The following is a 134,436-nucleotide window of genomic DNA, read 5'->3' as shown; positions in this document are numbered from 1 at the left end:
ATGCACAGAATGGAACGTGGTACAAATGAGAGATACACCCAGAGAGGACTGAACCAGGTGGAGTGAGGCAGACTCACCCCTCAAGGTGTTTCCTTTGATCCAAGTGCATGTTAGCACCGTGGGGGGTCTGGTTCAGGCCAATCTGCATGAGAAGAACACAAGAGTGAGGCACACGCCACCGTTCCGGATTGTTAAAGACGCTGCCTGTCCTCTCCTCCTTTCTCTGGGTTTGTTTTGAAAACAGAGCTACCTCCTGTCTCCAATTGGCTGGGTGTTGGGGTGGCTGGGGGGGCTGGGGGGGGGTGTGTCCACTCCTTCAGCTATACAGCATGCCCCATGATTTAAAGCGCCTCTTGTAGGCATTTCCCAGGAACGACGACCTCCAGCTCCCAGATGCTATCTCCCTGGGAGGGAGTCAGTGGCTGAGCTGTGCATAAGTGGGGAGGCACTTCTTGCCAGGACTCAGAGAAGACAGCAGCGCTGCGGACGGCACATTGCAAAGGTAGGAAATGTGGGAGATGTGCAGTATTAACTGAGCGGCGAAGATCCTGTGTGGTAACTCAGAATGTTATGGTCTCTCAGTTCTTTGCAGAGCTCTCTCTCTGCATATGGGGAATGAGATCAGTGCCCTTGACAACGCATGGGGCTCTTGATGTGTCCTGCAGCCTGCAGGGATGCATTTTAGCATTTCTCTCAGGCTGGGTTATGGGGCTTTGGTGAACTATCCAGCTGCGGTGTCCAGTTTCCAACAGAGAGCTGGAGTCAGAAATGCTTCTTTTTTTCTCTGTGCACTTTTATACTTTGCTTATGAGTGCAGGAAATACTCCGAGCGTATCTTACAGGATTTTTATGGTCGGAGGCTGCTGTGGAAATCCTCTCCGCTGATGGCTGTGTTTCCTCTTGATGAAAAGCTGGGAGTAGGAGTGCTTTCCACAGTTCAGCCAGTTTTGGAAGTCCAGTGAGACACACAGAACACCAGTGAGGTACCTCGGTGAACCACACATGACCTGTGCATGAACGTGTTCCTTCAGGAGGAATGAAATGCTTCCTTTCACATATGCTAATGTTGGATTCATATATTGTGGCATTTGCAGCTTGGCCGTGCTGCCTCTGGAATGCATTGTGTGGCCACTAATAGGTTTTTGCCTGCTTACATCATGACATGCCTTAGCTCTGAAAGCAATCCATGACACGTCTGCTAAGGAAACAAACCCCGGTGTCCGCAGTGTGTAACGGGCTGCCTCGTTGCACAGCTATTGCGTTATGCCAAGGGTGCAGCTTGACTGCGGCGACTCAGCTGCATGCGGGAGGCGGGGGAGGCGGGGACTCGCGCTCTTGGTGGACAGGGGCTGTGGGATTGCTCTGGTGCCAGCTTTCCAAGAAGGTCCCACCTAGCCCTCAGGTCCTTTGTGTTGCTCAAAAGGACACTGTCGCAAGGATGGAGGGTCACAATGGGAGAGGTCATTGTTCTGTTTGCCCATCCAAATATTGACTTTTAAATTTGTTCTTTGTATGGAGAAACTGAAAAAAAAAAAAACAAAAAAACAGGGGCCCGACTTTCCTAGATGTAGTGAAAAAGAGAGAGAGAGAGGCAGACAGAGGAAGAGCGTGAGGTGCTGAGAACAGTAAGGTGAAGAGAGAGATGGATGGAGCAAGAAAGAGCAGGTCTCTCCCCCTGCTCTTTGGCTCTGGAGAAGCTCCCCAGAGCAGTCTCTACAGGACAGGGAGTGGAATCACTTTCTGGAACAGATGCATCCTGTTGGAAAGCTAGTAAAAATAATGAATTCACAATGTATCGTGAACCTTAGAAACAGAGCTGTGGTCTGTGGAGGGACCCCCAAAAAAGCCGAGTTGCTCCTAACACTTGAACAAGATACCTTCAGGTTATATTTTCAAATCTTTAACTATCACATTTCCTGCTCTATGTGTGGTGTTTGAACACTGTGAGAGATTTAGACACACATTCCTGTTCTGGTGCTCTATGGTTAGTGATAATGGTGGTGTGTAGAACTCTATTCCATGTGCAGGTACAGTACTGCAGAAGCAGATGCTATATCAGCAATAAAGCAGCAGAAGGAGTCTCACTTCATATTCTTACTGACCAGAGTCTGCAGCCAAACTGCAGATGTGATGTGTTATCAACAGATCTGCTGCATATTGTCACTTAGGGGTGCTGATACCACTTTTTAACTTTTCAGAAACAGCAAATGTTTCAGACACCCAAACTGTTAAGTCTTTTTTACTTAAAACTGACTTTATACTACGATTCTGAAGAAAGATTCCCAGTACACAATTCAGCCTATTTAGTATAAGGACAAGTACTGTATAAGTACAGAGATAAAGATCAACGTTTCCAACATTTACATTTATTTATTTAGCCACTTTTTTCAGCTCCAGCATTGCTCTTCCAAAGCAATATACAATGTTAAGTTACGGACAATAATTTACAGTACAGTAATGATTAACAATGAATGTAATTTATACTGGAGCAATTTAAGGGCAAGTACCTTGCTTAAGGGTACTACAGCAGGTTGGTTTGAACCTGGAACCTTTGAGGGCAGGGTAGGAGCTATAGCCATTGTGCCACCTGCTGGCTCAGAGACATTTAGTGGCTATTCCAGGATGCTAGATGTCCAGAAGAATCTTTCTCGGAGAAATGCTGTTCAGATGATAACTGGAACGTTAAAGCGTTAATGGGTACTAAAAGCCCAAGTGTTTTCTTCTAAACCAGAACTTACACAAAAACTGCGTGGAAGTCATTTATAGTATATACTAACATTTATATTATTGCCTTACATTGTAGTTGTAGATGGATAGATTTTTATTTTTCTGTTTAATATTGACAGAAAATGTTTTGACTTTCGTTAAGAATAATGTTGTTACATCTCAGTAGGCTAGACTATTTTGAACATGACTCTTGTTTTGCTCGGACACCCCTAGCATGTCAGAGCTGCCGAGTGCCAATGCACTACATTTTCACGGAACATCAGAGACAGATAAAGTGTGACAGATAGCGTCAGGCCACATTCCACTCCTATTTTCGGTATTGTTTGTTGTCCTCCCCCCAGCCCATAATCACACGTTTCGATCAAACCCGGCAAACCATGTGAGGGGGTTCTAACGAGATCCCTGTCTGACAGATGTGAGATACCAACATGAACCAGTCTTTCATTGATGCTGGTGGGATTGTGGGTAATCGTAGTTCTACAGCAATGGGAACTTTGCTGACCTTGACCCCGAATTGATTCAGATCAGAGCTTAGAAAACCAACAATGAGTACATGTTGTTGTGCACAACCCACACATCAGATCTGCAGAACATCCCACATGTTATTTAAACATCCCTAATCGTCTGTCTACCAGATTAATGGCCTCAGCCAGGCTGGCATTTGTTTGGATCTTGAGTTTTCTTTCATCCTACACAAAGTTCCTCAAGGGAGAGATATTCTGTGCACAGGTCATGTGAAACAGACACATTCCTGATGAAAGACCTTAAAGGACCTTGTTTATTCCTCTAACTTTTTAAAAGCTTTGTCTTGAGGAAATTCTTTACCTGCGCTAACACCCAGAGCTTCCCATCATCATTCACCCATCTATTCCAGAGCAATGTGACACACACATTTACAAACTAAGGGCAGTTTGTCACCAAACCCTTAAAACACATGTCTTTGGAAAGAAGTCAGAGGACATGGAGGAAACCCCCACAAACATGGTGAGAACATACTGTACAATCTCCACATGCTCAGCTAGATTTGAACCCCCATCTGAAACCACAGCCCAAATCCTGTGAGGCACTAGTGCTATCAGACATGCCACCGTATTTCACCATGTGCTACTCTAACTCGAGCAAAACCATGCTTTCTAGTTCTGGTGACCAGCAATTTGTGCTGTTTGTGCCTGGGGTTTGATAAAATGAATAAATTGCCACCTTTAATAATGTCTGTGGGTTACATGTCCTTTAAGTGTTCCAGAGAAGTGTTTCCAGATGCTTTTGAGAAATAACAAGTATGTAGCTTCGCGCCCTGTGTTGCTGGGTTAGGCTCCGGTTCGCTGCGACCCCGCTTGAGATAAGTGGTTTCAGAAAGTGTGTGTGTGTGTGTGTGTGTGTGTGTGTGTGTGTGTGTGTGCGCCTTAGCTCATTTTGGTTAATTTGCACCAATCCAACAAAAACAATACAAATTAGTATGAATAATTATGGTTATTGTTAGCCCTTGGAAAGTCAAATAAATCAAGTAATTGCTTATAATTTGTATGTAATGCAGTATGATCTCATCAGCCTGCACTGCACCTGAAACAATTCAGACAAACATCTCAATTTTGCTGTAATTGCATTTTGCTGGAGTACATTTGTTGTTTTACTGGTCTATATCATTTTGAATGACAGGGAAGACACACACACACACACACACACACACACACACACACACACACATTTTCAGAACCACTTGTCCCATATGGGGTCACGGGGAACTGGAGCCTACCCAGCAACACAGGGCGTAAGGCCAGAGGGGACACACCCAGGACGGGACGCCAGTCCATCGCAAGGCATCCCAAGCGGGACTTGAACCCCAGACCCACCCGAGAGCAGGACCCGGTCCAACCCACTGCACCACCGCACCCCCTCAGGGAAGATATAATGGAAATGAATCAGTGATTTATTGCTTTTATATTTCCGAATCACCTTTCTAAAACCCATCGTCAATGCTGCAAAGTGGTTTCTGTCACAGGTTAGATGAGGACCAGTTGTGCTGTCATCTTCAGTGCCACACACTTTTCACTCGAGGGAAAAAGGCTGTGAATGCCTTCTTTGCGGGGGTGTGAGGAAGATGTAAGTTTATAAAACTGAACAGCTTGTCACCTGCTTGAGAAAAGACAGTCCTTTCAATGTTTAAAGAGAAACAACTCAGTGAGAGAATGTTAACTCAGCAAAATCAGAAGTAAAATACCGATTAACCATTTGACAGCTAAAGATAAAATAACTGCTGTAACAGCTTCTAATGCAACTCTGAATTCAGTTCCAGAAACAGAAGCCATCTCTTTTAGCTCTTTAAAACAAAGGAAAAGCCGGATAGAAACTCCCAAGCTCTGACACTTCCTGTTGTTGGCCTCCGACCCTCAAATCACCAAAGCAGACGGTTCTTTAAAGATGGACCTGCTAGCTTCTCTCATTTCCAGCTGTTCATAACTCAACTTATACATGTATAAGAGCTTGCAGTTTACATTTCTACATAATGCATGGTGGCACAGCAGGTAGCCCAGCTGCCTTATGGCACCTTCAATTCAATTTATTTCAATTTATTTTTATCGAACAGCATATACTTACTGCATTGTACTATGTTATCCGGTTCTTGCTGATTTTTTTGGAGGGCATTTAATATTTTACAGTACAGTGCACTACAGTTAATATTTTCCAAGTTTAAAAAACGCTGCTGCAGGTGAAAGTGAAAGGGACTCAATGTTTGACTCACAGGGGATTCATTAGGCAGCGGGACTGTGAAGCAGATAAAGATTAAAAACTTTCCTAAAAGGCTAGAGCTGAATTTCTCACCTCTTGATCTTTATTGCCACTGCTGACTGCTGAGATGGATTCGCTGTTATTCCAGCAGACATGAGCTTACTCTGCTATGGACCCCCAGACACAGGTCAGTAGACACTGGCGGTCTGTGCTCAGTACTGTTTTCTCAAGGTCTGTGAGGTTTGAAACTCTGTGGCAGAGCATGTGTGCATTTATAGAAACAGCTACAACCCATCTGGTGCGGTTTATAATTAGTAAATTTTAAACAAACCATTGTTTTTGGCCATGTATTTTTCATGAGGTGAATGTCCTGGGATAGTGGCTGCACACTGGCGCTTTAGTGAAAGAAAATGCTGGATTTTCCTTCATAGTTGTGACAATTACTGGACTGATCCACACTTGAAAATGCATTCAGTTATAACTTCAAAATAAAGAGTCCTGCAGCAAATGCAAATTTCAAATCCTTTGTGAGTAAAGCAGTCAAGATATCAGTTGGTTTTAAACAGGAACATTTCTCTTTTTGTCACACTCACAGTGCCAGTATGTGTTTCTCCACCACACTATGTGTATCAGTGTTTACTTTCCTAGGAAGAATTATGAGGTACTTAGCTGTGATGAAGAATAGAATACATTATCCTTCTAATAACTGTGCGTGTGTGAGAGAGAGAGAGAGAGAGAGAGAGAGAGAGCGAGAGAGAGAGCGAGAGAGAGACCCCAGTGTGGTCATGCTCCATTTGAGAAAGTGCCAGAGGAGCCTTTGTTTAGATCCGTGTTCCCAGCATGGTTCGTTCTCACTCCGGACCTTTGGGTACGTGCTGAGAAACTACACTAACAACCCTTGTGACACATGCACATTTTCTGTGTCCTCAGTTCACCTTGGAAACAACAGGAATAATGATCAAAATGGGTTTTTCTTCCTCTGAGGAAAGATGTGCCGTGAAAATGATGACAAAGACATATTGCAGACTACAGAGCAGAAAAGTTATGTTGATGTTCCAAGATGAATTCCTCTCACATGATGCTTGGATAATGTTCTGCCTCATGAAGACCTGTGGCCCTGGGCTTGTCTAGATGAACTGGGGCCATATTACAGCCATGTCAGAACCTGCATTTGAGACTGTTGAACATTTCATCTCCAGCAGGGCACTTCTGGGGCCTGTTTGCGACACAGTAGGCACTGTTTGTTTCAGTATCCAGCTTGCAATGCTCTCTGTGGCTGTGGGTGCTGCAACTACTTCTTGTTGAGTTAAAGAGGAAGAGCTCAAGAGAGAATGACAGCGAGAGTGAAACCCTACAGCAGCTGTGTTTATATCAGCCATCGTCAGGCCAGCACGAAACACCCATGGGACTGTGCAAATAAAAGCAGATGAGATATTGCTTCAACATAAAATGGCTCCTCATTGTTAAGGTTCCAGCTCCGTTTGTTGCTTGTTTTATTGGTATCCTCAATGAAATACCTTTGGCACTTTGAAAGGCATCGTGGGTGCACAAAATGTGGAAAGAGGCTGGCTCCATGATCCCTGTAGCCCTTTTCCCATGTCCTTCCACAAAGTATGTTGCTAGAGCATTACAATGTCCAAAGGAACTTGTAGTACATTTGAACCCAACCAAACCATATAAATCTTTGTTTTGTAATTGACAGCAATTATATTGAGCTTCCAGTTCACACACTGTGTGTATAGACTATTACATGCATTTGTGTGTCCCATCACTATGAGAAAGGAAATACTCCTTAAGGAGAAAATAGCCTGTTATTTTTGTTGTGTATGCTAGGTGTTTACTTTGGAAACAAAATGGGTCCTTTCCAAGTGGTCTATTAAACAAACAATCTTGCTTCTGCCTGGAACTATAACCTTGTTTAACAGTTAACACTGGCCACAGGAAGGAATTTTGCTTGATGCTTATACAGTAGTTGAGTTGGAGATGAATAATAATGATAGAAAATAATTTAATTACAGTTGCCTATACATTCACTTTTACAGCACATTCGGACATGCCAGCCTGCCAGACTTTTTTAGCTTTAGAAGCCACAGAAGTAACAAAAACTGAAGTACTTACAGCGCACTGGAAGAAATTAAGAAAAGGTGCTCATTTGGATCTTAAAACTACTCACCCTTCTCAGCCTTATTTCATCACACCCTTTCAAAAGCTGTGAAAAGTCACTTGTGCAGCAGAAATAGTTACATACCTGCAGTGTACAATAACATATTTATTTAAAGTAATCAAAGTCATTTTCCAACACTACTTACTCAGCGACTGCTGAATCTTCTGAATACTTGTGAACTGAATCCCACAAATCTCTGGGCAGGTTCAGGATGTCTTTAAAAATCTATTACAAGAGAGAAGCAATATTATTCATGCCTCTCCAATTTACTATATACTGCCTGGAAATCAGATGGTTGTTTTTGCCATTAAAAGAATACCAGAAAACATTCATCAACCCCAGCACTGGACAGTGTGCCTAAAATGAAAGAGTCAGGGTGGTTAAGCAAATGCAGTGCTCCACCAGTAAAAAAAAAGTGCAGTACTGTGACATTCACTCCCTTGGAGTAGAGCAAGCCCTGACTTGTCCAAATAAGTTAAGATTCCCTCACAACTTATCAATGTATGTTTTGTTGAGTTTCTGTTTCAAGGAATGTATGGAATGTACCAAAATATAATGGTAAATAAAATGTACGACTCACACGTACCACCAGCACACGGAGAAGTGGAAACCATTACTGATAACACTGGATTTGTGGGAAAGTTCAAGCATGAACTTCAGCCAAAGTGAAACTCATATATATGGAAAACAAGAGGTAGGCACTACCTTGTTAATAATCCAGTGTGATAAGTCATTGTGCGATTGACGGCAACGTGTTACTAATTACCTCATGAATAAAGGGACTCACAAAGAGCTCACTATGATTAGTTAGAATGGACATGTACAGAAAAACAACAAAATAATGGGACTGCAGATGGTTTGGAGCAAGGCCATTGTCTAGATCATCGGGATAAAGGCTTATTGTTCTTTCCATAAGATCTGAGCTGTATCGTACCGGACCAGAACTCCTTACGTTGCTTAGTACCAATTTTATGAGGAGTCAAAATTCTTTTCATTGTCTTCTGTTGATCACTCTGCTTTGAATTTTATGGTCTCACAGCACTGCAATTGAACAGATAGAACACCTTCGCATAGATTAGGTTCTCCTTCCTTGTGAGCATGTTATTAAACAAGTTAACTTTTCACTCATTAGTCCTGTTTGAACTAAACTGGTTCTACAGACACAAGCTTGTTCACCAGTGATATTTCAGACTTTCTTCTGTTTACTCTGTTTACTCCTGTTGATGATTCAGCCTCACATCTGGAAGTTTAGCAAAGCATATAGTCAGCATCATATGTGTCCACTGCACTGCACTGCACATGAAGGAAACTATTTCCATAAACCCTTTCATGCAGTGGCAACAGAATTATCATCTTATTGCACATTTCGAGGAAATGCAATTCTAAGTAGTATCCCTGTTAAGGGCAGGGCAGAAACAATCATGGCACCTCACCCGCATTCATTTCAGTGTGTCCTATTTCTAGCACAGAAGCAAAATTAAGTAATCACCTCTCAATACATGTTGAGTATTTGTAAAAGCAATTACAAAGTAAAATTTATCTGTGACTGGACCAAAGGCAATCAGCCAAAACATTCAGATTTCACAGTTGAAACCTCCCACAGATGAATCAGAATATAGGCAGTAGCGGTAAGGTCACTGTAATATTAAAATCTAGGAATAAAAGAGTGTGGTGGTATGGCAGGTTTGGCCGGTGCCCCCCGGGTCTGCTTGGGATGCCTTGTGGTGGGCTAGCGTCCCATCCTGGGTGTGTCCCCTTGCACCCTGTGTTGCCGGGTAGGCTCTGGCTTGCCACAACCCTGCTTGAGACAAGCAGTTGTTGACATTGGTTGGTTGGTTAGTAATAAAAATAAATGCAAAATAGAATTATGTTGTTGGAGAGGCAGGGTGCGGTGGTGCAGCAGGTTTGGTCGGGAGCCTGCTCTCCGGTGGGTCAGGGGTTCGAGTCCTGCTGGGGGTGCCCTGCAACGGACTAGGGTCCTGCTCTGGGTGTGTCCTCTCCCCCTCCAGCCTTGCGCCCTGCGTTGCTGGGTTAGGCTCCGGCTTGCCGCAACCCCGCTTGGGACAAGTGGTTTGAGTCAATGTGTGTGTGTATTTATGTTGTTCCATACGTAGCCTATCTGAAACTTCCTATGTGGGTATGTCATATGTAGTACATTATTCAACAGTTCTACTGTAAAGCCTCTCCTGGGATTTTAATCAGAGAAAACACACACATTGGCTGAAACCACTTCACGATGAACCTTCAGGTTATAAATTAATATACCTATTTTATTAGAATCTTCCCTCTACTGCTACCAATTATGCACTGCTTATTCTAGTTTGGCGGCATGGTGGCACAGCGAGTAGCGCTGCTGTCTCACAGTGCCTGGGTGGTGTGAGAGAATGTGGGTTTGATCCCTGCTCAGTCTGTGTGGAGTTTGCATGTTTTCCCCGTGTCTGTGTGGGTTTCCTCCAGGTGCTCTGGTTTCCTCCCACAGTCCAAAGACATGCTGTTCAGGTTCCCCCATAGTGTGTGAGTGACAGAAAGAGTGTGTTCCACTGATGTATGGATGAGAGACCCAGTGTAAATAGTGTATCTAGCAGTGTAAGTCACCTTGGTGAATAAGGTGTGTGGGCTAGTAACACTACATAGTATCCATTGTAAGTTGCTTTGGAGAAAAGCATCTGCTAAGTGAATAAATGTAAATGGTTATTTGTTTCATTTCTAAGGTGGAAATGGTTAAGTTTCAACTTGGAAAAAACATGAGGATCAGATAAATAATTACTGTATGTTTCCAAAACTGCAAGCCATAAATATAGGAAGAAGGATAAACTAATCTTTCACTATAATACAGTTCCCTGACAGAGACTCTGTGTTCAAGAGAAATACAGCATTTTTATCTGCATTACTGTTAGGAAAAGAGAGGAACTCTGCAAACAAACCAAGTATGGATTCACTTATTACAGTGATTGCAGTCATTTTCAAAATAATCTCTGAATCAGCTTCATTACACCAGGTCATTAGCAGAAGCGCAGTGTGATGCAAACTAATTAGTGAGCCAGTAGGACATGAACAGCAGTAAATGTAAAGAGGCCCTCTCAGTGATTTACTGACACAGCAGAGAAAGGAAAACATCCTTAACATTTTACTATTTGGTTTTGCAGGACCTGAATGCAGCCATAGGCCTTTAGAGACCTTAATTGTATTCTAGGAATCTGCATGTAATAGGAGAGATCTTATTGCCTAAGTCTATGTAAAGCAGGGTAAAAGATTCTCCATGCTGAATATGCTATAAATCAGCATGAGAACTGCAAGGCAGAATTGCCTCTTTCACAAAGAATGAGCAGTATATACAAGGTATTGTGTAATTTCAAACATCCTTGTCTGACATTGTATACCTTCTCTAAGCTATAGATAAAAAGCAACACCTTGGGCTATTAAAGCACTTTAGATGGCACACAGTGGAGATTTTCTGTAGAGCCATAACTCGTGCTATGCTTATCATGGATTGTACTGAAAGTTCATGGCAAAGACAGGCAGTCATTCAGCCCAGTGTTTTATACAAAACATACAGATATTTTCTGCTACCCTTCAAGTAGAAATGTGCCTGGTTGTTGATTTTGACAGCTTGATGAATGGGCTCCGTTTCACTTCATATGGACCAGGCTTTTATACATTTAAGTACAGGGCTGTGTGTTGCATAGGCAGCTTGGAGATTGCAGCTCATAATATTTCGTACAAAATTCTAGGCCTTTCTTTTCATTCCTGGAAACTTTTTGAGAGCAGGGGTTAGGGCCAGTCAAATTATTATTTGTCACTCACCTGTCTACCTGTGCTTCTGAGCTGGTGTCTTCGGCATCATGGGCTTGTTCAGTTGCCTCAACAAGTACTCTCAAAACCCTTCTTCCTTTTTTCTGAGACAGGGCATTTCACTGCTCTTCTGAACCTTCCAAAGTAATACACATGAAAGAACATCTTTTAAGAAGTCAGAGAACACAAAACAATGGGGGGTGCAGTGGCACAGCAGGTTTGGCCAGTGCCTGCTGTATGGTGGTTCTGGGGTTCAAGTCCTGCTTGGGGTGCCCTGTGGCAGACCGGCATCCTGTCCTGAGTGCATCCCCCCGCCCTGCACTGCCGGGATAGGCTCCAGCTCGCTGCAACCCTGCCTGGAACAAGCAGCCATAGACCTTGGTTGGCTAGAACACAAAACAAATAATCAAACTATTTCTCTAAAAGGAGTTACAGTCTTGTAGAAGGGCACACTGACTAATGATTTACCGGTCTGACAATGAGAAGATACATGTATGACAACACTGTCACGGTTTCCCTACAAGACTCTTTTGAATGTCCCATTGGAATGCCAAGGCCCAAAAATGAAGCAGGCTGTTCCACAAGGTTGAGTATGGAGCTGGAATGTTTATGTGCAGCAAAGCATGTCAGACAGAGTGGTAAGCAGTTTAACTGGTACAACACATGTTCTGCTGCTCTTTTTAGAGTATGGTCTGCAGTGGAATTTATCTCTGTTATTTACATTTATTTATTAGATGACACTTTTCTCTAAAGCAGCTTACAACATTAAGGTACTTCCACTGACTTACCCATTTAGAATACTGGGTAGTTTTTGCTGGAGCAATTCAGCATAAGTACCTTGGTGAAAGGTACTACAGCAGGATCTGAAATTTAAACTTGGGTCCTTCAAGTGGAAGGTGCAAGCTTGAACCACTACGCCACCTGCTGCTGTGTTCCTGTGTGACACCAGCTATGAGATGTCGCACATGATATAAACATATCTGAATGATCCGGCTCCTACCTCTCATCCTCTGGCTCATTTCAAGGTGACTTGAAGGACAATTTAATGCAAAAAGATGCTGAGCCAAAGCTGATTCCAAACTTCATATTATAAATTAATAGTACTGACAGTACTGTCAATGATTATATTGTTGCTGACAAGGATTTCTTTATTCATTCAGTATTCCTTTTTTGCTTTTACCATAGCTGTAAAAAATGTTTGGCATGTTGATGGTGTAAATGAAAAGGGGAGCAAGTAAAATGTCTGTTTTGGAGGACGATAACAGCTCATAAGTCCTGTTTACAGCTGTTAATTATTGACTGGTTTGGCAGTAATGATGAAACTGCTCACACTCACTGTTAGAGGTGTCTGTGGATGTGCCTTATTGCCATGGAAAATACTGAGAAAACAACAAACAGGCTTTCTCTGTTCCCCAGAAAATCAAAACTGTGATTTCATTTACATAGAATTCCTGAGCTATGAATGGCCCAGTTGTACTACTGAGACTTGGGCATTCATCGCTATATTTCTCTGTCAATACACGGAGAAGCTGAACTACTGTCAGTGCAATGCAGTGCTTTTTTGTTTTTCCTTTTGCTGCGACGGCTGAAGGGAAAGGGGGCGCTGTGTTCAGATAGTGAAACTAAATCTGCGCCGCTACCACGGACAAATGGTGAGTTAATTCTTCTTTTCTACGGTATATTGACCAGGCTGCTTAGGACAAAAGTTTTTCTATCTGCGCAATCAAAGTGTCGCACTGAGCTCAGCAAGGCTTACGCAGAGAAGGTTTCCTTAGTGGTCAGTTTGTGTGTGTGAATGCATGTGTTTACCTGCTGCTCTTAGATGGCTGTAGATCTGAAAGCAGGGGCATATACAAGATTGCAGTGTCTTTCCTTGAAGCCTTGTTCTTTTGGCATGGGGGCACAGTGGGTAATGCTGGTGTCTCACAGCTACTGGGCTGTGCATTTGGATGTGAGTTAGGATCTTCCTCGGTCTTCAGGATTTGGCATGTTCTCTCTGTATTCATGTGGGCTTTCTCGGGATACTCTGGTTACCTCCAACAGTGTAAAGATGTGTATCCAGTAGACTGGTAAATCTAAAATTGTCTATTGTGTGTCTATACGTGTGTCACGTTGCTCTGGTGTATTGATGGGTGAATGATTGTACGGAGTTAAGTGCAGTGTGTTTACCATTGTTGAGTAAAGGTGTCAGCTCAATACTAGCTAATAATAATTGTATGCTGCTTTAGACAAAAGCATCTGCTAGATGAATAAATGCAATTTCATGGGATTTTGCATTGAGAGGCACACGCAACATTGTTGTAAATTTGGTGCTGGTGACAAAGGGTCCAAAATCAGGTAAAGTCTACATCTAATATGACATACTTGCAGCTACATGAACATGATTAAATTAAATACATTACCCATGCCAAAAATTTATTTCTGTTGTGTCTGTTAGGTTATGGTTTTTTTTCTGGATAGATTTTTCCCAGGGCCTCATAATAATGCACCATTCTGAGGCATTACTCTCTCTGTATTCTGTAGTTTTATTAAATTTGCCCTGACCACACTCTGACCACATTAAAGTGACTGATTTCTATGAAGCATGAACAATCTTGAGCAGTGTAAGCTTTACAGTGAGTGTTCATGCAAGACTCACTTAGGACACGGTTCATGTACCATGGCAGTCCTATCGTCAAGTGCAATTATTAACCCCCACCACAGCCCAATATCCCATTATTTATCACAGGCACCTCACCTTACAAATGATATTCTTTCAGCGGTTTCTTCATATAATCAGTCATTTCTTCATATGATGTTCCCTAACCACAACTGCAAAATCACTACCAGACATCACACTGAGGCCTCAACACAGTAACGGGCACAATACCACAGTAACAGGCCTACCTTGTAGAGACCATAAGTGTTTACACAGTTTTCTCTGAAGAATTTCCTCTCCAATACCTGCTGTGCAACACAAACTGCTCATAGCGGTATGATACAAATATTATCATGTAATATAAAGCACAGTATATTTCACAGATCATTTACTAAAAAGAATAGTTTGTTACTTATAAATGAAGCATGGCAATATGATGCAAATGACTGATGTAGGAAAAACTATGTAGTTGTACAGTGGGTCATTATTAAGGTCATTTAAAATAAATTAAACACAGGACAGTATTACAGTGGATGTAATATTTGCTTGCTTAGCAGTTGCCAATTGTTTGAAAGCAATGTCAGACCTGGACATGAGAGGAATGCATTTTTACTTCTGCATCGATTGTACCACCATTTGAGAAACAGCTCCAGCTCCTCTGTCACCCCCCCCGACCATGATAACATCTACATCCAGTCTTGCACCAAAGCCAAGAAATTTGTGTCAGCAGATTTAATCACTGAATTTTGTTTTTCTTGAAAAGCTTGGAAAAAAATATATTTATTCCTTATTATTTGACATATTGCTCAATAAATAACTTTGGCATTGAAATGTCAGCCATAGAAAATTACTAGGTAATTTATTACCCACTCTTTATTGTCCAATAAGATCTAGGCTGTTAACGTCTACAGTAATGCTCTGCTAAATTTACGGCGCTCCCCTAGAAGACATAAATGAACCAACCAGTGTCTTCAATAATTAAAAAGAAATGAAGGAAATGTCAGTGAGTGAAAAATTTAAGAGCTTGTTTACTGTTTTGCATATGAGTAATACGTGAAAAGTACAATCCTAAGCAGAATTTGTATAATATTTTTGTTCTGGTCGTATGGACACAAGTGAAACAGTTAAACATTTAGTATATTGCCTTGGGTATAAATGCCCTAATTTAAGGCACATTCGATGTCACAGTTTTAAAAATACATATTTGTATATGTAAGCAGAATTTTACAACTGCAGGGAATACTTGATATTCATGAACTCCATACCGTAGCTGGAAAAATACAATACTGAGCTATTGTATTTACTGCTGTAGTTGATGCAGTGTGTAACATTAAAATCTTCTAACTACTCCTTAGTTTTGCAAACTCAAAAGAAAGTATGATTAAACTTTTGTGCCTTCCTATTTAACCTTTCTGCTTTTATCTAACTTCTGAATATCTTTTAATTTCGATCTTACTTTCAGGTTGCAAAAATTGTCTGCAGCAGGAGATGGAGAAAGAAAACTGTAAGATATCTTTACATTTTGTTGCCTAAACATAGCCTTAGAAAAGATGAATTGAAAACTTGTTAACTGAGAAGTTTAGTAAGAAAGTGAAGAATGTAAAATTTTAAGAACCCTGCACAATAACACAGTAACATAATTATTACATTATCTATAAAATATACTCATTCCCTGTTATTCAGTCTACCGATATTTAATTTTTCACTTTTCTGGTCTGTGTTTATTGATATCACCTATTTTTAATTGGTCTGGATTTTTATTGATCTGGTTTGAGGCCTTGGGTCCTGCCCAGCAGCACTCTGCCCAATATGATAAAATGTGACAGCATTTGAAAATTCTGCAAAGTGGCTGTATAAGAGTGCTGTGAGACACACCACATTGTGGCAAGCACATACTCTTTCCATCCATTATAGTTTAATTTTCTGATTTGATTTTCTAAATAATCAAATGAAAAGAAATTTCATTATTCTTACCTATGCTAAATGTAAACTAAAAACTCTCAGGAAGAATGGTGAGGAAGTTTTTTATGTATAGTCCCATGTTTGCTACAACAATCATACATGATTCAAAAGCTTCAGGGGTAGTTGAAAAATTAAAAATAGCTTAATGGACATGTACTTGATTTGAAAAAGCTTCTTGAACATGAACAAAAATAGCTTCATGGACACATGACTGCTTCAACAATCTTTACAGACCAATTTTTTTTTTTTTAAAAAAGATTATCTTCCAGGACCAATTCACAAAAACTGAAACGATGTTGGTCTGATTCATTATAATTTAATGTGCTATTCTTCCTTTTCCTGATGATATCAAAATTATTTAGGGAGGCTTTTGGGTGAACTTGGGATGGGGAATTTTTCCTCATAATAAATAATGGAATAAATAATTTCATCTGATTATTTGAGAACTGGTCCATTTTTAAAAATGGATTATGACCGAATAACAGGGTAAGTGTATTTTAAAAAAATGGTTTTGTAATGGTTTAATTTCTCACCAAATAAGAAAAATAATTGTATCCAGTTGTATTTTTGTACAGTAGTAACAACTGTTGTGCTTCCTCTGTTTCAGCAAATGGCATCTCACCAAAATTCTCTCAGGCTGCCAGTCAGCAGAAGCCACTGCCCTACTCTGTGGAAACTCCTTATGGGTTCCACTTGGACCTAGATTTTCTTAAGTATGTAAATGATATAGAGCAAGGCAACACTATTAAAAGAGTTCCCATACAGAGGAGAAAAAAGGGCCCCAAATTCAGCACCCTACCTCGTAACTTCAGCCTCCCAGCTCACACCTTCCGGTCGGCCTCCCAGACTGATGTGTGGGCTTTGCCAGTCACTTTTGGTCCTTCATCGAAGACCCAATCCATGAATGCCCAGCAAATCTTTGGTTTTCAGGCTTGTGAAAGTGGATTTGTGGGTTCCCACAGGCCATCAGGGACTGGGCACACTTCAACAAAGGCTGTGAAGGATGCCAGTATCAAAGCTTTTGATGAGCAGCCCCTGGCCTCTAATTTCAGGCCACAACTCCTGAGAGCTGCCAGCATGCCTGCCACCATCCTTCAGAGGAAGAACTCTGAACTGGATGATGAAAAGCTTCAGGGTGCCAAGGAAATAAGTGAGGAAGATGAGAACTCTGAAAATGTTTTTTGTTCCAGCAATGAGGAAGACAGGAGCACTGCGCACAAGGTCAACAGCAATCTGGAGCAGCAGCTGACAGCAGCTTTGCAGAGGATCAGAGACCTTGAGGAGCAAGTCCAAACTATTCCTAAACTGAAAGCCCAGATTCGCACACTAAAGGAGGAAAAAGAACAGTATCATTTCAGAAATTCTCAAAGGGCACAGCAGGTAGACCCTGTAGATCTTCAGAGGGCTGATTCGAGCCAACTGGGTTCAGATAGTCGAGAGACGTCCAGCACTGCAGACACAGGTGCAGAACAACCAGCTTTGCATTTAACTTTTGAGGAAAATACCCAACAAACTAACACTCAGCAGGAGGCACCGAGAGAACTTGACGTACCACTGGAAAGTACACTGACACAGAAATCAAAGCAGATGGAAGAAGAAGTGAAAAACTTGTTAGTATTAGACCAGCAAAAGGAAGCAACGCAACATTCTCCCCTCCAAAATGTGAATGAAGGTGTGAAAAAGGGAAATGTACCATTCAAGTCAGTGCTAATTAGCAGTGACCACACACCTGTCGGTATAGGAGCACTGCAGGCAAAATTCATGGCTCTTGAAAAGAAATATGTTGAATCCAGTATGGAACTGGACAGAGTCAATGCTCTACTTAGCAAACAAATGTTGGAGAACAAGCTGATGGAAGAACAGCTGAAGCAGAATGTTGGTAAAACACTGGAGAAACAGGAAGCAGATCAGGAAATTTGCATCTCAGCAGAACCAAGACTATCTCCTGACCATGACAATACATATAAAACAGTAGTAAACACGTGCTGTGAACAGAAGACTTTGATTGACAAGGGTGTCTCAGTTGATGAGGAGCTTCGGTCAGCTAGTACACACTTCAACCCTAACAGACAGCTGAAAGACCTGACCAGCACCAGCACTCAGACAGATGACCCCAAACCTGGAGAGAAAGAGGTGAACGTCCCAGATACTGATAAGCTCGTGGATAATGTGGATGTCACGTCCAACACTGCTGCTGGTACTGATAGCAGGGAGGACAAGGGAGCAGTGATGAGGCCAGTATATAGTGGATCTCAGCATAACATGAATCCAGAATGTGTGAAAGAAACAGGAAGGGAAGTTGGACATCAGAGCCAGTGTGATGGGAGGCATTTAGAGGAGGAGACCTGTTCCTGGGGAGAAATGGATTCTGCAGCCATCAGTCACCTTGTGGCTCAGATAGAGGACCTTCTACAAAAACAGTGGGACTGCCTTAGTGGTGGAACCCCAGAGAGCAGTGCTCAAATGAGCTCCATCCAGGCCCAGCTGATGAACACACTCCACACACTCTCCTCGATTTGCTTGATCCCGGGGAAGAAATCAAGGGATACGCAGAAAGCAGGTACCTCTTTTCACAGTGTACCCTGAAAAATGAAATAATACTAATATATATATATATATATATATATATATATATATATATATATATGTGTGTGTGTGTGTGTGTGTGTGTGTGTGTGTATATAGGTATATATATATGAAAATGATCAATGCGCCCCACCCACTTTTAGCTGATTATTATTATCGTCTTACTTTAAGCACCGCTGTTCTGACTGCACATGTTGCATTATCAGTCGTGAATGACCTACATTAAACCTTATTAATTCATTAGAGTATGAAATTCCAGCAGTAAAACACACTCTCTCACAAAAAATAAATACTGTAGCATCTTTGTAACCTTAGACAAATAATAATTTTTACTTATATATATTTTATATTTTATTATGGGGGGTGCAGTGGCATAGTGGGCTTGGCCGGGTCCTGCTCTCTGGCGGGTCTGGGGTTCAAGTCCGCTTGGGGTGCCTTATGAAGGACTGGCGTCCCGTCCTGGGTGTGTCCCCTCTCCCTCCAGCCTTACGTCCTGTGTTGCCGAGTTAGGCTCAGGTTCGCTTAGGCCAGTGTGTGTATTATTGGGATCATGATCATTATTATTATCACCACTTTGGTCATTTAATTCTGAATATCTTTAATTTATTTCATGCTCTCTATCTGGGTTTTGAAGTCTTAAACTTACAGCAAAAAAAGATTAAACAAAGAAAAAAGTGACTGGTAATCACACAAGAATTTTTTTCTATGTTTTTATCACAGGGAACAGTAATATGTGCCTTTCCTCACTGCCGAGTATTTCACGATTAAAGTCCTGTCTTCCGCCAGTGCATTACTTCAGCAGAAAATCACCGCCATCCATTTTGGTTATTAGATTTAAGATACACTCTGTCAGCTTTTCTGCAGTGTTTAAAAGGAAGTGCTCAAGTGACTTTAGAAACACTGGCAAAAGATATCTACTAGGGAGCAGGTGGGCAATCCATCCTGCACCGGGCACCCTGAAGCAGAACCTTAAATGGACACAATAGTCATCATTATCATGACCAGTACTCTGTTATTTTAGCCATAATCTCTGGCTTCTTTGGCTCAGCTCTGAAATCCATCATGAAGAAGAATGCCACTGCAGAGCATTCAGCGAGCAGAACGGCCAAGAAGAACCTCAAGTTTGTTGGTGTGAATGGAGGGTAAGAGCATGTGCTAAATCTGCATGTTTACACCCACTGCTTTTTCATTCATGTGTTACCTTGTCGTCTTACTTGGCACCTGATTTTTGTCTACTCTGAGTTGAATTGAGTTGGCAGTTCACCCATTGGCATGTGAACCTTCAACGTTTTTAAATTGTACAGCAAAAAAACAATCTGTTAATGCGTTGCGTTCAGTGTTGTTAGAAAACTTTGGTAATTATGTGTGTTAGAGGAAGCTCTGTATTTCATAATGGGAAAATAATAATGATTTAGAGGAAAATGCTGGCACCTCACAGACACACAGCATGATATTTATTAAAGTCAAACTGTGAAAATACTTTCAAAAGAAAGATTCACATTTTTCAATATTTTTCAGCACAGTTTGTCATCGGGAACTGTCTACCTCACAGCTCGACAACTGTTGAGTGACAGTGCAAGCTTGTCAAAATCTTAGCTCTGCTGTAAAAAATCAATATGCTGTCAGCTGAGATGGTATAGTTTCATAGTGTAAAAAAACCTGCAAATGTGTTGCTGGGTGCCAAAGCAATTGCAATATCCTATAATTATGTGGGGTTTTCCCTGCAGTTTGCTGGCTCAGGAATCTGCTGGAATGGAGTAGCTGTCCATGACAGTGTTGTTAATGTGTTGTGCGATGCGGGAGAAGCACTTTAAGCATTTTAAAGTGCTCGTTGTATTTCTTCTGCTCAGTTTGAACGGCTCCTCATACATATGTACACAAAATAGGGCAATCAATACAAAATCAAGGCATTAATGGTTTAAAGAACACACACACACACGCATGGACACACACATCGATCAGTGCGAAAACTTTATACTGATTTCGACTCATTGAAAGAACGGGTTTCAATGGGAAAATTTTAGTGGTTTTAGCTTTTTTTTCAATGATTCTAACTTTTTTTACCTTGTGGCAATACTGTCAGAAGATCTTTTTTAAAGGTTTGTGGTCCTTTTGGGGGGGGGGGGGGGGGGGGGGGGGACAAATACACAACTAAAACTATTTGTTGTCTTAACACCTCACTGCCTGCCAGGTTGCAGCACATTCCTGTGCTTTGCCTTTGGGCTCTGAAACAGGCATTCCGCTGTATTGACTAACATGAAAAACAGTAGTTGAATGCCTGAGCGAATGGGTACAAAAAACACTACGTTTTTTTGCTTTTACATGTGTCCATGTTAACAGTACAAAACACGGTTTATGGTTCAACAGTTTAACACCTTCACCAGAAGTCACTAAATGGGCTCAAGCCTCATTGTTTGGCTTTCAGTACAAGCGTGCACAACATATCTTGACATCTGGACTCTTTGAGCAGTTCCATTCCTCACACAAGGGAATGTGCTCACATGTATATTGCCACATGGTCTTCTACAGCTGAGGCTCTGGAAACACCCAAGTAAAGGGCCATCCCACGTTTCACTCAGCCTCACTGTGACCCCCCCTAATTTATGCTCTTGTATTTTTATTTAATCAGACTGTGCATGAATTTTCACAGTAAGCTAACACCAACGAGGAAACACTTACCTCAATACCTGCTGTCTCTTTGTCCAGCTACGAGACGACATCCAGTGAGGACTCCAGTGAGGAAGAGAACATGGAGGCTGATATCTCCAGGCCCGAGAAGCAGAAGAAAGGTGATGGCGATGGCGATGGCGATGGCGATCAGGAAGAGCTAGCCAATGAGACAGTGGAATCCCAGAGGATAACCATGGAATCCCCAGCAGAGCAACCTGACCGGTGAGGGAACCGAAATGTGCTGAAGGCATTTTCGTCAGGCGGTTGATGGACAGCTGTGCTCCAACAGCAGCAGAGCACAGAGGATACATTGGCTGAATGACAGCTATGCTGCTATGTTAATAAAATTGAAAAGGATGCTTTTAATCTCCAGACCATGCTTCCATAACAATCATTTTTCTTCAGCGACTTATAACATTTACGGTTGCCTTCTCTGTTCAAAACAATGACAGCATAAATGTGTACAGTAGATATTTTCATATATAGAGAAGTAGATAAGTTGTCTGGTTGATAATATGTCTGTTATAATTGGGAAGCTTCAGGTTTGATTATTGAACGGCGATGTACAGGATCCTAGAGGTGCAGCTCTAAACAGTTTTATCGTCACGTCTCAGTAGAAACTTACTGTGTTAACAGTGCCCTTTATTTCTTTCACCATGCATTTTCAATGACTGTCTCAGAATCAGAACAATGCCATTGTTTGTATATCCAAGAATACTGCTGTTCTGTAACATGGCGGCTTTTCGGAATGTACTTAGGAAAATGGTAGGTGAGGAATTCATGGCAGCCTGTCATCTCCTTAAAGACCGCTTGGCAGAAGTGGAGTCCCCCGACCAAGAAATGGTATATTCCATTATGTAATTACAGTGAATTGATATAGATAATTTCTCAAGGCTGAAATAACACATTATTTTATTTTGCTTATGTTAAAAACAGTGACAGTGGTTGCACTTGGACTAGCTTGAACTATTACTGAAATCACCAATTCAACGAAAGCTACAAGTTCAATATTGCATTGTGCCTTTAAACACATTCATGTCTGTTATGCATGGGACACTTGCACAGAACAGAACCCAGAGCAGCACTGGTGCTAGTCTGTGAGCATGCTCAGTTTAGTGCTGCCCTCTGCTGCCCCCTAGAGGCAGGCTCTGTCTTCGTTGTACCAGAAGTGGTTCCTCATCACCAGCCGGGGGGAGTCACAACCCGACATTGTTGCCCTGCACCTTAGCCGGATGGGGGCGGCAACCACACCCGACTTCCTCCGCTTTGTTGTCAACCTGGCTGATGGCAACGGCAATACGGCGTTGCACTACAGCGCATCGCACGCCAACTTCCACGTTGTCAAACTGCTGCTGGACACAGGTACGGCACAGATGGTGGGACAAATCTAAACCGTACAGGATCATACAGAATCATCAGACTATGCAGCCTCCCTCCTCTCAGTCTTATTCATCTGGGGCAAATGCAGGCTCACAGAGTAGTTTGCATTTTACCCCATTTACAATACTTACAATTTAGAGAAGGATTCTCAGTTGTGATCCTCCAGTACACGTCCCTTTCTGGTACTAGTTAACCTCGCCAGCCAATCAGGTACTGTTTGCACGGATGGAGGAAATAAGTACAGAATCCTCCCGGGAGGATGATGAGTGAGCGACTGAGTCAAGCAATTACTGAAGCAAATCTGTAAATTAAATGGTTTTCACTGATAAGGTACACACACACACACACACATTTTCAGAACCGCTTGTCCCATACGGGGTCGCGGGGAACCGGAGACTACCCGGCAACACAGGGCGTAAGGCCAGAGGGGGAGGGGACACACCCAGGACGGGACTGATAAGGTAATATAAGCTAAAAGAGTCCTCCTTTCCTTGGATCCCACAGCCTTTCAGGACCAAGTTACCTCTTCCCTGAGGCAATGCAGTAAAGACTGTAAAAAGGCTTTTGTTAGTTATGTCTATTGATGTTGGCATAATTTACAGTTTCCCCCTAATTTCAATGCTATGCAAGTATTCTTTTGAATATTGATGAGAACCCTGCTTCTCACATTAATTTAGATCTCTAATGGACCTTTTCCAGATCTGTGTGAGGTAGATCACCAGAACAAGGCTGGCTACACCGCCATCATGCTGGCCTCCCTGGCAGCGACCGAGTCTGCTGAGGACATGGGTGTAGCCAGGCAGCTAATGAAGAGGGGCCATGTGGATGCCCGAGCCAGCCAGGTTGTCAATCCCCAAGACTTCTTAAGCACAAGGTTGTGATGAAGAGAAAAACAGCTGACACAGATTGATAACTGAAATACATCCCAGATTGGTCATTAGCAGTATATACACACACACATTTTCAGAACCGCCTGTCCCATACGGGGTCACGGGGAACCGGAGCCAACCCGGCAACTCAGGGTGTAGGGCCGGAGGGGGAGGGGACACACCCAGGACGGGATGCCAGTCCGTCGCAAGGCACCCCAAGTGGGACTCGAACCCCAGACCCACCGGAGAGCAGGACTGTGGTCCAACCCACTGCGCCACTGCGCCACCGCACCCCCTACCCATTATGTTACTGTATAATTTTGGTGCTTTACTGTGCTGTGTTTCTGCTGCTGGTCACTGGTACATTTTGATAGATTGGGGTTGAACAGAGTGACATAGTGACCATCATTTATTTGAGTGTGACCACTACACATTGAGTGGAACTGAGTGGAAGCCCATCAGTGAGCTTGTCGGAGTGACTGCAATCATAACTGGAGCGACTGATGTGTTGACCTGTGGGGTCGAGGAAATAATGACCGGTCTGCTGCATTGTTTTCTTCTGTTTACCCCATGTCCTTCCATCGCTATTTAGAGTAGGTAAGGCCTACAGCTCCACAGCGCTTTGAGTCTGAGATACATCACCTTGCCTCTGTAATAAGAGATGCACTGCATGTCTTGTCATTGTTGGTTCCCCAGCTTATAGTGTAAGAAATATCTACTGGCTCCTATATACTTACATTTATTCATTGGGCTGATGCTTTTCTCCAAAGCAGCTAACAATGTTAAGATACTTACAATTTTTTACCCATTTGTACAGCTAGGTATTTTTTACCAGAGCAATTTAGGGTAAGGAGATTCAAACATGTGACCTCAGGGTCTAAAGGCAGCAGCTCTAAGCACTATGCTACAAGCTGTCCCTATATACTAGAATAGCACAAGTCATCTGCCAATGATGTTTGTAGGTGACATTTGTGCTTACAGAGGGCAAGGCAAGGGTTCATTGGAGAAGCAATAAAAACACGAGTTAATTCATACAAATTAGTCCAAATTGTGATGTGTGAGTAATAGAGAGAGTGTGCTCCACTGATGTATGGATGAGTGACCCATTGTAAGTATGTATCTAGCAGTGTAAGTCACCTTGGTGAATGAGGTGTATGGGCTGATAGTAACACTACATAGAGTTCAATAGAAGTCGCTTTGGAGAAAAGTGTCTGCTAAATAAATAAATGTAATGTAAATATATGAGGAAAACCAAAATAATGGAATGCTCTGTTTCTGTCTTGTTGCCTGTACTGGTCTTTCCCCAGTATTAAACTTATCTCGATTCCTCCGCTGTTCCTGCGTTCACCAGGCAGGACAGACAGCGCTGATGCTGGCAGCGAGTCATGGCCGTACAGCCATGGTGCATCTCCTGCTGGACTGCGGAGCCAACCCCAATGTGCAGGACCACAGCGGCTCCACAGCACTCATGTGTGCCTGTGAGCATGGACACAGTGACATTGTCCGCCTGCTGCTGGACCACCCCGACTGCGACCCTGGCCTGACCGACGCAGTGAGTCACACGCGCACACACATACACGTCAGGCAGAACAGAAAGCAACATTGCAGTTAAGGAACGAAAAGGTTGTCCAGATTGATGGGAACACCTTCATGTACCTTTGAACCTGAATTTCTCCAGAAAAATATCCAGATTATAAAATGGATAGAACTGCAAAGTGCCCAGACAAAACACACGGTCATGGGAAGCTGGAGCCTAATCCAGCAGCACAGGGCTGGAGGAGGAGAGGACACACCCTTTTATTTCATAACTAATATTTATTTGCTACAGCTTCAGGGCTTCAGATGCCAGACATTGTAAAGGACTAACTCAACTGACCTTGCTAAAGAACCTCTCCTGGGGGCAACTAGCCACTTTCATCTTAAAAATCCATTTAATGAACTATAATCCTCCTTAAAACCCTTCAGCAGACCTAATTTCCTTTGCTCTTTTCACAGTTAACTTTTGCCATTTAAATGGCACTTTCTCTTCTTGACACTTCCCTTTCAATCTCTTCAAGATGCCACCTTCTGGATTAAACTATAAAAACTCATCTTGGTAAAAGAATTCCCCAAAGCTCACACATGAACATAAACTCAGCTCTAATTCACACAATCGTTATAGTGATTTGTCCAGTGTTTTTGCTCCTTGCCTGCGGAGCTGCGGTCATGTGTTTTCTCTTCTCACTCCTCCAGGAAGGACGCAGCGCTCTCTCTGTGGCCACTACGGCCGCCCACTTGGAGATAGTTGACCTTCTGGAGACCCACGCAGATGCTGGGGCTTCTGACACAGGTGGGGGCCTCTGAACAGTCACCCCCTTTCGGCCATGTCGGGGTGACAAAGACCCCGTTGATCAGACATCCAGCACTGTGGTGCAGCCACTGCGAACTTTACAAAAAGAAAAAACTTCACATATTTTTGGACATTCCCTCCAAGTGATTTGCATCTGGCCTGTCAATCAAACAAGACCCTCATAGACAGAACAAATCCAGTGATGTGTCCTATCACATGACGTCTACCAGAACTCCAGCAGGATTGCTCACAAAGCTATTTCTACATGGTAGCACTAATAATTTCACTTAAGCACAATGTTTGTCTCTTTGTCAACAGGTTATTTATTGTAATATTGATATACTCAATGTAATTATAGTAATTATACACACACACACACACACACACACACACGTATTATACCCCATAGAATGCAACAGTGCACTGTATATGCAAAATGACTGCTTACTCACTATTCTTTGAGTACTTATGTCATAGGTCACCAGTACAAGGCCACCTCTGAGCCTCAGATGGGACTTGTGCAACTGATCAACACACTGGAACTCCTTCAAAACAGATCGCTTCAAACAAGAGTCAAATGCTATGTACCTGTGTTTCAGCTTTTGTGTTACTTGTACAATCATGTAGAGGAGGACTTTTTACTCGTCTCTGACAGTATAGATTCAGGACACATACGTGTGACCTTATCTTTGTCCCTGTTCAGCCTTGCAGGTTTCCATTCCAATTTTTGGCAATGAGGAAAAAATGACAGGACAGGAATTTAGAGATCTGCCAGTCAGGTGTCCTTCATCCCCTGCCCTGGGCATTTTGATGGTTAGAGATAAACATGGGGATGTCTATTTACCATCAAGGACCTCCAGTGTGCTTGTTTTATACAGCACTCTGCAACACACTGTAGAGGAGATATAAGCAATACAAACAGACTATCAACAGAGCCCATATGTAAAAAGAAGGCCCCTTTTCTATAGGAGTAAAAAAGCCCAGAGGTGTTGATGGCTATGCTGCTACCAGACATTGGCCACTCATTTACTTGGTCATCCTGAGATGTAGGCCAGTAGGTTTAAAATTTGCAGTCTGTCTTCTCTGAGCTCCTAAGAAAGAATCAGCAAGTCATATTAACCCTCAAAGGCTGACCACCGCTAATTTCAGCACAGACAGAGGAGTTTACTCGGAAAGGGATCTCCCAAAGAGAAAAAAGAAGACAGATCAGTTACAACTAAACATATCTGAATAACAGGTTCGGAGTCTAAACTAGATCACTGTTTCAGGAACCAAGAGGTGTGCTTTCGCCATAAGAAAAATCATCTGTTTGAGATCAAGTGTGTTTTCAAACGCACATACATGCAGACATGAGTTAATGAACATTTGATTTACATCATTTATAAACAGGCTCAAACTGTATAGAGTATACAAATACACAGCGCTTCCTTTTGTAATAACTTTAATATAAAAACATTAAATGTAAAAAATTTATAACGCTAATTAATAAAATATTGTCCAAAATATTTAAAAATCTAATGTATAGCGTATCGTTGTTTCAGTATAACTATCCAACATCTAATATCTAATATTCAGTATGATGTCACAAAAATTGTTTGATTGTTCTGTTTGATAGCAGATGATTTTGTCCTTTCTGAGAACTTACATGCTTTTTAGTTTTTCCTTTTATCCGTTTATACAGCTGGATTTTTTTTTTCCCCTGAAGCTTTTTAATGCTAAATACCAAGCTCAAGGATACACCAGAAGCCTTTAAACTTGAAATCATCCAGGAATAACTCCATCTCCCTAATGACTTGCCCTCGGATGGTAGGAAACCCCGCAGTGGATCAGTGCCAGTCTACTTGAAAAGCAGACAGCGTTCTCTGCCGTGTACAAGACCGAGAGATGGCCAGGTGAATGGGATGCAGGAGAGGCCTTGCTTCCCCTGGGTTATCGATGTTTAAATCCCTCTCCTTAGCACCTGAGATTATTGATGTGACTTTAACCCCAGAAACATGAATAAGTAATCTGTCGTTCTAAGCTCTGAGCTGAGCGGAAGCATCAGAATGTTGTCCTTGAGATGTGAGCGCTATAATAATGATCTGCCAAGACTCTAAATGAGCACCAATCAGGGCCTGTCCAGTGTTGAAAGGAGAGAACTCTATTAAACGCCATTTAACTTGCGTTGCATTATAAGGTGGAATGGACACCCATTAACCGCAGTAAATTGTTATTCTCTGCCACTGCTGTGAGAGCAGTTAAGTGTTTCTTAATTCCTGCCACTCAAAATAGTAGAACGCAGGTGGCTCTTAAATGGTGGCGATAAACATGTCCAACCTTGCCATGAATGCAGTCTGCAACCGATGAATTTGTTTTTGATTTTCCAAAAAATATAAGCAGCCTCTCTAAGTGTATGTAAAACAGTGTGGCAATATTGCATTTGGTTTTCAGAATGCTACTTCCACATAATCACTGCAAGCCAGTGTAATGAATGGCAATTTCACTTCCCCTAAATTCAGTCAGTAGGCTCAATGGGCTTTTTTATAAACACACCATCTACACACCTGCAACACCTCAAACCAATAACATTCTCAGGTAAACATTGAGGAAAAGTGTCACGAGGTTTAATCGCAAAAATTACAAAGCTCTTTTAAATCACAGTGGGACAGTTCTGAATGAATGAGATGAAAAGAACTTAAGCCATCAGCCTACAAGATGCTTTGGGCATGCGCGCACACACACACACACACGCCGTGAGATATGTGCCACATGCTTTCAAATGTTTGTATGCTTATGCTGCCTCCAGATTGCGTGTAACTTCCTCCTACGCCCATAAAAATTAGTGTGTTAATAAGCTTCAGTGGAGAGCTCCGGAGGCAAATTGCCTTCATTCACACTGTGTTTATTACACAAAGTCATGATTTTTCAAAGTGGCAAAGGCATTAGGTGATTTCTTTAAAAGACACAGCAGCCACTCATAGTGCCGATTCCCTGTAGTGTGCTACTAACACATTCTGGTGCAGGGTGTGAACTCTGACCTAAATTCAGTACAGATTACCATATGTGTTTTATAAAGTATTATAATTATTCATCTTTATTAAACTGACACCTTTGTCCAAGGTGACCCCTGTATCTTTCTGATTAAAAAAAAGATACTTGCTTCCCTAATGTATACAGTTCACAGGGAAAATGAAAGATTTAATGTCAACAGAAAAAAAAATCAATTATTTTATTTATGTTTGTTGTGCATAGTGGAGATTTCTATAATCAAGTTTTTATCTGTTGTCTGGTGTTCTTGGTGTCAGTGCTTATTACTGGTGGGGGCACGGTGGTATAGCGGGCTTGGCCGGGTTGTGCTCTCTGGTGGGTTCGAGTCCTGTGCGGGGTGTCTTGTGGTGGACTGGTGTCCCGACCTGGGTGTGTCCCCTCCCCCTCCAGCCTTGTGTCCTGTGTTGCCAGGTTAGGGTCCAGTTTGCTGCAACCCCACTCGGGAAAAGCGGTTTCAGACACTGTGTGTGTGTGTGTGTTTGCTTATTGCTGTCTGTCGTTTGTGAGCAACAATGAGGCACCGCATGTAAACATAACCGATGACAGACCCGCAGACAGACCAGTCCTAAGAGGTACTGAGAAATACACCGCTTTTCGTTTTCTCATCTTTTCAGTGGAATTTTACAAAAAACTGCATAGGAGCAGCAATGCTTAATTTGGTTACATTTCTTAGGTAAAAATGTGCTCCAGCAGGGGTCACTCTGATCCTCATTTCACTCCCAAGCCTTTGTTCTTCCATACTCAGCTCATAGAGTGGCAGTCTTTATTTGTGGGAACCTGCAGCAGTATTACAACAAAGACTGTTCAGTATTACATATAAAGGGTTCCTGAATAAGGCATCTTCTATCATAAGGTAACTGCTTTCCAGTTATGATGCTCAGCAGCTGCAAACAAAAAACTAACAGCTTAATTGAATTTCATCACCTCTGGATGAAAAACAGTTTATTAGGTTTACCACGTTACCTTCTGTAGGCATTCCTCTGTTTACATGGAAGTGTGGGATGTGTAGGGGCAGCAGCTGCTATGGTGGTTAGCACTGCTGCCTTGCACTGAAAGGACACGGGTTTTAGACTATAGCTCCTGCTGTAGTGCCCGCCAGTGTAATTTACCTTAAATTACTACAGCAGGTAGTAAAGTGCTTAGAGCTGCTGCAGGTTCGAATTCCACCTATTAGTGTAGTACCCCGGAGCAAGGCGTTTACCCAGAATTGCTCAAGTAAAAATGACCCAGCCGTGTAAATCACTGTAAGTAGGTTAACAGTGTAACTTGCTTTAGAGAAAAGCGTCACACACACCTTCAGCCTCTTACAGAAGACAATGCACCGACTCACCACAGAACCACACGGGCCCAGAAAGGTGTCGGCAGCAGGTCTGCAGATAAAAAGGATGTATCCTTGGTCTCAAATGGCTCTTTCTCCATCTGCCTGTGGCAAAAGAGAGCTAGTGAGCAAAAGGCACAACTGAGAATGTACAGCTTTAGTAAGTTCTCGCTGGCAAGAAGAAAGCCCAGCAGGGGGCGAAGGCTGAATTCATTTTAGGTTCGGTGTCCCGCAGCTCAGGTGGAAAAGAAACCCATCAAAGTCAACAGTCGGAAGGCGTATGTGGAAGGCACATGGCCCTGGTCTTCAATGAATTATGCAGGGGGAGGGGAATCCACATGAGAGCCCAGTGCCCTCTCATCTGAATTGCATCCCCTGCTTTCTATCTTTCTGTCTGCTGATACAATCCAGGTCTCCATTACCTCCAATGGATAGAGTTATAAAAGAAATTAGCTTCAGGCTGATTGACACGCCGTTCTTTCTCATTCTAGCTATCACTGTTTCCACGCTGACAATCAGCTGTCTCTGACTCGCTCCCCAGAGGCCTGTGTCTATGCTGGTTTCTATGTCAACCCATTTTCCAGGCTTAATTGCCCCATATATACCCACACTTTTCTTCCCAAACAATATTCTCTGCTAGTAATGTTATTTCTTTCATGTATTTCGTGAATACATTTACCTTTATTCATTTTGCAGACACTTTTCTCAAAAATGACACACATCTAAATAAATAAATAATGCCAGTATTCAAATTTAAGTGATCACTTTGGGAAAAAACCCTAAAATTGAAACTGTGCTATAATGCATGTAATGCTACTGCTTGTCCACAAGACTTGAGTCTGAAACCACTGAGATTCTTCAATGGACCATTCTGCTGTCCCAGGAGGAGATCAACTTGAGGCTTCAACATCAGTGTCCAGCTGTGGGGGGTCCAATATGGCACTTCAGGCAATGCGGGTCATCTCATTTTCCATGAATGGGGAAGAAGAATGTGTTATTTGAGAAAACTGTTATCCCCGCAACCTGTAGTGTGATCATGATCAGGACAGAGATTCAGTATCCTTCTAAGATGACTCAGCCCTCCTTTATCTTATATTTATTTCTTTAGCTGACAAAGCAATGTTAAGTTACTTACAGTGATTTAACCATTTATATAGCTGGGCAATTTTACTGTCAATTTACAGTAAGTACTTTACTCAAGCAGAAGGTGGGATTTGAACCTGGGTCCTTTGAGTGCAAGTCAGCAGCTCTAACCACTACAATATTCATGCAAAGGGCAAACAGCTTATTCCTGCAAGTTTTCATAGTGAACTTGAACAAGTGATGTCCTGATCAGTACAGGAATATACAAATAAACAAACACAAACTCTCTCCCCTTAAAACAACAGCAACCCCACTATCAGTACTTAAAACCAGTTTGGATATGGAGAGGAAATGAAATATTGCTGATGTCTCTATGGAAACAATAACACAAGCTTGATGGGACTGCCTACATAAGACGGTAGGGTGACACGAAAAAAAAATATGAAACATAGATCTGAGGACTTCCACACCACTGCCACAGGTACCCCAGTATCTGGGAAATAAAAACAGAAAGCTGGTTTCTTTTTCAGGACATTTTTATATATCAATATATAGATATTTATGAACAGCTTGATTTCATAGAAATATGAGTGAGACCGTTTTGGCATATGGTACAGATAAATGAAAGTACAGAGGTTTCCTCCAATCGCACGAATACACACACACACACACACACACACACACACACACACACACACACATACGCAAACATACTAAAGAAACACAACTTGGAAACATACACAAACATAAACAAGGCACCAATAAATTAAACAACTCCTTTGCAAATAAGTCAATCTATCAAACAGAACGAAGTACAACCCACGTGTATTACAAAATGTTTAATTGTTAAAAAAGCAAAGCTAAAATGAAGACTGACCACAAATAAAAACAGAAACACTTTGGCAAAGTTATTACTGGTTTGTTACAATCAAGTAGTAAAGAAATCCAGTGATTTTGTGTACAAATAAATTCATATATGGTCTACACTTTCTCTAGAATCTTATATACACATTTGCCTTTACAGAAACATTTAAAACCTTATCAAAATTTCGGCAGTATGAAAAATTATTTACAAGTAATGATTTAAAACCATTTCACCCCGAAAACACAACATCTTCTCTCTTGTGTTCACAATTACACAGTGCAGTAGTGGTTTTGAAAGTTTTGTGCAACAAGCGGCATACAAAACGTTTCCATTATGGAGGAGTAATGACCTGTATCAGACCTCCTGATGGTCCTCTATGAAAGTAAACACCACCTTTTTGCCCCCTACTAATCCCAATTGACAGGTACAAAAGAGGAACCTGAACATTTTTTCAAGTAATACACATTGAGGAAGTACCAACTAGTTCTGACAAAAAAATTAAAGAACACTAACGAAAAAAGAATCTCAAACAATGTAAGAGTGGTAACGTGGAATCACCAGGAAACAGTCACAATCTGTAGGTCTGTTTGGGGGGATCAAAATGCTGAAGGTGGTCAAAAGGCATGAGCTGAAATGCACAGCGTACGGACAAGCTACCCCATTTCATCCAAATAGATGTTACAACCTGATGGTATCTTGTCGTCTTGTCGTCCACCGCTGGACAAGACAGATTATTTTGAAATGAATAAAATGGGATGGATGGATGGATGGATGGACGGATGGAAAGAGCACTGTATGGAGTCGCGGAGGCATGGTGGAACGCAGGCGAGCACACGGCTAAACTCCTGTTGAAAGTATCCCATCACCAGGAGCACGGAACTGTCAGTAGCACTGTGGTAAAACATTTCTGAGACTCCTCTTCTACTCAGTTTCCCTAAGTTAATATATTGCTGACTGCAGTCCTTCTTGCGACAAATTTAAGGTAAATACTGCATATTTACTGCTATTATTACTTTGTTACTTACTTCACACATTTATCCAAAGTGTCTTGCAACGTTACCCATTCACACCGCTGGATATTTCACTATGCTATAAAGTGCACAGACAGTATGAATCCCTAGATGACGAGTTCCCCAGTGAAGAGTGACTCAGAAAAGGCTTTTCTGCCAATGATAATAATATATTAGCACAAACAGGGCTGTTTTAATCAGCTTATTACTACAAAAAGACAGGTCAGTCAGCTGTAATGAGCACATTCGTATACAAATATAAATAGAGCCGATGTGTAAAAATACTTCAATTTCCAAGCAGAACAAGCACATGGCAGACTTGTGTTTGCAGGCCATTGTTTCGTGCTCTGTGTTGCCTTATGTATGCCGTATGCCATCCAGTCGGTACAGCAATGTGACCATGGACTTGGAGCAGAGCAAATGGATGGTGGCTACAGCATGAGCTACCAAACAGCAACGTGGGAGGAAATCCACATTTTCCCAGCAGCTGCTACACTCAGTGCCAAGATACTGCAAATAAGAAAAATTTCAGCCTACAGGCAAGCAGCATCAGCATAGCATGGCAAGCGCTTTTAGTGGCAATGGACAGAACGGTCAACAGAAACCATTCCACACGCTTCACCTTACACCGATACACTCCATGTCACAGGACACAGAGCAGCTCACGGCACCTCAAACGGGTGCTGTCTCAAATGACCAGAGAGGACACTGCATGGCATTTTCAAGCAGGTTTTCCTTTACCAGTGGAGGTTGAGCAAGTTGAGAGTTGGAAATTGTCCTTGTAAAGACTGTCAAAGCCCCATTCAAACAGTTCATTGCAGGGAAACCACTTCCAGTGTGCCCAGCTGAGTAAGGTGCACCTCTCTTTAGCCAGGCCCAAGATTTCCATTTGAAAGATGCCTCAACTGGGTAAAACAGGCAAATCACGTTGGAAGCCATATAGCGTGAACATCGCCCACCCACTGAAGATATGAGAGTGCTCTGCATATTTGCATACACCAGTGCAAATAAAAAGCAAAATGGGAAAAAAAACACTAAATAAAGAAATGATTGAACAATTAGCCGCAGGCCACCATCATCAACAAAAAGATGGTGTGCTCATTTAAATGATAACAGATCTCCATAGGAGACACGTTCTTTGACTGTTCAAACAACTCCAACCATGGACCTGTGCCTGAGCTTTGGACTGCAATGGTCGTCTGTATCTTCAAACTCAAAAACATCAAGGTATCCCTCCTCCTACACCACTGATCATTATGCATGGAAAGGCATACTTACAAATCATACAGATTACAGTGTCCAAGGTGCACAAAAAAACAGTTGCCAGCAGGAAGATTCATTATGTAACAAAAATATCTTTGACAATTATAACATCCTGGAAGGAATATGCAAATAAGGAGACTTTGCAGAGTGTGTGGGAGGGGGAGAGGGTCAAGAGCACCCCTGCTTGGCAAGCCTTAGCCATGGCATGGGCAGTATGTGGTATGAGTCTTACTGGTGTTGGGGAGCGGTTGGAGAAAGGCAAGGCCTTCAGGTACATTTTCTAGGTACTCGTCACTAAAAAAAGTAATAAACAATATAATATGGTATGTGAGATATATAAAACTTCACAAAGGACATTTATGATGCTGTATTACAAAATTCATACACAGAATGACATAATATTCAATACAGGAAGTGTATATGCACTATATTTTGGATTTCATTGTTAAAATACATTGCGTTAGTACTGGTTGTCTCTGGCTGCCTGTTTTATTATAAAAGTCTCAACAACTTATTTAGCAGCTCTCTTTCAGAGAGGAGTATTGAGAGCTGTATCATCCAGATGTTACACTGCATCACTGCCCACCCAGACAGGCGGATTAAAGTTTGTTGACTGGACACAGGTGGCTCAGAGATCACTGCACCCTCTGAAGAGATGTTAGTCATCATTGAGCAGCTCTCTCCAGTCCCCCACAAATGGAGAACAGGTGTAATCATGGTATTCACACTAAGCATTAACCACATATAGAAACAAAGTGAACTGAAACAAATGCAAGCGGAGTGAATATGGCTCTCTGGTCTTCCCGCTGTGCTGTAGTGGCCCCTGGAGACTGCAGCAATCCAGGCAGTTTGACAGGCCACTGGCAGGCATTCCTGTCTGTCCAGCATGAGCGGATCTGAGACTATTCTAATCAAAAAAAGAAATGACTAAAACAGTCTAAACCCATGTTTCTTAATGCTTATAGTACCATGGTCTAACAAATGATTGGTGAATGAATGAATGAATGAATGAATGAATGAATGAAAGTTTCAGTCATTTCACAGATTGTCCCATCATCTAAGGTGCTCATCTTGCTTAGTTTCTTTCTAAAGACAATGAGACAAGGCTGCGGCTGACATTTAAATAGAAGGAATGAATCCACGTCAAATGGAAGGGCTCTTAAATGGCTTCACAGATTATGTATGAGAGTAACACAGGTAAAAATAATTAATCTGACCCTTCACAGAAAGAGCCCATAGAATGCACCCAGAGACTGTACCCAAAACACTGTCCGTAAAAAGTAGAACAAGTCAATGCTGTTAGTTACTACAGGAAGGAAATGACACATGAACCAACTTAGAGTGGTCCAGCCCATGTCAAATGGGTCAGTGTGTGTGCACTGATGCTGCTGTCCCATTCCTTGTTGTCCCATCCCATTGAGTCCTACGTGTCACTTGGCACTGGTAAGCGCTGGCTGTCCCGCGTACCAGTGGGTTCCGGCATCCGGAGGTCCACTCCCAAGGGGCAGAGCGATGAAGGGCTGGCCGGGAGCTGAGGTAGGGGGATACACATGTCCCAGGGACTCGGCCCGGCCAATGTGGATCTCATCGTCCTCACCCTCGGCGCTCTTGCGATAGACGGGGTTGTCGAAGTTCATGCTTTTGGTGCTCCGCCTTCGCCAGTTCCGCCACACCAGGTAGCCGGAGACGCACAAAAGCCCCCCAACCGCTGTGGCAACGATAGGAACTGCATGCGTTTAACACACAGCCCGTCAGCAGGGGGGATCGTTACCATGAGCAGAGCAGGGGAGAGCATCGCAACACAGGCACAGAGGAAAGCACAGTACCGGGGGGTTATTGTTCATGCACTGAAGGTTGGTCTGACACAGCCAGATGGGTGGCAGGGTGGGTTATTCATGCATTAGATGAAAGTCTCAGACAGCAGGAGGGTGGAGGAGGGCACACCGGTATCACAGAGAGGAAAAGTGGTCGCCACGTTTCTCACAACAGGGAAGATAAAGCCCAGAATACGTGGCACTCAGAGATCAAAGTGGCGCTTAGCTGTTGTTCATCTTCAATACGCTCCCTGCTGTGAAAACCCTTGGAGAGTGTGCCGTAATTACTCCTTTGTGCAGGGTGCTGGAGGTTGCTTCGTGCAGTTCACATGCTCTCCTTGGCCAGTGCTCAAATTGATATGTTTTTCCTGCCCAAGTTACATGTTCATTATCAGTGGCACAAAAGGCCAACTACATGATTAATGCACATATGGTTTTACCTTAAAGAGGTAGCTTACAATGAGATAAAGATCCTATCGCTCAGTGAGTCTGGCCACCAAAATTAAAGGAATTAAAAATGCTTTGCTACAAAAAGTCAGAAAAATCTTAAGCTATTTTAATTCAGCTGTAATGTGATCTACAGCCACTGTACATTTTTGCATTTTATATGCATTTTCTTCTGTATACAATGATCTAAATGTGTATAGGGCATTGCATAAAACAAAACCAGTGTGTTCAAATAAAGGCTTTTTTCCCCCCTAAACGTGTCTCCTTCCACAATACATGGTGCGAAGGTTCAATGAACTGATGCAAACAAATCAAATTAATCCGTTTCCTCTCTAAACTTCTACAATGGGATGAAGGGGATGGATGGGAGCGTAGATTCCCAACCTTCCTAAGTGGATCAGCCCTGTTGTACAAGTGCGTCCCCTTAATCTCTCTCCGTGCAGAAAAAGAAAAACTCAGGTAACATAAGATGTCAATACAGATGGATTTGAGCGCAGACAAAGCTGGCTTAATCCTTTCAGTGCAGGCGTAGCAGCTTAACAGGAGGCGAATTAAATGAGAGGGAGAGGTGGGTTTGATGTGGGAGGAGGGCGGCGTTAATCTTCACCTACCTATGGGGATGACGATGCCCAGCACCGCCACAGCTACATGGTTTCCAAGGAGGTAGCGATCATTCGCAGCTGAAAAGAAAGTGGAGAAACAACTGTGGTTAAAGGAAGTGTTGTTCTGAAAAGCTGCAGGTTCAAATCCCAGGATGAAAATTGGTGCTGCAACCTTTGAAAAGGTCCACAGTCCTTTCTACTTCTACCCCTTGTTTTTCATGGACATCTATAACTCATCAGCTTATGAACTATCCTTCATCTTTGCAGGTCATGGAATATGGGGAGACATCCTCTATTCAGTCTACATAAAGCTTGTCGTTGCTGCCGTAAAGGATTCTGAAAAGTAGGGTTATTCCAGAAATCATTCTGTAGTCCTATTTCGAGTCCAAAGCAATCAGCAAAAAGAGCAGATAATGGAATCTTGGAAGAAAATGCCAAGATTGACCTACAGACTTCATTTCATATAATGACAAATAACTTTGAAATAATGTGTTTCATCATTAGTCAAAAGAGAGAACAGGTGAAAGGTGGCTTCCTGAGTCTAACTATCTATGTCCACTGCAGGCTAAAACTGCAACAGCAATTGAAAAAGGCTATTAAAAATGCATTACAGCCCGTCCGTTTTTCAGGAGGGTGGGAAAAAAAGCTCTTTGTCATAATTAGCGATATCGTGCTCTGCAAGACACCTGCACTACAGCAAGAAAAATGACCACATGCCTCACAAAAAATGTCTCCCCACATTGATTTTCATTAACAAGCCGTAATAAGAATTGCTATACAGCGACAATGATTTTGATCTGCACTGCCAGGGACTTTGTCAAATACATCATTTGAGGCTACGACAGTGTGGGAATCCTGTGCTTGTTTGGCTTGCTCCTGAAATGCCATGGGTACCCCTCACCTACCATATGTTAATAGCTAAAACATAACCAAAGATAGGGTCATTTTTTAAATAATAGTTATTAAAATTGCTGCACACTTAATTATTCTGAGCCAATTAATATCGATTAATCCAAATAAGGTTCAGTACAAATTCAGTTTTAAGTTTCATGGTTCAACATGATCTCTAACAGAAGTTCAGTCAATCAACAGTTAATTCATGGAAAATTGATTAAAAGTTCATTGGAAACACTCATAAATGGGGTGTTTACGTGCATCCTCGGATCAGAACAGCCAACTTTTCGGTCAGTTTTCTTAACCACCACCCAGTGTCCTGCACTTCTTCAATGACTCTGGAGATTTTCTAGTGGAAGATGGTTGTGGAGCCATGAATCAAGGTTTGCCACAATCTTTGCCATAGTTATAGAGACACCTGCACCTTTTGCCTTTACTTGCTTGTTGCTGCTGTGCCTTTGGCTTGGTGGGGGCAAAATGCCAACATTTGTACAATATGATTGCTCAAAAGGGCATCTCCTTCTCCGGCGAAGTCATTCACAGGCTCACTGAACTCAGGAAGTGGTGATTGCCTCTGTAAAGTGCTCCTGTCTTCCCATATCATTGTTCCTTTTCCTTATAGTTTTTACTCTATTGCATCTTGCTACCATCATCACTCAATCGTACACCTTTCTGCCACAGTTGCTACAACCGTGTTCAGGCTGTGCTCCAATACTCAAGCATGTTCAGTTGTAGAACTGCCTTCACTGAAATTTTACTATGTGTTACTTTTGCACAACCTGTTCTGTGTCAGACTGTGTGAAACAATCTGGAATGGTGCTATTCAAAGGGGCACTGACCTAAATAGGATGTGATTGACAGACTGAGCTTTCAAAGTAGAGTGCAAGGTCACCACACAGGGCTCTCAAGGGGACAGTCCATTTTTGTGACAAGCGGCTGGTGTGGATAAAAATGGTCAAAACAGAGCAGAAATACATTTCCCCTCTGGCATCCCCAATATTCACCCACATGCCACCTTCTACAACATTTTTATTTTTGTATGTGAGAGCTGGGCCGGTGACACACACTCCGCATGAGTCATGTACAACTGGGTGTCATCATGTGGTCTAGTGGCCAAAAGAACTGGACTGAGAATTATAAGATTGACAGCTGCAGTCCCAGAAATGGGATCATGCTCATACTGTCGAAGAAGGTATCAATCTCAATTTATCTCTTTCGGTAAAATATTTCACTGTGTATGATTTCAAATTATCAAGTGTTAAAACTGTTTTGAACAAAAGAGTTCCCTGAACAACTCAATAAAATCATTCCGACAAAGGCTGCCCCCCCCCCCCCCCCCCCGCATTGCAGTGGCACCCTCATGGTGCTGGGGAGTGAACAACAATTCATTGTTCCTGGAGATTAACGGGGTGTCTGTCCAGTGAGATGGACCAGGACACCTCGGCACTGGAAGGAGCTGCTAATTCAGCGACGGGGAGCAGCTGAGGCTGTGGATCGATTCTCTGAGAGGAATTCTTCTTCACCCTGAGTGGCTTAAGCACCTGTCAGCTACATGTATAAATCCTCCCTGGGATTCACACCACTGCAGCACCACACATCTCCCTCTTTGCTTCACAGCACAGCACAGAGTGTGGTTGATTCTTCTGGTGTTCTCTGTTTCGAACACAAACGACTACTCGGTAAACATTTTATCAATGAGTCATACAGACCAACGATACGTGTAGCATATATTAATGATAATGTTGGAGAGCTATGTAAACACAACTCCTAGAGAATAAAGCACACTGAAAAGTACGCTAGATTATGTCATTGTTTTTCGGGGCATTTTCAGATGATAATATATTATGTGAATATATTACCATAATGCAATTCTCTTTTGTGTGTGCAGAGAACTTACGATTTTACACATCTGTACTCAGCAGACCCCTTTATACATCAGCATAGTTAAGTGCACCTTTTTAAAGGGTACAACAGCAGTTTTCCTACCGAAACTTTAACGGGCAACCTTTCCGTTGAAAGTCTGGGGTCGTAACCACTACTGACTGCTCCGGTCAGTTACAGGGCTTTATTCTGGGACAATTAACTGCTTACCACGGTGAGACAGATTACTGTTCTCCCCAGGAATAATTTCAGTATGTGTAGATGAATGCGAACCCTGGCCCGGCACTGGCCGCTGGTGCGAAGGTGTCGTTCTGCTGCCAGGGACCAAGCTGGACACAGAGGAGTGGCCGGGTGGTACTGGAGCTGCAGTTGTCTTCAGGGAAGCAGTGGTCTCTGCTGTCGCAGTCATGGTGCTGGGAGATGCAGTGATTGCAGAAGAAGTCATTGCTACTCCAGATGTGGTCAATAGAACGGTGGTCAACACAGGGCCTGCTGTGGTTGTTTTCGATTTTACCGGTGGCAATGCTGGAAGAGAAGGACAGGAATTTCCTGAGTACCTGACTCTATTCATAAACACATCACATGAAATGGAACAGTCCAGAAACACCTTGTGTACAGCTGACATATAATACACATAAAATGCTAGTCTCAAAAGCATTTATTTCTGTATAAGCCAGAAAAAATAGAGAATGCAACACACTGCACCATCTCTGCGAACCTACAGAAAATGCTTTTGGTGTTTATTTAAGTTGCGAGATGTTACTGATGACTCAGCTCTGCTGTTGCTATCTCTGCAGGGTGAATGCAGACAGTCAGTGTGTATGGATGCCAGTGTTAACAGAATTTCTGGGGAAGGTGCCCATGTTCTCTAACGCAGACAGTTCCAAAGCATACATTCCTTCTGGCAGAGAAGGGCAAAGCCATCAGTCCAGTGCCCTGAATTCATTCCCCTTTCTCCCTTTCTGAAAACCTATGACCAAGGTTACCGCATTGCTGCCTTTTTTGGCTTGCATTCTGCTCCCACTGTGCTCCTGGCATGCACAGGTCTCGCCCACTTGTGAAATGATTTGAAGAGATAAATACATCATTTTGTGCTATGCTTTCATCTCATAAAATCAATGGCATGTTCAAAGTCGTGCCCCCCGTGGATCTTGCATCATGTAAAGTGCTACACAGAAATTCATTCATTATTCATTTAGTTGACACTTTTCCCAAAAGTGACTTACAACATTAAGCTACTTACAATGATTTCCCCATTTATACAGCAGGGTAGTTTTCATTGTATTAATTTAAGGTAAGTGCTTTGATTAATGGGGGGTGCGGTGGTGCAGTGGGTTGGACCGGGTCCTGCTCTCCGGTAGGTCTGGGGTTTGAGTCCCGCTTGGGGTGCTCTGCGACGGACTGGCGTCCCGTTCTGGGTGTGTCCCCTCCCCCTCCGGCCTTACGCCCTGTGTTGCCGGGTAGGCTCCGGTTCCCCGTGACCCCGTATGGGACAAGCGGTCCTGAAAGTGTGTGTGTGTGTGTGTGTGTGTGTGTGTGTGTGTGTGTGTGTGTGTGTGTGTGTGTGTGTGTGTGTGTGTGTGTGTGTGTGTGTGTGTGTGTGTGTGTGTGTGTGTGTGTGTGCTTTGATTAAAGGGGGAGCGCAGTGGCGCTGTGGGTTGGACCGGGTCCTGCTCTCCGGTAGGTCTGGGGTTCGAGTCCCACTTGGGGTGCCTTGCGACAGACTTGCGGCCCGTCCTGGGTGTGTCCCCTCCCCCTCCAGCCTTATGCCCTGTGTTGCTGAGTCAGGCTCCGGCTCCCCGTATGGGACAAGTGGTTAAAACAGTGTGTGTGTGTGTGTGTGTGTACTTTGATTAAGGGTACTACAGAAAGAGGTAGGAGTCAAACCTGAGTCCTTCAGGTCCAAAGGCAGCAGCTCTAACCACTTGCCACCACCAGTAAAACATGAACTGCTCTGAGTGTTGCTCTTATTGGGTTACAAGGATACTGAAGTCCTGCTCAGTACTATTTCTATGCAATGGGAGACAGGAAGGTACACTAACACTTACATGTATTCATTTAGTAGATAATTTTCCCCAAAACATGGTAAAATAATAATTAACTAGTATTTAGCTGAGCCTTTGCCTAAAATGACTTTCAGTGGTTGATACATAGCATTAAACTCCTTACTGTCACTCAACCATCTATACGCCAGAGCCATGCAGCACACACGCAAAGGGCAATTAAGTTTTGCCGATACACATGAAACACGTCTTTAGGTCATGAGAGGAAACCTGGGCACCAGATTAAACCCACGAAAACATGGGGAGAGCATGCAAACTCCACACAGACTGAGTGGCAATAGAATTTAAACACCGCATAGTCAAGATGCTATAAGGCACCAGCGCTACCTGCTGATGCCTGTATGTCACGTCACAACACCGGGCCAGCCTTTTTACAATAGAGACAATTGTTTTCTCTTCACTGTGCTTCTCTGCCTTCAAAAGCTGCAAAAAAACTAGACTGGCATGGGATATAATCTTCCAGGTTGTTAAGCTGGGAAAGGGAACTGTGACAAACCTGTGTTTGGACTCCATGTGAGGAGATGGGGGAGCACAGTGACTTGGTTTCCTCCATGCACGGTCTCACCTGTGACACACTTCCTCATGTCTGGGCCCAGCTCCTTCCCATTGGGGCAGGCGCAGGTATACTTGGGGGATTGCTCTGTGATTTGGGGGGCTTTCAGGCATAGGTACTCACAGCCGCCATTGGAAACACTCCCTATGTTGCAGCTGTCTGGAGCTGGGGGGGGGGGGAGGTGGCACACAACAAAACAACACAAGCAGTGTTATACCACCTTATTTTATGAGCTTCACAACATACAGTGAAACATAACATATTGCAACAATTTCAGATATCACATAAGGGTTCTCTGATGTTTGCACAGCCTCCCTTGCAAGACAATTAATACACGTTTGTCTGTAATTTAACAAATTAAACATCCCATTTTCAACTGGGATGAACAACAATTTGCAACAACTATAGGTATCTAACTGATCAGACTCTGTTTCGGACCTTCCCATTCTTGGCACAGCCTGGACAAGAAGCAGGCATATAAAACATATAAAACATGGACACCAGGACACCCCTCATTTCCAGTCTTCATTCCAGACCCACGACGACCCGACTGCTTCACACAGAGGCTCAGGTCAACAAGCCGACCAGTAACTCGAAAGATACAAAGCAGAGACACCACCCAATGGGACCACCCACTACGACCTTCGACCCCGACCCCGCCCATAAATATGCCCACCCTCATTGAACACTCCAGCTGACATCCAGCCTCCGCAAGATGTGGAAGCTCCCTGAAGATGCTTCCAACAAGGGAAGCGAAACGTCGGAACCAGTTTCCTACATGACGCAATCTCATCCAGAAGACTTAAAACCCCAGTCAGTTGACACCTGCCATGAAAGCCTACGTGTTTTGACATATAAACATATTCGTAAAAACTAACTGGGACTCAAATGCTGCACATAAGTTCCTTTCTCTTGCCTCCAGCATTTCTACACTTGCTACCCAACAGACTTTGTCTACAAATATTTTTGAGTTGCCCCCCATTTCGCATTTTCAAATAATGGAGCAAATGTTGCTTATTTACACAAACAGGCAGAAACAGATGGCAAGAGACAAAAACCAGAGCCTAAATAACATTTTCCAAGCTTGATTTAATGTAAGCTTTAAAACAGGATTATCACATATTCTTAGAACTGGCATGAATCATGTCCTTTCATTTTCAAGTGGAGTGAAGGAGGTGAACTAATCCACAGCACTAGTGCAGCTGAGCTGGTGTACAACCCAAAGCTCTTCCTTTACAGCTCTTCTAGAGGAGGCTGGAAACTCTGTAGCTGCACTGCTTTCTCCCCAGGTCTGTCAGTGAGATGTCACATGCTCAGAACATTGATTTCAAAGTTCAGCCTATAAAGACAAAAAAGAAAAAAAAAATCCTGGAAATGGCTTAGTGTGCAAAGCCCTTAGCAACAATAAAAGATTTCAGTTCCTTGCAAGATGTGAATGCACCACACAAATCTCCATAAGGAGCTCACGGACCATCATCCCAGTGGATATTAAGCAATAATTCTTTTTGGGCTCTTTAAAATTATACCTACTATGTAACAGAGCCTAGACACGACAAAGAAAGTCATGTTTAGACATCTGATGAATAATTTGCACTCAACTGTTTGAACACTGAGAAAGATCCCACCACTAAGTTCATTGACAGACTTTTTTATTTGGCATCAGTTTATTTAATAATTTCTGCAGCAGTTTTAGGACATCATAATTATTTCAATTATTTTAATTATATCTTAACGCTGCCCTTGAGCTATTAATGCACAGAGCTCTCACGCCAGATAGAACAATGAACAAAGGAGCAACTTGTACCCTGAAATAATTGCTTTAATTTTTTTGTGGCTCTGAGGGAGAGAACACACAGGAACACAGAAGCCCACACACACTCCCGCTACCTGACTTAGACACACACTGTTTCTCTTTCAGAAATGCTGTTCTTTTCCACCATCTTTCCCACATGCATAGATTGACAAAAATCCTTTTTGCTTTCCCTGCACACACAGACGAGATGCTCTCTATCTCCTAGTGTACGCACGAAACACACAAGCATGCAGAATTTGTACCTCTACCACACAAACAGTGGTGCATTCTGTCTGTATGAGCTACCACCTTGGCCACACAATACGGGCTCTCTGAGACAAGCACAGAAACATTTGTGCACTCTCCTGCACCTCGGGAAACATAAGTGATGCTCCACTCACAGCCTTAAGTATATGTACAGTGTAAACTCAATCAACCCATCGAAATGGGACAAATAGCTGGATGTTTCATTGAAAATGCTGGATAATAATAATAAGGGAAGGTAAGTCTAATTATGAAATGGTATATCAATCATCACACTGTAATATAAATAAAATAATAGGGTACAGAGCTATTGTTTAAAAAAAGTTATTGAAGTTTGCTTCTCAGATGTGCTTCTTGCCAGTAAATTCAATTCCATGATTGCAACTTCGTCTATTCTGTTTAAGCATGCAAGTTTTTGTTCATTTGAAAGAACCACTTTCTCTTTTCACTTGCCAGGTTCTTCAAAACAATAAAATTATGTTAACATAGAAATCTAAAAAAGCAACATAATCACAGTATGTACAGCAAAAACATAAACCACTACTGCAGATAAGCAAGTAATGCTACTTCACCTGTGGTATGTGATTTACTAAGAGACAATGCAGCACAGAATTGGACAGATCAATAAGCATGTGGATGCAGCACACCACTGAACAGTATGCAGCACATGGATTGGCTGCATAGGGTAAGGTAGGATGTCAGGCAACCGAGGGTAGCATATCAAGACTATACCGTATTCCCAATAACAGACTGATCACATAAATGATTTTGCTCTGTAATGTGGATCACAGGAAGGAGGTGAAGGCAGAGTGGTGAGGTTACGCCTTTCACAGACCTTTGGGCTGCCGGAGCTCATGGACCACTACAATATCGTGTGGCTCATTGAGGTGCTCAGCCAGTGTGGCCACATCGTGACCCGTGAGCCGGTTGGCGCTGTAGATGGCTTCGCTCTGCAGGTCCGTCCAATAGATTCGATCCTGTGGGAGAGAAGGATGGAAATGTAATCGAACCTAAAAGCAAATTCCTATCCACAGGTGAGGATTCTCAAAATAAAAAGCTAAACAGGAAAGGTGTTTCTCTGCAGAAGAGAATAATTATAACTGTAGATTAGACTTGGGCCATTTCCTGCACAGCCCATGAGGGAAGTGGCATTTTCTGTTTAGACGACAACTTCTCAGCTTGTGGTTTTTACCATTTTCTTTTATTGGGCTCTATTGGCCCCCAAGGATACTGCGGGTGGAGGCAGATATTTCCAGTTGCCTTGGAAACCAGAAACTTACTGATCTTTCAGATAGGTGAGGTAACAGAGGGAGGAAACTTGTGCTGTCTTCTACTTGGACAAAATCCTTTGAGAGCAAAGCCAGAGTTTCTTATTTACTTTGCATACTAAATAGTGGACGATTCCTACTTAAGAATACACCTTATCCATCATTGCGTTTCTCCGCAACTTTTGGCTGTGAGCAACAATAAAAACATGTGTTCAGCCATTGAGAAGAAGACCTTTAAAAGAGTCTGTCCCATCCTAACTCCACAAAATTGAATACACTGAATCTGAAATTAACACAACTTCACTGAAGTTAAAAGCGAAGTTCAGGCAAAGTTCCTTTCCCAAGAACACAACAGTCCTTTGGGGATTTCAAGCAGTAACAATTTAAGTCTAGGACCACACAACTGAGCAGGAGGTAGCATTCACGGAAGTAAGGTCGCAGTGAAACATGTGGGAGCCAGACAGCAAGGGATGAGGCAGAAGTCCTCCTGTGTAGCATTCCCTGTGAGACAGTGCCACTTCACCAGACCCCGAATCAGACGCCCACTGCCTCCACTCCTAGGAAGATATCAAGGTGCACTATTTCTTCCCACTTATCAGCGTGAGATTTGCTCACAACAGGCTTCAGCATTACACTGCAGCCCGAGTTTCCTCATGCACAAACTCTTGCCCTATGAGTTCCTCTTTGTATGGTCTGGAGGAAAAAAAAAACAACAAAACTCAGTAAAGACTATATTTATCATCATTCAATCGATTATCTTGTATCCTAACTGGAAGGAAAAATCCTCTCTTGCAGAAGAAATCTGAGCTTTCCATGCCTTAGTACACTGACTGCGTATGTGTGTGAACATGTAAAGGCGTGTGTGTGATAACCTCGAGAGTTTACAGTGATTTAATGCAGAAAGCAATACTTGTCTATGTCACAAAGCACTCTTGGTAGTTCTCTCCACCTAAAACCATCAGATGAAACATGGAGGATTTCCAAGACAGCAAATAAATATGAAATACGTGAAGCAATAAAACACTATTTCATCTGCTGGTCCCTGCCACAACCTGAAAAGGTTAAAAAATGGATATTGTTGGTTTAAATCCCATAAGGAACACTGACGTTGTACCCTTGAGTGAAGCACTAAACCTGTATTGCTTCTGTAAATAATGCACTGTGCAAAATAAGATGTCATCAAGATTTAAGCTGTATATTGTGATCTTACTGGGGCTGGAAAAAGCTATCGCGCTTACCTGATGACATGATCTCTTCCACCCCCTGGGTCTATCTGGTAACCTTAATCTAACCTGGATTCTCATTCCTGCCTTCTGTCCAGCTAACCTGCTCACTCCCACCCTCAGGTGTTCCATCCACCTACCTATATTGAACTAATCCATCTTTACCTACCCTTCTGCCCACCATCATCTTCCCCACCCTCCCTATAGTGTCACGTCTGCGTTAATTTACTCTAACGGGCTTTACCTCAAACACAGTGAGCGCGAACGGGTGACCCAACTGCTCGGTTGAAGACAGGAGCACCTTCCTGTTGGCCCCATTGAAGTCAATGCTGGAGATGAGGTGGAGTTTGGAGTCGACCCAGTACAACCGCCTGTTTGGTAAGTCTGAGATGGAAAACAGGTGCATGTCACACCGTGTAATCTCATTCAACACTCTTAAATGTATCCATTATGAAAATGTTAAGTGAAAAACATTTTTTTAATTACTGTTCTTTGTTTTAAGAGTTATACATTTAATGATAAATGACAGTGAAGAAATAGTTCAGGTTATGTGGTTTCACTCCAGAAAGGCCTTACCAAGTGTAATCCCATTGGGCCACGCGATGCTCTTCGACACCAAGACCTGGCGGTCCACCCCATTCAGACCCGCCTTCTCTATTTTGGCCTGTGCGCCCCAGTCAGACCAGTACATGAAGCTGCAGGCGACAAACAGAGAGATAAACTGCATTATTTGAGAAAGAAAAAAGTTTTATTTGACATGGGAAGCACAGGGGATGGTAAAATGAGTTGCAGGTGTTCAGCGGAACTTTTCATACTTATCTACATTTTAAGTGGTGTCAACAGCAACACTCAGAACACTCTGTTTGCATGGACAAGCAATACTTTTAAGGTAGGAAGTATCATAGGGGTGTGGGGAGTGCAAAGGAAAAAAAATGTAGGGTACAAATGCTGTTTCATGCGGGTTTGCAGCCCTTAAAAATAAAGAATTCCAGCAGGCAGTTTCTCCCTCCTTCAGTTGACCTCAGTCCAAGTGCTCTCCTCCTATCGTCCTCAACCATCAACAACTTGAGGGTCATACACAAAACCTCTGGTACACTTGCTGATATTTCAATGATTCCCTCATCCTTCTCAGCATCTCTGCAAGACAATTTCCTATCCATCTTCTTTGCCTCTTGCACTTCCACCTATTATTTTGCATTTTATCAAAGGCATGTCTCACTGAACCACCTCCGCTGCCCAACCTCTCCATCTTTCTACCCATACCCTGTACTCTGGTCCGGTTTTTCTGAGCCCCAGAACCCTTTGTCCGGCCCACACTCTCACCCTTGCTTGGGGTCGACAGCAATGGCACGAGGCTCACTCAGCTCTGTGTTGATCAGGACTCTCCTCTTCTTGCCATCAACAGTTGTCACAGAGATGCTTTTGTCTCTAGAATCCGTCCAGTACAGGTTCTTGTGGACCCAGTCCAAGGCTAGGCCCCCGGGGGAGTGAAGGGCGGAATCAATTATGATGACCTGCTGGGAGGAGTCACTGGCCTTGTTGATGTATGCACTAGGAAAAGAACACACACACATATACAATGGATCATCAGAGCATGAGCAGCATTTAAAATAATGTAAACCTATACTGTACAGTACCAGTAAACAGACAGATACACACGTAACTGCCTGCCTGTGTCTCTTATGACTACTTTGCTTCTAGTACTGTTAACAATCAGCGTAGCCCGTTTTTTCCAGAGACATGTTCCATGGAAAAGGGACGTACCTCGTGTACACAATCCTTTGAGATCCCTATTATTAGGAAGACACTGACCCAATTACTATAATTCACAAGAAACCAAACAGGAAGAGGAAAAAGCCGTTAAGGAAATGTCATGCAGTCCCAGTGCTGTCTAAGTAAGAGGTATATTATTGTGCCTGTCAAAGTGAGGGCTGTTGACTGGAATTAGGCTGGGATTAATTGGATAAGCACGAAAAACACATTGCATCCTTAATTGTAGGTGTTTTTTTTTTGTGGCCCTTAAACATCTTAATTGCTGCTCGAAGTTAAAAGTCTCATCGACCTAAATGGTGCTAATCAGAATTAATTAGCTGAAAAACAGTGAGGACAATGCATAAAACATGGGTATGGCATACAAGGACCCAAGATGAGCTCCAAACAGGGCTGACTGAGGAAGAATAATCAGCACTGTGGCTTGGAAGGCATCGTTTTGAGAGGAGCAAAAAGCAACGTGCAGCTCAGGGAGAAAAAGCACACTCTGCTGTGAGGTGAATTCCACGAAAAAATGGTTCTTCTTTTCATTTTGTTTGAAACGTTAATCTAAGAATAATTCTGATTTATGCAAATAGCAATAACTTCATTTACTGAAGCATAACACGATTTCGAAACATCCTTCAAATACAGGTCATTACAAAACTAATTAAAATGGAGAATAACGAAACTGAACCTTAGTAACTGTCTTACTGGCTGAAAGCACTGAAATGGATAAAATCAGGAAATGTGAAACTGCACAAAATATGTGACAGATCATGTGTAAAAAGTCAGCGGTTGCCAAGGAGGAGAGACCTCTTCGTGGTACCTGTAGATCTTTCGATGGAACAGGTCACACCAGTACATCTTGTTGGCAGACACATCCACATCCAGCGCCACAACATTCTTGAGTGTGGGTATGACCTGGGTGTAGTCCCTCTTGACCAGGTCAATGCGGCGGATCTCATGCCGGTTGGTGAACATCAGGTATGGTGTCTTTCCTACCCAGACACACAGCAGGATGGAAACGGGGTGGTAGTTACAGATCACATCCACAGTATTTCAAATAGGAAATGATAACAAATCATGATTCTGTTCCCATCTTCTACTGCAAACTTTCAGGTGTGTCGGGCAGTATGGCAGCATCCAATTTCAGTGTAACTGTAAAATGACATTTCCTTTTACAGCTAGTTCAATTTGCTTCCTTAAGACTATTTAATGTTTATATAATATTTGTGAAATATCTATGAATATTTATTACATGCTTTTTGTAATAACGTTTCTGGCTCATTAAAGGCATTGCATAATATTTTATCTGGTGCACCACAGTTAATATTAATTCCTCCTTATATATGTATTATATATAATATATACACACTGTATATAATATATGCATTTTTTTTTCTTTTTAAAGCTGTGATTCTGAGAGCTTCATTCTACCTTGCTTACTCATACTGCTGATTACTGTAATTATTATTCCACAGCTTAGTCACTGCCAAACTCAAAACAACTTGCACTGATACCACTTGATATTTTACTGAAGATATTCCGGTTGAGTATCTTCTTCAAACCTCTTGAACTAGCCATCTTCCACATTCATCACAAACCACAGCCACATCCTGACCCCCTTTGCTGACGCTGCAGGTGTCTGCCAGGGTCATCTGTGAGCCCCCTGGGACAAACAAACTGTTTGGATTTCAAGTGCTGTATCGCTGCCAACTTGCTAATTCACATTCATGTGATGCTAATAATAGTCAAAGATCATCTTCCCAAATCAAAACATCTGTGCACATGGATCTTCAATACCACATGAATTTTTAGCTCTGTTTTTTTGGGTATTGAGGACATGGACTTGTTCAGCGTAGACAGGAGGTTCAGTGAGAGAGATGTAGTACATTTGTACCCTTGAGTGCAATATTGTACAGAAATGCCAGCAGTAAATAAGCAGCTCTATTAAAGGATGCAACTTGGGGGCATATAAGTTACCCTGGACACAGATACCAAGAAAATGAATAAATAAATCCTAAATGAATGTCTCAGTTGAATTCTAAAACTCAATTCTAATTCCTATTTGAAAAAAAATAATAATCTTAATGCAATTTTCATCCTGTATCCAGGGACACAAGCTGAAGAGAAAAAAACAGTAAGAAAGAAACAGCACTGTGAAAACTAAGTAATAAACGTTATTAATATTTAGGGTTTTGGCGCACGGAGGATCTGTTTATTAACCACTCAAACACATGGATCACACGCCTTTGGATTTTTTTTTCCAAACACAAATGGGAGCACAGCAACACAAAGGGCTGCTTACTGAAGACACTGCACCGTAGGAGCCTTTCAAAGGCAACCCAACACTAGATGCTTTCACACAACACTTCTGTACTGCATTCATGCATTCCCTGCAGACTGAAAACATAATTCTGCCTTGGAATCTCCTCCTGCTTTGGCGCGCAGCAGACTCGCTGACAAGCCAAGCGCGAAGGTAATGTACATTGCAGAATGCCCATCATGCAGCTGTGAGACCCACAGTCTTTCTTCTGACACATGCTAAGCAGCACGTGAGCGTGATCATCGTCGCGCTCTGTTTTCCCGGCGCGTTCAGCCACTCGCCGACTCAGAACAGGAGCCTGCCGGGTTTTTTCACCAATTTGTACTAGCAAGCATGCGGCATCTTCACCTGCAGCAATGTACCGCAGCGAACTCTCAGCCTGCTACGGTCTGGAGGGGGGGATTAAACAAACTGTTTAATAAAGGGGTCCCCTGATACCACTTCTCCCCCAGACAGGAATAAATCTCAGCTTTGGTTTGCTACCCCTTGGTTTTCCTCCTTACTCCAGGTCAAGGGATGTGGTAGTGCTGGGTTACTTGGGCTGACTGTGGACCGCACACCTGACCGCTTGTGATGCAACAGGAGACCCAGAGGGGCCCAGTGGGAGTGGGTGCCAAACCACAGAGCTAAGTGACACAGATTAGAGGGCCACAGATTAATCATAATGGGCCAAAAGACTACCGTTTTTGAGCAGATTGTACAGCTTTAGGCCTGATGAGATTACAAGGGGATTTTTGCTGTTTTAGTGACTGGTTTATTCCTTTTTGTTTATACTTCAGGGCGACAGTCATTTACTCGACTGTGTCCTACAAAACAGGAATCTGTCCATGTCTCTTGCGAGATAGCAGTAATAACCTTCAGTGGTAGGCATGTGTGATCACTGCATGGGGTCCTTTTACCCCTCAGACTCTCCCACCACAATCTCTACCAGGCACACATTCAAAACTACTAATACAAATATCATTTTTCCCTGCAACCAAAGTGATTTCACTTTTTTCAGGCAAACCTGGAGTGCACTAGCTACACCACCCTTACACCCTGCAAACACCTTCTCTTATCAGTGTAGACAGGTGACTGAAAACGAATGCATGCTGCAAGAGACACTTTGTTTCCCTGGTCGAAAGGATATCATTGATGGGGAGGAAACAACATTCGAATAAGCCCAATGACATCTTGAGCTGCAGGAGAGACAAATGTGGACATTTGGAGTCTAACCTATCTCTGCATCACAAGACCATTTTAGACTTACCGTAAGACCTTACTGCTGAAGATACTGTTTTTTTTTTTTTAATTGCTACAAATGTAGCAATCCATTTTAGGGATTCTGAAGGACTTATCTGTAACAGTTTGCAGAATATTGTGAAGGATGTACGATACAGCCAGAGGATAATTACTCGAGATGGTAGATAAGCCTCTGACCAATGAGCAACCAAAGCAGAACTAGAACTACATTTGGCAGAAAGATACCATAATTGTTCTGTATATTCTCTTTTTCTTAGAAGTTCAGAGTGATCCACTATCTGTCACTCATTTTGCGACTCCCTTAGATCACAACTATCTCAGCACACTGTTCTGTGACTAAATTTAGGCAGAGCATTGATGCAAAGAATTATGTTGAAACCAGTGTGCTCAGCAGCAGATCATTTGCAAAATTCATGTCTTGCAGCATGAAATACTGACTTTCAGGGGAGACAACTGAACAAGAGTATCATTTTGCAGACTGGTAAATTTGAAACATTGAAGCACAATATCTCAAGACTTCCACTAGATGTTTCAAGATGCAATATCAAAGCAGAGGTTCACCTTGAGGTGCTGATGGGCCAAAAGAAAGTGAATTAAAGATCACAGGCTGAATGAAAGAATTACCTTAATAGATGCTTGAAGCGGAATTTAATATATTAATGACAGAGGCTCACTTCATGGAGTTCCACACATAAGACTGAAGAGGTGAGTAAAGTAAAATAACATCCTTTCTTTTAAGATGCTGTTCTTCAGGGAGAATTCCAGCTTCCACAACGAACCATTTATACACAGATGTGTACTTACACAACTTGGGTTGAGCACAGTACCTTGTTAAAATACACAACAGCTTACAGAATCTGAGCCTAAAAGCTGCTCAACACAAGTCCAGCGCTCGTAAGCACAAGTCTATGCTAAATACATTGAATCCAGAGGCAATCCCCAAAAAACTCCTTTCAGACAAAATCTGGTTGAATTCCTTCCCACAGAACCAACTGAACAGGAACTCCCTAAATGAGCAAAACCAAGCGGGAACTTTTCTTCAAGCAAACTATCGACTATTTATTACGCACGCGATCAGCACACAAGAAGAATAAAACTCGTAACTTACTGATGTACGGTACATAAGCGTAGCAATAAACCTCATTTAATAAGATCACGTTCTGTCACCAGCTCTGTGGAAGTAAATTAACAAGTGTTTTGCCCTACTGTTTGCCCACAGTGGTCCCAAAGGAAGGGTAATGTAATGGCACTACTGGAGGGGCTCTGCAAAATTCCTTACCTTCAGCTTTGCAGGTTTTGGTCACAGGGTCCATCTCGTAGCCCTCGTAGCACTCACACTTGTAGTCTCCTTTGTAGTTGATGCAAATCTGGCTGCAGGCATTGGGGTTGGAACATTCATCTATGTCTACGTAAGGGGAACATTGAAAACTCATGAATATTACTGCAGTGCAGGGTGCTGCATGACAATGGAGAAGGGGCCATGCCCAGCTGAAAGCCACTCACCTCCACACGTCTTCTTATCCAGCAGCTTATATCCCGCAGGACACTCGCACTCGTAGCCAATCCTCCGGTCCATACAGATGTGGGAGCAGCCACCATTGTTGATCGCACACTCATTTAGGCCTGATGGGTGGGGTTCAAAGGTCAGAGGTTGAATCCAGTCTCAGGAGACTGAGCTTGTTCTGTGCGACAGCTGGTTGGTTTTATAACTAATATTATTATGTAGCGCTATTCTGCAACTAGCAGATTCCCTCCGGGGTATCACTTCACCTCTTCAGTTGCTTTATTACCTGTCACCTCATTTTTGTTGGAGACACAGAGCCCTGCTTCCTGTCCTTATGCACACAGTTATGCAGATGCCTTAGACTTACAGATAAGTGGATTCAAAGAGGTCTTATACAGGGATTCCCAGGGAATGTTACAAAAAAAAAAACACAAACACAAAAACCTGTTCTTAGGGGAAACATTAATTCAGCAAAGCTTTTAACCTAACATGTAGCCCTATCCAATTTTACAGTGGTTTGAGAGCGGTGCAGCCGATGAGTTGGGGCAAAGGAAAGAAACGGCCACATTTTTTGCAATTCCTGGCCCAGTTTCCTCACCACTGCGACTTTGTGACCTAATCCCCAGACTCCGGGCGTGTTGCCGCGGCGACCGTAGCCCAACTCCAGATGCTGGTGGAGTCAGCGCCAGGTGTCTGCTCTAATTTCATGCTCTTTCATCTTACTGTGAAGATGGCCAGGATATTGACAATCAACAGAAGTGTGTTGTTATCTGTTTGGCATTAAAAAGTGTAAGTGTAGAGGACACCCAGCCCAAAAGAGCAATGAGGAGAAGAAGCAGGAGTGGCAGGAAAAACTGCATCATGAGCACATTCTAGTTCTTTCTTATATTTATTCATTTAGCTGACACTTTTCTCCAAAGCGACTTACAATTATTTACCTATTTAGATAGCTGGTTAATTTTACCAGAAGTACCTTGCTCAACAGTACTACAGCCAGAGGTGAGGCTTGAACCTATGAACTTTCAGGTCCCAAGGCAGTAGCTCTAACCACTACACTACCAGCTGGGACTGATTACTGCCTCTGTTTCTTCCCCCGGACCCCCCAGTAAAGGGAGAGAGAGAAGAGAGAAAGAGAGGCAACCCATGAGATACCCTGATCGACACAGACCCTGTTCCCCAGCCCAATCACACCCGTACCCTCGATCCCGAGCCCCCGGACGACGCAGCCGTCCCCGGAACATTTACCCGACCCATCTGTTCCCGGTTCCCCCATTCCCCCGCCTTTGTCTTCTCCCCAGCACTCCTGCAAATAAACACCGGCGACAGCCATGCACCTACCTGGGTCCGCCTCCGTCTGTTGCACGGCCCTTACCTTTCAAGTCTCAAGGATTAAAAATTCTGAATGTAACAGAAGATATATATGCCTTGAATGATAAGTAAAACAAATTTAAATCTTTTCTAACTAAAGAAATCAGTAGCCAAAAGCCAATTAAAATATATAGATACCTCATTAACAGAAATAGCACAGTTTTAATGTAACAACCTCACTAAACCCCACAGCACTGACCGTGAACTGTTAGTTATAAAAATGAAAATTGATGCAACTTTGAACTGCACTTTAGGGCACTAAGAAGACTGAGTGCACTTTTTTTTCTTTTTCAAGAAGTACAAATGATCTGACCCATGACAGGCAAGTGCTTCTTCATGTTTTACATATAATGAACAACCCGCTTGATTTCTGCCTACTAACTTGACCAAATCAACTGATGCCAACAGAGGAGATCTTTGATACCGATGGTGAGTCATGGCTGCCCTTACCGCACTCCTTGGCTGGTTCGTCAGACCAGTCCTTGCAGTCCCGATGGGAATCACACACCTTTCTGCTGTCTATGCACTCCCCGTTCTTGCACATAAACTTCAGGGGCCCCTCACACTTGGTGGCTACAAATCAGTGCGGTACACAGTATCAGTATAAAAGACATTCACTGGTTACAAAGTCCCAGTCTGCCCTTAATACATCTAACACACTGACCCAGTGTTCACAGAGAGGTTAAATGAAGAAGGATTCAGTTCATCATGGATGCTTCAAACACATACACACCTACTTACCATTAACACACCCAGCCTCATCACTGGAGTCAGAGCAGTCGTGCACCTTGTTGCACTGCTTGGTACCATGGATGCAGGAGCCATCGCCACACTGGAACTCATCTGGTCGACATGTCAGCAGCGCTGTGCAACACATAGGCAACAGCACTTCATTATACAGAGCTGAGCCACACTCAGAGATTGCATCATTATGTATAGCAGACACATCCATCAAAGCACAGTGGCAGAGTGAATAGCGCTGGATGGGATGATTGGGCATAGGTTCAATCTTCCGGGAGCTATGGGTTCTTCCCACAGTCCAAAGACATGTATTTCAAGTTAACTGGGGACTGTAAATTGCCTGACTGTGTGTCTGGGTGTGTGTGTTACATTACTCTGCTGTATAAATGAGCAAAAGACTGTATGAATGTTAACTTGTCATATCTAAGACTGTTACTGTCACCTTGCATAAAGGTGTCAACTGAATATTAGTTAATAATAATAATAATGAGTTAAAAAGCTGAGCATTTTCATTGATGCTTTTCTTTGAGGTAAACAGGTGGGCCACATCACAACAGGAACATCTCACATTTCTTCCAATTCACAAGCGGCAGTCACAATGTGCTGAAAGCTTCCAGCAATGTGCTCACATACACACTGCTGTTTCACTACCACTTTGTCACCCTTTTCCAGAATCAAAAACCCGTAGACAGAGTAAAAGATAAGAGAGGCAAAAACTCATTCCAAGATAGCCACAAGAAGGTAAACATTTAAATGACATGACTTGTTGCTTCCGTTGTCTACTGAGCAGCAAGGTTTAGTTCCCGTTTATTTTTTGCTCTGTCCATCAATTATTGACGACCTGTAGTCTTAAATTGCTGAGCCCTGAAAGTGCATAGTAATTATCAATTTCAGGATTACCCTGGAGACCCCACTATGTGTTTTCTCTTTCTTAAGCTCCACACACACACACACACACACACACACACACACGCGTGCACGCTTAGAAAAAAACTCACATGAGGCTTAAAGAATTCAGAACTGGACTTGATTTACAAATCCAATATCCTCCTCAACATTCTGCTGATGGTACTAATGAAAATAATTAGAACTATGATGGATCTTCTCAAATTTATGCGGCGCTAGGCTGTATTTGTGTCTGGGAGGAAGAAAAGCAGTTAACCCAAGGTTTTGATGAATGATTTTCAGCCTCTCATTTTAAAAGGTAAACCCAAGAGACTTTCAAGAGGCTCTCAAGGGACATATTGATCCCTGGACACATCCACTGAACTGTTATTAAAAAAATACTCCTAAGCATATTGAAACATATGCCTCGAAGGCTGAAGAAAGCTACAAAAGTTTTCTACAAACCATAAATTATGTTATATTTGCCATTGTCTTACCAATTAAATAATGGAAGATACCAGATGTAATGTGTTGGATCAAAGCAAGAAATAGTCTTTTAATAAAAACCTTCCGTCAGTTTGTAATAAATGATGTATCTCCCTTGATGTTGGATTATCACGCTCTGTATAAAGCAAAAGCGCCATGCCTGTGGAACAGATCCAACAGATTAAATATTACAGATGCAAATCATCTGCTTTACATCACTCAGAGAGGAAAGCACCATTCACAGGGGGTCAATGTTGAGGCCTCTGTGGCAAGTGTTGTAGGGGGAAGGGCTGATTTCCTGCTAAAAATGCCCCCTCCCTTCTTTAATTCAAAAGCTCTTATATGTTGGAGGAAATCAAAGGGTTGCCTAGCAACCCCTCGATACTCATTTTGCTTTGCTCTTTCTGTGCAACATCCTTGTCAGCAGGTGACATTTAACCTTTCCTGCATCCCGGGAGGCAGGTGGCCCAGCGATCTGTGTGGGCCAGGCAAAGTGACCCTTACCACAAAAGCTCCATTAATGGGCTCAAATCCGGTTTTACATGGTAATTAATGTTCAGGCAGAAGTAAAGAACATGTTGGTAATCACACCTTGAAGAGCCCCCAATAAACACACTTTTCAAGACAGACAGTGGAAATTCACTTATATCAGCATACTGCACTGAGAGAAGAGCTGGGATGAGTTCAGAGAAAGATGGATTCAGATTAATACAGGTGGCATAGCGGAGAAGTGGATCGAACTGATGCTTCTCAGCTCTTAGAGTGTTTGATTAGTTGTGAGTTTCAACACAGTTTTCTGTCTTTGTGGAGCTCCTATGTTCTAACTGTGTTCATGTTGGTTTCCTCAAACAGTCCAAAGATAAATGTTTCAGGTGAACTGGTGCTTCCCGTATCTGGTGACACGGTATGCGCAGCTGTGAGAAAAAGTCTGTGAACCTGTCAGAATTTTCTGTATTTTTGCATGAATAGCTCATAAAATATCCAAAAATCTTCTAGTCATAAAAATAAATACTCTAACAAACAACATTTAAAATGATCATATTTTCACTGAATAAATGGTTTAAACAATCAATGTCATTGATGAAAAATCAGGTGAATCTTTATATTTCGTTAACTAGTGAAACTTTATTTATTAGCAATAACCTCAACTAAATGCTTACTGTAGTTGCTGATCACACCTACACACCAATTAGGAAGTATTTTAGCCCATTCCTCTATACAAAACTGTTTCAGTTCAAGTGTATTTTTGAGATGTTTTGCTTAACAACCTACTTCAGATCATACAACAGTATTTCAATGAGACTAAGGTCAGGACTCTTAGTTGGCCATTTTGAAATATGGAATTTCTTCTGTCTCAGCCAGTCTGTTATTGATTTACTTCTGTGTTTTGGATCATTGTCATGCTACATGATTCAACTTCTTTTGAGTTTTAGCTCAGTGACAGATGCCCTGACATTCTGATGTAAAATTTCCTAATGAAACCTGGTCCTTTAATGACTGCAGTAGTTCCTATCCCTGAAACAGCAAAGCAGCCCCACCGCATTATACTCCCTCCACCATGCTTCATAATTGAAACAAGGTATTGCTATATGGTGTTATGTTTTCTCCAAACTTCACTCTGCCTACATTTACCAGAAAGTTAAACTTTTGTTTTGCTATGGAACAGACAAGTGGAAAGGACACTTGACACAGGCAGCATTCTTTTTTTTTGTTTCCAGATTGCAGTTGCTTGCTCTGTATTAACCTCCCATGAAGACTACTTTTGTTCAGTGAACACAGATGTTATATGTTATCAAGTGTAAGACATGGCTGCAAGTCCTTAGATGTCATTCTAGGGTTCTTTGTCTCTTTTTTGAGGATTGTATGGTGCCCCCTTGCACTCATTTTTGTAAGACCCAATCCTAGGGTGAGTAGAAGATGTGCTAAATTTTTTCCCATTTTTAAACTGTCTGCCTGACTGTAAATTGATGGAGGCCAAAGTCCTTAGAAATCAATTTGTAATCCTTTCTTGTCTTAACTTCAACAGCTCTTCTTCTGAGATGCTCAAAAATCTGTTTTGATTGGGCCATTCTACACTTAAAAAGAGCTCTACTGGGAAGAGCAGGTAACCAGAATTGCAAGTGTTTTTTAACACAGCAGGGCAGGTCAAACCCACACTTAATTTCTTTGGAACACCTTACTCATTGATTGGAAGGGATGAATGATATTTCCATCTAGTCAAGTTTGACTCATGACAACCACTCTACAAAACCTGAAAGGCAGCAACTTTTTCTACTGTGTAAGCGACCCCCCGAGTGGAATACCTGACTCGTATTACCCTGTTTTCAATATGTCAATATCGCAGAGATTCACATACTACTTCATTAGTGATCTTGACAGTTTAAATAATTTGTTCAGTAGATATCAAAATTTAAACTGCCATGTATTGTCAGTTAAATAAGACTTATTATATACTACATCAGATTACATTTTAGGAATCATTCATGCAGAAATCCAGATAATTCCACATATATATACAGTGGCGCACAGCACTGTGGGTTCAGATGGGGCGAAAAAGGAATGTTTATTTGAACACCAGCACACAGGAAAATAATGCTCTCGGTCCGAGGACCCGTTTGTTCAAGGACCTGCACCTCAAGCCAGCCTGCTTAGCACCCCCAGGCTCTCTTTCCACACACTGTCAAACACAGTCACCCCTTTACTTTACCCATAAATCACCCTAGTGGTTGAACCCTCTATTTCTTTTTACCCACAATTCAACTATTTACAATAAACAAATCTTCCCACCCAAACATACAGTAACGTGGGTCGTTACTATATATATATATATATATATATATATTATATACATACACATATGATTGTTACTATATATATATATATATATATATATATATATATATATATATTTATGATTGAAAGACTGTTACATTGCTTAGCAGTATAGATTGTGAATTACTATGGGCAGTTTACTGTAGTGTATATAGCACTAGCACACCAAAATCAGCTAATTATAAGTTAAAAATCATTGTACATCATTTTGGATGTAACAGAAAGGCAGCGGGAGAGTCTACAGGAACTAATGATTTTGAGTATGTTTCTTACGGCAGGGTCCCTAACTGAATATGAACTATCAATCTTCAGGATATAAGTCTGTGTCCTTGACCACTGAGATACCTGCAACCTTAATGAGTTTGTGTGTTTTTGGAAAGTTTGGAAAGGCAACGGTTGACAGCAGAGTTTAGAGAACACCTTGGAAACAGGTAAACTTGATGGAAAGATCAATAGGCAGGGTGTTAGTGTAAGTCAAACAAACTGTAATATCCAAAATATCCCTGGTACTCAGATACACCAGACATCACACTGGCTCACTATACAATGTATCCCTTTCTGCTCCATTTTCACTCTTCATTAGAGCCACATTTTATCTCATCATTGTGGAATAAATCTGCTACTGAACCAATTCTGCAAATGTCACATCCAGTTACAGTGACTCCTTTGGTCATTAAATTGGCAGAAAGATCATAAAAAACTGCATGCAGCATCTTCCCTGTTTTCATGAAAAAAACCGAGAAGGGGGTTAAATGTTGCGAAGTACCTGGAAGCAGTAATGAAATAGCTGAAATAATAACACTAATACTATTAATGCTCAAAATAACAATAACAACAGTATTAACAACAGCATTTCATGATTCAGGCTGATCCTACTGCAGATCTACAACAAAATTTTAAATAAATGCATTATAAAAAGATACCATAAGAGTAATGTACCTTAAATACTGTACTGAATGCAGTTAGAAAATATCCATTTTAACAGAAAACAATGCTTCAAAGTAGAATCCAAGAAAATACAGGAAGCAAAATATTGGATCAAAGCCTAACAAATAAGTTTAAAAAATTGCTGTAGTTGGAAGAACTACTTTAATTTTATTTAGACCACTACTGAAACAAGGACAGGAAACAACAAAAATAAAAAAGAAAAAAAAAACTACGTTAAGTACAAAAGCAAAGAAAAATGTATTTACATCACACACAATCCAGCGTAAGATCGCGCCCTATGGAACAGGAACTCACGGCATTTGCTCTCGTCAGACTTGTCTTTGCAGTCTGTGTCGCCGTCGCACTTCCAGGCCAGCCGCACGCATTCGCCACTACCGCACTGGAATTCGCTGGTGCTGCAGCGCGGATGGGAGGGCTCGGCTTGGCGCCCGCAGCGCTCCACGGCCTCGTCCGAGCGATCGGCGCAGTCGGGGTCGCCGTCACAGCTCCACAGCTGTGGCACGCACTCAGAGCTGTTGCAGCGGAACTGGTGAGGGCCGCAGGTGGCGGACGCCGTGCAAGTTGCCTCATCACTGCCATCGCCGCAATCATCATCGCCATCGCAGTGCAGCGTCCCAGCCACACAGCGGCGGTTTGCACACTGGAACTCTTCAGGGGCGCAGGCCTTTGCATCTAGGAGAGGGAAGGTACGGAAAAAACAGCCCTTATGAACGGGGGTGACAACTAAGAGCAACTGCCCAGATAATGGGACCCATCAAACCTGCTTCACTGATTTCACAGTTCCCCTGCTGCCCGAGTTGCGGACTCTGCTGTCAAACGGTAATAGGCATCAATGGTTTTATTGGGCTGCATTAAACACCTGTCCTTCACTTAGGGGGCTTATGACTTGGAGAGCAGTGCAACTACGACAACTGCACAAATTCTGTGAAGTTCCACTGCTTTGTAAGTAAAATGCAAGTCATTACACTATTAAATTTATTATGCCAGCCACTGAAATACTGCCATGGAAACAACTTGGCCATATGTCATCAGAGACCCAAGACCTCTGCCACAATGCATTTTTTTGCTGCTGGCTGGTCACAGATTATTTTAATCATCAAACTGTGGCTAAATGAAATCTTATGCTATGTCTTCATTAACTAATAAACTGAGAGTAAACAGGCAATGAGGTCTAATTTGCAGCAAAGCCAGTGACCCTTTGACCACCAACCTAGTCCCTGCAAAGTCACAAAGACAAATGTGTGCATAAAAACACACACACATGCACTCACAAGTGCAGCACACAGCTAAAGGGCAAGACAAATCAGCATGTGTAAGCAAATTCAGAGTAGCACCTGGCAATAGGCCCCAATAAATATGCAAGCAACAGGCAAGGCCAGTCCACTTTGTCGCATGCCTAGTCCAGTAGACCTTGAATGCTTTTTAGGGCACATTCACACCTGGACCACTTTGAGATGACAATAGTTGCATTTTTCTTAATTATTTTATTAAAAGGCTGTCTGACTACAGTGCGATGAACAAACTGTGTCCTGATTAATCCCATTTAAGTCCAACTATCTGTTGTTTGATGGGGGCACGGTGGCGCTGTGGGTTGGTCCAGGTCTTGCTCTCCGGTGGGTCTGGCGTTCGAGTCCCGCTTGGGGTGCCTTGTGCCGGACTAGCATCCCGTCCTGGGTGTGTCCCCTCCCCCTCCGGCCTTATGCCCTGTGTTGCTGGGTAGGCTCTGGTTCCCCACGACCCCGTATGGGACAAGCGGTTCAGAAAATGTGTGTGTGTGTGTCTGTTGTTTGAGGAGAGCTGGGAAACTTGCTGGACTCAGCAGCCCAGGAGTAAGTTGAACAGCCCTACTTTACTGGGTTGTCTCAAGGGAAAAGAAAATTCCTATTTTTTTATACTGTAACCCTCTCCAATATAACATATATACTGTATAGGAGGTTAAGTTTTTTTAACTTCATTTTTTCAGTGTCGAATTTTTTTTTTTACACGCATTTAAATTCCAAGGAGAACATAAACCTAAAATGTTAAAAGCAAAGAAATTCTCAGATGAAAAGCTATAGTTAGACTTAAAAACATGCATTAACAAAGCACAGACCATTAAAATCCAAATTTATGCATATTCGTGCCTGCTTTAATGTTGGCATCCAACCCAGCCATATCGACAGAGGGCTAATGTGGCGTGAGCAATTGTTTTGAAGAAGACACTATAGAACCGAATGCCGTTAAAGCAACGAGTGGCCCTCACTGGCCCCAAGCATTGTCAGCCGAGGAAATCCATGATGTATCATTCCGAGCACTCGGACTGACAGCGAGTCACTTAAGCAGTGAAACACCCGAGAGCACTGGCTAATGTCCCTAATGCAGCACAATTATATATGTTCTGTAAGCCACAGGGGTCACAAACGTCGTGAGAGAGGTGGACCACCGCTGCTGTCAATCAGCAGGCTCCAACCTGCCGCTGCATTTGCTGATCTGGCAGCTGATGTTGTTTCAGCAATACTCATTACGATCCAAAGCTGGTACTGCCACGCAGCACTGCAGCTGTTAATGAAAAGTCAAAAAAAGCTGGACTACAGTGGCCAGACCTCCTGAACAGGAATACCTGATACAGGAAGAGGTTACGGATATGGGGTGTTGCTCAACTCTGCAGTCCAGCTCCTCTCAGGTAGACGTTCCACCGTGACCCTCACAACAGGTACCGTTCTCTTGTGCAAGGTGGCGCATGCACAGACACAGACACGCACACACACACTCACGTCCACCACCCGCACTGTCTGCCAAGGCTCCTGGGCTGCAGGCCAGGCTCACCAGAGGATCCTGCTTCAGCTGTCCATGTGCCAGTTCCACGTGTCTCCTCTAGTTCCCGCAACTGCTGCCAGGACTACATAGAGCAACAGCACAGACAGCTCAGGACTGGGGGCCCTCATCTCTCATTCAAATCCTGACAAACCTATTAACTGCACCCATTCGTCACCAACCCTTCCTACTGCTGCCATTCATTGCAGCAAATAGGCCTCATATTTCATATTTTATCTACGGCCGATTCACAGGAGCCGAAAGCAAATCTGACTCTCTGAGTCAAATTTTGAACACTGAGAAACATCAAAATGTCCGTGTCAAAATTGAGTTGTTTCTTTTTTCTCTCTTGCAAGTTGATTGCTACCTTCCAGAACATTTAAATATTTCTGTATAGTCACACAGCAAAATATTATACAGTTTAGTACAGTAAAAGAGTGATTGCCCCCCTTTGATGATGCCTGAAAAAGTGACAACAGTATTGTTTTTATGCTATTTAATTGGTGTGGAACATAATAGAATACACACACATCATCAGAAACCGCCTGTCCCATACGGGGTCGCGGCAAACCAGAGCCTAACCTGGCAACAGAGGGCGTAAGGCTGGAGGGGGAGGGGACACACCCAGGACGGGATGCCAGTCCATCACAAGGCACCCTAAGCGGGACTTGAACCCCCGATCCACCAGAGAGCAGGACCCGGTCAAACCCACTGCACTACCGCACCCCCCTAATGGAATACTGGAATATTTTTTTTCTATCCGAGGCATGATTGATATAGTACTAGCACAGACAAAAAGATCTGATCACATCTGATGCGAAAAAGCTGCAAAAATGGACAAAACTGAATGAATGTAAAATTGGAAAGAGGGCAAATATGGTACTTTTTCACAGCAATGCATATCTTTAGTTTTTGCTGCTGGTTACAGCTCTTTTTATCATTCTTCATTAAAATTGGACTTTCACTAACATTCTGCACAGTATGTTACAGCAAGATGTGAGGTTTTTTATTAAGGTTATTTTTCACCACTTTGGCAAAAAATGAGAACTTTATATAACATACCTATAATTCAGATAAGCAAAAGCAAAATTTGTCTATAAGCTTCATTCATATTCTACATAGCTCTGACCCCCTTGTAAAATAATTAACATCAAAGCAGCACTTCACTTTATTCCTGTGGACTGATGCTCAGGTCTTTGATAACAACTTTGACTTTTCCTTTTCATGCCATCTGTTTGCCTATCATCAGATGAAGATATTCTAATCCGAGTGCATCAAATGCCATGCACTGAAAAGCATCGGCTGGCATTTTTGTAGCATGGCTGTCATTTCTGCTTTCAAGTGGGCATGGTGGGGGGGCGTGGGTGTGGGGGATCCACTAATGAGGTGTTGTTTTCAAAGCTATGGCAGAAACAGTGATACTGGAAAAGGAGGCCTTGGATGATGGGGCTCCCAGAGCTGGCCTGCAAGGAGACTAAAACTTGTCTGCTGTTCATGGGCTTTCTTCATCAGTGTGGTTCCAGAAGTCCAGTCTGTGCCATTTATGGGCCACGAGGGTTATGTACGGATGGGGATTATTTCCTACACAGGGACAGGAGGGGTTATCTCAACAGTAACCTAGGCATGGTGCTGTCTGCAAGATCAGCCAGACTGCACAGCACCACTCAAGGACACTTCAGTCAGACTTGGGCCCACTGGGAATCACATGACAACAGACCGATTGGTTCATGTAAAATTCAAAAGCAAGAAGCGATGGAGCCAACCCCCCATCAGTGTATGGCTCAACACTGTCTGAAGACCTTGGTTTTCACAGAAGTCCTTGTCACTTCCCATGCTCTTCAAGATGAACAGAGACTATAGTACCCCATAAAATGGGTGTACTGTATACCTGGACGTAGAGGATCACTTCCATGTGTATCAGTAAAGTTTTCAGGGGTCTTGCTGTTGTACCATTCAGATAGCTATGCAACCTGAATTGCTTCAGTAAATGTATCCAGCTAGTAGATTAAACATTCAATCACTTTCAATCATTTATGGCAGCATGTAAACAACACTGGTGAAAGCGATGTGACTTTTCCAGCTCTTCCTGTAAAAAGTCATTTCTATTTTCAGCACAATGTAAAATTCTTATTTTAATGGTGTTAGCAAAATCCATCAACAACGAAACGGAAATGTCTCTGAGCAATGCACTAAGAGAAAGTGTTATAAGCTCATCGCAGGCAGAAAATCTGACAATTAGAGTCAAGGGCATTCCATAGAGATGAGCTTCATTGTGCAACCCGCCTCCCCCTCCTCCTTCAGACGCTAATATGGAATAAACAGGAAGGCAAGGCAATTAAATATTGTGGATTAGAGAATGTACCCTTTTGCACAGCTTATTTCTTACATAGTTGGAATTTAATTTTTCCCCCTCTGTTTATACAGTTAACTGCTTTAAAAGAGCATTTTGCAGGGTACTCCAAATTTGCTTAGAGGTCTTCTGTGAGAAGGGGGTGCATTTCCTTGGAGAAGAGCTTTCCACACTCCAGGAGAGGAGCAGAAGACAATCTGTAAACATGCCCTCAGTTACACACCAGCATCCCTGAAAGCCAGGCAACTGCTGTGTCTAATTAACCCATAATTAATATTTTAGCAACTGCCTCAGCAGACTCAAACGGTGTACATCTGCCTGTGAGCACATGGTGCTAATGCTTTACCCCTGAATTTGCCACCGTTCCCTCCATAGAGTGAGCTTTTTGTTTTGGGAGGGGACTTTATGGACTCTCTCCTTGTAGTCAATGCGGCGAGATGAAACTGTTTAGCCAACCTTCAGACTGTGTGTATCATTAGACACTGCTTTATGGACATTCACGTCAGATGAAGTCAGTTTAGATCTATCAATCCAGCATGTACCACTGCATGGATGCTGATTAATGGATAGTACATTTAAGTCTTTGTCTGAAACTTTCCTCACTGGAGATGAGAATTTAGGGAACTTCACTTCTACAGGACCATTAATTCAACTTCAGGTTAATACCAAGGACACCGGCTAAGCTCAGATACTTTAACAAATAATAAGTGTTGATTTTATGTGGAAATAAAACTACAGCAACTAATGAAGAAACAGATTTCATTTTCCAGTACGTAGTATTTAAATGAACTTAATAATGATTAATCTTCCAACCCCTGGAGGTCTGAGTTTTTTCAGCCAAGGGGCCTTGCAAGCACAGGGCCCTCAATCATGGGATGGCTTCTTACCACTTCAGCAAGGGGAATAATGGCAGAAGTGTCTCCTGGGTAATTAAAAAAAAGCAAAACTGCAGCTTGTTTTACAGTGGGGGGGGGGGGTGGGCAAAAAAAATTGGTGTTGTTTTACAGCAGAAAAACTTCTCACTTTCCATTACAAAGACCATCTACAAGCCAATCGGGGTTTATTCAATCGAGAAACAACAAATACTGTTCTTGGGGTGCAACTGATAAGATTTTTATGAAATGCTCTCTAGTCTCATGTGTGATTTAATCTCCCGGACAAACAAATGAGTCATTACTCAAGCCCAGTGTCAACAGATTCATTACTGTTTGGACCATGCATGCCATAAATTTCTGAGATGATAAAAAGGGATTTCATTCCAAGTTAGATATACAAGTATTTAATTGTTTTGTCTTTTCTGTGTTGAACAACTTGTTAAGATTGGCAGAAAGACAGGAAAAGGAGCTTAGATGCAACAGAATTTAACTTGCTGCCAACAAAGGGTTTCAGCCATTCTTCCAAAGAAAGACCTTAGCTACTAGAAAATGCCTGAAAAAATGAGGTTTATAGGAAAAACAAATAAGGTACAGGGTTGTCTTGGTCTGTTCAAGAGGCCAACAGTACTTTATCACCAGATCCTAAGATATTTGTTTTAAACATGAATCACTGAACTCCCTTCTTGGAAATGACTGTGTATGACTTGTGTGTTCGTCAGTGTCATCATAAGATGTGGACACCAATGGTCAGTGTAGGGAATGAAAATACACTGTGTCGAGATAGCAAGGCCCACCTGCTTGAGGAACAAAACATATGCTGTGCTCAGACATGGGCCATCCAGGAACACATGCTTTTATCATACTCCAGACCTCTCAACTACAAACTTGTAATCCGTTTCAGAAACAGTGTATTCTGCTGGAGGCCCACAGTATATGATGACTTCTTATTATGCTGACCATGACATTTTGCTGGGCACCTAAGCATAAAATATGGATCTAAAGCCTCTATTTAATGTCTTGTGGCTGATATTGTGTTTTCTACTGATTTTTCTTTTTATCCGTATTGATTTATTTCAAATATCAGTTGGTTCAGTATGTAAGCATAACTTCAGTGGCCATACAGAGAAGCAGAACATACTGAGCTGGGACTCTGAATGACCTGATAAAAATTATTTCGACATATTCTGCATATGGTCCCCTGTACAGAAAGAGACACTGTAATGAATAAGACCAGACAGCAGAGCACAGCTTGTAATTGCACCTCCAGTACTTCATCATTTTGAATTAAAGATCAAAAGACTTTTCTTGCACATTACAGGACTCACACAACAGACAGGAACAATAAGGAGTCCACAGAACAGGGAAACAAAAATGATTATCATCATTAGTACCCTCATCTTCATCATTTTTTCAATAACCCTCAACACGGTCAAGTTCCTCAGAAGATGGTTTATATTGAAGACTATTTATATAATTCTACTCTGATTAGGTATATGGCTCATTTACACAGCATTATGTGGTGTTATATAAACGTATATACCGCTTTTAAAAGTAACAGCAGGGTTTCTGCAACCTATTGATAATCCACCCAGTTCCTAGGAAAAGCCTCAACAAAGAACCAAAAATTAATTTTTTTTTGTGAGTTTTTCCAGCCAAATATGAAAGGAAACAGAATGGGATGAGCTGAAAATCACTGGGACAGCAGATGGCGTAGTGATTAGAGCTGCTGCCTTGCACTCAAAAGACCTAGGTTTGAAACCAACTTCATTCTGTATTAGCCTTGACAAATTACTGAATTGTTTTAATAAAATTACCCAGTTATACAACTGGATAAATCATAAGAAGATTAGAGTAAAAACATAATAGTATAAGTTGCATAGATACATGAATAAATATATTAGGTTCCTAGAACACAATTTGATCCTTTATTTGTTAACTAACAAAGACAAGAAGAATCTTGATTGATAACTACAGCTATGAATGCACAAAACTGATCTAAGCCAACTGGACACAAAAATTATGTTCATAAACTTGTAAGGGCTGCCTTTTAACTGTCATGCCACACACTTTTAGCCACACGTTGCCTTTGTAAAGGCAGTCTGTCTGTGTGACCGGGCATGTCCAGACCACGCACCCCTTCTCCCATTGCTGAAGACATTGATTCCCTGATTTTCAGAGTAAATTGATTTGTGGACTGTCTCTGAAGAGGGCGGAAAGGACTAAATGAGGGAAAAACGGGAGTTTGTGGCGTGATTACAGCCTTCACGACAGGGTGGCTGCTGCACTCTGCCACTTGTCTTTGTTGCTGAACTTGGAGAAGCAAATGGACAGCTTCACAGAACGGGAATACTGAAAAAGCCCCTGTAATGTATGGAGACAAATCACCAAGCTGCTTGCTTTACAGAATTGAAGTTGGGATTACATATGTATGACTAAAGTGATGTCACCCCACACACAACCTTCCAATCATTGTAATTCAATGAAGTGTGTGTGATTACGTTTGTCTGCAGGTGTTTGTACTTTATTTCCACAGCAACATTACACATCTTTGTCTTGGGAAGATTGGGAGACCTACTCAAGCTGACTGTGTAAGTCCTATGTGGGCTCTACGACCATAAATGCTTTACTGTAGTTACTGTTGAAGCACTGTCTCTCATTTCACTTCTAACCAGAACTGAATCACATCCATAAAGCAGGTGAAGATGACAGTGACATGGAATCTAGTGCTGATTGGCTGTGCTGTACGAGACTCATGCCTTTTAATTAGCATTTCAGAGAATAATGTGATCCTGCTGACAAAAGGATTCAAATAAGAAGCACATCTGTGAGACCACAAGAGATTCTGGGAAGCACAGCACTAAGAGGCAGTACTGATTACATAAAGCCAAATGAGCAAATAAACAGCTACCACGAAAATTACCAATCATAGCTTTTATGCCCTTAATAATCAGATATGCTGTTGAAACAGTAATTTTTGCACTACACTGCGAGTATTGCCTCCACCTTAATAATGGGATAAAAGATGTGGGGAAAGGGCAAATATGTGAAACATAATATTTGGGAAGCAGATAACTGTGTGGGTCACAAGCTCATGAAAAATCAATATTGCCTTTACAATTTCGCTAGTGATGGAAATAACTGATGCTGTGCCCTTGTCTGGCCTGTGAGCAGGATGAAAGGTTGAGCCAACAGTGTTGATTCGGAGGTGGTATTACTGTACCGAACAGACATATATTTTCAAGGGACTTGGTGTGATGATGAGTTCACATTCCCACTTTATCCATCCTTTGAGTGTGAAAACTGATCAAGAGATGGATATTGCAGAAACACCAGACACCATATGTCCCTGAAAATATCACTCAGGTTTCAAATCGCAACAGAAAGCAGACAGCAGCCCAGCTCATCTTTACAATGTACAAAGTGATACCTGCACCTATGCATTTATACCAGCTTTTTCCAAACTACAAGTGACCCAGAGATACCATAATATGGAAGGTGTTTTTTCATCGTCAGAGTTGACTGCCTCCCAACCATTTGCAGTCTGTGGGACCAGCGTGAGTGTTTTCCACCAAACGCCTGTCAGCCACACCTACCGGCAGCGCACTCCTCCTCATCCGCCCCGTTCTCGCAGTCCTTCTCCCCATCACATCGCCATGACAACGACACACACTTGTTGGCAGAGCCCCCGCAGTCAAACTTCTCAGGCGGACATGTCTGTCTACCTGTTGGGGAGTGAAATGTTGGAGGAAGAGGGAGAGAGAGAGAGAGAAAGAGATGGCGGTCAGTATTTCCCACCACAATCCAATAACCAGCCCCAGCTCTCCCCATGACCCCAATTAAAGAAACCCACAGCATGTGGCAGCTTGCTTAGCAAAACCCATTAACAGCTTGCCCTGTTGTTTTTGTAACCACCACTTTCCAAGCGTTGAGGAAATTCTATACAGAATACATCAAAAGAAGGGGGGGGAGGAAAAAAAAAAAAAAACTGTACCCACTCCACCCTCAATTCCCCCCACGCAGGGTGTTCAAGCACACAATGTGGCTTTTGATCTCACATTACAGCCCATTTAATGCCACAGTGTGCTAGTGCTATTGCTTTTTGCATCCAGCAAACAGGCCCAAAATGCAATAGTACTTGAGTGAGTTTGTTATATTTTAGACTAGTATGACCCTGGCGAAGACCTTCCCATCGCTCCCCTAAGCTGTCAAAATCCTGCTTCAGGGCCTGTTGTTTCTCACTGTGTTGGCACATGGAGTTTGCTTGGCGTGACTGAGCTGGCACTGCTCTCCAGGGAGGACTTATCAAACATTTGCAGGTGCTTAACATTCATGAAACAGCCGTTGTTTAGCTAAAACCGCATCTTAGGCTGTTTGCTAAGCAAGTGACAGCGCGCTTACGTGCAGTCGTGGTGAAGAACACCTTGCTGGATCCCTTTGTAACTCCAAATCACATTCACTTGCACTTTGAAACTCTAATTCATTTATTCCCAGGAGGAATCGCTAAGGGTTAATATGTGGGGAAAGTGCGGACACAGGAAATGGACCAGATTATGCAGGATATGTTATCACAACACGTACACGCCTGCCTTGGCACTTGTTTCCTGTCTGCGATGTTGCTGTTGAATGTCTGGTAGCACAGCAAACCTTCACGCAGTCACATTTCCCTGAATAATACATTAAGCTCGGTATTCTAGAATTGCCTATCAGTAACTGTTTGAAACGTTGTGATGCCTAAAAAACTACAAATATAACTTATTTTTCACCTTGCAGACATTTCATGCAAGACCTATAGACCTTTGTGATAAACGTATGGATTAATGTTACTTGCTGAAGTATAAGGAAAAAAAACCTGCATACACAAAGTTTTCCTGAACATCCTGGAACAACAGAAACAGAAACTTATTAAAAAACCTGTGGGAAACTTCCCATACCAATTTTTATTTATGGGCACGAAATTAAGAGGTCTGAACTTTTTTTAGGAAAAATATTAAGTTTTGTGGCAGTACTGTCAGTCTGCTGTGCTCTAGTAACGTGCCCAGCCCACAGTGACAGCTTTCAAAGTGCCTTACCCATTAGTGCACATCATCTACTTGCCTAAATGTTCTGCTGCAGTTTAACAAACTAACATGAGTGAGGTATAGCGGAAAGTCAGTTAGGTGAGTGCAAGCCAGATAATTAAAAATACAGTGTCAAGGATGGCTGTGCAGGTAAATCAACAAAAAGCTCCGTGTTACATTTTGTGCAGCAAGCAGGTTGAAGGTGGGTTTGCTTACTGAACAAGAAGCAAGGTAACGAAATCCCAATAGGATAACAGATGTGAAACCTAGTCAGCCAAAGAGATATATCATCTGTTACCTATGATGTCCCTTAATTCAAATCTTAATCTTCAAGATCTCAACAAAGATGGACGGAACAGCAGCAAATGAGCGTGAGAGCAGACACCCAAACATATGGTGACAATAAAAATCATGAACCAGAACAATGAAAAGCATTGGAAACAATGGAAATTATTGTATAACCAATGCAGTCCTTCAGATGCCACTTAAGATTAAAAACACACTGATGGAAATGCAGGGCAGGGAATCAAGGGACTTGCCCAAATGTACCTCTGTGCCTTTTTATGATGGTTGTTAATCTGTCTCTGCCAAAATTAAGGTGTCATTAGCTTGAGAAGGACCCACCCTTGTCCAAAGTTGACTGAGATGTTCTAAAGAGAAGCTCACTGTGGGTCTCCATACCTTTGACAAACTGCTTTTTTATTACATTTCACAGAGTCGGAGTGAATTAAGTGGCTCTTTACGTTCCAATCATTTCAGCATGATGAATTCCGTTATCCTATAACTCTTCCTTAATTTGTCCAAATAATACAGGTGATGTGAGGCAATAAGTCATTGCCCTCGTTGCACTAATGTTTAGTACTGGAGGTGCATTTTGTGCAGTTGGCCAAGCCAGACCACGAATAGCACGACTGTGCTATTGATCCATTTAATCTCTGTAGATCTGAGTACAAAATACAGAAGCACATCTTGTTTTAGCTGGAGAAAGAAAGGTACTAGGTTCAACTAGTGACCGAGAGCTTTCACACAGGTTATCAGGACGGTCATCAAATGCTGTAGTGATGCAGCAGAAGGGGAAGTCAGGACCTCTGCTAACAATATCTGTGTCAATTCAATAAAAATATTCAGCAAGTAAATTACAATAGTAACAAGAATTTCATTTTTGTTTTCCACTCAGCATTATTTTGACTGATAGTTGAAGTTGAAACACAGTTTAATAATTGAATACTACTATAAACAAGATTGTCTCAGAGATCAAATGCAAAAAAGACCTGCCTGAAAATTTAAGAGCTAAATTCTTTATTAGTCACCATGATCCATGCCCAGGTCAATCTAAGAGAATAAGAACTGATAAAAATACACTGGTCAAATTTCTAACAATTTCACTGACTCAATCAGATAGGGACTGACCAAACCTAAAAGCAATGGCTATGATGAAGGTACACTAGTAGTGTCAAAAACAAGTCTATGGCATGGAAACATTATGAAATCACCACTGAACAGATACTTAAGTCTTCAAACTCTTATCACATGAAGAGTAGCTATTGTGATCTAACAACATCCTGTACTGTCTTTCATGTTGCCAAAATACACCTTTCCTTCCATCAGGGGCTTTTCTCCTCTCTCCCTGTAACATGGAGCTGTTTCTTGGAGCAAACCCCACAGCTAGGGAGGGTGGGCAGATGGAGGCCGGGGCTGGTGATGTGTACCTTCACCCAGCGGGCTGGAACAGTGCCGACGCTCCCAGAAATTTAGGCACTTAGATTTACTGCTTCATTAGCCTGCACTAACACAAACACACCACACACATTGAATCACAATAAATCAGCCAGTGGCCAGAGATGGAGAATTCTTGCGCACAAGTGTATTAGATTGTAAGAGGAAAGAGGACCAAATCCGGGTCATAGTCACTAGATCTTTCAACTTAACATCTGGAGCCTAGCATGCATGAGTGACAAAAAAAACTTTAAATAGAATATAGGTGCATAACAAATGTAAGTCAGTGTTGTCAAAACTTCTATCATACGGTTATCACAGAAGGTTGTTAATGTTGAGAATATTTTATTTTGACAAAACCTGGTGTAACATGCCGAGGCGGCGGGGGATGGGGACAAAGCAGCCGCAGCTGGGGCTAATCACTTACCCTATTTCTTCCCCTGCGCCCAGCAGTGAGGGGGAGAATCGGCAGAGGAGAACCGACGCCGAGAGCACATGATCCCGATCCCAATCCCAATCCCGAGCACGAGAGCGACCCTGAGCCCGTGGACGACGCCACCAAGAACAGGCCAAGTACCCATCGCACCCATTCCGAGTTCCCCTTTTCCCCTCCCTTTCCATCTCCCCAACGAGGGAATAAATCAACCCCATGTCACACGGACGTGCACCCAACCTGGCGTCCCGTCTCCTCTGTTACACCTGCCTATGTGTATCTTGACAAAACTCTCATACATTATGATTTGAATCTGTTCAGACATTTAAAGTGAAATAAGTTTCCAGGGCAACACAATGGTGCAGCAGATAGTAATGCTGCTTCACTATCTATTCACCTATCTAACTAAAATACATCATATATTATATACAGTCACTGAAATACATTTCTTTTTATCATTTTCAGACCACTGATTTGGATCCAAATGTATGATTCATAAAACTTGGGGAAATTGGGGCTTGTATTAATGAACTTTTCCAATTTCATAAGCAATACCTTAGCAACAGGTCAACTTTGAAAAGTTTACCTATGATTAAATCCTGTTTGTTGAAAAATTTGTACCTAAATGCAACTTACAGATTTTTTTTATTCCTCATGATTCCAAATTATTTTCAGAGCATAAGGTTTGGTGACAAAGGAAACTAGAGCCATGTTTTTTGTATTATGTTCTGCCCAACGGCAACAAAAATGCTTTTTCATAAAGGGCAGTACTTGCTGTTACTCCAAATTGTCCTAGTGTGGATGTACAGTATGACCTTTAAAAGCAGCAACATGCTGGGGCTGGTGCATAACTGCTTCCATGCAGAACTCCAGAAAAAAAAAAAAAAAAAAAGAGCATAATGCCAGTGGTGGATATGGCAACATGGTACAGGGGTGAAAAGGTAATGATCTTTTCACAAGGAAATTTAACAAAGAAAAATGTATTGCTTGGACGTTACAAGCCAGTGTACAGCGTGTCCATGACCTAACTAACTTTTTGCTATTACAAACTTTTTTGAAAGGTATTTAATATTTTTTTCCTAAAGAGCTGGCATACCAATTCAAATTGTGCAGCAAAGCTTTACCTGATGTGCTGACAGACTGCGATTGCAAATATTAAGTGCTGCCTTATGTTTAACAAAAGGTGTGGAGAAGCAGACGGTTGGCAAACAAATTGTAGGTGATCTACTGGTTTTGATCTGTCAGCGAAGCTGCTTCTCTGTCATCCTCCACCTCCAAGTAATACCTCCAACTCCAAGTTAATGGGCAAATTTCTGCACTTCAAGGTATATAACACAACTAAAAATGTCCTATAAATTTCTTATAATTATCCTTTTATTTCTTATTATTCTTGCACTAGGTACTACTGAATTTCATGTGGTCTGTAGGGTAAGAAAAGGATCCAAGAACCACAGATGAGCACAAACACCCCGGTGTAGCTCTGTTCACGGTTCTTACTGGGCTTTCTTATTTACACCATGTCATAAACACCTCTGTCAGGGCACTCAAAACACTCGGCTGTGTGTTGGAGCCTCCTACCCCATGGAGCTGGCAGGGTTGCTGTTACATTTATATTTTTTCAATTAGCAAACACTTTACTCAAAAGAAAAGTACAACTCAGAGTAACCAAAAGTCCATTTCACCGCAGACAAGGGACATACAGATAAAGATACATGACTCTCACAGTACAGTCACTTAGTAGTGCAGTATTTCTGTTTTTCCGTTACATATTACACTAGTAGCTGTACTTAGAATTGATGACAAGCCTCCCACCGGCTAGGTTACATTCGACTTGCAAACGTTTTAAGTAACAAACTAACTCTCAGTCCCAATTAAGTTCATCAGTAGGAGACCAATTGTGTTGTGGAATACGTTCAGCTCTCATATAGTTCAGTCTAGTACAACAAAAACCAGTACAACAGCTTATGAAAATATATACCCTTAATATACAATGAGCTTATGATTTAGTACAATGGTATACACATTTTATTACAACACCAGCTCAGAAAAGAGTTGATATAAGAGCACTTTGCTCTTATTTTATTTCTGCCAGTGGCAGGTATTTAAAAGGAACAATTCAATCCCAGAGCAACACAGCTACTGCGAAGCTTTCAGTCTGCCCTGCACACTGGTACAAAACAGCTCAAGGAGCGAAACAGTCATAAAACCGCAGGTAATTAAAACGATTAATAGAAGGAATCCAGTTGTCCATATTGCAAGTAGTTTCTACAAAAAACAAGTGACTTTGTGGCAGCAAAGTTGCATCTGTTCCTGTTTCACTGCATCCACGTTTCCTCTTGTTGTCACAACCTCTGAGAGATTACACCAGAGGACCACAGGAGAAGGTCAGAGCTAATGCCACATACACACATGAAAAACACCAGCACCTCACTGAAACAGTCTTTAAAAGAAGAAGACCTAGCCACAGTGTTTGTATAAACTCTTTGAGAAACCTTGAGCTCAGGTTTGCACTGTACTCCTTGTTAACTGGTCTTTGGTTCATGACCCTTTGACGATGATTTTGGACTACGATCTCCCCATGTGAACCACAGCTCTTCGGACAACAATCTCCATGCTTGCATTCTGAGCAACATGTCAGTTGTGTGTGATTGTTTAGGTCACAAACATTGCACTCACCATAGATGACTGCTGTAATGGTGTCCCCTGATCTCAGTTTAAAATGACTAAAAGGGAGTGTTTAAAGCTCTAACTGCAGACAGGTGCCTAATCGGAGTCAGGTGCTGCTGGTTGAGGTGCGGGAGTGGTTGTGGCAGTTACAACAAAAATGTAAAAAGATATACAGTATAATATTATGCTTTTACTGTTGTCCATTACCCCTCCACGAACCGCCACCTTAACGTGGTGGAGGGGTTTCAGTGCCTGAATGACCTCAGGAGCTATGTTGCCTGGGGCTATATGCCCCTGGTAGGGTCTCCCATGGCAAACAGGTCCTGGGTGACAGACAAGACAAAGCGCAATTCAAAACCCCCTTATGACTATAAAATGAAGGCTCTCGTCCACCCCGCCCGGTATGGGGTCACTGGGGCCCCACCCTGGAGCCAGGCCTGGGGGAGGGGCTTGCATGCGAGCACCTGGTGGCCAGGTCTATGCCCACGGGGCCTGGCCGGGCTCAGCCCGAAGTCAAGACGTGGAGCCACTCTTCGGTGGGCTCACCACCTGCTGGAGAGGCCGTAAAGGGCCAGTGCGCTGTGATTTGGGCGGTGGTCGGGGCCGAGTTCCCGGCCGACCCAAACCTCGGGCGCCAACTCTGGCTTTTGGGACTTGGAATGTCACCTCACTGGCGGGGAAGGAGCCTGAGCTGGTGCGGGAAGTTGAGAGATACCGTCTAGATATAGTCGGGCTCACTTCCACTCACAGCTTGGGTTCTTGAACCACTCTTCTCGACCAGGGGTGGACTCTCCACTATTCTGGCGTTGCCCAGGGTGAGGCGGCGGCGGGCGGGTGTGGGCTTATTAATAGCCCCCCAGTTCAGCCGCCATCTGTTGGAGTCTATCCCGGTGAACGAGAGAGTCGTCTCCCTGACCCGGTCTCTCACTGTCGTTTGTGCTTATGCGCCTAGTGGCAGTGTAGAGTACTCGGCCTTTTTAGAGTCCCTGGGGGGCGTGCTGGAAAGCGCTCCCACTGGGGACTCTGTCATTCTATTGGGGGACTTTAACGCCCACGTGGGCAGCGACAGTGACACCTGGAGGGGCGTGATTGGGAGGAACGGACTCCCTGATCTGAACCCGAGTGGTGAGTTGTTATTGTATTTCTGTGCTAGTCACGGTTTGTCCATAACAAACACCATGTTCATGCATAAGGGTGTCCATCAGTGCACATAGCACCAGGACACCCTAGGTCGGAGGTCGATGATCGACTTTGTAGTCGTTTCTTCTGATCTTTGGCCATATGTCTTGGACACTCGGGTGAAGAGAGGGGCTGAGCTGTCAACTGATCACCACCTGGTGGTGAGTTGGATTCGATGGCGGGGGAAAAAGCTGGACAGACCTGGCAGGCCCAAACGCATAGTGAGGGTCTGTTGGGAACGTTTGGCGGAGGCCCCTGTCAGAGAGGTCTTCAACTCCCACCTCCGACAGAGCTTCAACCAGGTCCCGAGGGAGACTGGGGACATTGAGTCCGAATGGACTATGTTCCACACCTCCATTGTCGGGGCGGTGGTTCGGAGCTGCGGCCATAAAGTCTTCGGCGCCTGTCGCGGCAGCAATCCCCAAACACGGCGGTGGACACCGGAGGTAAGGGATGCTGTCAAGCTGAAGAAGGAGTTCTATCGGGCCTGGCTGGCTCATGGGACTCCTGAAGCAGCTGACGGGTACCGGCGGGGCAGACGGAACGCAACTCTGGCAGTCGCCGCGGCAAAAACTCGGGCTTGGGAGGAGTTCGGTGAGGCCATGGAGGAAGACTTTCAGTCGGCCTCAAAGAGATTCTGGTAAACTGTCCGGCGACTCAGAAGGGGGAAGCGGTGTTCCGCCAACACTGTTTACAGTGGAAGTGGTGCGCTGCTGACCTCAACTGAGGATGTCCTCGGGCGGTGGAAGGAGTACTTTGAGGATCTCCTCAATCCCTCTGACACGCCTTCCGTAGAGGAAGTTGAGGCTGGGGACTCGGGGGGGGGGACTCGTCCATTACCCTGGCTGAAGTTGCTGAGGTAGTGAAAAAGCTCCTCGGTGGCAAGGCTCCGGGGGTGGATGAGATCCGCCTCGAGTTTCTCAAGTCTCTGGATATTGTGGGGCTGTCTTGGCTGACATGCCTCTGCAGCATTGCGTGGAGCTCAGGAATGGTGCCTCTGGACTGGCAGACCGGGGTGGTGGTCCCTCTTTTTAAGAAGGGGGACCGGAGATTGTGTTCCAACTATAGGGGGATCACACTCCTTAGCCTCCCTGGGAAAGTCTATGCAGGAGTACTGGAGAGGAGAATCCGACCAATAGTCGAACCTCGGATTCAGGAGGAGCAATGCGGTTTTCGCCCTGGCCGTGGAACACTGGACCAGCTCTATACCCTCACTAGGGTGTTGGAGGGTTCATGGGAGTTTGCCCAACTGGTCCATATGTGTTTTGTGGACCTGGAGAAGGCATTCGACCGTGTCCCTCGTGGCATCCTGTGGGAGGTACTTTGGGATTATGGGGTTCAGGGCTCGCTGCTACGGGCTGTTCGTTCCCTGTATGACCGGAGCAGGAGCTTGGTTCGCATTGCCGGCAGTAAGTCAGACCTGTTCCCGGTGCATGTTGGACTCCGCCAGGGCTGCCCTTTGTCACCGATTCTGTTCATTATCTTCATGGACAGAATTTCTAGGCGCAGCCAGGGAACGGAGGGTGTCTGCTTTGGTGGCCGCAGGATTTCGTCTCTGCTTTTTGCGGACGATGTGGTCCTGTTGGCTTCATCGAATCAAGACTTGCAGCATGCACTGGGGAGGTTTGCAGCCGAGTGCGAAGCGGCGGGGATGAGAATCAGCACCTCCAAATCCGAGGCCATGGTTCTCAGTCGGAAAAAGGTGGATTGCCCCCTCCGGGTTAGGGGGGAGGTGCTCCCTCAAGTGGAGGAGTTTAAGTATCTCGGGGTCTTGTTCACGAGTGAGGGAAAAATGGAGCGGCAGGTTGACGGACGGATCGGTGCGGCGTCCGCAGTAATGCGATCATTGTACTGGTCTGCTGTGGTGAAGAAGGAGCTGAGTCGTAAGGCGAAGCTCTCAATTTACCAGTCGATCTATGTTCTTACCCTCACCTATGGTCATGAACTCTGTATCATGACCGAAAGAATGAGATCGCGGATACAAGCGGCAGAAATGAGTTTCCTCCGCAGAGTGGCTGGGCGCACCCTTAGGGATAGGGTGAGGAGCTCAGTCACCCGGGAGGAGCTCGGAGTAGAGCCGCTGCTCCTCCGCATCGAGAGGAGCCAGTTCAGGTGGCTCGGGCATCTGTTCCGGATGCCTCCTGGACGCCTCCCTGGGGAGGTGTTCCGGGCATGTTCCACTGGGAGGAGGCCTTGGGGCAGACCCAGGACACGTTGGAGAGACTACGTCTCCCAGCTGGCCTGGGAACGCCTTGGGGTTCCCCCAGAGGAGCTGGAGGAGGTGTGCGGGGAGAGGGAAGTCTGGGGGGCTCTGCTCGGACTACTGCCACCGCGACCCAGTCCCGGATAAGCGGAGGAAGATGAATGGATGGATGGATGGATGTTGTAATTAAAAACCTGTTTCAGTATTTTAATTTTTTCATTTTAGAAGAAATAATTGGAATCTACCCCCTCACAATGGGGAAATTCACCTAACAAGGTGATTTTCCAAATAACTGAACTCGTTTATTTGAGCGATGAGTGTATTTTTCTAGAGGACCCAGAGAAAAGGAACCCAATCTGTCAAAACAGAATGTGCCTAATGCTAATTAAGAGGCTCCAGTGGAATAACTGATATTTGCTATTGTCCTGCTGTCGTGGCTGGCACAAAGTTAGAGCTGAAGAAGCTCTTTGTTCACTACCTCTACTGATGGAGAAAGAGAGGGGCTGGGAGGAGATGAGTTCCAGTTTTTTGGTCTGCTTAAATAAATGTCACATCTGACATCAGAAGCCTAAACTTTCAGCTTTTTAAATTCAATTAATTTAAACAGCCAGAAAAACATAAATGAAATCAACACGTTGCCAAATATTGTGGAGTTTAAATTTATATAAATAATGGCATTGTTGTCGATCTTAAAGAATATTAAAATTACAGGAAAGTTCAGTATCAACTTTGAGAAGGGAAAAATACTAGTGAGAAGACCGAGTGCCTCTAATGGCTGTGGAATGCAGCATTCAGTGTTAATATCAAGAGCATTCACTTTCATTTCACATTTTCCTGGATGAGGAGTTTCTCAGGAGGTGGCCTCTAACCCCTTTCACGAAACTTTAAGGCAACATTAAAAAAAAAAAAAACTCTGGTTGCTGTTAAATTATTCATATTTCTGCATAAAATCAATTTGGTAGCACAGTATGAAGCAGACAAATCTTACTCTTGCATCTGATTTGAACACATGCCTGGGCCACTATATTGCCGAAACAGAAAGGATAGACATTTTTTAGTGCTGACTGTCCTCAATTAACCTCAGCCCATAGGAAAAACATTGCTTTTGCCTTTTTGGTGGCATAACCCCACAGGGACAGGCAATTCATTCTCATTTGCATGAATACCAAAGACAATAAAATTACAGGAAGAATGAAGCATAAACAAATGCTTTATAGAAATAAAACAAGCCATGACTTTTTTACATTATTATTGCAATTTTAACTGACTTAGACTTTTGCCCATTTATGAGAGTAAATATTTCATTGAGCAATTTAGTTTTGGCTCAGAGCAGGGTACCTGCCAAAATTTAAACTTGCACCCTATTAAAATTGTTGAAAAATGTATGTGTCCTGAACCTGAACTTCAACCCTGAAAACATTTGATCTGATGCATTTTGCCATTGGTCTGATCTTTCAGCCTCAGTGAGGAGTTGCTAAGCAATCATGTCATTTTGGAAAAACAGCTCATAGATGCATATGAATGCTCAAACACCAAAGAAGCTTTTTTCATTACATATTCATGTTTTTAAAATGGCTCAAGATGATCAGTTTTATCAAAACTGCACTCCACACACTTTCTTGCCTTTTAATTAAATGTGGGGATACTCTGTGAAACCGACTTGAAATGACGGCAATACTAATGTGAAACAAGGATTACTGAAATCACTGGCACCCTGGGACCTGTTGTTCTTTGCAGGAAGAAAAAAAAAATTGTCATTCCATCAGCTCAAGATCAAGACAAGTAAAATCACCTTCTATAGAAACTAAATTACAGAGCTTGTTTTAATGACTTGGGCTAAGCAGTATTTGGGCAGCAGTGACACTCTAGGGTTATAAGAAAGCTTGTGGGCGAGGGCAAAGCACAAGGGAAATCATTCCAAGAGTCGCTGCTGAAGGCATGAAATTAAATGTTCCTGTATATTGAACGAGAACTTCTCTGCATACTCGCTAGCATAATTAAAGTACATTATGTAGAAAAGCTGCGATGTGGTACAATATCCTCACAACTCAATGTGGGAGAAAGGCACAACACAAATCTACAGGTAGGAAATGCAAAAGAAAACAGCTGACAGTGAAAGATTTATACCGAAGATCAAATCTGACCAGCACACGATTGCACATATGTTACACTTGTTTGTACTGTATGATTATAGAAATCAAGTTATAAAAGCAATGTTGTGTGCATAAACAATACTTGAAAGCTGAAACAACTTTTTGGTTTAAATTGGAGGATGTTGGAAGAATGCAAAGGCCTTCACATTCTAAAGCCTAAAGGAAGCCTTAAGCAAAGACATAAAAAAACAGATAAAATGAAAGATCGCAACAACTTGGTGAACACCACAGGCTAGAACAAACTTCTTTGCTGTTGGTGTAACTCTTAGAGACATAAGCACACATGATGCTGCTGTATCAAGACTCAATGAAAAGATCAATGAGCAGCTAAAAACAGGAAAACCAAGAAGACCAAGATCAGATGTACTGAACCCTTCTCAAGGCTCAGTCCAGTGTCCCAGAATGCCTTCTGGAAAACATTCAGTTTTATAGCTGTTGGCAAGGAACACTAGTCCACAAAACTGTATTATTTTCACACTAGTTTATTTTATTTTTGAGGCTCATGAAAGTTTATGTTTTTTCTTTTTTTTCTTCTGTATGATTTCCAAACATCTAAATGCAGAAATGACAGCTTGCAAAACTTTGTGCTCTGGATGGGAAAGTCTCCTGGTTCATTACTGATGCCAGTAACCCTGGTCTTAGCATGTCATTGTGTTGGTTTTTCTTGTAACTGAGTTTTTAATTTCAAAATGGAATTATAATTTATGCAAAAATAAGTAGCTTGATAGTGAAACTTATCCTTAAACTTTCTTTTCCAACATGTTTTTTCTGTAAGAATAAATAATATTCACATTTGAACTGATGAATTGCTGATTATCTTTTAAACAATTAAACACTAAATGTCTCAGGGACCTGAAGTGAAAATAATTATTGTTTCCCTTTCACAAATAAGAAAATAAAGGGAATATATTTCACAAGCACAGATGCCCATGTTGGCATATGCTAAAATATTGTTTGTTTTACTAAGATGAAAAACTGCCTTCTGTTGCTATCATTTAACACATTCGTTCAAAATCAAAAGTCAAGAATGAGTAAGACAGAACTCAGCCAGAATAGAATCTTTATACCCTTCAGCAGATATCAAGTGCAATGTATCAAAGAGTAATCTTAGCCTGGAGTCCTGGAAACCAGCCTGCTTTGGGCTAGCACAAGAAACATAAACATGAAACTTACCAAAACGATGAGCCGCGAGAGATTAGTCAGAAGCAATTTGACTAGATAAATTCTGCACATGTCTGTGTCAAAATGATTTTAATCTGAAATATGATTTGTAAAGAGTGGGACATGCATTGCAGTGTTCTGCACCAGTGCTGATGTGAAGCATAGCATACACCTAGTTGAGGGCTCCTGTACAGATTCAACTGCCCATATCAATTGAAATTTAGCTTTTCATTTAGCTAACACTTTCTTCCAAAATGACTTACAATGTTAAGCTACTTGCAATTATTTACACATTTATACAGTTGGGTAATTTTACTGGCGCAATTTAGGGTAAGTACCTTGCTCAAGTGTACTGTAGCTGGAGGTTGGATTAGAACTGGCATCCTTTAGGTCCAAAGTCAGCAGCTCTACCGCTATTTGATACACACTCAACGTTCTTCTTTGAGGTTCATGTACCATCTCAGACTTATGGGAACTGTTACAAGGAATGTTTTCATAAAGAACTCTTGAAGTCTATGGAGACAACCCCAGTCATGATCCAGCATGTCCAGTCTACAGCTCCCTTTAAAATCCATTAATAATCTTGACATTGCAAGAGAAAAGCTGAATTAGCTCAATCTGAATGCTCACAGAGAAAGTAAAATTTCATATGAGGCACATTGTCAAGACCAGGACTTGAGACCCCTGGTTTACAGCATAGCTAGTCAACTTCAGCCCTGGATGTCCACAGTCCAGCAGGTTTCCCAGCTGTCTAACAGTCACCCAGTCTGCAACAGTTCAAGATCAATCTTATTCAAGGAGGAACACAGCTATTAGTATCAACAGAACGATGAAGGTACTGAAAGCCTCCAGGAACTGAATTCAAGCACTGTGGTCTAAAAGATAACAAAAGAGACAACATAACACACAGACGTAATCTTTTTAGCTCCATAGGCACTGATCTAGGGCATTCTCATGATAATTCTCCCCTTCATTACAGAATGGATATTCATGGCTGGCCCAATGGGGTAACAAGCCAATACACCAGTCTTCACTGAACAAGCACTTTACGCTCATGGTTTGCAAGGAATCATGTAGAGTACTGTACCGATCGAGGGTCAGCACTGCTCTCAATATTTTCATTACACTCACTGATTACATGGAAAAGGGCACCACTGGCACGCTTCATTTGTCATAATTACATGAGCTCATGAGAAGCAGAAGAATCCATTTCAAAAGTACAAAATAAATTTAAATCGCCAGATGGCTGTTAATTACTTTTTAATGAAACCATAACCACTTCCACAAAGAAAAATAATTACAAAATTTAAAGCAACTGTAACAGGGATCATTATTGAACCAGTTGAACCATTATTCATGTTTATGTTACTGCATTTCTATATTTTATTCAGTAATGGTGTTAAATAAACAAAGAAAAGATCAGAAATTTGATATTTTTCATGGTGCTATAAAAGATATACATGAATTGACCACATTCCAGGGTTTGGCACTTTCCTCTTGTTTTATGAATCGGTTCAAGAGAATAAAAAGACTTACACAAAAATCTAGTGAAATATGGTGGATATAGTGTTACTGACTGCAAGGCAGATCTAAATATTTTTTGTGTTCATTTTTCCAGGTTCTCACTGAGTTTCATACAGTAGATGTATGAAATGATAATGAAACTGACACAAATCACTGGCTCTTAGATGATAGAAGACATCTCACTTTCACCTGGACCCATAAAAAACTTCAGAATATGAAATCTTAGTTAAAAATGTAAACCAAATCAAAACCAAAAATCTTCTTATTAAGCTTCTTTGCTGCTAGGTCGAGCCAAAAATGAATACTTCATATTAAATAAAATCACAGTTTAAGGGTAGCAAAAAAAAAGAGAATCAATTTCAGTAGAAAACGCAGTCTTGACTTGTCAGCACCTACAGTTCATGTGAATCTAACAAAAGGTAGTAAAACAAACTACACAACTGGCCAAGAAATTCCATCTAACAAACACAAAAATACACAGGATATGTGAAGGTCTGCTGAAAATGTCATCCATCCCTGAACACAGGTGGGTGGTGGGATGACTTACTGCACGTGGAGTCCGCCTCATCTGAGCCGTCGGAGCACTCCGGCTCGCCATCACAGCGCCACCTAGCAGGCACGCACTGACCGTTCCTGCAGGTGAAGTCCGACGGGGCGCACGTTTTCTTTGCTACAGAGAGAAAAAAGAGAGAAAAACAAAGAAAGAGGGCTAACATTTTTATAAAGAGAATTAAATTGGTGATCAGCAACAAAGCACAGAGCCCAGAGTCACGCGAAGAGAACCACTGCACAACCAGGGGGAGTCCTCAGCCTTTGCTTTTTCCAACAAGAAAGGGATTTAGTCAGAGCAAACTGAAGCATATTAGTGCACTTAGCATGGACTGTACAAAGAATGGCACAGCTGTTGCAGAGGGTAGCACCGGTACATCACAGTTCCTGGACTGTGGGTGTAATCCCCTCTCAGACTGCATGAAGTTTGCATGATCTCCTTACGTTTGTGTGTTTCCTCCAGGTGCTCTGCTTTCCTCCCACAGTCTAACGATACTCGTTCCAGGTGAACTGATGACACTGAATTGCCCATAGCGAGTGAACGAATCAGTGAATGAATGTGTGTGGTTGCCCTGCAACAGTCTGGTGTCCCACGCGGAGTGTACCCTGCGTTGTCCATTGCTTCTGAGACAGGTTCCGAACCACTGAAACCCAACATAGGACAAGTGTTTCTTGTTAATGGATGGATAGATTTTTTTTTTTTCCACAGGACCTAGAAGCACTGAATATGGCAGAATATACAGTCGAAGCCAAGCGCAAAAAAAAAGCTAAAAGATTGTGAGAGCTGTTCTTTTCTTATTTTTATAGTCACTGCCCATATAATTTTACCCACCATCAAAACAAACTGAAACGAATTACCAGAAAGACAAGGCCTGCTTGCTCTTACCTTTACAGTCCCTGAAGAAGCAGGTAATATATTTCTATGGTCTTTCAGGCAGCAGCTATGCAGTTAGAGGCATCACAATGAAATGACACTTTATTAGGGAGCTATTATAGCCCTGCACATATGCAGGGGTTATAAGTGCTGACAGCAGCGGAAACGGCATGTGGCGAGCCTGTCTCCGGGCCAGACAGCGCCCAGCCAGCAGAGGTGTGTTGTAGGGCACCTTAGGCACAACACTGCCTTCCAGTTCTGACACATTCTAGTGTATTTTTAGTCTCAGTTTGCAAATAAGAGTTAAGATCTGTCCCCGGATGCTACAAAGAATGGGACGCGTCATTCACAGGGTCACAAGAATGTGACATGACACTGTAGGCATAGCTGTCAGCGATGGTGCACAGAAAACAAGCAGGCGGCTTCAAACGACGACTCTCCATCCAGACAAGACTGCTGCAGCCTGATTGACTTGTGTAAAGGTCTCATGTTTTTGCTCAAACCGCAAAAGCCGCTTAAGCCTGTACAAATCTAAGCACGCTTCAAATCTCAGCATGCGGATACAATCACAAATCCCTTCCGCAACATGTAAAATCCCAAACGGCTTTCAACTGATAAGTTTCACCTTGGTCTGATTGTATGACACCAAGGTGCGCAGAAAAAAAAGAGCTGGTGAAATAATTGGTCTGCGGAACAAAAAAAAACGGCTTAAAAAAACAACACGAATCTGTAGGTTAAGAAAGAAATGTCCACCTCTTTTGTGAACACAGATTTACAGCCACCAGACTGAAGGCATCTGGAACGTGGTCCCTGATAACTGGAAACATGGTTTAATCAAGCAGCCTTCCATCTTCCCTATGCAAGGAAGCTGATAACTGGTCCCACTCAAATCTGGATGCGCATACTCTGTTTCCTCCTGCCTTCACCTCCACATAAAGGTGAACATTAATGGGGTTATAGAGAAGCTTCATGCTAAACACATTCCCTCCTCTCCAAAGGGCAGCTGAGACAATGGCCCACCTGGCCAGACATGATCTAATTATATGCAGCAGTCACCAAGTTCTCCACCCCAAGGGCAGATAGTACACAAAGTTAACTACAAGCATCTGACATTATTGCAAGCTAGGACCTAACAGTTCTGGTCAGAAGACAATTTTAAAAGTTTTCAGCTGTTCTGTGGGTTCGTGGGTTTCATAGTAAAGTGATTAATAGCCCTGCTTTAATTAATTTTCCACAATACTGGCAAATTAGGTGGATGATTCCAAATGTCAAATTGTGAGCCCTGTGAGGACAGAGAGAAGAAGCCCAGTGTCTGACTGGGAGAGAGACAACCAGTATTCTAATACAACCCTTAGAAATCTGGCTTTCCTTTACAGTTCGGTGCCTTTAGGTTGATGTAGCACAGAAATTAGTCATGGAAACATAAAAGTCTATATTTCTGTAGTACATAGGTGTGCACTCCCAGCAGTTTCTGGATTCTTACCCTGGGGGCTGGATTATATATCCCTGTACTCTTTTATTAAAAAAAAAATAATGGAAATTTGAAAAGTGCAATTCGGCTGTAATCAAACATGTCACGCTCACTTTTTGAACTTGTCTCATATCTGGCACCAGTAGGTCTGTGTGTTTCTGATACCTTGCACTGGAAAGAGCTGCTAGAAGTTCCTTTTCTCCTTAGTCGGAGTGTTCAAAACGGCACTCCGATTACTGGCTGCCTTTCCTGGACGTGGATGTTTAGGGAGCGCCGGGTGGTCTCAGCGTGCAGCTATAACACAGTCGACACGAATGAATCGAGACAGCTGAAGGTCAAAGCCACTGAATTTGCTCTTTTACAGTCTCAGACAAAGAAATCTGAAAGAAAACTAACCAAACAAAATGCACTGTGCACAATAATATGAGACAGTACTTCAAATTTCCTGGGAGCTGGGGGGGAAAAAAAAAATATATATATTTTGATTATAGGGGGTGCGGTGGCGCAGTGGGTTGGACCACGGTCCTGCTGTCCGGTGGGTCTGGGGTTCGAGTCCCGCTTGGGGTGCCTTGCGACGGACTGGCGTCCCGTCCTGGGTGTGTCCCCTCCCCCTCCGGCCTTACGCCCTGTGTTGCCGGGTAGGCTCCGGTTCCCCGTGACCCTGTGTGGGGCAAGCGGTTCTGAAAATGTGTGTGTGTGTGTGTGTGTGTGTGTGTATTTTGATTATAAGTGTACATACATAGCCGCTACCATAGCTTGTACCATTCCGGCAAGGGCGCGTCCACAGAATGTAGCTGCACAGCTTAGACAATGCCTGAGGTACAGATTGAGCCTGCAGACCCCAGACGCCCATCAAAATGTTCAAAATCATGACACCTGGATACACAAGCGAATAAAAATAAAAAGGCCCGTTTTCAGGATTTCCGGCGCGCACGTGAGTGTGTTCTTTTGAGCGTGTGTAACCCATTTTTCCTTTAGCAGGCAAGGGAAGGGGAAGATGGAGATGAAAGCTCGTTTTAGAACCAATGCGGCTGAGACAGGCGCAAGGGTAGGCAGGGGCTGAAAGGAACGATAAAATCCGGTGAGGTCGGGGGGGTGTTGGAAATGAGGAGGTGGTGAAGGCAGTGCAAGCGAGCACCGTGAGAACACATCCCTCAGATGGCCACAGCCTTGGCGTCAGCACTGCTAACACGGGCATTCCCACTATGCTAGGTTTCTCATGCAACAAGGAACTATACAGTCAAATACGAACATAAAGGATGTGTGGGCTAAAGAACCTGTCTCTTCCGTTCAGTGTGACATGTTAAAGAGCAGTATCAAGACACAGCAGTTATTCTGGTCGCCCAGACGTGAACTGCGCCCCAAGTTGCGTCACGCTAAGAAAGAATAAATTATCAGCTTCATCGCATGGCATCGCATATCAGCTTGGTTCCAACTACTATAGGCTTCTCAGTGTAATGTGTTCCTGAAAATCTGCATGTAAGGTGAAATGAAATCACTTTGCTGCATTCTCTGCAGGTGTGCAGCATAAACAGCAAACATATACATATACATAGTAGAATGATAAAGTGCAGTACATGGGAGGTAAAGTGGGTTGTGTGTGTGGTGGCATTATTAGTTAGAATTCAACCGTATGATGGCCTGCAAGAAGAAGCTGTCCCATAGCCTGCTGGTGCTGGATCTGATTTTGCAATACCGTCTGCCTAATGGCAGCAGCGAGCAGTCAATGGCTTGGGTGGCTGGAGGCTCTGATGATCCTCCATGCTTTCCTCACACACCGCCTGGTGTCCTGGAGGGAGGGAAGATCACCTCAGAAGATGTGCTCTGCTCGCTGCACCACTGTCTGAGGTTTGCAGTCGAGGGCGGTGCCGTTCCCATACCAGGTGGTGATGCAGCCAGTCAGGATGCTCCCCACGGTGCAGGCGTAAAATGATTTGAGGACACTGGGGCTAATACCGAACTTCCTCAGCCGTCTTAGGAAGAAGAGGTGCTGGTGAGCTTTCTTCACCACTGCCTCAGTATGAGTGGACCATGTGAGGTCCTCAGTGATATGAATCACCGAGGAACTTGAAGCTGTTAACCTGCTCCACTGGAGTCCCGTCGAAGGTGATAGGGGTGTGCACCCTGTTCTGTCTCCTACAGTCCACTACAAGCTCCTTGGTCTTTTTGATGCTGAGCGAGAGGTTGTTTTCCTGGCACCGAGCGTGGGTTAATTCACAAAGTAAATTCTTTATTAATAAAATTTTAAAAAAAGTGTTCCAAAATGAGGGGGGTGCGGTGGCGCAGTGGGTTGGACCTGGTCCTGCTCTCCGGTGGGTCTGGGGTTCGAGTCCCGCTTGGGGTGCCTTGTGATGGACTGGCGTCCCGTCCTGGGTGTGTCCCCTCCCCCTCCGGCCTTACGCCCTGTGTTGCCGGGTAGGCTCCGGTTCCCCGTGACCCCGTAAGGGACAAGCGGTTCTGAAAATGTGTGTGTGTGTTCCTAAATGACAAATGATTCAGATTTATTTGGCCAAGTATGCACACACATACAAGGAATTTGGTTTTTGTTCACAGTGGCTCATAATGTGGAGAAGACAAGACATATACACACATATAAACATACATACATACATACGACCAGTGCAAATTTGCGTTGACAGTACTGGAGAAAAACAGAAAATAATGAGAGATGGAATGAATGAATGAATGAATGAATGAATGAATGAATGAAATTATAATAATTATAAATAAGAAATTATTAATTAATTAATAAAAAATTTGGCGGGTCTGGGGTTCAAGTCCTGCTTGGGGCGCCTTGCGGTGGACTGGTGTCCCATCCTGGGTGTGTCCGCTCCCCCTCCAGCCTTGCTCCCTGTGTTGCCGGGTTAGGCTCCGGTTCACCACGACCCCGCTCAGGACGAGCAGTTTCCGACAGTGTGAGGATGTGTGTAATTACAATTATTTTAAAGATTATATTCACGGCCCTTAGCCATTATGTTCAAACTGTACTCCCTCATCCCTTGGGCAGAAATACAAATGTGCAAGAACATCTATAGACACCAAGACCCTTCCAGTCTAACCTGATCTCTCTTGTCACTGCTGTTGCTAGTGGAGCTAAACATGTATCGATTTGTTAAACATTCAGGCAAGACCCCATAGCTCTAACCATCTCCTTACACATGTCACACCTTAACACAATACCTCTCTGGCAGCCGACTGGTGTGTCTCCAACATATTATCTGCTATGATGCATGTCCAGGCTACAGACGACAACATCCTTCATCAGTTCCATTCCCTCTCTCCACCAATGTACCTTTGACCTCTAAGCTCAGTTCAGTGAAGGACAACATTGTAGGTCCTGTGTAAGACAAGAAAATGCAATTAAACACACCCTCCCCCGTCTTTTCACCTCCACAGTGTGCACTGTGCCAGAAAATGTCCTTCTCTCCATCAAGGAGCTCCAGCTGCAGACACTGCCCACTACTTCCCAGCAGCGCCAATGCAAGGATCACAACGGGAGTTTCAAAAAGACCAGCGTCTCCTCCCAGGGTCTCCTCCAAGAACCAAGTAAATATGAGCACCGAACAGCTCAGACATCAGATTTTACAGGAACAGTAAAACAGGAAACAGCACATTTACAATTGTGATCAAACAGACATTCACTGCTTAAGAACCACTCAGAATGCCACACCGGTGCAATAATGGTCACTTTACCAAGCAGTAACACAAAGCGCTGTCCAGCACAAGAGCTCTTTCCTTGTTCAAGTGGTTAAACATTCAGCTAAATAAATATCTGTCTTAACCCTCATCTGCTGCAGCAGCACATCATGACTGGTTACAGAACATACTTTCCAGTTATACTTTCATATGACTAATGAGAGAACAGATCAGGGCACTGCATAACATATATATATATATATATATATATATATGTATAGACACAAACATGAAAACTGCAAAAGCAAGAACAAAACTGTTCTGATAAAATAAATGAATTAATTTCAACTGTAATTGAAACAGGGCTTTAGTGTTTGTTAGAATGTTGTGGGTGTGGTCCCATAGCACAGAACACCCATTTTTGTTAAACAAATGTGATGGAACATGCCTGATCCCCCAAATTCAGCACTCAAGGCTACAAACCACTACACAACTCAGAATACTAAACCGAAGCTGTGCATTAAAAACCTGCCTGGGGCTGTCCGGAGATTTCTGCAAAAAACAGAAGGCAATCACACTGGGTCCTCAACTTACAAATGCAAGTGGGAGCAGAAGTCTGCATGCAAATCCAAAGTCACTTTACCATTTAAATTTATCAATTTAGCCGATGCTTTTCTCCAAAGCAACATTCAGTGTTAAGCTACATGTAATGATTTTCCTATTCATACAGCAGGGTATTTTTTCCTCAAGGGTACAATAGCAAAAAGTGGAATAAAAACCTGGTCTTTAGAGGCCAAAGCAGTTCTACCACAATGTCTGCCACCCCCATCAGCATCCCATATTTCTATCAACAGGGGCTGAATAAAATAAACAGTCCTGCAGAGTAAAAATTGTCCACCAATTCATCCCATAAACATGTATAACATTCCTCTTCTTGTTACTGATGACTAAAAATCAGGAACACAAGACAAAAAGGTATAAAGGCTTTAATCTGAATTAAGTTGAATTCTGGAGTTGAATCAATCCAACCTCATATTTCTAACTCTGTTTCAGTGATTTTTGTTGGAAATTAAAATAGAAAATAAAACTAAAATTGTGAAGCAACTAATGTTAAAGGTAAACAGATAAAATGTTTGTATCTTCAAAAATTCACTACTAGAACATTTGTAACATGAGGACCAAGCCCACGGTCTTTGTGACAAACGGCTGGAGGAGGTAGCCTATGGGTGCACACTGCCTTAGAAGAGCATTTAAACCCATCCTTTGGTTTCCCACAGAGTTTTTTATCCGTTTGTTACTGTCCAACTTGCATTTGTATGTGTGGCTATAAACATTTGTATTGGCTCTGAAGATTGGTCACCTGTTTGTGTGTCTACCCTGTTACCAGGTTAAGATGGGTAACTGGAGACCCTGATCATGCACATGGAATTGCTGCAATGAAGTGTCTGCCATGCTTGGCCCATGTCATCCAGTTCATAAATTAGTTGGAACGTCAGGTGTAAGTAAACAAATAAAAATAAACAGATGTATAAATAAAAAACATCCAAAACACTTCACTACGTATGTGAGATTGGTGGCCCTGAGGGCATTAAATTGATTTATTTTTTCGGCTGATTTACATTTATTCATTTAGTAAATGCTGCACATCTCAAAGAACAATAGAAAAAGTGCTTTGGAACAGCAGGAGAGATGCAGACATATGATTCTTAATTACAGTCAGTTTGTCACATACCTCTATTTAAACCAGTATATATAGCAACACAGTTTTTTTAATTATTATTATTAAACATAACACACATGTTTATCGAGCACACAGCACACCACAAGAGAAGTAAGTCCGAAAGTAATGTGTTTTGACTGATTTAACTGCAGGATCAGTACTATTGCAAAGCAGGAACACGCTGCATCCACCTTTCCACATTTCTTTCCAACAATACAGCACTGAGTGCTAGAATGAGGCAGAAACAGACAGACTGCTTCAACCAAAGGGCTATGAGAATGCTGAGACAACATCTACAGACAGACACACCTAATACCGATCCATGATTAGTAGCAACAAGGCAAACAGGATGATTCAACCATATGAATTACCATGACCAATGTTCTTGCAGGAGGGCAAAGCTCAGTGAGCACCTTGTGTACTACACTAATCTGGCAACAAAGAATATGCACACAGCGCAAGAGCATTGAGGAGTTCTGCAAAACACCGCAGATAAATTCCATGCATGTCTGAATAAAAGGTCTACATGTCTCTGTCTGTAAAACAACAAAGGACGTGCAAGGAGTGAAATAGGGATTCAGGTTTAGGGATGGTCTGTAACGTTGTTTGCCTTCTACTGTAGTTGTTGGGATTTGATAATGTGGACCTCACACCCAGTTGGAAGAATAATAGGTCTGCTAGAAGCTGCTCCCAAATGTTTCCCTCTCTCTTGGGTGTATCCAAGACAATCCCAACTAATGGTACACAAAGACTCGCAGCCCCAAGACAATGACACCTCCGGTAACCCCCCGCCCACCCCCCACCCCTACTGCTGGCTGAATCCCCATTCCATCCTGACTGACAGGTCGGTAAACAGCCCAGGACTGCTAGAGTATTGGTGGGTGGGATCCAGATGCCAGGGGTTTCAAGGATCCCCAGACACCAGAAGTGGAACAGATGCTGTTTGATTTTCTACCACAGGTTCGTATCCGACCGCAACGGACCTGGCTCCCAACACGGTACGTCCAGAGTAATCAGCATAATAAATTCGCAGACAAAAAGACTTCTGCAGTTATCGTTCACTGCAAATAATGAATTGACATAGGCGAGTGCCCTGGGAACAGACTCAGATGTCCCTGTCTCTGCTTCACTGACATTTCTACGTTAAGCAATTGACAAGAGTACCCTGCCTGTTGGAGGTGAGCCCGACCTGTGTCATTAACTACAATGCCGTCTTTTTCTCCTCAAAACATAACAGTCCAGAGTTTTCAGCACATACTGAATCTGTATACAACACAGCACAAAAAGATTACACTACCAATTTTCCTGGTCGTGATTGCTATCCAAAGTAATTTATACACTTGACAATGCAATACTTCATTCATCGGTGCAGTTGAAACACATACAACTATTTCTGGCTTCACCTACCCATGTCACAATGTGAACCTGCAACCTTTTCTTCCCTATAAAACATTAAGGTACATCTCAAAATACACTTTCCATGTTTTTGCAATCCACCTACCATGTCCTGTAATATTAATGCATAATAAAACCAATTTGTCATCATATATTAACCTCTACACTGTCACTGTCTGGACAGCCCAAGATATATGGGTTATTAAAACACAATGTTTCCCCTCATGAAATGGCTCATACAGTAACTAACAAGGTGTGAAGTTTGACTGGGTCGCCTTTCACAACACGCTTGACGAAGCTTTACTTCACATGAACATAGCTCACAGCGAACGTGCGCAAGGACATATTTTATGGTTTACTCGGAACTGGTGTCCGTGTGATGCAAAGCATTTTTTTTGTCACCGCTAGAAGGTCTTCTTTGCTCAGTCATGCAAATGGCCATTGCTCTCCTTAAGTCTTGGATGTGAATAAATGCTTGAATAAACACGTAAAAACCTTCAAATGCGATGGCATGACATGGTTCCCTTTTCCCTTAGTTCAAGAACTTTCAAACTCGTTCTTAGCCATCTTGGCAGCGTATTGAAATACATAAACATGTCTGCTGTGTTCTCCATAACTTTCTACAATAGAGCCATTGACAGCCCCGCAGAAGCGACCACAGCAAGGTGAAGAGTATTAATGGCAATGAATTTCATTACGTGCGATAAGGGCCTTTGTAGGTACCACTGCGATAAGTATGCCGTCTTTAACAGCAGAAAACAAATGGTCTCATTACTCTCAATTTGAAACGGGAAGCATGGCTCGAACAGAAAACATGGCAATAGCTTTTTTCCCCGGGCAGGAAGATGATGGAGTTTCTCTCAACTTGACTGATATGTTACTATATCTAGAAGTGCAGATATGTAAAAAGTCTTGAATTATACATATTTTGGACTTAAATATCCCAAAGCCTACTATAAACTGTTTTGATTCATCAGCTGCTTGCCAATTAGTTTTAAATTCAAGCAGAGACTTGTGAGATTAAGACCTTTAGAACCTGCTAGGCATTTTTTCAGGCATTTGTAACAGCTCACCTAGGGAAAGTCAGGATGGATGACAGAAACATATTTGTGTGATTAAAGCTCAGATAGTTTAAAAAACACTGTTCAGAGTTAAGGGCAATGGTAAGCATGTCATTATTTACATTTATAAATAAAAATGATATACACACACACACACACACACACACACACACACACACACTTTCAGAACCGCTTGTCCCTTACAGGGTCACGGAGCCTACCCGGCAACACAGGGCGTAAGGCCAGAGGGGGAAGGGGACACACCCAGGACGGGACGCCAGTCCGCCACAAGGCACCCCAAGCGGGACTCGAACCCCAGACCCACCGGAGAGCAGAACTGTGGTCCAACCCACTGCGCCACCGCACCCCACTAAAAATGATATAGTCAAAGGAAAACCAATCAAAAAAGGAAACAGGTACATACTCTTAGCCTGCTGTCCAAGACAGAATCATTGTGCTTTTAATACAAAATTCTGAAAGGGGCTGATTTTACTGAACATCATGTTTCTTTTCAGCATGTTGGTGCCACAGCTGATCGACTAAAAAGTAAACTCAACTGAATCAAAGCAATCTGGACAGAGTTCAGTTTGTCACCATACATTCAATTACAGGCAAAACTGGTGCGCTGTAATTGCTATTTTACAGAAGATCCCTGCTGTCTAAAAGCAGACTTCTATTTGTATCATAATTCTATAAAGATGCACAGTAGCAACACATAGCGTCGCTCTCTGAGTTCTGCCCCCATACCCCCCCCCCCCCCCCCACTATATTCTACTGATGCGCAAAGGTCACATCAATCAAAAGGGCTGAAGGCAGGATCAGAGAACCTTCTGCAAAGATCACATGAAATTCAATGAGGTTAACTGCCCCCAACCCACCTGAATGGAGGCAACCTCATACAAGCCAAGGACTTCCTAAGACACAGAGTGGACTCCTCAGTCCCCCCAGGGTAATTGGCTTCTAAGAGTACAATGAACAGACGGCTCCTAGAGCGCCCAGGGTCCCTTTGGTGTGACGATAACACAGCTTGCGGCGACAGCTGTTTCAGACATGGTAAACAAAGGCACACATGCAAATCTGCAAGGAGAACCAAATCTCAGAGCAAACACAACTAAATGTGTTTTTGTACTGCTGCTGTGGGGTGGGTGAGAGGTCTGGACAACAATCTCATCTGAGACTGAACACAGAGTCAAAAAACCACAGCTAGGCCAGATATATAACATGGGCTTGGACAGAAAAAGCTGTGGAGCTGAGAAGAGAATTCTTATTCCGGATAAAATAAATACATTTCAAATATCACAAATTCAACATGTTTAACAGTGGTTTGGAAAGGAGGTTAGACTACAACAAATGAAATATTACATAATTATTATATAAAATTATCTTATCTATCTTTAAATCCCTAATTTCTCCTTTGAACAGTAGAAGCTTTGCTCAGTAATATTTCCCATGATTTCAGGACATTTCCACTTCCTTAAAGGAAAAATGTTACAACTTATAAGTCTCAAAGCTATGATTGTAGGCAAACAAGTTGAAAGTGTTCATTTTTCATTCTCTTTTGGCAGTTCACCAAAATAATAGCCTTGGGGTATTTATCACAAGAGTGTTCTAATTATTATTATTCTTATTATTATTATTATTATTATAGTTTCTTTTGACAGCATGCCTCTTGATGTACACTGTAAGTGGATTCTGTACATGATTTTTTTTTCTTCCAAGTTAATTTCAATGCAGGATGTAAAACAGTGTCAACCCCAAGACCTCAAGCCATATATTAAGCCTTTGAAACAAGTTTGCATTCATGGCTGAAGATAAACTTCACCCCTTTTCAGTGAAAAGAACCAAAAAAAAAACCCCAAGAACACTTTCAACAGACAGCTACCGGGAGAGTTTACATTATTTTTCAATTTCAAAGTGCATGTACATAATCTGGAAAATTGAGTGAAATGTAAACTCAAATCTTTCTTTTGGTTTCAAACATGTTTACTGCGGAGATTACATAAAAAATGATAAGACCGTAGCTCAGACATGCATCAAGGAGTAATATTTTTGGTAACAAATAGGCCGAGATTCCCCCAGGTTTAAGAGAACATGTTTCAATGAATATTCAGAGATGCCCAGAATGCTCCTGGGACACAACAGTTGACAGGGACTGCAGTGTGACACAGTTTGATAGAAGCAACAAGAGGACCAAACCCCCAAACACACCTGCATGGCTAGGTAACAGGAAACACTAAAACACAACAAAATGACAGGAAGCTGAAATGTAGTGAAGAAAGAGTAAAAGGTGTTAAAAGGACAGAAGAACGTCTTTAGCAGTTGACCGATAAGACACAGAAAAACAATGTTCGATGTTCGAGATCCAGTACCAGTTCGGCGCCAAACCAGTCCGAGCCCTTCTACAACGACCAACGTCCTGCAGTTAATAAAGCTTTGATTCCATGTTTAATGTTGCATGATGAAGTTGATGTCAAATGCAATTTCATCATCAGTACTGTGCTCATATTCTCTAACTGAAATCACCAAAGGCTGCTGCCCCTAAAAAGTGCACTTTAGACGAAACTACTGCAGTAAAACATTTTAGGCTGTATAAATAGAAGTAGCTATAGTTAAAGCTCATGTATTTTTTCAGATCACAACATCTGTCCCATTTCTGTGCATCACTAGTCCTCTACCAAAATAACAACTCTGATTACATTTAAGGTCATTTCCCCATACTTACCCACTTGTCAAGTTTTAGGTGCTAATATCTGACAGTATTAGTGATAATTTTTATTGATAATTCTCTGGCTGGACATATTTGTAGTATATTTTTGTTGTTGCCATTTGCAAAAGTGGATCAAAGCAGCAGTGAAGCCAGTGGCACAAAAACAAGCCGAGGAGTTTTCAGACTGCAAAATCAGCAAAAAAAGAACCCCAAGGTCTCAGCCCAAAAATGTTAACAGGAAATATGGCACCTCTCACCAGACTCCGGAATCGGTAGCGTGTGAGCAAAGTTCTACATGCATGTCCTTGTCACAATTAGTCAAAACATTTCAGCTACCCACGGTTGACGGGGAGGGACATTATATTTCCTGCAAGTCTTTACAGCTTCAGAACAGACACATTTATTATCATGTCAGAGAGGAGCAAGGATTCAGCACAAGCCATTCTGTCCGACAGAGATGGAAAGCCAACACTGGGTATTATTTTTAAACATGCTATCCCATCCGCAGAACGGTGACAGTGATTAAATCTCATTCTACGACTCAGTTCAACATTTGCAAATGTGAACTGCCAGGGTATTCTTCAGAGATCTCCATTGGAATTTTGCAATGTCCAGGTGGATGCTGGGTGTTGAGATAAGAGGGTTAACAAATGGAAGAAGGGACATTATTACAGGCGAGAGCCCTGCGCTGCTAGTCTGTCTCATTTGGTTCCTAATGTCTTATTGATCTGAACACCTTTCTTAAGCTGCCATAAAAGACCGCAATAAGACCCAGTTTTCAAATAAGGCTAGACAAAAGACTTACTGGAGGTCAATCGATGATTTTCTTAAAAACCTTTAAATATAAGAAGCTCAGCCTTATGGGTGTACTATTCATCACAAAGTTACTTGAATGAAAAAAAAAAGTTTTATGGAGTCAGAAAAATCAACCACCTGAGTAAACTGTACTTTAGAGACCTCCAAATGCCCCATTTAAGTGACTTTATGGCACCTAAAGTACTTGCAAGTCCACAAAACAAGATTCACAGCCTCACCAACACTAGTGTTATAACTGCAGTCAAACATGTCCAGGAGGCACATAACGGATCCGTGTACCCGTCCCTGGAGCAGCCTCAGGCTCTATGGGGGAAAAGAAAAATCAGGCTAAAAACTACCTGGAAAAAAAAGCCATTTGCTGGAGTGGTTCGATTTATTAATGCCCTCAAAGGGATGCGCTTATTTCTGAGGGTGAACCAGTTGTCTATTTGCAGTCGCGCCTGCCATTTAAACCTCGTTCTCTCCATTAGGAGCTTTTCTGCAGTGTATACAAACTGGCGGGTGCCACCTCTATCCACTCCATCAGGCCAAAACACCACCCTGCAACCATTCCGCAATCAAGTCCCCGCACGTTTCTATGGAAATGAACATGAAATGGAAATGGATGTTATCAGAAACGTCGCAATGGCCCTCCACATTATATGTGCATTCATTTCCATTTATATATATTTAAGAAGCGTTAGCTATTTGGCTTATGACTTACCTGTGGTGAGCTGTAATTTTTACAATAATGATGTACAGCACAGGGTTCCTGGAGTAATGTGGCTGATAACTGATAAGCAGAGAGACAGGAGCGCATCCGTCACAGCCATCGTAAGCCGTGCTTAGGTAAATGGGGTTCCATGGAAGACTTAATGAGTGACAAATAATCCCTAAGAGCTGCAGGGGGTTGTTTAAAGGATTTTTTCGCTAATGGAAATTTAAGAACTTGACACAAGGACAAACTTTCACTGGAATACGTACCAAGTGCAATTCTTTATTACTAATTTCAATGCAGTGAAATATTCTGTGCATCTTGCAAGAGCAGTCTTTGGATTCCACCACTATATTCAACTGTTGCATAACCTCATTTAGCCCAGCGTGAGTGAGGTTCACTGCCAAGGGGCAGAGGCTACAGTAACCCTCCTGTGCAATTCAGTGACAGAAGCAGCTTTCTGTCTTCACTGGAGTCAAGGAACAGGAAACTCTTTAGCGTGCATGCATGCTTTCAGAGCGTGCAACATGTCTGCACACATTTCTACTCAATGTAAACACGCTCTTCCGCTCCAAGAGGCAAGTCACATCCCTTAGGCAGATATTGCAGTTTATTTGAATAATTCCACATAAAGCGCCTCAACAAGGTCTCCAAGCCCTACAGTAAATGGCTGGCTTTCCACAGCAAGGAATGCTGCTGTTTTTTCTCTGCCACAGCCTCCTGGCCTTAGTCCATTGTCCTATCCCACTCATCTTCATCAATGTTCCCACCTCACATACTGACTGCTGGTTGGGTTGCTATTGTTCACTCTGGTCTTCAGTGCCTGGATAGCCTGTCAGGAGCTCCACTGCCATTATTTCCCACTCCCTGTGTTTCCACCACGCTGGTGTTTTCATGGTATCATTGTAAAGCTACACTTCACCCTGGCTGAAGTGCAGACTGAGTGCAGAAGAGGGAGAATCGGTGTTCAGAGTTTAGTCTCATTCAGCATTTGAACTGAAAATCACAATATAGCAGCAAAAAAGGCTGAGGCCTCGCCTGTCCACAGAAGGCAGCCTTCATCCATTCCCCTGGGAACACGTGGTGCTGCTCCATAGCAAAGTCCAGCTGCCAGTCTAATAAAACAAGCCGATAACGTCTCGCTGTGGATCTGCTATCTACAGACTAACAAAAGGGAAACTGAGTCCCACACAGTGCTCCGTTCAAGGCTGGAAATGAAAAGGCATTATCGAGCAGGAGATCCACAGGGTGTGTCAAACTCCCAGCTCTCCTCAGAGAAACAGCTAATGGCAGCCCCCTTTAAGAGGGGTCTCTGTAGAGGGGATGGAAGTAAACCACTGTTGTCTTTATTCCCGCTTCAGATAACGAGGAGCGCAGCTAAACCCCAGAAATCACACCCCTCATTCATGGCTGCATCGAGAGAAGAACACATCTGATCACACACCTTAATAGCATCACTTTAGACGCTGATCGAAGGAGAAATGTGGCAGATATTTGGTTCCTTTTGTGAGGCATTCATGTAAAATAAAATATGTAAACCACATGAAGCTGCATGGATGTTGACTGAAATGCAGTGTAGGGCCAATGAAGGTGGAAGAACAGCACTTCGGTCTACAGGAAATAGCTCCACTGAAAGAGACTTCAAGGGCACATAACAACAGTGCTTTTGTCTGCAGACAATAGCTCTTTGAAGAAAGGCAAACAAAAAGGCAGCATGCACATTTTCTTCAGCACCTGTCGTCAACATTTCCTCCAACGGTCATTATGTTGTCTGTTGCATTTCTTCCACATGCCATCTTCAGCCATTGGTATTCACAACTAGCTGGAGTTCTTGCCATGTTGTACTACTTCCTTTATCAGACATCCCTATCTATTCCAATGCTTCTTAACAGTCCTCAAATGTCTGTAAAGAAAACAGTGAAATTGATTATCTTTACCTAGTTCAGTTAGTTTATGCAAAATATTGGCTTGCTGTAAACACAGCTGATGTCAGTTTGAGGACAAATTGTGGTTGGAATCAGAGGGGGAAAAAAGTTATACACATACCAACACAGGGTACTTTTAAGCAAACAAAAAAGGTTCTTTTCGGATTCACTTGTATCTCACATACAGTATAACTTTGGCATGCCTCTGCTATATGATGTACTTCCTCGTTGGCAGTAAACGTGCCCCCGTTGAGGACACTAAAATATATTTGCATATTTCTCAATATATTTAAAGCACACGGAGTGCACTTATCAAGTGTGTACTAAAAGGCTACATACAGCATACATTTAGTCCATTTTAAAAAAATGCATAAATCTTAAATAGGCCTACTTCTGTTCACTTAACATAGATGTGTGAATGTTTTATGGAGATAAATTATTATTAAGTACTCATTCAGTATTCAGTGGTACCTCCAATGAATATGAAGGAACTTAATACTTTGAGTTTTAGCTCATTTACCTGACATTTCTCTCCAAAGTGACTTACAACATTAAGCTACTTAGAGTTATTGACCCATTTATACAGCTGGGTAATTTTACAGGAGCAATTTACAGTGCATACCTTGTTCAAGGGTATTTGAGCCAGAGGTGGGATTCAAATCTATAACCTTTAGGTGTAAAGGCAACAGCTCTAACCACTAGGTTACCAGCATTCATGCACATACTCCCTACCAACAACCACACTGATCAATAATCCAGTTCAGAATTGGTTTTCCAGTGCTTACGCTGGAAGCATAGCGCATGAAGCAGGGTACAAGCTAGACATGCCAGTTCACCACAAGGCAATCACTCTTCACTGACTTGAATTACACAAAACAAGAATTCTTTTAGCTTCTTTAGATTTTTTAGAATTCCAGAATGTTAATTCATCCACACTAACCAACCATGAGATTAATCATCAAATTAAAGATGATACTGTATTTATTATGAGGGGGTGCGGTGGCGCAGTGGGTTGGACCACAGTCCTGCTGTCCGGTGGGTCTGGGGTTCGAGTCCCGCTTGGGGTACCTTGTGACGGACTGGCGTCCCGTCCTGGGTGTGTCCCCTCCCCCTCTGGCCTTACGCCCTGTGTTGCCGGGTAGGCTCCGGTTCCCCGTGACCCCATATGGGACAAGCGGCTCTGAAGATGTGTGTGTGTGTGTATTTATTATGAATTTACTGCATACCCATTTATTTATTTAGCATATGTCACTTTCCAAGGAGATCTATAATGTTAAGTTTGTATAATAAGCTACTTACAATTATTTAGCCATTCGGACAGCTCAGAACTGTTACTCCCTTATGGTTTGATGTCATCATCTCTGAAAGCTCATGTGCATCAATTAAACTCAGAGCTGAGGCATGGCGAGAAAGTCCAGCAGGGTCACCAGTGCCAAAAAGGTGGAAGTTGGAAACCCAATCTAAACCTTCAGACCCTGGAGAAGTGATAATATTGTTCACCTTTATCAGCCAACAGTGTTGGTGGCAGATGACCAGTCTCAGTGGCAACAGCAAAAACGATAAACAACACTACAAATCAATGACACTTAGCAACAACAACTACTAATTAAAAACCTAACTAAAACAAAAGACAGCACACAAAAGATATCTGGGATCTGCCAGGATATACCTCTCAGAAGGACTGACCACTTCACTCAGTCACTTTGCACATACTATTTTCCAAAACAGTTCAGCCCTTTACAGTGCCACTTAATAAATCTACACAGTAGTAAATACACTGCTGAAAATTACCTCTGGTTCCTGGACTCAAACCTGCAACACGGCACTGAATTCTACACAGACACACTGCATGTTATCATCAGTCGTTTGAGCAGCTTCGTCCTAGATGTGTGAAAGACGAGATTCAAAAACACAGCTGCCCTGGCAGTTTATGCACAAATCCTCTGGCAATCGTGTAGCCGTCCGCTGCTCAGTCATGCTGGACATCTGGAAAGAAAAGAGTTGGACCTGCAGAGAAGAGTTAGCTGAGCAGATCGCCTGGTTTGTTAAGCTCATCGCTCACCCGGCAGCTTACTGGAAAACCAGCGACTTCTCCAAAATTGTAGGCGCCACCGTTTTTTTTTTTTTTAAAAAAAAAAACATGGGCTGACCCTCCACACTGGTCAGAAACCTGAAAAGCTGCTTTCGGAATTATTGCTAACTTCCAAAATGACAACTGATTACCTACTGGCAAGGAAAATTTCGTTTGGACCCAAAATTATTCATCCAGCTGTGTTCGTTTGTCCAATATTTGGTTGCTTATCACTGTATCAGCAATCCCAGCAAACACATGTTTAGTAAAAACTACATCGCTGAGCTGTGGATGCAGTGAGTACAAGCGCAGCTCTGTAAACAAATGCATATTTCCTCACAAACTGACTGAGGGCAGAAGACGGCTTCTTAAAGAATCCTCAAAGGGGAAATTACACCGCCAGCACACAAGCTGAACGTTAGCGGGGAAATTAATTAAGCACACATCATTATCTAATTTTGGATGTATAACACTGATAATGTTATTTACACCCAACCCAGAGATTGAAGCCTGTGTGTGTCTTAGGGGTGTTGCTGTGCTAGTTACACAAAACCATTATGCCTATAAAGGCAAACAATCTAACTGAGCAGCTCTCATTCCTGAGCTGGCGAAGGTATCATTGTGTTGACCTGCAGGGCCACAGAAGACCAGGAAAACATGGAGCATGACTAAACACCCCAGAGGTGTAGCACATACCTCCACCCATACAATGTAGGGTGGGAGTAGGAAGGTGATCAGGAATCATCAATATTCTGAGTTTTATGTAGCTATGCGTGTGACGAGCATTGAGTCACATGGTGATAAAAACTACCTGTAGTTAAGAACCACACGTTTGCAGCCATGTCTCTTTCTCCTAATGTAATGCACAAATTGTATTTTCTATGAGATGTATGTCGCTTTGGAGAAAAGCGTCTGCTAAATGAATAAATGTAAAATGTAAATGCAGGAAGCATTGGAGCACATATCAAATTAAGAGCAAGGCCCTCTCTCCGGTGGGTCTGGGGTTCGAGTCCTGCTTGGGATGCCTTGCGGTGGACTGGCGTCCCATCCTGGGTGTGTCCCCTCCCTCTCCAGCCAAGCGCCCTGTGTTATTGGGTTAGGCGCCGGCTCACTGCAACCCTGCTCGGGACAAGCGGTTTCAGACTGTGTGTGTGTGATTTCTACAGTAACAGCGAACTCCACATATTTTCAGTGAGATATAATATAGTGAGTTGATGCTGATTTAAGTAACCTTTACCAGAAGTTTTAGACCTCCGAACATAAGCACTGGAGGGAAGCTGTTACAGCACTGGTTAGTGCTGCTACCTTTGGACTGAAATATCACAGGTTCAAACCCCACCTCCACCTGTAGTACCCCAGAGCAAAGTACTTATCTTAAAATGCACCATGAAAATTTACCCAGCTGTATAAATAGGTAAATAATTGTAAGTCACTTTGGAAAAAAGCATCAGCTAAATGAATGTCATGTATTTGCAGGGGAGTCAGTCACCAGTTATGCTTCACATTATTTAATTTAATAAGGAGTATCATCATTGCATCTTATAACAAAAAGCAAAAACTACTTTTCTTGCTTTAACTGTGGCATTAATTATAGTAGGCAATTTTATTTTTTTCTTCTGAGGCATTAAGTTCTGTTTTTGTTGGTGGTATTCTTCATGAGATGCAGCTTTCTCTCAGTCTGCACTTAGATGGTCAAGAGAGAGGAAGGTCAACGTGAAATTGAGGCCTGTGTCTAAGGAACCATGTTTCTTTTCTGCCGTTTCCAGTTTCCAGCAAACTAAACAAGAAAAGGGACGGCGTTGTTGCTTTGTTCCTTCTGGGGACTCCAGGTTGTGATCGGAATTCAGCTGTACGTGCTCACCTGATGACGTAAAGGTGAGCTGCGCTATAGCTGTTCACAGCGCTAACCAAAGATGTATTTGGCTGGCTAAATAACATACCTTTAACAGCACTACCTATAATTTTAGGATATTGTTCTGTTTTCTTGGTCAGACAACAACACAGCGAGAAGGTGGGGACATGTTTCAGAAACCAAGACAGACATGAATCACAGACAGACAGCTGCAGGCCAAGGTGATATCGATGCTCACATAGAGAGTGAGGATGTCGACACAGTGTGACACTTATGATGATTCACATCCTTGGCAGATCATTAAATTGGAATAGGGACTAGCCATTAAAATGGAAGACTACATTAGCCAGTGGCTACAAAACAGTACTTTGAAATGTTGGGGAGGAGTGGGCTCGCTTTCCAGACGTTTTTCACTTCTACCACTCCATTATTTAATTGCCTGCATTTTGTACTGAAGAGGTAATTAGTGTGACATTCACAGATTTAACATGGTGGTGGTTTCCTGCAAAGCTTCCTCACTGAAATGTATGCTAGATAGGTGTTTACATTCTATTGGTTTTGTTCATAGTCTGCGGAGAAGCATTCAAGAAGAATTTCATGATACTTGTACACTGTACTTGTACCTATGACAATAAACTTGAAACTTGAACATACAGTCGGTGGATACAAGTTAAATGACATGTTCTTGTGCTGCGAGTCCCCCCCTAGCTGACCTAATGACTTTCCAGTTTTCTCCAAAGCAGATCTCAAGTTATGTGTTCTCACTGTCTTTATGTTGGTTTCCTTCAGGTGCTCTTGTTTCTTCCCACAATCCAAACACATATGTTTCAGGTGGACTGATGACTCTCACTTGCGTTTTGTGTGTGTATGTGCTTCGGACAGATGTGAAGGACTGGCATAGTGTCCTGGGAGTACCCTGTCTAGTCTAGCACCTTGTGCTTCCAAGACAGGCTCCAGGCCACCACTACTCCGCCTCTGAACAAGCTGTCATGGATATTGAATGAGTGAGAGTGAGCAAGCAGATTCAGAGATGTTTCAAAAAATCTTTGAGTGTTAAAGAATTATTATTATGGAGCTCAGCCAATGCTTTTTTCCCCAAATCTACTTAAAACTTTTTGAAAAATGTTAATGCCGATAGACATTTTACAGGAGCAGTTCAGGTTACACACGTTGCTCCAGGGTTTTGTACATGTTGACATGCAGCTTCTAAAAACTCCTAAGCTTTTTCCATTCTGGTCCTGGCAATCCATGTTGTCACACAACTACATGTGTGTTTCTGACTCAACATGATAATTTAACTCCCTGTAAATTCTGGATTACGATGGGGTGAAAAACTTATGCAAAGGCACGGATGAGATCCTCTGCCTATCCGGATTGGGCTGGAGCAGCAGATAAGGCGATCGCATATAGTGACTAGAGATGCTTCAAAATCCTCTTCCAGTGATGCTAGAGAAAAGAGCAAGGGTGAGGAGAAAGGAGGGGAGCAAGAATGGCTGTAATCAGATAATGACTATAAAACTAGCATCAGAAGATCCTGACCAATCTTTTTTGACATCTGACTTCTTGAATTTTAGTCTGCGATAGAAACCCCTCCCTACAACTATGTCACTATAGACTACAGAGAATCCGTCAGTCTTACTAATGCAAGCCTCCGCTTTCTTTTATCCTTTTCCACAGATGGTTGTGACAACTCAATATGGTTATCTATCTATCTATATGTGAGCTGGGCTTTCCGACAAGCCCTGCTTTCATCAACCCTGAGCACGACACATTTCTTTTCTTGCCAAAAAAAAGAAATACGGTTTCCAAAGAGGCTTGAGAGATGCAACCCTGATCCAGGGCTTATGGGATCTTGAAATAAATCTTTGAGATGCTGGACATTTTGCCCCTTTGGCTCTAGAAGTTTGTTCTTCTGTCTGCCTCTGGTCATAATGCTATGCTCAGAAACCATATTTGTAATAGCTTACCCAAGTACAGATGTGCCAACCAAAGCAAGAGGACAGTGTGTCCTTCTCAGTTTTGGTTGGCTATCTACAAAGAAATTGTTGCCTAGTCTTTTTAGACGAAGCAACTGGGTCTAAAGCAACAGGTCTTCTACTACCAAAGACATGGGCCCTGGTAAGCATGTCTGTGTCTCTCTCAGTCCTTGCATATTCTAGGGTAAATACTGTGTTAACCACTAAAACAAAGTCTAAGTGCTTTAGGAAACAGATGGTTTTACACACAAAGCATATCGCTTCCATTTACTCCAGTCCATTAGGCATATTAAATGAAATGGGGGAGAAGACACATTGATTTGTATCTAATTCATTAAGCTATCCATTGAGTTAAATGGCAAAAAATAAATATATAAAACTACTGAAATTTCTCTGTCACTCTTTTTTTTTTGGAAGATTCCAGAAAAGCATATGCTGGCATGGAAGGAGTAGCCAATGGCAGGGGTCTTGAGATGACAGATGGAGGTTAACATGGGAGAGGGGTCCTACTACATCCAGGACAAGATGCTGAGGGATGGGCAGGGCCTCCTGCAGTGAGCACCAGGTGGGTCTCATGTGCCACAAAGTCATGAGTGTTGCCTGTTTATTTCCTCTGGGCCAAGCCTTGCCAAATGCAGCTGTAATTCCTCCACATGACCCCAGGGTTAAACGGGAGGACACTGAGAGGACAATGACACAGACAGTACAGTTCCTGAATTGTGCCTACAGAATTTAGCCTTCTTTGGACTGTGTGCTTGTCCAGAGAGGTGCTGCAGAATGCACCAGTGTTCCTCAGCTCTGGCTCTTTGTTGTGAGCTGAAAAATCCCAGACTCGTCTGCAACTTCCGACTGCTGTACACCCCCTTTGCGGCACTTTACTGACCCGTCTGACCAAACCTCTGGTCTCCCAGGAGTGTTGCTATTAGTCTCTCATACGGTGAGTGAGATTGCATGGTAAAAGTTCAGAGATGATTCAGGGTTTGCCTTGATATGCTGTCCACAACAAGCCTTTCGCAGCCAGTCCTGCACTAATATAATCCTGCATTGCACTTTTAGCATTTTGTGTAGCTCTCATTCTAAAGACCTTGCAAATGGAAACAGTAAATTGCAGTTGAAGGATGTATTCCCTGGTCATTCAGTAAAGACTGAGTTAGACTCATAATCACTAAATATGACCAGGCAGCTACTTGGAAAACAGTAAAATCATTCTGTGATCCTTGTAAAAAACACAACTGGGTCAAAAATGGACATGCAAAAAAAAAAAAAAAACAAAACAATTATCTTAACACAGTAACAGTATAAGAAGAGCTGCAAGGAAACAAGTCGAATTAGACAACGGGGGGCTGTAGGTTTTTTTATAGGGCATTTAAAGTGACTAAGGTGTCTGCTATTCTTCTGCGGTCCCTCTTGAGTAGGTTCTGAAAAGACAGAAACCCTATTCAACAGAAAGTACATTTCCTTCAATCCCTGAGCCCAGCTGATACCCTGTAGTGGGCAGAAAAGAGGGAATGTGAATTTGTTATTGCTGTAGATCATTTCCCACCTCTCATCACCTCCCAGTCTCCAAACAACAATACAGCGTTGAAATCTATACAGACTTCATTGTGTGCTATTTTAAGTAAAATCAGCTCATCAAAAGAAAAGATATATAATCCAGAGAGAAAATGCCCACCAAATAAAAGTGTAGCGATGCAATATATTTTTGAAGGATGAAAAATAAAAGACTATTAACAGAGCAGTCCAAAAGAAGCAGCAACTCTTGCATAGACAAAGAACGTTATTCATTTTATACACTCTATACATAAGGTGATATTTATAAGGTGAGATCCCTCAAGGCAAATATAGTCTGCTCTTGCCTGCAGTAAAAAGAGCATTTCAAGGTTCCTCTGCAGCAGTGTGGCACAATTAGGAAGCCTCAATCCTGTCGCTGTTTATCCAAGGAAGGCACACAAACAATATCTGCCAGCAGACCTTCATAAGCAATAGCTGAAAAAAAAAAATCACTGGCTGTGAAAGAGTTGTGACACCAGACATTGCAATGGCTGAGCAACAGAGATCAGACCAGAGACTCACACTTTGGCACTTTGACAAAGGGCAATGATGACCTTGAACCACTGCAAAAATAAACAGGGCAGTTCTATAATACACACACACACACACACACACACACACACACACTTTCAGAGCCGCTTGTCCCATACAGGGTCACGGAGCCTACCCAGCAACTCAGGGTGTAAGGCTGGAGAGGGAGGGGACACACCCAGGACAGGACACCAGTCCATCACAAGGCACCCCAAGCAGGACTTGAACCCTCAACCCACTAGAGAGCAGGACTGTGGTTCAACCCACTGCGCCACCGCAACCCCCTCAGTTCTATAATAACCACTGAAAATACTGACAAAAAAACAAAAGAATCTGTTTATTTCTGTTCAGAAACCAGGAATGAAAAAATAAAGAAAAAATACTCTTACTGAAATGTGCAGTGAGTATCTTTGAGACACAGGCCACTATTAAGTTCACTTCAAAACCTGTTAATGATCATTTTAAAATTCAGCATTGAAGTTCATAAAAATGTTATATCAAAATGAGTATATAAGGTATTGAAACAGTGGCATTTTATAATGGCAGTTTTTTGCACTTACTGGCAGTTTATAATGAAGTTTTAATAAACAGCAGATTCTAAATTTTAAGGCAATGTCACTCTATGAAAATATGGAGTCAGAACCAGCTCAAAATAAAAACAGAAGTGATTAAGCTTGGCTAGGATTAAAAAATGATTCCACTAAAAGCTCTAAAACATTTTTTTAATTTAAATTGTATATCTCATAAAATATTCCATCTGTGTCACCTAAGACCTCGATGTCAAAGTATCAGACTAGAGAGTAAAATACGAATTTGCATGCAAAGAGGAAAAAAATTCTGAATGTACAATAAAATTAATTCAACAAAACAAACTTAAATGTTGAGGCGAGGCAAGACTTGCTTAGGTCATTATGCAGATTATTTTTGCATGAAACAAGGTCATTTCAGGAACGGACTGAATATTAGAGATAATTAATGGAACAGACAAAAAATATTTGAAAAAAGGAAGAGGTATTTGGTAAAATAACTGACACCCACCATAAATAAGTATGTGTGAAGCAAGCATAGGAATATTAGTATTTAAACAAGTGCTCATTCATTTCTCCTGTGACTTACATAGTGACACAGTGAGATCTTGAGATTCCTTTGCTGATGTCTGTTACTGCGAAGAAATGAGGCCAATTTGAGGACGCGTGTTGAGCAGAGAGGTGGGGGAGGGAGTGTACACTCCAGCACAGTGGACCCTCGAGACGGGGCTGTCTGGAGCTGGGTAGGGCATTGAGGAGAAGCCCTCATTATCACCCGCTGAATTATTAAGCTCACGCCCTGGATACGGAAGCAGACATTAGGCATTACGCCCTATTCCCATGCAGACTTGATCTGCCTCGGAGGAGGCAAAGGCCATACTTTCAAGCTTTTACCCAAAGATCCCCAAACCTAATTACCACCAACCTTTTATCATCATTAATTACTGCACTAACTGACAGATAACACTTAAACAGTTCCTTTTTGTGTGTGTGTGTGTGTGTGTGTGTCTGACTTGTGTGACACCGAACCAAAGTACGTACCAGATGTACAGAGCAGATCAGCTAAAAAATCTTTCATCCACAGAAATCCACTTTTATGAAATCCAATCCAAAAGTTGCACCTTTATATCACTAAAACACTTCTTTTTACCGTATTATACTGTTTTATAGCCAAGGAAGATTGAGTTCTATTTCCTGGGCCTCATGAAGGGTTTTAGAGTCATAAACCCTGTTATCAAATGTCAGGAAGTGAATGAATTGACTTAGTTATAAAATGCTTGAGCTAATATTATTTCACTAGAAGCTGGTGGATAATGTACATTCACTTTGACCTCCGGGTAGAGTTAATGACTTCCAGACATTCCCAGATGTGCTGAGGGCATCAAACTGATCACTCACACTCTTTGTCCAGGGGGTAGAACTGCTGGATTCCTCTCCTCCTCCCTCAACCCATGGAGAAAAAAAATCTGAGGAATACAGTAGGTCCCATGCTTAGAAGTAACTGTGGCCTCCTGGCTATAGAGACTGTGTGCCTGACAACACACACACAAGTTTTCTGTTCTGCAGAGCGCTTACTGCCTCAGCACACCCTGAATATGGCTAGCACAGTTTTTGCTGGGCTGGACAGACTCTCTCACATCCACACCAGGCAGCTGGAAAGGAACAGAAGTAAGCGACAGGACGCCAACGGCAGAGCCAATGTTGAAGAACCAGGCGGAGATCTGCTTCAAACAGGAATGAGCAAAAATGAAAAAAGAAGAAGCCAAGCAGAAGTGCTGTGACGCACCATGCATGGAGTCCACTGTTCAGGACTGATGTGTGAACAATACGATGTGCGCAAGAACGCAACAGGCCTGTCCATTATATTGGGTTTTCTCTCAAGCTTCCAATTTTGAATGCCTGTTTGGAATCCAGACACAATACTCTGAAGACGGCTGCTAACAAAGAAGATCATGAAAGGCCTAAAAACTGGGTCACTAAAGGCCACACATTCCAAGTCCCTGGAGATATTGAAATACATTTTCCTGGCTTTGCCAAAGTGCTTTCAGCCTTCCAAAACTGAAGAGAAAGCAGTGACATTTAACTTGCCCTTAGTGTGGTCACCATGAATTACTACCAGAGGAATGCAATGATCTCTGACCCTTTAGTTGTTGACCATTTTGGCTAAAGTACATGCGGAATGAAAAAAGGGATGCAGGGGTGGTAAGATTCTAGAAGGCAGGGCCAGTGTATTGCCCCATGTTGCTGGGCTGTCTAATGAAAGGCATCATGGGCCACCCCATGTCTCATGAATTCTGCTGCAGTCTATGCCTCTGTTCCCCTCCCTTTGGCTTTGTTCTCTTTGCAAGGGGAGATGCCCCTCCAGATGGAACAGATGTTCAGAAGCAGATGACGAGGAGAACGGCTTTGCCTCTGCCAGCGGAGTGGGACCGCACGTTCATTAGCAGGTCCCGGGGCACCCCCCACCACACCCCCTCCTCGACACATGGCAGAACCCCTTCCAAAACCTCAAATGCAAAACCAGACTCTTTGTCCTTGTTTATGCTGGATTCTGTCAACCAGTTGAAAAACTACCAAACATAACACATAAAAAAGGTTGGAAATCATCAGCATTCCACATGTTGTACTCGTGTTTACATGAGGAAGTATCTCTGTTTTTACTGGAACATCACATCTGTTTTACCCTCCATGGGGGAATTCATGTTGTGGTGAAAAACTGTATTCCATACCAAAATATTGAACAAAGGCTATCTAATGGGGGGAAATTTCAACCCATAAAAGCTCTATCCCAGGCTGGCTTGAACATAACATATACTGTATATTCCCTTAATCTCTCAAAAAAATTGGTAATCATCCTATTCAAATTCATGTCTTAACAGTGCTGACTATTACATGAAAACATCCGTCCATAAAAAAGTGGTCATGCAGGGTGATAAGGAAAATGACCTGGACTGGGGATTAGTCACCCCAATCTGGCATCAGCACAGTGACACAGCGCTCATACAATAAAAAAAACATCTTCCTCTGAACTGCACCCAGGAGCTCAAAAATTCACATCCCAACCCTGACACTTGAATTCACAATTTATAAAACAGACCAAATTAGCTTGATTTCACCAGGAGATGAGTGTTGATCCCTTCAGTGGCTGTTAGGAACCTAGGAAATGGCACTTGTTGGATGACCCCGTGACTCACTCACATCAGACTGGACCCGCTGCAGCGTGCTATGGCCTCAAACCAGCTCTCATATTTAGCCGTCAAATAGGCTTTGGTTAATGCCTTGAACGCATGTCTGCCCAGCCAATCAGAGGACTGCCGCAAAGCCTGTAGAATGTCCATTCCAGCAGGCGATGCAGCACACTGTAAACACACTGAGCAAGTAAATAACCTGAAGTCAAATCTCTGGTGTACGAAATACCATCAGGCAATTGGGCATCTTCCTTGCATCGAGCATTTAATAACCAGCTTGTGGTTAACTAACTGACCCATTTCTTAAAGTCTATTGCTTCTCTGGGGATGTTAAAGCAAAAACAACATTTGGCCTTTACCCGCCCCAATAATTGTAGTATACTAATCTCTAGCTTTCCACGCTATGCTTCCACACTAGTTTCCACACTGTCTGTGCCTCTCTGATCTTCGATGAGTGTCATAATGTCATGCACTGCACCATTACGGGACACACAGTGCAAAAAGACATGAAGGATTTAAACAAACAGCACGATGCCAGAGAGCAGAAGCCAGACCCCCGACCCATGGCGGCAACGCTGCGAGACACAGGAAAGCAGGAGATCCATCTCAAACAGAACATCGACTGTACAGGCCGTGGAGTCAAACTGCAACATCTTACCCCCCAGTCACTGTTCAAAGGAAAGCTAAGATGTGTCCTCATATAACCATTCCCATGGGAGTATGCCTCCGCAGCAGTAAAACATTTCAAAACCAAGACTTAAAAAAAAAAATTCTAATAATAATTTTACCTTTTTTCTTTTTGCATTTGTTGCTCATGGATACGAAATATTTTGGCCTATTAACACTGCCACGATTGCCTTACAAGAAAAAGAGAAAACCTAATCCATATTACTACATGAGAAGATCCTGCTTTTCATTCTTTAATTAAAAAATTGAATGTACTTTGTACTCAAAAAAACAATTTTGGTTGCATTGGTTTAAAGCAACCTTAGAAGTATCAACAAGCATCTCACAACCAGTGTTCATGTTTAAATTTAAAAATAACAAAAAGTAATCAAAAGGGGTGGTGCAGTGGCACAGTGGGTTGGACCAGGCCCTGCCCTCCAGTGAGTCTGGGGTTCGAGTCCTGCTTGGGGTGCCTTGCAACAGACTGGCGTCCTGTCCTGAGTGTCTCCCATCCCCCTCCAGCCTTACGCCCTGGGTTGCTGGGTTAGGCTCCGGCTCCCTGCGACCCCGAATGGGACAAGTGGTTCAGACAGTGCGTGTGTGTGTATAATCAAAAGGTGGAAAGACCTCTCCTTATGTACATTCAGAACATATGCCTTTTAGAGTAGCTTTCTTTTACTTTATACACGCTCACCTTTTTTTTTTGAGCATCCATGTCCTGAAGTCCCAATCCTCTTCTGAAAGTATGCAGTTTGATGCTTAAACTTGAAATTAATAAGAAACTCAAAAGTTTTGATATTGAAATATCACATATTGGTATGAAAAGAAAAATAAATCTGAATATTTTAATTACCATGGGGCAACCATTACACCTTAATTTGACTGAACAGAATTTAGATTCATTCTTTCCTCCAAAAATTAAACGGGAAAAAGATTAAAACTTCAGAAATCCTTCATCATAATTACTAGTAAGCTTCGCAAGCACTTGGGGAAATCCTTCTGCTACATGAAACATAAATGAAAAACAGCATCCAGTGGCATTCTGCGGCTCCTTTCCTGTGGGTTTCACCAAGACCCCTCTGGAACAGTGCTTTGGCTTTGTTTAGCACTGGTGATGAAGATATCTACAGCAGTCAATTGTTCATGTTTCTCATCGGGAGGGTGGGGTGAGGTGCTGGAGTGCAGGGACCATCTGCAACAACCGTCAGCGATACACCAATCTTCAGTCTCCTAGTGGAATACGGGTTCATTCGGGCATGTTTGAACCCAGCGATGCACCTCACAGGCCTTCAGTGCTTCCCGCGTGACATCTCAAAGTACCCAGATACATGAGACAGGAAATTAAAAAAACCTCTGATCTGCCAAAGGCAGTTTCTAGTGAACCTTTCAGTGAACCTTCTGCATCTGGGAGAAACAGTTAGACCACAAGATGCTCCTGCTGGTGCAAACCATACAGAGAGCTGAGAAGCAGGGCATATGCGAGTTCAATGTATTAAGCTAATGTAACTATGTGTACACACACACACACACACACACACACACACACACACACACACACAACCTGACTGGTTTCACATTGTGACAAAGGCAATGAGGACTCTGAGTGCAATTAAATTTAATGCCCAGAAAAAGCGGGTCAGCATTTATGTGCCATTTCATTAACCTTTTGAGCAAAGAAAATCATTTAACTATTGCATCAAAAGATCCGATTCAGAGAGACTTCTTCCCGGGCGATAGTGTCTTGCATCGTTTTCAGCCCTCTCAAGGGGATGAAAACGTTTGAAAGACAAAAAGGAATCATTTGAACGTTGAGTAGAAGAGATGAAAATGCAAGTTTCTGATGTCCCATTCTTCACCACTTTACAGCTTGCACAGGGAATTCAATTGAAGAGAGCTGCCTACCAACAGAGCAGCAAACTAATCTGAGATAATAACAGGATTTGAACTGGAGAGTCCTTAATGACCACATTAGAGGGCCGACTAGAGACACAAGGCAGCGCAGGGAGCAGAGCCCAATGAGAGGAAAATCTCCGTGCAAAATACTATCACAATGCAGCCGGGTGGAGAAAGACAACAGAGTGGCGCTCAGTATTCATCGCAAGCCCTCTGAACCTTCTTCCAGCATGGGAAATCATGGACATCATCACTTCAAAACACATGAAACCAACAGAACAATAAATGGCACATGTGTCTACAGAACATTGCTTTTGTAAAAGAAATCCCGGGGCCAAGGCTGGGGCAGCTTCTGTCTTCACTCACTGCTATGGAGCCACGAGCTGAAGAGAGGACTGGATCACGAAGACATGCGAGAGGTTTCTTATTAAAACTACAGTCCACCAGAAGCCATTCGGAGAACGAAGGGAAGGAAGGATGGTCTCCACAGGCAATCAGCAACGGAAAGGGAAAGGACATAAAAGTAGATCTGGGTTTTCTGGTTTGTGTGTGGCCTTCAGTTAGATTTTTTTCCCATCCAGATCCATAACCAAAAAAGGCTCTGTTGATCCGCTACATTGACCTCATTGATTCGTCACTGTGTATGATGCACAATGTGGACACCATTCCCCACACAGCCAATGGAGAGGGAGAGAAGACTGAAACTTCAGAACTCAATTACACATCCTCTGCCCGTGTGGGAATCCTGTTTTACGCCGTTCGCTTGGCCGCGTATATGCTAATATTTTAAGTGCCCCAGTTATCTGGCAAAGCATGCCATGGAAGCACTCCTAAACGGGTGAGTGGGATGAAAAACTGGATCATAAAATTGCTCATAAATACTTAATTCTCTTCAGGGAGAATCCTTTAAGGTAGGGAAAAAAAAACAACAGTTTGGGAATGGACAACCATTATCATACAAAGAAACCAATAACCACTGGCAAAATTGTAAATGCACAAGCAGGCATGTAGTGTAATGTGGAAAAAGAGAGACATATGCATGAAATCAGACAACAACACAGCACAAAGCATGGACAACTACAGAAGACACACAGAAAATTGAGATGGTATAAGTCCTAAGTCCGAAGTGTATGAGCATTTAAGTAACATGTAAAGCCATGTTACATCTATCACTAGCACATGCTAAGATGCAATGAGAATTCCCTGATTCTTTGTTTAAAATTCTCAGCAATGTCCTGGAAGACCTCCTCAGGTGCATACAAACCAGAGCAAACCCAGTATGGCAGATCAGGAACCCAAAAACAACCTCCTTGTGTCACTGCACAGTAAATACGGTCCACAAAGGAGACATACTGTTATACTGCAGTGCTTGTACCATCAGAATGACTGGCAAGACTCTGCAAGCTAAAATAAGAATTAAAAAACAAACCTACCTCTGTATTTGAACACTTGTTCTGCTTTATCAACAGGATTACCCCTTAAGCTTGACAAACAAGATGGAAACACTTGCAAAGGAAAAATGTATTAAATGTTTTATACATGAATTAGTCTCAGAATGTTGCCTGTCTGCCGTGTATCTGAGTGACAACCAGAAAAACTGTAAATAGTCTAAGCAGCATTGAGATATTTTCTTATCTGTAAGGGAATAAAGAACTGTTTATTCCCTGTCTGGGTCTCTATATCTTTTGCTGCGAAGGAAAAATAAATTTCAGCAGATACTATGAACGCTATTAGAAAGGTTTGCAGATCTGTACAAGATACAAAGAGAGCCTTAGAAATCACCAGGATTGCTGCTCCTTGGCTGGTCGCCAGTACATGAATCAACAGCCCACGGCTATTCCCAGGTCAAATCTCGTACCGTCGAACAAGTGATGGCCACCTCTTTCTATAGACCTGGTCTTTCACCAGAAAACGTCGCTTTTCTGCTCCTTTACTCTAAATTCCAGCAGTTCTGTGTCTTGATAGCAGACAAAACTCAACACAGGTTCTCCAAAGGACCCAGACAAGATCAGCAGGTCACACAACACCTTGTAGCATGGTGGTTAGAGCTACTGCCTTTGGACCCAAAGGTCGTAAATTCATTTCCCACCTCCGGCTGTAGTACTGATACAAAGTACTTACCCTAAAATTGCTCCAATAAAAATTACCCAGCTGTATAAAGGGGTAAATGATTGTAAGTAGTTTAACATTGTGAGTCACATTGGAGAAACACATCAGCTAAATTAATACATGTAAATGTCACCAGGCCCAGTAAAGACACATCAACCAAAAAAATGAATGAAGCATCAGAGGCAGAAGAAGGAAAGGTTGCCCTGTTATCACCATTGCCAGGCTCTTTGTTCAAATCCATTCTTTGTGTAGCTGGGTCATCAGAGCAGGCAGAACAACCCTGTGAGTTTGAAAAAACAACGAAACATGGATATGCATCACTGTGGGAGGAGTACAAATCTATCAGTCACCTGGGGGGCTCAGCCTATTGCTACTTAAATCATTTTAAAGAAAAAACCAATTCAAACAGACAACAAAGGCAGTTCTTGGTGTACAGCAGGTGACAGTCTGAGTGATTAATGCACTAAGTGCCACCAAGGTCGACTCTCGAAAGGTGAGCAGGAAAATACACGCTCAAAACTAGCACATGGTGGACTGCAATCCCCGAAAGCTGAGAAAAGACACAGCTGGGCCAACTCCAACACAACGTTACCTCCATCTATGTGACATGTACTCTGAGAGGGGTTCAAAAACTGAGATGCACACTACCTTTAAATGTATTTTAACGTACCTTAAATGGACTAAAGCCTATACTACATTAATCCCCCTTTTATGACCAAATCCCTGTTGCAGAAATATGCAAAAAACAAACCTAGCTATAAATTCCACTGAAAATACAAGATAAAACCCTTTTTGCCTATTCCCTATTTCTTGCTCTGGATACCTTTCAGTTATTAAAACATTGTCCTCTCACAAGCGGAAGAAAATACTAAATTAAATAAGGCCTTTCATGCACTCCCAATGTAACCCACCTTACAATCAGTCAGACCTCCTAAATGTCCTTGGGAAAATCTCCAGCAACACCATAATTCCAGGTGTGAGAAGCAGGGGTGGTCAGGGTTGTGCTGCTGCCCAAGCGGAAGTCGCTGTGCTGTAGGCAGACCACATGTAAATACCCACGTGCTGCCTGGATCATAGAAATGCTTTGTTATCTTTCAGAGGACTCTTTAATCCACTTAGCATGCGGGCCACACAGCACCCACAAAGCAGACCACCGTAACTGTGGAGCGCTATAGCTCCAGCACAAGTCCCAGAAAGCCAGGTGTGAGATTCAGTTACATATGTAGCCCCTACACATAGTATGATCTCCCCGTTAATGTCCACTCCCCTGCAGAGCTTCCACTGCAAGTCCCGCTTTTCAGCCTGGATCAGCAATTCCTTCATTAGAGCAGCAGCAGCCGACATGCATTTTAACATCTGCAGATAGCGATGCAGCGCTTCCCATACAGGGCATGGCAAAAGTGAGTTGTAAGTGGGGGGCTGGAGGGGTGGGGAATTGCCAGCCATACTTGTGCCAGCTCATCTCCCCAGTTGCATGTTCTACACTTCTCTGGATCTGAACTGCCAAGGCCTGAGCAGTTACCAGCCTCTGGTCCCTATACATATTTAATACATGGCTGTGTTTCCTCTAATAATTATTTCCAGTAGCAACTAATGAGTGACTGGATCATGCAACGTGCCACATATGTTCCGAGATTCAGCCCAACTCTCAAGTCACATTCAGAAATTCTAGTGCTGACAATCTCCGCCTCTCCAACTGCAGGTGACCTCTGCCAATTAATGGCAGTCTTGGGAAAAACATCAGGATGACAGAAAAACCTGAGATCCTAGGTGTGTTCTACAAATTAAACAAAGGTCAAAGCACTGATTCCTTATTGCATACATAATTCAAACCGTACGGATGAATACTTCACTGCTGCTTCAATTCACCTCTGAGAAAATTAACTAACATTTGCAGTTTCTTCATATTCATGAGCACCCCCTTCGACCTTATCCTGAAATGTCCTTCGCTCAAACTTTCCTTGTGAGCAAGAAGCGGAAAAGAATACAGAAAAGTGGCTCATGACAACCCACAGCGTCTTGGGGCATCCGTGTAAGTCCGAGTGCCTCCTCAACCTCATGTACGTGGGTCATCATCACACGTGGATTTTGGTGCTCATGAAACTCTCTTGGCTCTATCTCATACACTTTGACATAAAAAAGCTCCTGGTCATCAGCCACAAATAAGCCAAAATATCTGAAATCTATGGGGATGTGTTCTTTCTGAAGGACCCACCATAGCTCCTGGTCACTGACAGCCACACAGCTCAGTGTGCCCTGATTACCACGGCTAGAAGAACAAAGCCAGCCACTCCTGCATGCTGTGCAACACATGCCTCTTAGAAATCCTCACTGTCAAAAGGCAGCAAGTAACATGGAGGTGAAGTACAAGGACTTGTAATCAGTTCTGCTGTTCTACCTTTAAGCCAGGCACGTAACCTTGAAAACACAAGTTGTATAAATGGGAAAAATCAAAAGCTGTATTAGATGAAAGGGTAATGCAACCCAACCTTGCATTCATCGAATGCGAAATAGGCTTCAGACCACTGTGACCCTCATCAGGACAAACAATTATGGAAAGCAAGCCAATATGGTTACAAGATGAATGCTTCATTATAAATGTGAAGTATGGTTGGCTTTTCTCCACCAAAAATTCCACTTCTGCCAAGGTTTGATTGCTTGGGGTCACACTTAGTTGTAATATTAAATACTCACAAGCTGGAAAACACATCATCTTACAGTTCACAAAATACCTTTTTGCTGCAGAAATGTAGTACGAATTACTTATTTCTGGATCCTGGTGTTCTAAGCAAGCACTTGAACCATACACAGAAAGTCTGTCACAGTGCTACTCACTGTAATTCTTAATGCAATTGCCCATGGTGATGAAGACAGCAACTCGCACTGATTCTGAAATTCTCCCTTCCGCTTCAAATGGCTCCTAAAGATTTCAAAGACAAAAACTTTCTTTTGCATTCACCAGTTATCACAAGGCCCTATAAGCTCATTTTTACCTTTATCCACAAATTTAACTTACAAATTAAGTAATCCAGTGTAGTCTGTTACCTCTTTCGCCAACCCCTCAGAAAAATCCACTGTGTTCAATTTTACATCGATTTTCTAGGTACAGACATCTTAAAGCAAAGAAAAAACAAACCAACAACCAACACAATTAAGCATTTGTCACTTTCTATAAAAGAAACACAAAAACAACCAACAAGTTGTGCGCTGAAATGATTATAGTCTCATGTATGCCCCTATTTTTAAAATTTTGCTGCTTGTTTGTATGTGTTCTTTCAGCAAATATGTTTTGGCACTTTACCAGTTCATGCAGAGTGTGCAACCATGATATACACCACTAACTGCAGCCTTCCTTTCTCGCATTAGGATGCCATGCTTGTAGTCCTCTGAGGGAATTTACACAGAACAAAAATATGTCAACACGGGTGCTCTGCTATGACACATGAATTATAGAGAAGTGATCTGAGCGCCCTGTTTTTTGTTCGAAGCCTGGAGCCCTGTTCTGCTTGCCTCAATGGCAAGACTAGGGCAGCAGACCCTCCCTGCAGCCGAGTTTCAGGCACTTCTGCCCAGTCATCCCTCTCCTCCAAACAAGGCTCCGCAGGAGGCTCCAGCTTAGTCGCCATAGAGAATGCCAATGTATCGTTTTCGGGCAGAGGTTTGATGTTAGCACTTTAGCCCTTTGACCCCTTCAGATAGCAGGAGGAGCAGCATCACGGAAAGAAACACGAGAAATTTACCAACTGTACAATTCGAATTCTCAGAGATTCACGTTTTTTGCGATTGCCTCTGAAAGATGTGCCATGTGATAGTATTCTCAGGGATCAACAGCGTGGGACATTTGCCTGCGTGGGTTTCTTCATGCTTTAGAGACCTCACAGCCACCAGGGTTGAGGAAGATCTTCCCACAAGTGTAATTTGCTCAATTGTGCGATGGCAAAGCAAGACAGCAACAGCGGTGCACTCCCACTCATTTCATCTGTGTCTTCCCTCGAAGAATGTAGGCTACGTGAGACGGAATTCTGACATCCACAAGGGGAGCAGCGTGGGGACAGAACCATTTGTTTGGGATACCTTTAAATGCACAGTTCTGATTTCCAACCTGTCAGATAATGCCCGTTCGGGAAGTGGGGAAGCAGTCCGTATTTTTCTCTTATTAATATTTTGCAGTTCCATAGCATTGCTCTGATTTACTGAATCCAGTCTGCAGTGAAATCACTCAACATGCTATCCAGCTTTCAGTCGAAGCAGAAATAAAGTAAGCATAGCCAATATTATCCCCCTGCCTGATCATCATCAACGGTTGGCGCAGCATGACACAGACTTCCTGCTGTAACCAATGTACTTCTTTCACCAGCTTTTCACCACTGTGCCACTTTCATTAAAAGAACAAGACTGGGGAGAACCCTGATCTTGGAAAGATGTTGGGTGAGCTGCTTTTCACTTTCTGTGACAATCATTAGTCACCTCACTTGCACTTATCAAGACCTCATACAAATACATTTTCTAAAAACCTCGGGATCTGGCTCTCCAGGACCGGGGCTGCCCACTCCATCTTAGTGTGACATCTCATTTTGACCTCACATGGCAGTGGCGTGACTGAAAGCTTGATGGAAACATGCAAGTCACACACAAATCGGCTAAAATCTTGAAAAACATTCGACAAATCTTCCCGTTTCCCACATCACTCAGCTTACACCCTTTTTGCTATTTAATTGACTAGTTATCAAAAAACAATTACCCTCTCAATTGCCTCCATCTTTACATATAGTTTTTATCTATCTATCTATCTATCTATCTATCTATCTACCTACATCGACCTCAGTGATAAAAGAGTGAGAATAAAGTCAGACTTCAGCATCCTAACATTTGCTGTGAAAAACAGTTAGGAACGCAAACATATGCATCACATCTTTTCACAGATGAAATTTAATAAAGCGTATTAAACCAAACTAGTGTGAGGAGGGGAGTGTGTCGGAGTTTTCTTCTGTGGTCAATCCCCTTCTGCTGGCAAGGAAAATCATTTAAAAGTACAGAGATACATACGAACATCACCCTCCTAAACAACCATCAGCGACCGGAGAGATGCATTAACATTGTGCTTGTCTTAAAGCCCATCGTGTCCACATGGTCCAATCAAATGACACAGATACAAGACCACTATGTACTTAGTTCTTACTTACGACAGTTCTCTTCATCACTGTTGTCGGAGCAGTCGTCATCATCATCACATCTCCAGATTGTAGGGATACACCTCTTGTTGTTACACTGGAACTGACCTGTTTCACATTCACCTGTACTCCCTTAATTTGGTTGAGGGGGGGGGGGGACAAAAACAACAAAACAAATTAACTTAAACAGTAACAATTAAAAATAACTTAATATAATAAAGTAGAAAGTACACAGTTCTCATGTATGCATTATGGTGTTTTTTTTTCCCTGGGCGTTACTGATCGGAATGAATGAATGAATGAATGAATGAATGATAGTGTTGTGGGTCACAAAGACAGGGCTCTCACAATGTGATCTCCAACGTTTTAACAGGTGCCATAAAGGAGCAGCGCGCGGGAGTAGAGGATGCTGCCCCCTGTATGCGCGCTCCCTCGCTTTCCCAACCCCCCCGGGTCGAGCACGTAAAACCGTTGTTTCAACGATCAGTTCATCGGCAGCGGTTTTACAGAGTGAGAGCAAAACAAGCGCGAGGCTTTTCTCACGTTTCCGTAATATTAAATATGGTACGCGCACTCGCAGTGGAATATTAACATGATTTACTATGAAAGGATCAATATGAGCCGCAGCGCACAGATTCACCCCGTATTCTCGCACAGACGCGCACATGATGATGATTATCTACTGTACCTTGTGTCGAATGAAGCTCCGCCAGAAGCAGGTGTAAAAGCACGATCTTGCCAATGTCGCTCCGCATGGTGCCCCGGCAGTGATGGGTGACTGATGCTGAAACGCGACTGCAGCCAGAGTGCGTGTGTGTGTGTGTGTGTGTTCCTGTCTTCCAGCGACGCGCACCCGCTCACTTTGTCTGTGTGTTACTGTTTCCTCACCAAATGCTCTTCTGCTTCAGCAGCACTTCGGATCCGTGACGTTTGTGGGCGGGATCATGTCTTCGAACCGCCGAGCACGAGAAAGAAAAAGGAAGGCGATCGCGCGCCCCCGACGAGAGAGTCCCGAAGCCGCGCGACGCGGACGGCGTTCTGCAAGCGAAGGACAGACATAGCTGCGTGCGCGCGCGCGTGGCGGGAGAACTTCTCGCGCGCGACCGGTTGAGCCATGCGGTGTCTGCGCGAGTACCCTTTACAAAGTTTAAACCCGAGCCCAACACACTAACCACATTATGACATTATGTTGAGGACAGTTCGTGGTCCCGCAGGAATTAGAGCCCTCCCATCGTCCTTAAAACGTGTAATATAGGGCACTGTGTTACTGATGTACCTCGCCGTACGGTACGGTACTACTGCTGTATTTTCCCTCATAAAATGGGATTTGTTAAAACAACACGTATTCACATCCTGCCTGGGCTACTGCAATAGTATGTTTTTTGTAAGAGCAACACCAAATATTATTTGTTGAGTATGTGACTTGAAATTAATTGAACATCAGAACCCTCGTCAGATACGAGCGGGAAGGAGGCGAGGCGAGCGCTGAACCCCGATGCAGAGGCTAGTTATTGTGCGCTCGTGCTGCTGCCGAGCTGAGGCACTTTTTCAGGTGAACGCAGTAATTCGAAGGCAACTCGTTGGACGAACTGAACTGGACCTGACGAGCACAGGGACCAGAGACCGAGCGGGGAGATTTCAGTTGCCCTGCACACACACAGTTTTTTGTGCCTTCAGTAACCGTGCGCAGTTAGTGTGATTTTGAACCGCTGCGTGCGGTGCGATCCCCCATGGCAGATGACGTGCCAATACACTCTTCTTCATCTAAATCTTTTACCTCATATCTGTATTATTTGTCGGGTGGCTTATAAACACAGCATTCTTCTTCTTCTTCTTCTTCTTCTTCTTCTTCTTCTTCTTCTTCTTCTTATTATTATTATTATTATTATTATTGTTTTTGTTGTTGATGATGATGATGTTTATTTACCTGACGCCTCTGTCTGCAGTCAATGACACTACTGATAAATTTCACAATGATTTACCTATCAGTACAGCAGGGTACTTTCCCTGTATCTGCTCAGGGTCAGTACCTTGATCAATGGTACCACAGTAGGAATATACCAGCTATTTTCCCAATAACTAATAAGATGTTTTAAATATAGCACATACAGGGAATACGTAGAAGCTTGTGAGCATAAGTATAGCATAGACAATGAAGTATGGATGTGTTTCGGTTTAGAATGTATCTTCAGCGGACAGCTATGTGGGAAGCCCGTTTATCCCTCCATTCAGAGTTAGGAACATCCACATGTACATACATACTTACACTGGGCTGGGAGGCTGTGCCTGGGATGCCCATCTGTGCCTGGATGTGTTCTCCTGGCAGGAATTAGAGCATGAAGGTAATTCTCCAGCGTGGCGTCTCTGCTGAGAAGTCAACATTAGGATACCAAGCACGAGGACCGTGGTTATGAGCCTACATTATGCGCACGCTAACTTGCATTGAACAAATGACGAAACGTGAACTCTGTGCAAGGATGACCATCTCTTAGGCTTACAAACACACAAAATTATTTTTCATGTTCTGTTTGCCTTTTGTTCATTTGATATTTTCAGAAAATAACAGTTTTCCACTGCATGAGTGGCCTATTATTTGCTCTCCAAGTTGCCCGGTTTATAAAGGGATTAAATATTTAAACATTCTAATTTATTGATATTTTAAGTTACATTGATGTATAAACCCAATGTCTGCAGACCTCTTTTGGGGTATTCTGCAATCACACATCTGTTATGTGACATTTCTTGATATACAGACATTCATGTACGCCTCCTTCAGTACAACAGTAGCTGTGAGGTCTGGGGGAAAGAACTGTTATTCAAGCTTTCTTTCTTCTGGTACTGAAGCTATAATGCCGTTGCCAGGCATGAGATGCAAAATGAAAGATGTCCACTTGATACTTGGCAGAGCAAGATGGAAAACTCCCTTTTGGCTTTTAATGCCCTTTTGTAGCAAGAGTGTCTGAAATGCAGGCTTTTGTGTTCTTTTTGTAACAAAGTAACAGCCCTCTGATTATACATTTCCTCCATTTTACGTTCTTTGTATTTGATTTGCATACTTTTCCTCGACCTCAAATGATTATGTACAAATACCAGTGTCTTGACAGTTAATTTAATAGTCATTTATTGCAATATTCTGTAGCTGTAGAATACAAAATGAGTACTTCAGCCTTGTAGACTAATTTTAATGTCAAATGTCATTTTTTCTGTAGCAAAGCATTAAAGAATTTGATGAAAACTACAGGAATTAGAAGGAATATAGTCTATAAATAAAAAAATTAATCTGAAACTATGCTTTGATTTTAAGTTCATAATGAACCCTGTCATTTAATTTTAGTGTGCACACATTCACTTTTTATCTATACCTGTACAGGAATTTTTTTTATTCAAAATCAACTACACTTGTCTGTCTTTTATTTTAAGTTTCCAGTCAACTGGTGAAAGTCCTGTCCATTACTGTCATTTCTACCTTTGGTGACATTCAGTGACCCCTGCAGACTCAGGACCCAAAGAACAGGAAGGTGGGACTAAGGAATGAGAGCTGGAAGAGTGGTAGGGCTTTCACCAGACAAGCTAAATGAAAGGCAGGGATGTCTTTGCCTCTCCTACATCCTACAATTTCCTCTGTTGTATTGATAAGATGTGTAAGTAACCAGGGAAGGATTGTTGAGGCAAATTCTGATTCATAGAATCAAAAAACCTTGTAGAAGGTTCAGAGGATTGTTACACTGGTTTCATGCCAAAAATCACCCAGAATCTGACTAGCAGTGACAGCATAATCCTAGATGTGATCCCTCAGCCAAAGGGTTTGTGCAAAGTCACAGATGTGTGTTGTTCCTCTAGCTCTGTGGAGACATGAAATTGCGGATATTTTCTACTATGATGCATGCTTTTTTCACTATGAATATAGTGCATGAAGTCTCGGAACTGTCACAGTTATACCAGCCATTATAATCTCTATGAGTAATAACATTCTATTACGTTTATTTCTTGTTTAAATTTTGCAAGAATGCAAGTATTAACAGAGAAAAAGTAGTATCTGCAAGAAGCATAATTTTTAGGTACACAATGACCTCACTGATCAAAGAAAACGTAAAGGATACTTGCTAAGGGGGTCCATCGTTATGGAGGCAGGATTTTGGCAAAGGGCTCCGCTGTGCTGGGAAATTAATTAAAATCTGTCTGAAATGACCCTGAAGTGAATTTGCATTCATGGAACAACTTTATGTATGTCATGGAGACGTTATTGCCAAATGCTTAATTTATAGGCTAAACACACACAAATTGTCTGAAACCACTTGTCCCAAGCAGGGTTGCGGCAAGCCGGAGCCTAATCCGGCAACACAGAGAATGGGGCTGGAGGGGGAGGAGACACACCCTGGACAGGACGCCAGTCCGCCGCAAGGCACCCCAGGCAGGGCTCGAATCCCAGACCCGCCAGAGAGCAGGCACAAGCCAAACCCGCTGTGCCACCGCACCTCTGTAGACAACAATGTGAAATACAGACACTGTATGATATGATTGACATGATTTATATTGTGTAAAAGGCACATGTATTACCAGAAAACATGAGAATACCTATGTAGAAATTCCTTAATGACAACTTCAGTTTTTCTTGCAATTGTACTCTGGTTACAATAGCTCCAAATTACACAATTCTACTCAGCCTTCCAATACTCGATATTTGATTGATTGCTCTCTCATCAGCACAGCTCTAACCACTATGCTGTTAGCTGTGCTGATGAGAGAGCAATCAATCAAATATCGAGTATTGGTTGAACCAAAGATTGTGGGCTTATATCCCACATCCAGCTGTCATACCCTTCTGCAAGGTACTTTGCCTGAAATTGCCTGGCTGTGTAAATGAGTAAGCAATTGTGACGTTACAAGTTGCTTTAGGGAAAAATGCTAAATGAGTACATTTACATGCTGAGATGTACGTCACTTTGGATAAAAGCGTCTGCTAAATGAATAAATGTAAATGTGATTGAGTCAGTTCTTGGTTCTATCACAGGGAAGTCCCTGGAAGATAGGCTCCTGTTCTGCTTTGCATTTGTGTTTTCCATTGCAATCTAATCATTTGTGCGATGTTTTGTGTTCTTGTGTGAAGAATCACAGATTTTTGGAGATTTTCCCTTGTCACTTGATCATTAAATTCTGCAGATAGATTCCTCACTCAAGCAAGAGTCTGAATCATTACCTCACTGGTTTTATTCATGCCAAGAAAACTTGTCAGTCAAAAAGTTTTTAAGTGCAATTTGTAGCATAGTGGTTAGCACTGCTGTGTTTTGACTCAGAGGTTACAGGTTCAAATACCACCTTCTGCTGTTGTACCCTTCAGCAAGGTACTTACCTTGATTTGTTCCAGTAAAAAAACTGCCCCTCTTTGCAAATGGGTAAATAACTAGGGGTAGCTTTACACTATCAGACTCTTTGGAGAAAAGTGTCAGTTAAACAAATAGATGTTACAGAATGCTGGTTTACCGCTTGATACTGGCAATTGGGTCATTGCTGCAAAGTGTGATCAAGGTCCAGTCTGCCATTGTATGGCTCCATGAAGGTGAATCTCACAAGAATTCCTGGTAGGGAGTTACAGTGTGGTTCCATGGTGTATATTCATTGTGTAGATCATAAAAAGTGTAACTTCAGATCAAGATGTGTACTGGCAGTGTCATGTCAGTGTTCACCAGAGAGCTACATGAAATCATATTATTGCCTACTTGCAGAAACACTATGTGTACACAACATTTGGTGCTATAACTGTATAATTTATTCAGAGCACTTATCTCATAAAAACCACATTGAGCCTTGATTATTATTAACTTTAAGTAACAGATAAACATTTTGAAATAGTATTTCACTGTGAAACTAGGAAATAAACTAAATGCAAATAGCCAGATGCCTGTATTTAGAATACAAAAAACACAATGAATTAGAGGGTATTATGTAACAATAAGACTAAGGCCCAAAGGGAGCTATTAGGACCAAACGAAACAGATGTGGTACAGAAACAAAGCAAGTTTGTCAACAGGCTCGATGTGTGCAGACATAGCTAAACATGCACACTCAGAAAATACTACTTTAACCAGAACTACAGCACAGATCCCATATATCAACATACATATATAATTGTGGTGGTTATAAATTCCCACTACACGTTAACCTCTGAAATATATTTTTAAGAAAACAATTCCATGTGCGGGGTCTGAAAGAAGTTTTTTTTTTTTTAAACTCTGTGTGTATTTGCACAAATCCTGCAATGTCCTACATTATTATATTACATAATGATTTTGCTGAGAAGACATTATCCGGAGAGACTTAGATATCTTACAATTTCACACTTTGCTTATTTGTAAACATTTTCTTAAATCAGGATCAATACTTTACTCAGATATTCAAAACTGCAACCTCTTCTGTACTCCATCTACTTTAATAACCTACTACACAAAAAAATACTTCAAATTTATTACATTTCATTACAAATATATATGTGTATGTATGTTTGCATGTATATGTGTATTTATGTTGATGATGATTTTCTGTCCTCCATGAGTAATGGTTTTAAGCTAGGAAAGACCCCCAGCACAAATGATGGGTTGACTCACACATCGAACCAGGCTGCTGAGAAAATAATAAAGTTGGAAATTAAATGCAGGTTCTCCTTCTGGGAACTCTCCAGGCCAATGTCCTATACACACACCACACAGTTTTTTGCCCAATTTTTCTGGTTGCACAGCTTCTTGCTGAGGCCACCCAATAACCTGGGTGACCTTTCTGAAAAAAATGAACTGAGGGATATACAGTATACTTTGTTATCTGTGAAAACCATTGCAAACCTGAAATAACTGCTTCTTCAGCCGTTCAATGCATTCCCAGCCTTGCCACCAAATTCATGCAAGCTGAGCATTTATCCCATCCTAGATCCCCTTTTCTTTACAAAATTAAACATGTAAAGCAGTCTTTATGACATGTTGTTCCAGACAGGAATAAGCAAACATGACTCTATAGCATTAACCATTATCCATTCTAGTGTGCCCTAATTTTTATAAGCCACTTTGTTCTTCTCCATTTCATGCACCAATATGTTCTGCGGTTGAATTTTAAGTTTAATTTATATTTTCCACTGCTTTGACATTATTCACATTTGTCTTTTTTCTTAGAAGATGTTTATGGTGTGCCACAACGAGACCTTATAATCAAATGCAAGGACACACGATTACTAATTACATAGTATGATAACTCTTGACCCCAAACTCTCTCCATTAATAACACATGAAATCCTGAAATACCTAAGTTGAGTCCTTGTAAATCCTTTCTCAGATACCAGAGAAATTACATTTGATAATGTTTCTGAAAAGGATTAATAAAACCATTTTGGTAAATTAAATTGTGTGGGAGTTTAGTGAAGTTTACTCAAGCAAATATTTCTCTCACATCTGTACTGTTCCTTATTTACTATAGCTTTCTATAAACTCCACAGAAAATGAGCTGTACAGGCATTTCATTCACTTCGGTCAGGCCATTGGATGTGTTGACTGTTAAAATGTGGAACATACTCAAGTTTGCTCCTCTGGATATTGAAATGGCTTTAGTTTTTGTCATATTTAACAGTTGTCCCATTTATTGTTTTCCACTTTGACTTTCACAATTTTTAGACATTGTTCACTAGATTTTTCTCTGTTCTCTTTAACTGTGGTCTCCTGTCCAGTGTCCGAATTTTTAATAAGGATAATCAAATATTTTAGCACACCTATTAAGTAGGTGACAAAACCACAGAATCAGTTGACAACTTTTAATATTTAAGATCAATAAATAATAATAAAGGATTTAGCACTGAAGAAGTGTGCTAAAGTCTAGCCCTTGGTAGGGCTGCAATGTAAAATCTGGAAAAGGCCCTGAAATGTACGTATGTATCCACAAAAACAAAGACGAAAATTGTTCAAGCAGAGGTATGTTTACGTTACTTCATTTAGCAGACACTTTTCTTCAAAGCATCTTCCAATGAACTCTATGTAGTGTTATCAGCCCACACACCTTATTGACCAAGGTGACTTACACTGCTAGATACACTACTTACACTGGGTCACTCATTCATACATCAGTGGAACACACTCTTTCTGTCACTTGCACACACTATGGGGGGACCTGAACAGCATGTCTTTGGGCTGTGAGAAGAAACCAGAGCATCTGGAGGAAACCCATGCAGACACAGGGAGAACATGCAAACTCCACACAGACTGAGTGGGGACCAAACCCACATACTCTCACACCACCCAGGCACTGAGACAGCAGCACTACTCACTGTGCCGCCGTAACCCGGTGTTTTCAATACTGCTATATGAATGTGAAAGCTGGACAAAAAAGCCAGACAGGAAAAACACAGACCCTTTGAAATGTCCTGGATAAGACTTTTAAGGACACCACAAACAGCCAAGAAAACAAACAGATGGGACTTAGATCAAATCAAGCCAGAACTTTCATTTGAAGCACAAATGATGAGACCAAGGTTATATTTTGGACAGATAATGAGACGACTGATTTCTCTCAAAAGACTAATGACTTTTAGAACTGAAGGAAAAAGAATAAGAGGATGACGAGTAACCAGATGGGTGGATTCTGCTTGCATCTGTATTGTGTTGCTCCTTGAACACATATTGTAGTTTCTTGATTGTACCCTTCTAGGATGCTGGCATCTCCCCTTTTTTTCCATTAATCGCCCTTGATGGTTCTGCTGTACGTGCCATTAATGAGGGACTACCCTGAGGCAGCCAGAACCCTATGGGCAAATAATGTGAAAATATATGAAAAATTACATTTGTGTGCATTGTCCAATAGAATTATCAATTTTTGAATTAACTCCTTTGATAATTCCCACTGGAATTGAAGATGTACACAGCATAAATATTTTAGCTCCCGCTCTCACTGATAGTGAAAAAAAAATGTTTTAAAAGATTAACAAAACCAGTTGGTAAAGAGCTTGAGGTCATTTGAATTTTAAAAAAAAAAATCAGCTGACAACTAAATTGTGAAATAATATTAAACTGTATGTGTATAAGCACAGCAAATTAGAAGAGACTGAGTGAAAAGTGATTCACTTTTTTGCTCTAAAATGCTTTGCATTGTGCAATGCTCAGCAGTTGACTCCGGTTACATGTGGGTGCTTAAATCCTTAGATGACTAGTTTTGCCTTGTCCTTGCCTTTCTGTTTAATAATTGATTTATTCTGTGCAAAAAAGCCAATTTCAAGTATATTTATGTAACCCTGTTTTTTCAACTGTGAAGTTGCAGACAATTTACCCTAGAAAATGCATATAAATATATTGAACCTATATGAGTGCCTAGTCTTGTATGATCAACTGAAATTATTTTGAAGGTTCTGAAAGAGTAACAATAGTTTTCCATTACCATCAACTTTACTGAAATTTTGTGCAGTGCTGTAAAAATGTTCTACATATTTCCTATTCCCTTTGTATTTCCTCACAGAGAACAGCAATTTAATAGCACTCATCTCTGCAATAGCAGATAGAGTCAAAGCATGACATATGAAGGGTTTGACTACACCTAAGTGAAGCAATTTTTCACTTTCCAATATATGAAATGAAGTATCATGAACACGAGCTTTGGAAATGAGCAGGGGGTTGAAATATATTAAGTCAAGGAAACCAACAGCAGGTAACGGTATTTCATATTTGATGGCCACCATTTCAGCGGCTCTTATCAAAACCTTTCTGCAATGCATCAAATTCAGTTTTTATAACTGTGACAAGAAAATACTTACTCAGCATCTTAATGCCAGGCTCTGCTGATAAAATGGAATATGTTTTCTAAAGGATTTATAACGTATTTTAATAGTCAGAAATCTCAGACCACTACAGTGGTAGGTGCACTTCACTCTTTGTTTGGAGTCCGCCGGAGGGCTTATACCTGACATGAGTGAGGTTGTTGAGCTCCCCACTGGGACAACTCTAAAAGGTGATGGGATCATAGTGGGGTGCCAAGAGCAAGATATGCAAGCCCTAGGAGGCTTGTGAAAACTTAAATACTGTACTTTATTTGTGATGACCAAGTTGTTGCTGAGAGTAGTGCAATAATTCACTCCCAAATTTCTAAAATAAAAAAAATATGTTAAAAGCTGATTAGGATAGCGTGAGCAGACCAATATGTTTGTCAGCTCATTGATTTGTAAGACTGAGTTAATAATTGACTCAAAAAATATGTTTTTCTGTTTCTGAACTAAGATTGTTAACCTGCACAGGCCATGGTAAAAAAATGTCTGTGAATTACATTATCAAGTTTTATACCTCCCTGACTCAACACAAACGTATGTGTAACAATCTAATAATGCAATTTACATTAGATATAATATCCTGCATGATATGCTGCTCCTAATAAACCAGCTTTTTGATAATATGATTAAACACGCTGTTTTATCGATTGTATTAAAAGGAGCAATGCCTAAACACTGCTTTATGAAAATGTTCAGTCATAGAACACAATGATTTCATCCAAAGGTACTTTAGGAACAGAAGGCTATAATTAAGATTTAAGTAATCTTTGTAGAATCCATTTTGTAAAGGGTAAGCATACACCAATCAACATCAACAACCACTTGTCCCGAGGCAAATTGGAGCCTATCCTGGCAACGCAGGG

At 42.4% G+C, this 134,436-nt stretch overlaps 2 protein-coding genes across 3 annotated transcripts; one reads left to right on the top strand and one right to left on the bottom strand.

Annotated features, from left to right (window-relative positions):
• The first annotated feature begins 388 nt into the window (after window positions 1-388).
• Window positions 389-27,318, top strand: LOC108934998 (KN motif and ankyrin repeat domain-containing protein 4-like). 2 transcript variants are annotated; one of them, XM_018753246.2, is made up of 10 exons: window positions 389-502; window positions 15,511-15,552; window positions 16,618-18,570; window positions 19,645-19,738; window positions 21,303-21,488; window positions 22,025-22,109; window positions 22,406-22,628; window positions 23,346-23,488; window positions 24,867-25,067; window positions 25,748-27,318. In XM_018753246.2, the coding sequence occupies exons 2-10, from the start codon at window positions 15,537-15,539 to the stop codon at window positions 25,856-25,858; spliced, it is 3,012 nt and encodes a 1,003-aa protein (XP_018608762.2). In that variant the 5' UTR covers window positions 389-502; window positions 15,511-15,536; the 3' UTR covers window positions 25,859-27,318. The 2 variants fall into 2 exon arrangements, with proteins under 2 accessions (XP_018608762.2, XP_029105835.1); XM_029250002.1 differs by lacking the exon at window positions 389-502 and adding an exon at window positions 12,852-13,062.
• Window positions 27,319-35,482: 8,164 nt separating this feature from the next.
• On the bottom strand, window positions 35,483-125,013 carry LOC108935025 (low-density lipoprotein receptor-related protein 8-like). The gene is made up of 19 exons (XM_029250149.1): window positions 124,478-125,013; window positions 123,802-123,921; window positions 122,973-122,975; window positions 85,954-86,076; window positions 70,907-71,035; window positions 61,590-61,967; window positions 56,145-56,267; window positions 55,854-55,976; window positions 54,035-54,154; window positions 53,811-53,936; window positions 49,790-49,961; window positions 48,535-48,762; window positions 47,788-47,906; window positions 47,456-47,595; window positions 45,556-45,697; window positions 42,677-42,829; window positions 40,259-40,573; window positions 37,283-37,438; window positions 35,483-36,118 (listed from the first exon to the last, which is right to left on the bottom strand). Exons 1-19 carry the CDS (start codon window positions 124,542-124,544, stop codon window positions 35,841-35,843), a joined length of 3,015 nt encoding a protein of 1,004 aa, XP_029105982.1. The 5' UTR covers window positions 124,545-125,013; the 3' UTR covers window positions 35,483-35,840.
• Window positions 125,014-134,436: the final 9,423 nt, after the last annotated feature.

This window comes from Scleropages formosus, chromosome 3 (assembly GCF_900964775.1).
Source record: "Scleropages formosus chromosome 3, fSclFor1.1, whole genome shotgun sequence".
Lineage (NCBI taxonomy): Eukaryota > Metazoa > Chordata > Actinopteri > Osteoglossiformes > Osteoglossidae > Scleropages > Scleropages formosus.
Note: the sequence above shows the minus strand (reverse complement) of the source record. Positions and strands in the feature narration are given on the sequence as shown.

Coding starts and splice junctions, on each gene's coding strand:
- LOC108934998 (XM_018753246.2), top strand. Junction 19,739..21,302: donor TTTGTTGGTGTGAATGGAGG/GTAAGAGCATGT, acceptor CTCTTTGTCCAG/CTACGAGACGACATCCAGTG. Junction 22,629..23,345: donor CAAACTGCTGCTGGACACAG/GTACGGCACAGA, acceptor GACCTTTTCCAG/ATCTGTGTGAGGTAGATCAC.
- LOC108935025 (XM_029250149.1), bottom strand. CDS start 124,544: ATGCGGAGCGACATTGGCAAGATCGTGCTTTTACACCTGCTTCTGGCG. Junction 123,922..124,477: donor GGAGCTTCATTCGACACAAG/GTACAGTAGATA, acceptor AACCAAATTAAG/GGAGTACAGGTGAATGTGAA. Junction 36,119..37,282: donor GGGCATCGTCATCCCCATAG/GTAGGTGAAGAT, acceptor TCGTTGCCACAG/CGGTTGGGGGGCTTTTGTGC.